A 144,179-nucleotide genomic window follows, 5' to 3' on the forward strand; every position below is an offset into this window, starting at 1 on the left:
ATTTTCACAGTAATGGTCCTCCAGCTCAGGGCACTGGGACCCCCTTAGTTGGTCTTTAAGTGTTGAAGATCTAAGCAAAGAAAGCTTTTGGGCTAGGAATTTGGTGCCCAGATTCTTTATGGAATTGAACTCTAGTGCCTTCCTCCTAGTACTCATCACGGTTGCAGCTAGTTTGTAGCTGCCAAATAAAATTGGTTATATTAGACCTTCAATCTCGGCCAAGAGGTAAAACCTAGCCTAGAGGCAAAACAGGTCCTCAGATATGGTGGGGATTCAAATCTAGGCTGGATTCAAATCTACACAGGGACTTCACCCACTCATTTTCTATCCTAAGCTGCAGACATCTCACTGGCCAGGAACCTGGGGTGTATGAAGATCAGACCAATCAGTCATTTAGACCAGAGTGTTTCAAACCCCCTATATAAATTAGGTTGGAACAACAAAGATCGGTGCTGCTGCATTAGAACCCTGGGGTGTGTGTCGTCTCTTTCTCTGACCCACTCCCCCCTGTCATAACAGTACCAAGCAAAGTATTGCCTCTACCACTGTATCACTGAGGAAAATCATTGAAAAACCACTATTGACACCAGAGGGCACATTTATGTCTGTTGTTAGGAAGAGCTTTATTAGGACAGGTTGCTTTTCATGTTCCATTTTTGGGTTTCTCTGACAAATCTCACTTAAAGATCCTCCTCAATAAATGAAGTGATCTAGCAGTCTTCAGAAGGAAAAAAAAAAATTTGAAGAGCTGTTACCTTCCTTATGCTACTTCTCAGTTCCTTTACTTTTTGCAAGACCACCAAGTAGTATAGTGGGTAAGGCACAGAGCCATCCACTCCAGCTTATCTTAGCCTTTGAGTAAAATAGCAATGGTGTATTTCTCATCAAATTATGTCAAGTATTCATTGCAAAGCTATAGAAATTGGAGAATCTTGGTATCTTATGGCAGTGAAGAATTAGTATGATGGGTTGTGATTGGTACTTGCTGAGTTTATAGAAGAAATAAGTGAGGTGAAGGAACCACGTTGCACCATCTGGTGAGCTATCATTTTTCACAGCATAGTGTCTTGATACCCATCGGCAGCTGAGCAGGTACTTCAAAGGCTGTGGTATAAGGTCAACTTACCTGTGTCTGGAAAGGTGCCCCTCTAAGGACCATGCTCAGATCAGATAGGGTGCATCAAGGAAAGCAGCCATTTCAGCAGTGAGCTGAGATATGTGACAGTGAGATCCTAGATGGGTATGATTTTATAATGGAAATTTATTATTTTCCTCCCAGGGTGAATTTTCATACCTAGTGATGAGGTCAAGCCACTAAAGGGGTATTAAAGCCACCAAAGGTTATGAAAAGTCTTGCAGATGTAATAGCATGAAGATCTTACTCTTACCGTGCAGGCAATGCAAAATGAACGTTAATCCAGAAAATATTAGCAAAGTCCAAATGCCTATGCAGTTTGGCAACTGAGAACAGGCAGCCTCCTATCAATTTTTAAAGATATTTTGAAGTATAAGTAAAAAGTGATAGTGTTTAATTAAATGTAGCCTTCCCTCCCTAAAATTCTGTACTTGTTATGTTATATTGTGTGAAATTTATCTTCTGCCTATGATTCTAAACCTACATCTTTCTTTTCAACTTTAGTATTGAGGGGACCAAATTTTTCCTTGAATTTTGTCAAAATATCACTGTCTAATTTCAGTTTTTTAGCTCTTCAGAGAGAAACAAGTGGAAAGTTGCTCTTTCACAACGACAAACTCTTCTTACGTAGCATTGCTGTGTGATTGATAGAAGTACTGGAGAAATGGGTGAAAGGCTTTGCAGTGTTATGTTCCATTTGCTTTCACAGGTCTGTTATTTTAAGAGGCTAGTGCCTTCATACAGAGTCTTCTTTACTTTGATCCTAACTTTACTTTCCAGGCTGTGCATTAACTAGAGTCTCCTGGGTGCCTGATTTCATCTCTTCTTTCTTGTTCACATATCCTATCAGAGAACTTAAGTGTCACTGAAGGATATTAATCTCAAGCTCTGTAACCATTCTCCTATTCTGCATATTATGTACTTTATACATCTTAATGTCAGCTGTCTGGTAGTGATCAGCAATGTGGGACTGATTACTGGCCTTCAGGAGAACTGTGGAGATTGTAAATAATACAGTCTGTTGAGTTTGATGAAGAGATTTTAAACTTTCTATGATTCATGAAGCCAAGAAGGATGTTAGTCAATAAAAGACCTGTTCCTGATTATCCTGACGTCTTTATAAAACATTGTGCATTTCTCAAATGATTCACAAAATTTTCCACGTCATTACAAGAAACTGATGTTTGTGTACTGACAAGACACAAGAGAACAGGAGTCAGGGAGGAGACAGGAGCATGTAGCTTGATGAAATTTCTACATTTCAACTTAGTCTGTTTAGTATTCCATTGTGGGAGTTCTAACACAAGTTTCTAAAAATGCAAAGAAGTAGAACAATTTGCCCATAATGACTTTATTTAACTTGATAGTAGTTTGTACTAGTTACTTTAAGAGTTTAACTGTTTAACTGTTAACAGTTTTTCTTCTCTCTGCTTCTTCTTTGGTTTCAGGTTAACATCTCAATGGATTTCATTCTGCCATGGACTTTTGTCTTTGGAGTGAGTTTTGTCTTTCTCTGTCAACAATTAATGACATCACTAACATTGAAATGATCATGAAGAATTGAATTTTCTGCCAGGAATGTCATGACTAGCATCAGCTATTGCAGGAAAAAAAGAATCACAGTCTTGGTATATGAAAACTTAAAATAAGGAAGAACAGCATGGTAAGCAATTTTATTTTTTAATGAGATTCTAAACTTACCTGTTCAAGATATATGGCCCTGCCAACTTAACTGCCTATATAAGCCACCATGCAGTTCACTCAGCTCTGGAGCCTCCCTGGAAAGATCAGAGAAAGTTACAGTTATCTTTGATAAATTGTAGCTGTGCCTTTGGATGGATAATCCTAGGTTGTGGTTGGAAGAAGTCAAGTCCCAATACCTATTTCTGTTAATGCTACATATTAATGTACATTCAATAGGATTTGGGGGGAAAACAATGAAAATTAGAGTTGCTGTTCAGAAAGTAAAGATGCCTAGAAAATACCTCTGACATTTTTTGAACAGAAGATCCCTTCAAACTTCTGAAGCTATAAATGAAACAGTGTAAGAAAAACAGACTCAGTATTTTCCCAAACCATCACACTCTTTCATGATATAACTTTCACTAGTATATTTTAATTTGTCTGCAGTAGTGAATATGAAGAATATACTCTCTTATATTATAGTTGAGTTCAATGGTTACACTGACATCTACTGGTAAAATAATATTTTAACTATTATGTGTGATATTTAAGGTAAAAAATTACAAGCCACATAAAAAAATTACATGCCACTTGTGGTGTAAGGAAACATCATTTTGTGCAAATACTTATTTTCCTTTGCCCTTTTTTCTTCTCTTAAAACAACTAATTATGCTATTGCCCTCACATCTTGCTAATAATAATGGAATATATTTTAAGAATCTATATTTTTATGGTAATTAAATATAAAATTTATATATACCTGTATAAGATGTATATATTTATAATTAAATATACCACACAATTTGACTACAGGGACTAGTATTTTTAGTAGGCTGGTATACTGACTGATTTGGCTGCTTTTTTAACACTCTGTAGTGATGCACTGAAAGGGAATGGGGATGATATAGGATAATTTAGTACTAAACAAATGTCATTGCAATGACATAACAGCTATACAATGCAAATTCAACAGTAGGCATGTGTTGTAGATGTCAGCGAACCCAATGGGAAGAATGATGATGTCTGACTTATTTCAGAAGGCTGAATGATTTCTTTATTATAATTATGCTATGATACATTAATATACTATATAAAAGAGGATACTAAAAACTACATGCTACTCTCTCTAACTACCATATTTAACCAACCCACAACTTGTGACCGTGTTCCTGAGAATCCAGACACAGGTGGATCTCATTGGGCATCAGGGCCAAACAATCCACTGTGATCCAACCAAGCATTTGCTCTAGGTAAACAATTCTCCAAACACATTCCACAAGAGAAAAACAAGTAGCAGAAATTGAAATTGTTTTCTCTTTCACTTCTCTCTGTGCGCCTTTATAAAAATCCTGAGAGAGAGAGAAATATGCTTGCCACAGGCATGAGTTTTGCAAGTCAGGTTTAAATAGCCCTAGTATGGCATCAGAACTGATGTATTATTACTCTGACGCTAGAAACATCCTGCGCCACAGTGTCTGCGTGAGCACAGAAAAACAACAAACTCTTTCCTGCCATCACATCTGACTGAAGTTGTTTAGACACTTCTTGGATGAGTTTGTAATTTACAGCTGCCCAAGCACACCATGAAATGGAATGGAATTCCATTAAAAATGAACATGCTAAAAAGCTGATAGGCTGGGAACAGTATAAATGAATGTTCACAAATCATGTCCTTAAAGCACAGAAAGACAAACAAGATAGAATTTAAAAATGTAATAAAATTTCTAAGGCAATGTGTCCTAAGCTATTTAAGACATAAAAGACAGTATGTCAGTCTATCTTTTAAACATCAATCTGCAACTTTAAAGTAGATAACTTTTACTATATGTAGATGTTTTCTTCCTCAAAATCTGGGAAAGAAAAGGATACGTTAGGGTACCACATTTTAAATAATATTTCCAGATGTGTTTCTAAAAATGTTCTCTCTGATTTTGGTTGAGCCCTCTGATTGCATACCAGAATTTTTTGTCATGACTGGATGAGGAAGACACATTGGGTACTCTGCCAGTTCAGGATGGAGAAAAAAGACTAATAAATAAGTTCCTCTGATATTTAATAAGAAATTTATATGCTTTATCTTTCTTTGGAACAACTAGTGGAATAGTCCACTTAATAGTGAAGTTGAAGGGTTTGTAGAGCAGCTGTTGTTTGATTTCTGTCTGTGCTTATCATTAAATCTACATGCACAAAACAACATAACAGAATATAGGACTGTGCTAAGTTGGATAGAGCAACACTTAAAAGTGTTGAGTTATAGTTTACCTGCAGTCACACAGGAACTACAGTTTCATACACTTCTTAAACATACTTATAGTTTTTAATCTCATGTTTTGGACTTTATCAAAAGTATAAGAAGTTGGTGATGAAGGTGCAGTAGTCTTGATAAGTGATTAGATGCTTATTATGGGAGGTGAAAATGCTGACAGATATCACAGAATCACGGAATCATAGAATTATCTAGACTGAAAAAGATTTTGAGATCATCAAGTCCAACAAGCAACCACTACCTTATTAACTAAACCACAGCACTAAGTGCTACATCCAGTCTTTTCTTAAACACCTCCAGGGACAGTGACTCCACCACCTCCCTGGGCAGCCCATTCCAATGCCCAATCACTCTTTCTGTGAAGAATTTTTTCATATTGTCCTGTCTAAACTTCCCCTGGTGCAGCTTAAGACTGTCCTCTCATTCAGCTAGTGGTTGCATGGGAGAAGAAACCGACCCCCACCTGGCTACAGCCTCCTTTCAGGCAGTCATAGAGAGTGATAAGATCACCCCTGAGCCTCCTCCTCTCCAGGCTAAACAACCCCAGTGCCCTCAGCCAAGCCTCATAGCACTTGTGTTCTACACTCTTCCTCAGCCTTTCTGCCCTTCTTCAGATGTATTTGACTATCTCAACATCCTTCCTAAGCTGGGAAGTTGACTATCAGTAGCTTTAAATGTGAGGATATTTTGAATGTGTGAAGATGTCATAATATTTTAATTTAGATATCATAACCAGATTCAATAAATCCTTTATGCTTCAGTAATTACAAGGATACAAAACTCACTGAATTTGCCCAGAGAAACTGCTGACCAATAGCCATGTTAAATGTTTTCCCTCTATCATGGGCAGCATTCTAAAACTACAAAAAATTACAAGCAAGCTGACTGAATCTAAACATCTTGACATAACATACTCTCATTATAGCATTAGAACAAGGCATTAGGAATGTAAACTAATTTATATTAAATGGCTGTTATTTTAAAGTGTTTAAAAGAATTTTGGAAAGGCATGTAAAAGACTAATTTGTTCTTCCTATACAGAGTAAGACTATGAAAGCCAGCTTTCAGTTGGAGTCATCCAGCTGAGTATTTCACAAATATTAGTTAAAAACATAGTTCTTTTGCAGGGTTAGTTTGTGAAAATTACATTATTTTTATAATTTTCAATACAAAATAATCCTTACATATAATTTCATAATCCAAAGGCTGGGGTAATGGAAAAAAAATTCTATTCAGGGCTGCAAACAGTGAATTTATTTAAGGCATTATGGAAATGCTGCTGTGACTAGAAAGCCTAGAAATTTGAAAATTAGACTTTATTCATTTAGACTTAGATTTAGAGTTTAGTCTAGTCTAAACAGACCTAGAAACCTTACCTTTTATTTTTACAGCTGTAATTGTACAGAGTTAGAGCATACTCTTTTTACAAGAGACAAAAGTGAGAATAGTGGTAAGTTTATGCAAATGCTTTTAGAAACTTTGTATCATTACATATAGCATTTAAATATTTAAATTAATAACTTTTCCATCACGTGCCTTATGTACTGGAAAATTTTGCCACCTGTGGCCAAACCTACTATGACTTTATGACAGTAGACTTGATAACAGATGAAGGACTTTCAGTAATCAAAACAAGGGTTCCAGCATGAACCCATGTCAAATCACTGATGCCGTGAAGGTAATCTTTGGCAAGATAGCCCAACTTTTTCTGTAATCTGGGGTGTCAGATTTTAGATCTTTTAGAATGGGTCCAGAAGAGGGCCACAAAATTGATCAAAGAGCTGGAACATTTTTCCTCTGAAGAAAGCCTGACTGAATTGTGATTGTTCATCCTGGAGAAGAAAGGCTCTTAGTGCAGCCTTCTAGTACTAAAAGTAGAGTTGCTTGACAAGATAGAAAGAGACTTTTTAACAGGGCCTGTACTGAAAAGACAAGGTTCAACAGTTTAAATCTGAAAGCGGTTACGTTTTGTTTGGGCATAAGGAATAAATTATTTATGAGGATGATAAGACACTAGAACAAGTCATGACTTTCAGTTTCATTTCATGTCTCCTAGTACTTGCAGTGTAAGAGGCCATGAACTTTTGTTTTCCACTTTCCCTTTTTATCCTCTTCTGCTCTATAGTGTTCCTCAATCAGTGTTGGCTCCCTGTATGCAAAGGCTGAAGCAACTATTACAGCACTTATTGCAAAAAAATGTTGCACCAGTCAACGAATTTGTACATTCACAATTTCAACAATTTTCACTACAAACCTTGTCTGTAATTTACAGTATTGTAAAACAGTGATGTGAATTTTTCATTCCTTGCAGCACATATTTCATAGTTATGTCTGTTTACATTATGTAACCACAGGAGCAGGAGCAGGATAATTACATTAGCACAATGTCTACCTGGGCTAAAATGCTCTATTGCTAAGAGCTAATTAGCTGAGTAATTGAATTATAGAATCATAGAATATCTTGAATTGGGAGGGACCCACAAGGATCATCAAGTCCAACTTTTAGCCCTACAGAGGACATCCCCAAGATCTGTAACATATCTCTGAGACTGTTGTCCAAATGATTCTTGAATTCTGGCACGCTTGATGCTGCACTAAACTGTAACTAATGTTTCTGGTATCTCAGCCATCTCTGAATACCTGAAGATGGGCTCTCTGTCTCTGCAGAGCAGTGCATCATGGCATGAGGGCATATCTGAAGTGCTAAGTAGCAACAAGGAGTCAGGACTGAAGACAGTGGCAGCTTGAACCACTATGGAGACAAACTCTGCAGAGAAACTACTAGGGACCTGAATTCCTTCCTGCTCTACAGACCTTTAATTGGTTCAGCTACTGTGATGGATAGTTAATAAGATTTATTGCCACTCTTCATCTGACACCTGTTAAATGTATTCTTTGACTCTTAGTTTCTCTTGGGGGTTCATCTGATTTTTTTAAAAGTTTGACTAGAAATTAAGAAAACCTTATTTGAGCCATCTGACAAATTAATTTTAAGCATAAATCTATTTTTTAAATTCTTTAAAGTTTGTATGCCAAAAGTCTATCAGATTTATTATTTCACTCCTTGGGGAAACACTTACTGATTTTTAAGAGGTGTTCAAATTCCTACGAGTTTGCATTTCCCCCCCATGCCCCAGTTTTAGCAAGTGTCTTCAGTACCTCTGGATTACAATGCACTTTTTTCCCCAATGGAAATTGGATTTCTCAAATCTCTTATCAAGGTTGAAAAATCACTTATTCTTTGCCACTCATGTAATAACAGTACACTTAAAAGGAAGGCATGCCTGTCACTGCTATACTTGGTACACAAGCTACAATCAGACTGCTGATGGGTATGGCTTTATGAAAGCCTGAGGCAGCTGACAGTCTGAAGACAAAACTGGTATTTTTTCTAATAGCTGATTATAACTGAATATAAAAGTACAGTTTTTGAATAAAATTGGAGAGGCAAATAAGACTTATGTCTTATTACACTATTCAGAAGATTACTTTTCCTGTTAAATAATTTCAAGGATTTTCTTTACAATTCACACAAAAAATCAAACAAACATGTTAAAGACGCTATTTTCTAACAAATAACAGAATATTCTGAGTTGGATGGCACCGACCAGGATCATCAAGTCCAACTTAGAAGTGAATGGCCCATACAGGGATTAAATCCAGGATCTTGGTGTTATTAGCATCATACATATTAGCATCACACCAACTGAGCTAATCTCATTTTCCCAAAATTGAGAGCGTAATATGAAGTAAGAGTCTATTTGGATTTTCCTGAGGAAAAAAAAAATAAAGTAAGGAATGTAAAGTTGGATCCAGAGAAAATACGATTGATCCAGTTTCTTGTAAGTTTGCAAGTATGCTAGATGCCTATGACCTTGCTATAGCTTTCAAGGTCTTCATGGAAGTACTGAGGTATAGGTAGAGGTCATTTTCCTTCTTAGAAAATGGTGCGGGCCCTAAAGCTGCCTTAGCAAGGAAGAACATAGACAAGGATACTCAGATCTTTCTCACTTGCTGGACTGAGATATTTCCTATTACTTCAGATTTATAGATTAGAAAATTCTCTGGTTATTTAATCCCTGAAATAAAGTCTTGTTCCTTTTTGTGTGGAGAAGACATCCACATATATACAGAATAGCTTCATGGGCAGACTCTCCAGCTGGAGTGTAGCAGACTTGATCGATTTTATTTCCTCCTCTTGCCACAACTGAAAGCTCTGTTGATCAAGGACTCTACTGTGGTGTTCCTAGAAGGAGTTAGGTAAAAGACTTTTGGATTGAGATGTCAATAATGCCATGTATGAGGAGTATAACAAACAGTCTTGGTGTCAAATGCATGGACTGCGCCCAATTCAGCACACTAATAGGATAATGTAGGTTATTTTTTCAAGAAATTTACATTTTAATCTCTTCAAAGAGGGATCTCAATTCCATTGCCTGTGTGCTAAATTCTTTCTCAAAAATGAACACATAGGATTCCCTTTGGTCCTTGTGGTACCTGTACAGGAAGGTATCTTCTAGCAGAGAAGTCTGGGTACAATCTCCAAAATCAGATAGAAAAACACCTAGTTTATGAATTCTAGCAGGATTTACCTGAGGGTAGACAAAAAATATATTAGGAAATAAAAATGAAATCATCTAGGCAAATTCAATATCCCAAATAGAATGCAGGAGGCTCTTAAGGTATGAAAACTCAGGCACTAGACTTGGATGGGGCTGGATATTGGGTGTAGCAACACTGGTAGCCTTCTCTAGGTACTCACAGAGATCTGAATAAAGACTTCAGTCTCTTCAGCATGAATTAATTCTGTAAGAACTCTTTCTTTCTAATGTTTCTGAGCATAGTTTCAATACACAGGTCCAAGATTTATTTCATTACAGTGGAATGAAGAGTGACATTATAAGACAAAGCACAAGCAGAAAACATCTGCAGTGAGGGTGACCTTGCAGGCATGGATGTCTTAAAGCCCCAGAAATGTTCTTGCAGTGAAGTCCATGTGAGTTGTCCATGTGAGTCCATGTGAGTTATAAGATTCTTGAAAAGGAGAACACATACAATGACCTGGAAGAGGGAAGGAGAAAGGCTGACTGTAGCCTCATGAGTGTGATGATGCATTCTGTATTGCAGGGCAGGGGTTTATATACAAACTAGTCAGTCTAAGTTTGTGTACAACTAGTTTATGCAGAGAACAGTCTTAAAAACTACAAGCATTTTTCTCCTGATGTTGGCTTCACCTCTATTTCTCTTGTCAAGTCTTTCCTATCGAAAAGCTTACAAGAGGGATAGGGAGATGTAGAAACATTTCTCTTGCCTGAAGCAGCTCTTTTCAGCTGTTTGAGTAGCATTTACAAACCAGTGTTTATCGTGCATTGTGCATTCTTCACATTGAAGAAGATCTATGTACGCTAAGGCAATACTGGATTATGAGACTAAATAGGTTTAATATTTCTGTTTTCTTTATCTTTTTATGTTTCTGTAGTTGCCTGGGCATTTATAGTTTGATTTTCAAAGCTCAAGTACTCAAATAATAGGGACATGAAAGAGAAAAGCATGAGAGAGAAAGAGTGATTTTTTGCTTAGCTGTTTATTTTTGGAAATTACATTATTATTATTCATTCCTCCTACATACCAATTAGATTCAGAGTTCAAATGTTATTAAGAAGAGACTTAAAATTCATCACTTTGCAGTTGTTTAATCCATTTCCTCTTGGCTTGTCCCCTTGTAAACAAAAATTAAAGGACAACCATATAATGAAAAAACAAATTGCAGCTCATCTGAGCCAGTTTTTGCATAACACATTTTCAGATTCTGACTGGATGTAGGTGAAATTTTGTCTCAAGTTTTAAAACTGAAGGAAATCAATTATAGCCTTGAGATCCCACCCTGTGCTCTGCACACTGTATGAAACCTTAAAAGGCTAGCTTAGCCATTGAGAACAGCTACACCATCTAGCCATATGTAATACTTAGCCATTGAGAACAGCTACACCATCTAGCTAGAAAACAAACTATTTTTTGCATACAAGGTTATGAGTACTGATAGGTAGCCAATTAACTCCTGAAAATGAGGGATTCAGCTTAATACTGTTGGGAGGTTTGGATGGAGTATTGATTCTTATTTTTACTTATATTGCCAGTTTCTGTCACTTAATGACCAGATGAGGGCGAATTTGCTCATTTCATATCAAAGTTTTTAAGACCTCCTTATGACAATATCACTAGGAGAAGGAACCTTTATCTGTAAGAAGCAGCTGACCTAAACCAAAGTGGATTTTAACAGAAAAAAAGGCATTTACTGAAATAGTTTCCTTCTCTAACACAGCTTTTAAATGTTGCAGTTGGAATAAATCTAAATTTGTTTCATTTGCTAAAATGATTTTCACTTAGTGTTAAATTCCTATTTAAGAACAAACTAAAATGAAATTTCCATTTGTCAAATACTTGTATAAATGAGCTTATTCCAGAAACAACAACCTTTTTTACATATTCTGGTCTGCTGAAAGCTTTTTTCTCTCTGTTTTTTTTCATAGTTTTCTTAGAACTGTGTGACTTGTAGGAATGGTGAACTCCTTTACAGCACTTGAGTATGCACAGAGGAAGGAAAGACCTTCAATGTATCAAAGCAAATTGTAAGGAATTTACATCAGTGAACCTGACTGAGACTCCAAAATCTTCGGCCAGTTACAGACATGCTTGCTCATATCTGGGCCCAGAGTCTGTAGCACAAGGCATCAGTGGTTTCCTCCTTACATCCATCTAGCTGATTAGGAGATATTCTCAATAACAGAAAAGTTCTCTCCACTCTTCTTGTTTTTACAGGTACTAATCTTGCTAGACAAAATAGCTTTGGTGTAGAAGGACGGGTACAATAGTTAGTAAGGTCTTTTTCCTGGGTAGCTTCATCAAAAGAGCAGAGTGATCTTCTTTGGACATGTCACCTGCCATCCATAAATGACTTGGCTGATGTGAATGAGCAATATTTAGTTTTCAAGTTCACAGGCAGATGGATATATCCTTTGCATATTTGGAGTTTGGACTCTCTGTACTGAAGAATCCAAAACACCAAAACACTGGTGTTTGTTTAATGCTGGTAATTCCTAGACTGTAATAATCACATTTTCAATGCAACTATGTAATGGTATGAACAGTGGTTAATAATAGTGGTAAATACTAATAGCTTTAGTTCTGACCTAAAGTTCACCTATACTATAAACAAGATGAAAGAACACAGATGTTCATTTCTGCCTCTTCTCTACATGTAAATTAAAACTAAGAACATGCAGAGCCATGTGGAATCAGTTCCTTCAGAAAAGCAATGGAGCAGGGTTGTTTGCATGGTCTCTCTGTACACGCAATGACTTGGCAAAGCTAACTGTAAAATTTTGCTGCCTTCTCAAACAGACTACAGCTCTAATAGTAGTCCATGACTGGGACAGTGTAGTGATACCACATTGATACCACTTTGATGGTCTGTCTTGGTTTGAAAAGACAGGTGTCTATTAAGGAAGGCAGGAGCCTTCCTTGAAATGGAAAATGTAAACTCCCTCCCTCCAAATTATTATAATTTTTAAATTAAGGGGCTCTCAGGCAAAGATACGGGAATAGGAATAACAGTTCTTTACTAGGAAAATTAAAAATACAAATGAAATAGTACAAAAAAAAAAAAAAAAAAGAAGAAGAAAACAAACTATTGACAGAGTCGGAATATGACCTGATGGTCACCCTGTTGGTCAGGGTTTTGGTAATAGTTTTGATTAAATGGTGGTGGTAGTCTTTTTGGAGTGATAGATGTAGTTTTGTTGAAGCAGTGATTTTGTAGAAGGGTGTAGTTTTCTTTTGAAGGTCTGGTGGTGGTGTAGATGGGTCTGATTTTCTTCTGGGAATCCAGTGGAGAAGACAGCTGCTCTTCTGGGAATCTAGTGGGAATAGGCTGTTCTAAATCTCAGATTCTATCCAGGTAGGAATGCTAGGCTCCTCCCCCTAGGTGGAGTATCTCACAATGGGATGATGTAATTTTTATCAGTCATGCAGTGAGACTCAGTGGCCCATTAAAAAAAAATCTTTTTTGGAGGGAGGCTTGTTTGTGGAAGGGCTAAAGAAAACTGCCTAATTGGCAGAAGATAACCGCCCTACTTCTAACAGTGGGCAAATACACACCCCAGCTAAATCTTTCAACCTAAGACATGGTCCAATAAATAGGGAACTATTTATCCAAAATGGGTAATATCATGAATGTTTCTGGGAACAAAAGGCCTAAGACTGCAAATTCAGAGATGTACTTTTTCCTAAGGTTTTACCTCTGAACATCATTGAAAGCAAAACATTTCTCCAATTCCATATTTGGATCAGAAGCAGAGACTTGAAGATAATGTGTACTCTTAAATGCAATCTACATCATGCACTACACAGGGCAAGATATCAGATACCTTGATTGGCTAAATAGTGCATACAGAGGTAAATACTGTTTGGACAGTGATAAATTGCAGAGCCATACAACAAATAATTCTGTAAATATTCCTGTGCTTTACTTAGTTTCACCAATTCATCTGCACATAAACTCCTGAACTAGTCAGGTCAAGTTCCTTCCATTCTGAATTTTTTAGCTCTAAAGGATATGTCATGCAGGACTTCCCAATATTTCTAACACAAGCATTGCTAATGAGATATTGCCCCATCTTTTCAAACATTGAAGCAACTGTTGCATTGACAAGTATACCAGATCACATATTGCTCTGGACAATGTCCCTGGAAGGATTTCTGAGAAAAGCTTTAAAAATTAGATTGTCTGAGAGGGGGGTCTGTCAAATATGTGGCAATTTCTGGCAAAATACAACACTTTGGGGAAAAAAGAAAAAAAAGCTGTAATCTGACAAAACCAGACACTCCTTGTAGGTATTATGTGTCTGAAGAATTTATGATAATGTTAATATGCTTTGTCACTTATTTGGCTTAACTTCTCTGCTATGGGCAAGGCCTGTGGCTTTAAACAATCCTGTTTGTGTGTAAATAAATGACCTTTTAATTTGTCATAATTGCAAGTATGTTGTTTTGTAGTTATAAATAATTAACATACCTTTTTTGATTAATTCTGTTTTACCTTATGGAGCATACTTCCCCTTCTACGTGTATGTACAACCTCCAATAGCAATAATAACAGTTACGAAGTATGTCCGCAGGGAAGCCAATTTCCCAAAGAATGTTTAAAATGTAAATCTATGCACCATTCTTGCCAACATGCATGCTTCAGTAAGTGAAACTAATATTCACTACTTGCCAGCATAATAATCCAAAACCTGTACATTTCAAACATGAAAGTTAAGAGAAAGTTCCCAATTTTAGCTCTGTATAACAACATACATGGTGTTACTTCCAGTAACAAGTAACTGTGTAGTTACACCATCTGACTTTTTAAATGTAACTTTTATGTTGAAATGAAGAAGAGTGTTATATTTAATACTAAATGCTTCTGCTAGTATAATTATTCTACTCTTCAGAGCTCCATGAAAAAAAATGGTGATCCATCCTTGCCCTTATAACGACAAAATGTATAACCACATACTTAATATATTTAGATTAGCAGCTATAGCAGTTAGGATCATAGTTATCTTTGATCTCAGATTGGTTTTCTACAGCTTAATTCCACTTAATGCAAGGGAATACTCTTGCTTTACACAGCCAGGAATAAAATTTGATCTATAATAAATTATTATCATTCTCTAACAAGGAAGATGGTAATTAGTGGGTTTTTAAACTTGAAATTTGAGCAAATGCTGTAATGAAAAGTACAATATTGTGTCTATGTATGTATATATACATATACATATATGTATATATACATATGAATATACTTGAAGAAAATTATGCTGTAATATTGAAGAGTAAGGCTATAAAAGAGAATTGTATCCAATTTTTAATCAAGCTAGTACTTAAGAAAAGTGTTTATTGGTCCCTTTTCATGTTCTTTTCTAAGTTCAGGGATGGAATATTTCAAGCATAAATAAAAAGTTTATAAATATTCCTGACTTCTTCCTCACAGGCCCATAAAATACATATTCTATCCATTCTGCAGTGGAGCATGCAATAACAATGCCCATACCAAATATGATACCCACAGTGATTAAATAAACAATTATTGTTAGGATCACTTTTTTTTTTTTTTTTTGGTTAGGGAATAAATAGATCTGTGTCATAAATGTCATCAAATATGTTTCATAGGCAGCATCTTCTCAAAGTGAAGTCAATACTTGTGACTCAGAGCAGAATCAGACTCTCATTTCATTGGCTAGATCCTGTTTCCATTACTATTTTAAAAGGCTGCACCCCCAACAGCAACCTCATGAATGATTTAATGGACACATAACCTTGTTTCTGGTGCCCCTGTTATTTCTGTAAAGACTTTTTCTCAGTTTACTTCTCCTTCATGTTTTCTAATAAATCTAAGCAGTAAATCATTAATATTAATATTTTATTTATTTAAGTAAATCAGCAAGGCAGACATCTCATCCAAGATTGATACTTTGACCATGAGTATATTATAAATTGGCCTGAGAAATGAAATATATCAGGATGTTAATACTAGAGAACATAAAATGAGGGTTTCTTTAGATCCCCTTCATTTTTCCTTAAAAGTCCTTTCTGACAGAATATTTTTTATGGATTTTGTAGTAATAGTAGCCTTTTGAGGAAGGCTTATGATTTTAAAAACTGCTTGCAATTTTTATTTACAATCATTTGAATAAACATTTGTAGACACATCAACTATTTGTAGCTTGTTAAAACATTTAGCCTTGAAATACAAAGTAGATTCTCTTTTCTCACATTTGAAGGATCCCTCAAGATTATACAACACCAATGGCCACACTCCTTACACTAACAAAGCCGTGACATAACTTAAAACATTGTGTGTCACTGTACATGATGTAACACACTAAGGAAATAATTGATATGTTGTGACCCTCTTTTTCTAGGAAGCGGCTGGAAAGGTCCTATTTTACAATAAAAGGAAGAAATAAGTAAATATGAATGGTTGATGTCTTTCGAATTAACTTTCTAAAGCTAGTACCAAATATCCACGAGACCAGTTGTATATTCTGAACCCTAACAATTTGCTTTGCTATTTGCTAGAACTGTGCCTGCATGGCTCTTCATCAGTGTCATCAGCTACTGTGTGCAAAAGCGCATTAGATTACTGTATGCTAATTCCCATTACAGTTTTATGTCTATTGTACGTACAGTTGTGTATTTACTGAGAGAGTTCAGTTTCTGTGTACAGCTATGTTGGCAAAAATATACTCATGCAAATCTTTTTAATATGGGCAAGGCACAATGTAAGAAGCACAATGTTCTGAACTTCACTATCATCTACTTAATACACACTCCAAGGATTTGACAAAATATGAATAGAATTTAAAATGTATTTCTATTTTAGAATAGCAGTCTGTATGTTAAAAAAACTTTCTGAAAGGTGTATCCTATGCAAAGACAAATTGCACTGAAAAGAATTATTACGCAAGTGATGCTGTTGTACATTGTGAGTACTGTTGCACCGAATATTGACCAGCTTTTTGTCCAAATAAACTTAATATAATCACTGCATTTTGTTTCAGTCATATCCTGTAGTTAAAGCCTGAGCAACAGGAAAAAAATAACAATAACATTCTCTTTTTGTACTTATATAATCAACTGTGGCTTATTCATTGAACAATGATGCATGGAAACAAACTGTAACTTACTTTTAAAATTTTATTCTGAATTTTATAAAGGCTCATGTAACACACAAAGTTGGTGGGACAGTTATAGAGCATTCAATGTCTTAGCTACAGCAGAGCCTCTGTGTTTGATTTAAAAAGTAATATGCTTATGAGCACATGCCAGACTGAACAATGGAACCTGTGAATAAAATCTTGAAAATTACTTTTCTTAGTTAAAAAGTGGAAGAAGTATTATTAAAAAGGTGTATATTTTAGTATTCAGCAGAGGAAAAGGCAGCAATTAATTTGGAGTTTTTCAATCCACCATCTGTAATAAGAATAAATAAGAGAAATATTGTTTAGTGATTCAACCTTTTTTCAGAATTTAATTTTCCAAATAAAATTAAAAGGAAAAAAAAAACCAAACCACGCAATGTGTAAAGACCTGTGTTTCTTAAAGTTTACACGTTAAGTGTTCTGCTAAAGAAAGTGTTTGTATTGGGATTGCATTTATTGATACTATTGAAAATAGAGCAGTACTGCATTCCAGCTTCATAACATTAGGTTTCTTTAAAATTTTTGTGTGAGCAAAAAAAAAAATAGCACCAAACACCCAAAAAAGCCCACCAACCAAACAGCACCACTGTCCCTGCCACAAACTACTAGAAGTTACAATGATTCCTAAGGTTAATATCTGTTTGGAAAAAGAAAAACCAAGCCAGAAGGCAAGCAGATAAAAAGCTCATGGAGCCTCTGCAGAGCAAGAGCCAACACGCCTAGTGGAGCAGCTGTGGTCCATCTCCCTCTGCAAGGGTTTACCTCAGTTGAGCTGCCTAAGAGCATGGACATAAAAAAATTATCTTACATAAAGGAATAGGGGAAACAGTGACCCTGATAACATTTGGTAGTAGAAGCAAAGTTAACAAATAGCAATAATTCCACCTTTAGCTGAACTTATGTTTTCGGGTATTTTGTGATCACTGCAAACATCTCTGCATTATGTGCTTTATTCTTAGACATATAACACACAGCGTCTTCCTTACTTTAACACAATAACCAGCTGCTGCATCGACAGAAAAATCATTCCTTTATTAATTCCACGACCTTATAAATAATTTTGTCTAGCTTCATCATGTGTTGTTTGTTGATATAATTTTTTTTTTTTTTTTTTTTAACATTTCCAAACATTTCCTCCGTTCCAGGCCAGGCTCATCTTGTTGCACAAGAAGGGATACGGCCGGTGGCTGGGCTGGCAGCAAGCAGGGCCAGGCCCGGCCGCAGGCGGCACCGCACCACTGGAGAGAGGAAGGGGTCAGCCTGCTGCCGCCTTCACTACGCAGGCGAACCGGAGAGCTAAACCGGACCAGCCCGGCTCCTCGGTGTCATCCCGGCAAGGCGTGCGCTCCGGCAGCCGCGGGGAGACAAACTTCGCAGGAAGGGCCGCGACGCTACAGGCCGGCAGGGACGGGACCGGGCACCCCCGAGCGTGCCTCGCCACCGCGTGGATACCCCCACCCACCGTCGCTGCGGGCGGCCGGCCGCCCGCCCATCCCGCCCGGTTGAGACCCGCGGGCGGGGGGTGCAAGATTAGGTTTCAGGCCGCCGGGGCGTGCCTCGCTTGGCGCCGCTACTCGGGGGCTTGAAGGGCGGAGAGCCGGGCCGGGCAGCGGGGCCCGCCGAGCTGTTGCGGTAAGCTGGGTGCTGGGCCGGGCGGCGGGGAGAGCTCGCCTGAGTCGTCCTGCGGGGATGCGGGCCGGGAAGAGCCGGGAGGGTCCTCCGCCTCGCTGGAGTTTGAGCGACCTTTTAAAACGCGTTTGTCCCTCGAAGTTTTATTTATTATTGTTCATTTGATCCGAAGGGTTTTGCCGGGGTGAGCTGGAGGAGGAGAGAGGCCGTGGAGCCACGGGCTGGGGGGCTGAGCCTGTTGCTGTGTCCCGGCACTTCCCCTCTTCCTCACCCCCAACCGACCGCGAGCGGCGGGAGCGGCTGTGGGGGCCTGGCTGCGCCGGGGCTCTGGTTTGTGGCGGGCGGGCGGTTCGCGGGCTCGAGCGGCCTGGCGGGGCGTTGTCCTCACGTAAACAAAAGCCGAACCTCCCCTGACATATGCAGGGAGCCCTGCTACCCTTTCACGCATTCTTTTTTTACTCCCCGCGGGGATTTCATGACGGGAGGAGGTCTCATCTGCCGCCGCTGCCACCGACCGTCCTAGCGGCCACGGCCCTCGGCTCACTCTTGGGCGGCGGCGTTGATTCTCGCTTGGAGCCAGAGCCGGACCGGAGGCCCCGGCGACATTGGCAGTGTTCTCGGGCTCCAGGCGGGGCGGCGGCCGCGGCTCCTCGCGACCGGTACCTGTTGCCGTGCTGATGTCGGCGCTGCCCGCAGGTCCGACCCCGCTGTAGCGGTCCAGCAGCTCCCCGGTGCGCGTTTAAACGTAACGGCTTTGGTTGGGTGGAAACAGGGCAAGGGGCCACCTGCAGTTGTGCCCTTTGATGAGTCTGGGTGCTCAGAGGAGAGGGATGGTTCGTTTCTCGTGTCCCCCCTTGCTGCCAGCACCTCCCTATGTTAATGGAAAGAGCATTAGGAGGAAAGAAAGAAAAAGAAAAACTCAACAAAGCCGACCTTTTGAACTCCGTGTACATACAGCATTTAAAGGATTTGATTTGCCTTTTGGCTGAAAAACGTTGTGGTTCTGTTGTGTTTTTTTTTTTTTTTTTTTTTTTTCCTTTTCCTAGTCTTTTGCTTTTATAAACACTGCATCGTCCAGCTATATTTTTGTGTCCTAAGATGTGTAAAATTTTTTTTTTTTTTTTTATTATAAACTGTTGGATAGGAAACGTCCTTAGTGGCTTTGTTCCCAGAAAGGGTGTCGGGAGTCTGTCGCACTAGGACAGCAGAGATTTACTGAGATAAAGAGGAAGGCTCTGAATTCTGCAGTTGCGGAAGTTCTATTGTGTGGTGCCTGTGGTTTGCATATCACTTTTGAGTTTCCCAAGGAAACAGCAACTCCTTGGTAGGGAAGACTCTAAACTGGAAAAGGAGAAAGTGGTGAAATAGTTTTTGAAAGTGTTCCTTCATGCTTCTGTGGAAATTGAAAGTAATTGTAACACTAAAATAAAATAATGCAAGTGGAAAATACCTAAGGATATACCCAGCTTAACAATCAGCATTTTTAGACAGATAACATAATTTTTTTAAATTGTTATTAAATTTTAGTTGCATATTTTTGTCTCCTATCTGGTTAACAGTAACATGCATGTAACATTTATTGATTAGATACGGTGTTTCTGATGGTTTCCTTAGTGATTTGAAGAAGCTTTTCACTAGGAATTGGGTACATTCTCCCCTCTTCACACAAGAAATGCACTAGAAAAGTTAGATCAATATCAGCGCTAGGAAAAGAGAACTGCACTACGTCTGTACTAATGGATCTTTTTATTCCACCTGGCCCTGGTGGGGCCCTGTCTGTGAAATCTTTGGGCAAGAATGCCTTATATCTTCTCAGTCATGCAGATAGCTGTAGATGGTGTTTTTTTTTAACAAGTAGCACTTTATTCAGTATATTGAGAATCATTCTGAATAACTTTTTAATCTCTGTTCCATGTTTCACACACACAAAAAAAAATTAGTGAAGTGCATCCAGTACATTTTTTAATAGGCTATATATTTGAGCATCCTGGTGAAGCACTTTTGGCTAATATAATGCCATGTTGACAGGATACTATATAATCATTGATAAGGACAGTCATGTTTCACTGCTGGTGTTTCTGACAAGTCAATACAAAAATATGCTATTTTTGACTTGGCAATAATAACATATTTCTTTTGTAGGCTTTTCCGACCCTGTCCTTACATTTGAGACCCCTTGCACAGTGGTCTTGTTACACAGTGTTATGATTTTCTGTATAAGTCACTTGTTATTGCCACAATACACAAAGAGAAATTTGTGTTTTCAGTTTGTAGGCAAAATGATGACTCTTTGTTGATGCTTACTGGCAGCTGTTTGGAGAGGCTTTGTGTTTATTCATTTATGTATGCTGTCGTCACCTCTGTGAAGAATCCAGTATACATTGAGGTGCAACTGCTGTAAAATCTGTGCTTCATCAGATTGAATTGAATTTAATGAATATGGTTATCAATTGCCTGTGCTTGAAAACATAAAGAGCCAATATTAATCATGCCTGTATTTCATCAGTTCAGTATATGTAGTGTCCCCTATATTCTGCATATGCTAAAAAGATGCTTTTCAGTTTCTGAAGCTAATGTGGAAGATTCCAGTTGATCTTAATTTAAGATATTTATTGAAAAAATACTTTTTGGTAAAAGACGATCTGTTTGTTTCATTAACAAAAAAAAAAAAAAAACAAACCCAAAAAACTCCACCAGAAACACTTACCCTATGTTGTTTTCGGAATGCTCTTTGCAAATCAATTTTGAATACACTATGTCACACACATTTATCAGTAGGTGCAATCATTATGGGTAGTTTAGTCCCATTTGCCATTTGCAATTATTGGCATGTCAGTTACCATGGATATTATATCTTACACTGATGTAGGGCTTCTTACAGTGTTAGAGAAAATGATTAATTATACACAGTTAACAGATTGCCAGTAAATGGAAAAACTTTTTAAGTTTCCTTAATACATTAGAGTGATGCATACAGAAGATTACAAGTAGTTGAATGTTCAAAATTCTGTTTTCATAATTGATTCAAAGTACATGGTACTGTTCAGATCTATCACAGAACTTTTCTTCAACATACAAAGCCACTACCTCTCTGTGTATTTTTGATGCATTCAGCATTTTGCTAAATTTCAAGAGGCTAGTGATGTCTTTTCAAAGTGCTTAGAATCTTAGTATAAGCTGTGCAATAATGCCTTTTTATTTCTGCTTTGAATGTCTCAGAACAATTTCCATTAGCATTGCTATCAAATGTAGATGTCAGGTATCTCGTTTGCTTGTTACATTCCAGGTAGTCAGTGGAAATCTGTTTTGTTCCTTGTGGAACACAAGCACAAGTGCACATTAATTTTTCTTTTTGTTTGTTCTCTTTTTCCCTATTGGTCGTTGCTCACTTTCATTTATTTTCACACCCTTTGTGTTTTTAGAAAAGTGCTGTATGCAACAGCAAAATTACATTTGTGACAGTGGAAAAGTAGCTAGAAAAAATACGTAGAAAAGTGTGATATCTTTCAGTTTACTGTGAACAGTTTCCACTGCCTTAATTTTCACAAGACTACTCGGAGTCTGGGGATCACCTTAGTTCTCCTCCTGGGGTTAGTAGCCAGCTTTCAGGAGGTAAGTGGGGAAAAATGGAAGAGCTCTTAGGATCTACAGGCAAGGCAGAAAGTTTAGCAGTAATGAGTATCTTCCACTTCCTGTGTGGTTTAGTTTCTGTTCCTGCTCCATACCGTTCTAACACAGTATGCCTGTTTGAGTGACAGCCAGAAAATTGGGGAGGAAGATGACGTGGGATAAAAATCAAGGACTAAAGGATATCTCTAGCCCAGACAAACAAAGGCCTAAATGTTAGATTAGAAGTTCCGAAATACTCTTTTTAGCAGCTATAACATGCATGTTGTGGTTACCTTGCTGCTTAATTAAAATAGATTTAATTTTAATCTCATGCAACTCCAAGCCAAAGTTTGGGCCTAGAGATCACTCTTCAGATAGGCATTTCCTTTGTATACTCAGAGCACTTCAAGTAATGCAGGAGCTATGGGACAAAGACTATTACTGTGTTTTCTATCTTTGGCATTGCATATTTCCTAATCCATGCTTTGAGCATTAGTTTTCAAGGTGCCATCTAAAATGGCTTTGTGAAACAGATGGAGTATCCATCAGTGAAACAGAATAGGTTCCCTTGTAAAAACTAAGTGATCAGATGTGAAAGAATGAAAAATGGAAATGGGTTGCCTTACTATTTTCCCGACTCTTTTGTCTGTTTAGCTAAATGTCTTCTGCAGTTGTAGTGGAAAGGAGGTGATCAAATAAATTTCGGATGTTAAAAAAAATTCTGCCACCTGTGCGTTTTAGTGTTTCAGAAGTGGACAGATAGAAACCAGAGTTGAAAAGTGCCAGCTTTTTTCTGGCAACCAATGTTATCAAAGAAAGGTAGCATGAAGAGTGGCAAAAAAACCCTTTTTTGTTTGTTAGCATAGGAAGAATCAAATTTCAGAAGTGCAAGCTTGAAAGGGATCATCTTTAAATTTGGTTTGTTCTTAGAGTGAATATGATATGCTTGTCACCTTATACCTGTCTAAAATTCCTTGTGTTTTCTATTATAATGTTCTAAAATAGAAGGAAAACAAAAAGATGATGAGGTTTGTTTTTTTTCCCTTTTTTTTTTCTTTTTGGTTTGTTTGGCTGTTTGTTTTTTGTTTGCATCACAGCTTTCAGCTACCCGTGTCTTTAGAACTTGAACATAGATTTAACTTGCTATTTGCTTAACAGTCTTTCTTCGATTTGCCAATAAAGTCTTGACTCAGAGAGCCTGTGTTCTTCTTACTGTGAAGAGATTAATGAACTTCAGCGCTGAAATACAAAAATAGTTAAATCTGCTTTGAGCTAAGCTAGTAAGCTCTTTGAGGTGTGAAGATGGTTGTATCATATATAGAAGGGCTGGTTTTGGCTTCAGGTTCCTGTGATACAGACTGCCAGTAGATTGTAAAATGAGGAATCAGAACTAAACTTCCCACTCTGCATCTAGAAATCTACAATGCCATTATAAAAACAGAAACTATAGCAGAATTAGGCCTTTCAACAAGTGATCATGCATTCCACTTTACTTCTCACTAGCATATTGTTGCTAAAATACCTAGAAGCAAGCTGGTTTAAAAGCCAGTGTGTCCTGTAGTGGGTGGTGGTGTTTATGGATGTCTCTCTGCATTGTATTTTGGAGAGATGTGTGGTTGCTTCTCCAGTGCTTCCACTATGTTAATATGCCACTAAGCTGGTGCTGACAGATCCCACTTGTTAGCATGGATGTGGCACAGCATGAGCAGTCACGTGTCTGTTTGCCCTTTCAGAGTGCAGGCAGAGTGAACAGGGGTCATCTTGGCCTGCAACACGTAGAGGCAAACACTGGTATGCTTCAATGCATTGTGTGTGCCTCAGAGGAGGTGTCTGAGGGAAAACATTCTAATCACAGTTTTGGTCTTTCTCATGCTTATTGCTAATGTCGACAAAAGCATTAAGCTGGACAGCTGGGGGGGGGTTCCCTACTAATATAAACCCAAATAAAGAGAATAAACTGAGAGTTCAAAATGGATTTGCAGATGGTAGCATGGCACTAGAGCAATATTCACTCCTCTCTCTAAAGCATGAGGTAAATAGAAAGTAGGTAATGACTGTCTTAGCAGAGCTAAGGACTTCTCATTGCAAATTACGTGGCATAATCTCAACCTATAGATATGTTTAGGACTTGTGTCTGCTTGTAGAATCCTCTGCTATAAGTTGTTAGAGTTCATATCTTCAGAATTGCATGAACACAGTGATGACCTTGGGTGCTGTCACTTGTAAAATTTGCCTTTCTCAGCACAAGAAGAATGAAATTTTAGTCAAATTGAGTCATAAAGTAAAGCAATATCCAGCTACTCCAAAAGACAGAAACATTTTGCAGCTGCATCTTTTCTTGAGGTTCTTGCAGAGCTAAAGCAGAACAGTAACCCTCTGTTTTTTCCTGAGTAGTTTTATCTGTTGGACATAAGATGTTATGTGCTTGTGCATATAGTTCCGTGATAAATGAAATGACTGAAAAATACTCCATTTCTAATTTTTTGCACAGTTCTCTGGTTCTATCCACTTCACAGCCCCAAGGTGGGTATCGAGAAATAACTAGAACTAGAACAGAAACAGGATAGAACTGCTTTGATTTGTATTGGTACTGAGGAAAACATCTACAAGCATGACAGAAGTACCTCTGCTTTTAAACTGTGGCTCTGAATAGAAGTGATAGTAGTTTTTAACCTAGAAAGAAGAGCTATGGGTGATAAGGATTTGGGAAAGTCAACTTCCTTCATAGCATTTAAATAATCTCATCCAGCCCTTCCCATGTAAAATAGACTTCATTTTATCCTGTTCTGTAGAGTGACAAGGTGAAAATACAAGATATTTGAGTTGTTTTTCAGATGTAGTAATCACATTCTGGGATTTTCCTTGCCAAGCAAGAAAAAAAAAAATTAAAAGGCTTATCTTTATTTAAAGGCATAATTTAGATCATGGAGTAACATTACTTTGACCAAGTCAGGTTTAAGGAGTTTGAATATTGTACATTGTCCTAAAAAGGAGGATCAGTTATTCTGTATCAATGTATTGTCAAGATCAAAAGCAATCTTCAGAGAGGTTATAGACTCCCCATTCTTTTAGTGGGCTGGACTGGGCTCTGAGTAACCAGGTCTAGTAGAAAGTTCTCTGCCCATGGCAATAAGGTTGGGACTAGATGATCTTTAAGCTCTCTTCCAAAATAAACCATTTTGTGATTCTGTGAATAAAAGTGATAGGAAGCTTCAGGCATATTCAAACTAGGTAAGTCGTATTGATGGAACTTGAAACCATTTTAAACCCATTTGGTTTGCTTTTTCTGCACAAACTGCAAATAGCATAGTCTTGACAAAATGATCAGGTTCTATAACTAAACTAATGATCCTATTAGGCTGTCTTATCTAGTGATCTGTTAACATCACTCCTCTTCCTCTTTTTATCCAACATCTCAAGAAAAAATAACTTTTCTTGTGTGCTTAGAGATCACAGCTCTGCATGTTTTTAGGTTCTCCAGATTCAAGTGGGGATGCTGTACTGATGTGTTTTTCTACTATAAAGAAAACAAATTATGAAAGAGAAGATCAACAGTTCATACGCTTGCAATGATATTTGAGCTCCTCACTTCTCAGATATCTGTCTCGATCAAACATGTTCTGTCACTGCAAATTTCTGAGCAATTGCAGACATACATTTTTTTAAAAGCTCCAAGCAACCCCAAAAAGCAACAAAAAAGGAATAAGCAAAGCAATTTTAGAATTTCTTCATCCCAGTGTAGAATTTCCTTCCTGGAAACCCACATTGATAAAAACTCAGCTATCCACTTCTGAGTCTCAATTCCAATAGATATTAATAGTAGAGGCTCTAGTGTGAGAGTCCTGAGAGCCTGTAGCCTTGTGGTTTATCTGAATTTTCTTTCAAAGTTGACTGTAAAAAGAGTGCTGTGGCTCAGGCACCTGAAATTGTCAACACAGAGCTTGAAAACTGCTCCGCAGGGAATGTCTTTTGTGAATCACTGAAAAGGAAAGCAATGAAACTAAAATTTCAGTGTCAGCTATGATTCATAGTGTCTGATTAAAGCAGTGCAGGACATGTTGTACAACAGTATGCAGACAGCCACTTTGATATGGAAATGCAAATAAATTACAAAGTATATTCCTAAAGCAATTTTCAGGAAGATTTTGAGCACCAAAGTGAGTCAGAATTTGAATGTGAGGTTATTTTAATTATCTGTGGAGATAGCTTTTTTGTGGATTGTTATTTTGCTGGTTACTGTTTTCAAAAGTCAAGCTTTTTTCTTTCCCTTCAGAGCTTAGTATTTCTATAAATGTGACCTTTTTTCCTTTCTGTTACTTTGCAGGGAAATATTTACAGTCTCTTTCAAGTGTTGAAATAGAAGCTGAGAAGCAGAAAACATGTTGGAAACAATTGGTAATTTTTTTTTTATTCATATCACAGTAATTTTGTGGCCAAATCAAGTGTGTGTGATAGATTTGGGATATGGGTGTATACTGCTGAGAGAGGTTTTGAAAGAAAATAATCTACTGTGCTTAAAAGTGGTGTTGTGTTTGGGTTTTTTAATTTGAAAATAAACGTTGCACAGTCATATGTTTAGTGTATTTAAATTTGAGCCTGTTGTCTTGATTTTGTTGTTTTAATATTTTCTCGAATTAAAAATTTGCATGGAAAAGAAAGATGTTTTCTATTATGACTATTTATGCCCCTATTTATTTACAGTGGACTGTAACCACAGTTCCTGTAAATAAATTTCAATGAAGGCTCTTTCATTTTTGTAACCCACTTATTGATGGACAAAAATACAATTTTCATTGGCTTCTGATTTTATGCTTTACCTCTGACTTCTGGCTTCATTAGACAGGCTGGCATTTTTTTTTTCAAAACAGAGTCATTCAAGTTCTCTTTAATTGGAACAGTAGAGAGGGTTATATTTAAACCTGTACCTTGTGTAGCTGTTTCTAGACTGCTACTGACTAGCAATGATTATTGCTACAGATACACATCGGGCCCTCCAGGCCATGGAGCGCTTACAGGCAAAACTTCGGGATCGAGGTGACATTGCAAATGAGGAGAAACTGAGCCTATTAAAATCAGTGCTGCAGAGTCCTCTCTTTAATCAAATTCTGAGCCTTCAGACTTCTGTTCAACAACTAAGAGATCAGGTAGGAAAAGCCATCTTGCAAGTGCAAGGGGAAGGTTGCTAAGGTAATGCAAAGATGTATGGGTGTCTGCTTGTTGAACAGTGAAATAGCTTAAACTAAACATCTGATCCAAAGGTTTGGGGACATACCTCATTGACTTTTGGGGGCTTTGTTGAGGCTGTATTTTGTGTTTGTGATTTTTATGTATATGCTCATTACTTAAAATGTGCAGGGCAGGGGAATGGTGATATGGGTAGAGGGTTAAGATAAAGCTTTCTTTCTCTGCCCTTCAAAGGGAGCATGTTTTCTATGAGGTCTAGGACTTTTTTCCTAGGAGCCTTTTATTGCTCTTTTGTGTCTTACCCTGCTAAAATGAGGATGTAGAGGGAAGCTGTAAAATGGTTGACTTCAGAAGAAAATGAAAATCTGTTTTGTACTTTGTATAGGAATAAAAGATCAAAGAGAAGCCAGAGCTCTTGCCTCCTTTTTGCTTGCTCGGGGTATTAAGTATCAATTTTCTGCTTATTTTCAATGAGCTTGAGAAAAGGGTCAGCAACTTGGCTATATTGACTTTATTTGTTGCTATAATTTTCTTGTCAGCAGAATAACACTTTGAAGAATATAGAAAGTAGTTCAGTAACTGAATTAAGACTAAACTGTGTATCTGACTTTACCAATTGTCATTCCTTTTGACTCCTCCAAGATAGCCAGCTCTGTCTGGTACACAGAATTGCTGAAGTGGGAGGGAGCAGACTCTGCACATGGACCTTATCACCAGTGTGGAGCCTCAACTGGTCTCTGACCAGACTGTGATGAGGATTGCTCACAATCCTCACAGTACTTCAGCTGTGCGGCAGAAGAATGCACTGTGGCCCTTTATTGCTTCATGTGGATCATCTTGATGCTATTTTGCACAGACAATAAATAAATTAGAATGGTGTCTGTGCTGTATTCATCACAATGTTTTTCAGATTTTGTCTTTTTAGTATTTAGAGACTTGATGACATTGGAGTAACTTAAAAAATCTCAGAAAAAAAACTGTCCTGAGGGTTTGTTTGCACTGCCATTTGGAAATGAAAATTTAACAGTGACATCCAGAAATTGTGTGAATTATGTGGTGAAGATCCTGGGAACACATAGTGAGAAGTAAAAGTATACCTGAAACATTAATAAAAATTTGTTAGAATGGCAAAATAAATTTTCACTTCTGGACATTAGCTGTGTAGTTAAAGGATGACTATGTTTTTAAATTGCTTAAATTAGAAATTGAAGCAGGAGATACTAGGATGGGTAATTTAAGGCATGTATTTTTTAAAGAAGAAAAGTATAACTTCACTTTCTGTCCTGACTCTGCAGGTTTGTCTGTGAAGTAACTTTAGTGATCTGTGCATATTGCATGGTATGTACCCTGTCTAGTTGACAGGGGACCTATTTGGATGTGAATTCTCTTTTTTTTTTATGTGTGCTTATATGAACACTTAGACGTGTAAATATATGTTTACAGCATTCTTAGATTTGTGTCAGTTCTTTATCCTATATTTTTTCTGTAGAATTTCTTCCCTGCAATATGACATAGGATTATTTGTTTTTATTTTGTACTATTTAAATATTTACAAAGCATACTGAAACAGGACAAAGAATAAAAACATAAAATCGGCAGTTATGTTAAAAAACCCTGTGTTTTCATAGGTACACTTTTGAGGACACCCTTTTTACAGCTGTCAGGGTACTGTGCTCTTGAAGCTCTTAAGCAACAGGTTGATGAAAACTGAGGAAGTAGTGACCAGGTTTTTTGGCAAGCTGTGATAGACTGAGAAGAGAAGTTGTGTCCCAATAGTAGCAGTCAGAGCCATGTTTGAGACAGCATGACAAATGATGCTGAGTTGTGCAATGACAAGATGTTGCAGCTTCTACCCATTGGAGACTAAGATGGTTAATTTTTTTATGTTTAATGATGAGCTGCAGTGACAGTTAAATGGACATTTGATTCTTTTTGAGGTGAAGTGTGACAGTCCATTTAACTGCCCCTCTGTTTTTAATGAGTTTGTAAAGAGCTACAAGACTACTGCAAAATTCTTGGGGACATAATCTTTTAGGACAGTGTAGTTTGAAAGAGGGGATGGGAGCAGAGAAGCCAGAATGGCAATTTACTTTACAAGTCAAACAGATTCCTTGCAAGTATCCCAGCAGAAGTAGGTTAACCAGTGAGACTTCACTGTGGGCCTCTAGGGTCATCAATAAATTTCAAGGTAAAGATGTATTCCTGGCTTGAGGCACTGTGTCTGGAAGGCATAGAGATGATAGTGAAAGTCCTGCCCTCTATTTGTACAGTATATGGACTGAGTGGTATGTTGCTTTATCTTGAGGCATGATACTAAAGTCAGCAAATCTGATGCCTTGGTTATTATTAGTAGGCTTTAAAGTTGTGGGGTATTTTTTTTTTCTTAAATGAGCGAGTAGGATTTGTTTGTACTGCAAAACTGTCATTGTGAAGTTAACAGGAGTGGAAAAGTCTAGGCACAACAAAGGGATGTTTTTTTGTTTTTGAATTACTGTTTTGACTTCAGAAGTCTCTTGAGCTGGGGAGCCCTGAAGGAACCATTTTTTTTCTTGTCTCTTTCTGTCCTTGTTCTTCAGTTAATGCTTGTTTTCTGATATTGAAGAGCAGTCTTGTTGTTTGAAGACAGAGACAGAAGAAAAACAGAGATTGTGGTGTTTTAAATATTTTAATAATATTTTATTTTCTTTATTAAATATTTTAAAGAAAATTATTCCTGTCCTGCTTCTCTTCCTTTTCTTTTTGTCTCTCAGTTGTTTACCTCCTCCACACCTCCTCCTGCCTCCTTTCCACTCAGAGCTCTACTAGAACAAACTATCTAGTGGTCTAGTGGTTGGCTATAGATGGCAGGGCTGCATTTCTTAGTTTTGGAGGTTTCTTGTTTCATAGTTTGTTTTCTTTGGTTGTTTTTATGTTTGTTTTGGTTTTTGTTTGGTTTTGTTTGTTTTTCTGTTGTGGTTTTTTTTGTTTGTTTGTTTGTTTGTTTTTTAACTTGAGGTTTGACCATAGTTTTTCCTTCACTGTGTAGTGGTCAGTAGCAGCTGGGTGTCAGTGCAAGAAAGGATTTAAGGAAGAAGTGAGAAACTGTCTTTTCCTGTTCCCAGTGAACACTTAACAATGTTAATTCTCTATTTTGCTCAACTAGAGATTTTTAGTTCATGTTTTGAACCCGTTTTGGCAACAACACTGTTTGCACTTTTAAATGAAGTGATAACAAGGAATGCTAATTTGAGATCTACTTCATCTACTCTGAGATGGAGCCTTAAAGGTGCAGCCAGCAGAGTGATGCTGGTGCCAGTTCCTATTCCGGGGAGCTCAGGGCCTTTCCCTGCTGTTGTACTTGCATGTTCTCATGCTTCCTCACTTCCACTGTCATTGATGTTGCAGCTGGCCTTTTTGCCAGGAATCTTCCAATCAGTCTTGTGCTTCTTGGGGTGTCCAGGGCTGCTGCTCAGTGGCTGCAGTGCAGAAATACCGAAAATTTCTTTTTGTCGAATAAGTTGAGACCTGTCAATGTTGACGGCATTTGCTTTAAGTGTTGGTACAATACAGACATGATTTGTGTTGCTTTTTTGTTAAAGTATTTTGAGTTACTGCATGTAAGCACTGCTTGATTGTATTTAGTGTATCTGTCTGTGTGAGGAAAACATAAATTTTGTTATACTACGTGGTATTCATGAATTTTTCTTTTAATCTTATGCAAATTATGTCCAAGCTGGAGATGTTTATACCATAAGGAGAATGCCAGTCAAGGAAAAACAGCAAAAGCAAGCTGATAAAGCAATAATGTTTCATTCTGTAATTATACAATCACAGTGCTATAAAGATACTTTTTAATGGAATTATGGTGATTGTATTACTGCAAAATAGTGCAATTTATAAGTTATGAAAAATACTTAATTTTAAAATTTGCACTTGTGGTTTATTACTCCCCCTGGAATGACCTATACTTCTGTGTTAGCAAGAATATATAGCAGTTACTCTCTACTTTTTCGTGCTATAAGCCTTGATTTCAGGGGACACATGGAAGAGAGGGATCATCACATTTCTACTTACAAATTTGTCTTGGAATTCTGAACTTCTACCTTAAGTACTGTAAATGTTTTTATAGTTTTTAATGTGTAACCATGTCTGTTTCAGAAGAGGAGATGTGAAATGTGAGGTTTTTGCACACACACAGGCAGAAAACTTTACTCTGTTAACAGTTTAACTTCTTTTTTTGAGTTTTATTTTTTCTTGGAGCTTCAGAGGTCAGATGAAATTTTATATGAGGTTGGCTTCAGGCACTAAGCATATTCTCCATTAAATACGAGCTTGTTTCTTTAAAAAGGGTGTGAAGAAAATGAGATGTTGCTGTCAGTTGCTCTTGATGTGACTGTGTTCAATACTGTGTTGTAACTGTGCTGTTGTACTGAAATTTTGAGGAGAAGGTTTTAAAGTTCTAGTTAACCCAGTGTGAATTGGAAGGTTATTTTTTTCCTTTTCCTGCAATATATATAGTATGCAAGACATCCTTTCAGTGGTATTTTAACCATCGTGCAAATAAATATAATCCAGTGTTTTCAGAATAGTGGAGTTGTTAATACGTTATGTGTATTAGAAAAACATGAACAACTTACATCTTGTGCTTTGAAAGGCAATGGGAAAAGTAAGTAAATTCCTATATGTCTGCAGTGATGTCCCAGCTCACAAAAGTATGGAGAAAGGATGAAATTTCAAATGGAGAAAATAGCCACTATATTTGCCAGTTTGAACAGGACTTGGTCAGGGAAAACATACAATGTAAAAATTAAAAAAATTAATTGGCCTATAACTACTATTTCATCATGAGAATGTGCAAATTCTCTACCAGGGAGAAAACCAGAATTCCCTAAGTACATTGCCTTACATTTTTTGAAAAAGTCCTTCAAACTTGAGTAGAGAAAAGCATGGTGATACCAGACGGATGTTCAGGTGGAAGTTGAAGTGCCCATCATGACTACTCTGCTCTTTGAACATTGCAAACGGTGCAATGAGCTGCCTAAAGCAATCAATCCACTGTCCAATAGTACTAGGAGAACATATTAAATCGTAGCACAAGTTTGAATGGTACAGGAAGTATTTTGGATTTAGATTAGGCGTGTAATACTATTCATAAGGGCAGTATGTCATACTCTAAAACCTTTTATTTTTGATGTGTAGTTCCATTTGTTTGGTGATTATGCATACAGAGAGTATTTTATTGTATACTAGAGAAAAACAGTATCATAATGCAAACACCATTTATAACATCCATGCTATTGTAAAACTGCCATAATTTTGTTTACTGTGGCTTGATGTAGATTTTTGTGCATGATTTTTCTAGTGCAACTTGCTCCCTACACATTTGTGTGTGAAGAAGTACCCTAGATACATGAAAAACATAGGCTTTTTATGCAGAGAGGGGATCACAAACTGGGATTGTCTCTGCGTTAGCAGTCTGAAACACTGTGTGGTGACATGGAATAAATTCAAGGCAGTGGTCTCTCAGCTACAGTCAGTTTCTGTGACATAAAATTCTGTTTTTCTCCTTTTTTTGCCAGCATGGCTCATTCTTTGTAAAGTAGAAGGTGTTCTAGCTTTCTGTACATTTCACATTTTGCTTTTAGCATTATTACAGAATTTTTCTTCTTATGTCTTAAAAAATGTCTACACACTCTACTCAGAGTGGGAATTCATACACAGTTGGATCTTATAAGACTATCAGTAATACCAATTACTTTCCGCTTCTGCCACCCTGAAATGTGAAACATCCAGAAGCTCCTACTACAGTAAAAGCCCCCAGGACAGAATAATGCAGATAGAATGGTGCTAAATGAAATTGCAGACATTTAATATATTTTTCTTTAGGTGTAATCATTCTGATTGAAGTCATTGCAATGCTCAGATGCTGAGCCTGGCTCACTTAGTTTGAAGTTACCACTCCAAAAGCTGCACCAAAGTAGTTTAGTGAGCTCTCACTGTTTGACATTGGATAAAATTGGTAGCTTTTACTCGTACTATTCTGTTCTTTGTTTAGGCTTACTTTGCTAGCTTTGCCAGAGTAGGTGATTAGTTCTCTAGGGACTGCTTTGATCAAGAGTAATCTGAGGATGGTAACTTTCAGCAGAAAGGGTAACTCAGTGCTATTTTCTGCAATGACCACTGCAATTTAGAAAGTGAACTTGAATCCATGACTTACTAACATTTGTGATATCAGACCCATATACTATGGCCTTCAGGTGCACACACGTGAAAGGTAGTTCAGGTGTGTATCTCATATACTCTTAGGCTGCTTCATATTGCTGTAGAAATATAAAAATATTTTTAGTAGAACTAGTTAAGAATGGTTAATTGCCATAATGTTAGATACTCCTAGGATTAATGATTTCACCAATGACCTTTTTTGTGGGAAGAAGCATAGCAACAGGCTCTGTAAGAAGGTATGAAGGTGGAGGAGAATAAGAAATAAAGCACATAATTGACCAAGTTCAGTTATACAGTTTTATATATTGAAATGAACAATACTGTGAAGGTAAAAGTGAATCAATCAATTGTATGGCCTTATGCAGGTGAGAAACACGAGTACATCATAGACTTTACTAGTTTCAAATCCATTCATATAATGTAAGGGGAAGTCTTATATTCTCAAAAGGGTAGAATTTGATTATGTGTCTGTCTTTTGTTACATGTAATGAACTGTGAAATAAGGCTTGTCTACCTGTGCCTTACAGGCTTGCCAACACGAATGTTTGCGGTTAAAGAAAATGCATATGTGCACATTTTAGGCATTGCAGTTTGTTTGAAACATAACCCAAATGATTCCTCACAAGTATGGATAAAGAACATAATCAATGGGATTTAAAAATCACTGAGTTCCAAACACCCAGATTTTCTTCTTCACAGTTTTTTTGTGTCAGAGCAGGTTTAGAAATGCTGTTGAGAAATTTTCTTTTTAATGCTGCCTTGTAGCATTTTTTCTTTAACTTGAGGGCCTTCCCAGCTACATAAGTTGTTCAGCAAATTACATTTTTTTATTGCATTTTCCTAAAACACTCAGATGAGATGGAATTGTATGATGGAGAACCATATTGACCTTTTAACTGGACTGTTGAAGGACTGATATGATAAACCCAATATGTATAACATGCTTGAACAGTGAGACTAGTGCAGTAGACATTTTAGAATATATCTACTGTTTTGAAATTTTTATTGATACTTCAAGTGTAAAATACAGCTTTAAGGAAGGGGAACCTTAGGTTTCTCTATTGTGATGCAGAATGCTAGAAAGTGTGCATTGTAAAACTATGAAAAGTGATTGAATTTGCAATATAATAGTAAATGTGCCAGGCAAGTAGGAAGCAAATTTATCTGGAGTAAAGCAGTACCAACTGACAGTCAACAGGCAAGTGGGATAAACGACAAATGAGGGTTTCTGCTTCACATGAGCTTTATATCACCAGCAGCCGTTCATTAGACTGGTTGGCACAGATCTGCTTGAAGAGAGGTGACCCTGACTGGTGAAACCCTGACTGGTGAAATTCGTTCTCTGTGTAGATGTGAGATTTACTTATTTTTTCATCAATATATGCGTACTTTTTTTTTAATTGTGAAATAACTGATGAAAGTTTTTTTTTGTTGTTGTTTTTTATATTTCTTAAATACTCATGCTATAGAAAAAATTTGTTCTTGTTCACCTCTAGCATAGTGATGGAGTACTTCAAGACGCTATGGTGATGGGAACAAATGAATTTTAGACAGAGTATGGAAAATAATTGTAGGTTGTTCTAATCAATTTCTTTTGTGTTTTATGCTTGTAGTTTGCAACTTTACATTGGGTATAAATATTGAAGGTAATTTTTCTCCTTAAAATGTCTGCTTAAAATTTCAAATTGGTATGTCAAGTACTTCTAATGATCAGTTGGCTTGTGATAATGTTCTTACCTAAGGAGAAGGTTTCTGCTGTGTCTATAAATCTGTGTTGCCTTCAATCTTTTACAGGTAAATATTACACCTTCCATACATTCCAGTGGTGAATTCCCTCAGCTTCTCCATCATGGTGTGAACGTTGGGTCCTTGCCGCTTAATGAGTCATATTTGTTGGCTCAGCAGAATGGCAACCCAGCTAATGTGTTAGAAACATCAATGAGATCCATTACTCCTCAGATTAATGGGAAATTTTGTAGTGATGACTTTGAGCAGCTGATCAGAAACATGTCCCAGGTAACCTTGTCATATAATAACCACAAAATACAGATTACTGATTATATGAAGATTAAGATGCATGTATATTTATTTAAATGTGATTGAGTTACTACACAAACCACAATACCACTTATGTATAAAATAAAAGTAACCTTTTAGTTTGAAAAACAATTAGTAAATGAGAAGGCAGTTGAAAAACTAGCCCTGACATAGTCACTCATGAGCTACTGTCCTTAGCTGACCAGTGTGTGTATTACAGACCAGCATGCCATTATTTTTTCATGCTCATTGTAGAACTGGTGCTCTGTGCTTGAGGGAGATACTTTTTCAGAGCATGATCTTGTATGCATTATTAACAAAATCTAAATCTGTTACTTTTTTGGAAATAAAATGGAAAATCTTGACCTTGCTGTGCTTGTTCTCTAATCTTTCTACTTTCCTGTAGCAGGCAGAAACGGTGCGTGAGTCCCTTCAGCTGAAGCTGGGAAAGCCCAAGCATATATTCTAGGATTTATCTATTTAATCTGTAATAGAGCAGGATAGGAGAAGTCTAGTGATGTTCAGGAGAGCCTTTTTGCATAGTCCAAGTTTTTTTCATATTTCTGAAGTTAATTTGCTTTTTCTGGTTTTGCTTAAAAGTTGTCCTGTACCCTCTGAAATAGATATATATATACTATTCAGTCACAACTAAACCAAAACTCTGCATAGTTATCTTTTGTTCCCTGATTTCCTCTTATGGTCTGTAATAATATTTATTTCTCAAATATTTTCTGTACGATAGCAAGAAATTGGAAATGAACAACTACATTTCAATTATTAGCTTGTGTAATCTTGCCTAGCTATAGTTGTCATTAGAAATTACTTTCCGAGTTGTTTGCCACGTTTATTATTGCTTTTCAACATTTTTTACCTTTTAACATTTGTACCCTTTTTTATAACTTCTGCTGAACAGGGTCGTCTTGTTGAGACAATTGACCTTATTAAACCTCTAAGTGGTGGTCTGGGCTTCAGTGTTGTGGGACTCAAGAGTGAAAACAGGGGAGAACTAGGAATATTTGTGCAAGAAATCCAGGAGGGAAGTGTGGCACATAGGTAATATTACTACTGAATATTTTACTAACCAAGTGTATATGTGACACTGCAGTTCAGTTGTGTTACTGCTGTTATTTTGTGTTACAAGGACATGTTTACATGTTTCTCTCTTCATATTCTGAGCATCACTGCAGATGTAAAATTACTTGCCACAATTTATGTGATGTTGGAACAGGCATTGTATAAACTGTCCTTAATTTATAGAAACTGCCAATGACATTTCCCTGGGGTTTTTAAATAGGGAAAAAGAGGAAGCTACTGTTGTGTGTCATGCCTTTTAAAGCTGAAATATGTATTTTGCCATTGTTGAATGCACTGAAGAACAATTTGATGCAAAAAAGTCAGCTTTGTCTGGCAGTGTTTGTTGATAGAGTAGGTATGAAACCCAGATTTGACATCAAGCAAGTCTTGACCTAAAGTCAGGGATATTCACAGAGATCCTCAGCTGATATTACAGAAGCTCAGCAATTATAATGGTTTGGTGAAAATATGCTTTTGAACTTAAACTCAGATTCCACAGCTAATAATGAGACAAGTGCTGAGGGAACACAAACTCAAAGGTAAATGGCAGCAGCACTGGTTCACTGCAGACTAGTAAGGTATGTCACTGGTCCAAGTTGCTTTGTGATGTATTATGTATGTTGTGTGAAGAGGCTGAGTCATGTTGGTGCTGCTTCTCACTGTGCTTTAGGAGATATTTTTGGATTATTTGTGATCTGAACACTCATTGTAAGTCTAATAAGAACATGGGCAAGAGAGACAAGAGCATGGTATACAGACTTAATTTTAGTTAATCAAGTACAAAATGTGGCATGCTTCATATTTCTACAGTATTTTTAAATTTTTAAATCTTTTTTGATCTGCCTAATTTCCACTTTCTCTTTTTGTTTGTTTTTATTTTGGTTTAGGTGAGTTTTTTGTTGTTGTTGTTGTTGTTGTTTTGGGGTTTTTTTTTCTGTTTGTTTGTTTCTTGTGAGTTGAAGCTAAATAGTTTTTTTTTCTACCTGGGTGTTCTACCTGGGTTTCTTGAGTGTGGGTGCTCACAATTGTAATTGGCTTTTGTAATAGAGATTCTTGTTTTCCTTGCTGCCCTTTGTTATCAAAGCATTGCCACTTCAGGATGCAAAGAAGTGGTGGAGGAAAGAGAGGGTAGTTTAACTGTGTAGGCTTCATACACTTCCTTTGGAGTATATCTGAGGAAGGACTCAGTATGTAATTTTACAGTGATGCTTCCTTTGTCAGAAAGTGAAGAGGTTTTTGTAATTTGTTCAGGACTTTTGTTTGGTTTCTTTGTCCTTCTTTTTTTTTTTTTCCTTTTTTTTCTTTTCCTTTTTTCCCCCACCTTGTTTTTCACTAAAACAAAATCAGTATGTTACTGTAACATACTGATGAAAGTGTGTTCCACTCCATGGTTTGATGAATATTCAGTTGCACTGAACAAAGTGGGGCACTTGGTCTGTAAAGCAAGTGGCTCAAAGTCAAGGATAAACATAAGTTCCCAGGCTGTGGTTGGGAGCAACTGAGATTAATATGCTTAGTCTCACATGGGGGTTCAGGGAGAAGAAAGCTGGCTAGGGGGTGGTCACCAGGGGAAGGTAGCAGTGGGATTAGCTTCAAAGGGAGCCATCACCAGGGTGACACATCAGCTTCTTTCAGCAAAATTGCATTAAAAAAGCGAGGGGGATTAAAAAAGTGAGGGGTATAGAGACCAGGTTATTAAAAATGCTGGAAAATTGTCAAAATACTGCAATTTCTGTGGCAATGCTTCCTTGATTTTTCTTATTTGTTTATTTTGTCATCTGTTTACACCTATGTGACAGAGATGGAAAGCTGAAGGAAGCAGATCAAATCCTTGCTATTAATGGACAAGCCCTTGATCAGACAATTACACATCAACAGGCTATCAGCATTTTGCAGAAAACAAAAGATAATGTCCAGCTAGTTGTGGCTAGAGGCACTTTTCCTCAGCTCATCAGTCCTGAAGTTTCCCGGTCTCCATCTGCTGCTAGCACAGTTTCAGCCCATTCCAACCCGGTGAGTGTTGCCCAAACATCTGTGTATTCAGTTCTGGACATGCATGTACTTACTGCGTATAGTCTTTTGAGTAATTTTTTGTAACTTGTTTGTACATTCCTTCACTGTTCTTGAGTTTTTTCTTCTATTTATCTTTATTATACCTTTTACCTTCAAAGACTAGAAAATATTCAGGCTTGCTGGGGGAAAAATCTTCATCTTGGATGTATTCCTTGCTCCCATCTGCCAACTTACCTGTATCCAGTGCAAATACAGCATGTTTACCTTTCTTGATGATGCTTTATTTTGAGGTTGCACTAAACAGGATATTTTTTTCTTTGCATTCTGCTCGAACAAACAATTTTTTGAGGCTTTGTAGTCTGATTTGCACCACCAGCTGGATGGGTGCTTTTGTGTTTGTGTCACTGTTATCTGTTAGCATGGGAGCTCCAGTGAAATTACAAGATGCACTTAAGAGCTCCCCAAAAAGCAGCTCCGCTACAATTCCTTTCTTATGAGAGCTTTTGCACACCTAGGTGTAGCTAACACAGTTCAGAAACATGGTGATATTAACTGTACTTTCTCTTCCTCTTACCTCACTTATGTAACGGATTGTCCTGGGATGAGACAGCCTATATTCAGTTTCTGTAGGTTTTACTCTTCAGTCTTTTGTGTCCCTTCTTTAAGGGAGTCAGTTACCAGAAGTATAGAGAGCAATCTGTCTGGAAAAAGGAACTGGTCTTTTAATCATTGGTATAAAACCTTTAGTGAAGAAATGTTCTTTGTATCTGTGTGTAGGAAGGCAGCTGACTGCCCTAACTTTTCCTGCCAGCACATAGGGGAAGCCTGCTCTTGTCCAGTATTGCTGTCACAAACTTCTTTCTCTATGTGATTGCCTCTGTATTCACTGAACAACTTCCCTTGCATGAAAAGATGTTCCTTACAAGCATCCCATAGCTGCTTCTGGTTTGTTTAGCATGCCTTTCCCAATTTTCACGTTCTCTTCATTTTCAAATGCAACATACTAGGAGCAATTCTTTTTCCTTCAGGATTTGCTTTATCATACTGACTTTATGTTAAGACTGGATTTCCCAACAGGTACCTCAGGGCTTTGAGTTTGCAATACCTTGATTATTCAAAAGAAATCTTAATCTTATTTTAAGATTATACCTGGTGTAGCACCAGCTGTGGTTTTAAATTTCAGACAAGTTTACTGTGGCAGTTCTTGTTCAGGAAGAAGAATACCATGAGCTTCCAGCTGTCCCTTTAAGGAGTGCCCCATGTGAATGAGCTAGGATTTGTCTTTCTTTCAGAGCAGTTATCCTCCTTTCAGAACACAGTCTGCCATCAAAATTACTTCATTCTAGTGCTGTTGCCATCAGACAACCCAGAAGAATTTATTACATGGGGCATTTCTGTTACTACCTGTCTCACAATATTTGGTTCTGCTATCAGACTTGGAAATACTGAATTGGGATTTTCCTTTCTCCTGTGCTTTGTTGTAATGGCTGATGTGAACATGCACTTACCTGAAGATTTTAATTTCCAATCGTGTGTGGTTTTTTAGAAGCAGTATTTACTGACTGCAAAGGAGCATAAAGGTGGGCAGCCCTAGGCTGCTGCCTATATTCATTCGACAAGTTCTTGGAAGGTCTGACCCATTATTCAACTCTGGTTTGTACTAGAGAAGTTCCACCTGTTATAGAATTAGTAATTTACAGATTAAATATTATGTGATATCATACCTAATAGTAATTGTTAAAAAAGGTACTATATGTCAATCTTCCTCCAACTTTCTATTATTAAAAACATACTCAAGAAATAAGAGAAAATAACCTGCACATTTCTATACATATATTAATAGCTTGACTTGATAATCTTAAAGTTCTTTTTACACCTGAACAATTCTATGATTCAATGTTTTTAATCATTTGCAAGCTTGTATTTATTCCTTTTAGGTTCACTGGCAGCATGTGGAGACCATAGAGTTGGTCAGTGATGGCTCAGGTCTCGGATTTGGGATAGTGGGAGGAAAGTCAACTGGAGTGATTGTTAAAACCATCCTCCCAGGAGGGGTGGCTGATCAGGTAAATTCAACCTACCTCTGTTACTGTTCAGTAAGGTGTGAAGTTACTCTTTACATTTATGATCAGAGCAAATAGTGGTAGCTTTTATCCAAATAAATGTAAAAAAAGAAACAGTAATTACTGAAATTTTTCCTCTGTAAATGCGTGTATAGTGCAGGAGTCTCTGCATTTGAATGTTAAAGATGAATTAGGTCCTAAATCACATTTTCAGAACATTATATATATTGTGTGCATTTAGAGTCTTAATTCTTTCATGAGTGTACTGGTTGTAATTGGGGTTGTGGGGATTCCAAAGATTGACTCGCTGTGCCCTAAAACAGCTAAGAGCATCTGCTTTTTTCTGCTGAGCTTACTGAAGCTTGGAGCAGGTATGTGGCTTCGTGTGTCTGCTTCAAGACACGGACTCTGCTCTTGCATATGAGTTGAATTTGGTTATCACAGCTCATTTCAAGTTTGTTCATTGGACAGGTACCTAGGTCTGCATTAATGCTGGTAACAGGGCCTGGAGATGCATAGACAGCACTTACTGCTGCAGTCTTTCCTCTGAACAGGTAGATAGGTTCCTTTTACAAAACTGTCTCTGTAACACTCATCAAATGGCCTAAATTCATGAGACACTTTTTTATTAATTAAAGGTTAATCAGTAAGATATTAAACCAATGTAAAGCAGTTTAGATAGCTGGATCACAGAAAGAGAGAAATGAATTTTATTTTGAAGTCACGGTTAATCCTTTTACTACTACTAGTATTTTAGTATCAGCGCAAACCTGAATATGTGTTTCAGTGCTGTTTTTTGGATGTGTGCTTGAAAATGAAACCTAGAGTTCTACAGTCTACATGCAATTGTTAAATACCAGTAGGAGTAACTGTAGCTAAGCACATTTTTTTTTTTCTCGGTGCTTGGGTGATGTCTTGAAAAATGATCTCCTGGATATCTCTGGGGAAATTCCTAGTAAAATTCATGTGCCATTAGGCAACCTTCTTTTCTTCACCTTGCTATCAGGATATTGTCTTGGCATCCAGAAAAAGTCACCTGATTCATATGTCTTAGAAGTGAGTAAAGCTATGTGCTATTTTTCTAATTGTATGGTATGTGGGAAAAATGGCAATTTTTTTCATCATTTTTCCTTCAGCATGGAAGATTGTGTAGTGGAGATCACATCTTGAAAATTGGTGATACAGACCTAGCTGGAATGAGCAGTGAGCAGGTGGCACAAGTTCTAAGGCAGTGTGGAAATAGAGTGAAACTGGTAATTGCAAGAGGTCCTGTTGAGGAGCCGCTTCTACCAGCAGTTCCTCCAGGTACACCAGTACCCACCTCTACACCAGAGAAACAGGTAAGCAACAGTGAACATATGTAACCCATAGCAAACTTCCTTTCTTTTTAACTACTGTTAAAATCTTTTGTGTTTATGTTCTCAGAAGCTAGGATTTTCTTTCCCAGTAGTACAAGTCTCATCTGACTGGGAGAATCTAAATGCAATGAGTCCACAGTTCAAGGAGCTGTATTCTTGAAGACTTTTGGGATTAAGGTTTAGGACTTCAATAAGTATAATCTGATTAACAGCTTGTTCTGAGTTGCTTGTAAGTGTATGTTATTACATTGGGACATCTAAAGCAATGCATTCTTTTCTTCAGGACTGAGCTTGTTGACTCTTTAGCATTTCTCTGTCTGCCTGCCCTTTTTCTGTATAATTTAATTTGTTCATCAGAACTTTTCTCCTTGTGCTAAGCAGCACACAGATGCTAATCCTTTCCTGTATCACCTGTCACTACTCATTTGCTAGATATTTTCTAAAAAAAGTAAGCCAGCTGCTACCCTTACTCCCCTGCTGATGATTGTACTTTGTATCTTTACTCCTCTACAACTGTCAGCCACTTAAAAAATGCTGTAAATATTATCATGACTTGTCAGCTCAAAACCTCTACCAAATAGGTCATTTGCATGTTTGTAACAAAGTCTAGTTTCATGGGATTCAGAAACAGTACTGTTTTGCCATATATGGCTATGACCATATACTGACATTTAAATGTCAGTATATGAAGTAAATTAATGAGAGAAGAAAACGTTAGTTGTTTTTGAGCCTACCCCTAGATAGAATTTTTTGTTTTACTTTTCCATGTTGTTTTTCTAGACGTTTTGTTCAGTTCTTCTTCAGAAGAGAAGTCTTTGCAATTTATGCATGATTGTTATGTAACAATTTAGATGGTGATACCATCATTTTGTCTCTGTCCATTGTAGTGATGTCTGTGAAAACTTAACATATATTCATCCCCTGTTTTTTGGCTATAAGGCAAAGGAAGTTAATTTTAACATGGAGATTTCTGAGCATCGAAGACAAGAGACAAACTGATACTTTTGTGTCTTTACAGCACACAAAAAAGAGATGTAAAACCTTTCTGCATTTTAGATAAAGGGATTAATATTTAGTACTAGTATTATTTGTCTGAAATGCATCTCTCAAAATAAAAGCTGAATTTGATTATTTAATCTTTGTATATTTCTGCAGTATTTGCCTTTTTGAGGTTACATGATGCAATGTTAGAAGATTTATCTGCCACTATAGAATATATACGATTTCTAGTACTGACAAAATAGCTCAAAGCAGCAAAGGAGCATAATTTTAGGTATTTGCTGTCTTCCCAATTTCCATGCTTTTCAAAACCTCTTTCCTGGTACTTCTTTCCTGGCAGGAGGCAGGCTATTTTTAAACTGCTCCTGCCTACACAAGGTCACATTCCTGGAAGGAGCACCCTGTTAATAGTCATGCAAAACTCATTGATTTGGGTCTGTAGTGAAGATGATGATTCAAACAGCTTGATTTTTAGTTTCTTACTATCAGATATGGTGTAGGTGAAGTCTTCATGATGCTCTTAAAACTATTATTGGGACCAGAATGGCTTTGGAAAATGGGTACTTCTTGTCATGTTACCTGCAGATATCTGTCTCATAAAAATTCATGAGGCTATGGGAATTGGATCTTTTTTTAGTGGCATTACCTGTGGCCAAAATAATCCTGTATTTTCAGTGAGAGGGATGATTAATGCATTAGAAATTTATTTTTCTTGTGTTCAGTTTGGTTTCTGGTGGAGTTGCTTGATAAAGAGCTCAAGTCAGATTCTTGGGAAGTAGCTCTCCTGAAATCTTTTTTGGCACATACTTACCTAGTCAAACTGGCTTCAGTTACTTGGCCTCGTTGTCATATTGGCACTTAAAAAAAAGGTTTAGCTGCTATTTGGCATGCAGAAGGGGCAGAATAAAAACTATTAATTCAAACTCCCTGCTGTTAAAATAGGATTTTAATACATACTCTGCTTTCATTAACAACAAGTAATTAAATAGCCCCAAAATCCATTGTTATAAATTCAGAGAGCTATAGCAGATATTAATGAAGGTTGTAATTATTGAGCTAGCTGGAAATATAATTGCTATGTGCTAAAATGAAGTTTTTAAGCCTTTCAAAAGCAGGAAATATAATTGCCTGACTAGTGATAGCTTTTAGCATATTTTAAATTTGCAAGTTTTAAAAAGACACCTATAAGTCATGAACAGAAATTTAGACAAATAGAATAAAAAATACATTTTTTTTTCTTTTTAATAACACAGCAGTCTAAAGCTAGTTCTGAGGAGGTCCCAGAAAGTCAGCAAGCTACATATTCATATACATATGTATGTAAGTTACTGAACAAGAAATTAATTGTTCAATTTGTATGAATTTTGCCAGTCATTTTAGTCATTAAATAATGATTTGACAGGTTAAAGGTAATATCCCAGAGCAGTGGGGTGAAGGAGGACATGACCTGCTCTGCATTGCTTTACCATGAGGAATGTTACCTACCTCTTGCTTGTCTGATGAACAGCAAATAAGTACAGAAGAAAATTTCATAGTTCCTTTTCTGTGTTTTTATCTAATTTTATGTGTTACTGACTTAATGAATGTGGTGAAACTTTAAAGGAAAAGAGCTTCTTTTGTAATCCCCCTTTTCTTTTTAGGACGATGCTTCTGTTGATAGCTGTGAAGATGGGGAGAAATTCAATGTTGAACTCACTAAAAACAACCAGGGCTTAGGAATAACTATTGCTGGTTACATTGGAGACAAGTCATCAGGTAATTGTTGATTCCTGCACTTTATTATGCAGCCTATTGCATACTATGGTATATGTGCATCAAAGACCTAATTTTGATATAACTTCTCTTAAAAGAACCCTTAACAGTCTAAAATCTATTTGAAATTTATAAAAGAATGGTTTTCATTTTGTAAAAAGGATGTTCAGAATAAAAGTAATCTATAGTATTAAAAAATGTCACCTCAGAATTTTAAATCAGTTTTTATCTTCACTTTTGGCTAAACTTCTGCTTACATGTTTTTGAAAAACAATGGTAAAATAGTTCGAGCCCTTTCTGTTAGAAGTAGCCCTCTTACAAGGTGACACAGTAGCATTCTGAGTAGTTTTAAGAGATTGTTAATAATTTTTAAATAATGTGCATGATGCTGCTAGCACATCACAAATTCTTTACTGACTTCTGGATGTAATAAATATTTCTTCACCTGTGGGCTGTGGCAGACAATAAATAGGTTTATTTAATAAATAAATGCAAAAATTTCTATGGACAATTGCTTATTTTTACTTTGTAATTTCCACTACATTTTTTACAAAAATAATCCAGAGGTCTGTTAGGCTTCCTTAGGGGAAATTTGGCAAATTCAGTAATGCTAGGAAGGGATGTCTTTTGAACATGTCATAAAACTTCTCAAAGAGCTGTTACTTTGACTTGTATCCATTTGTATATTGTTTGAAAAATGTATGGATAGGTACATTCCATAATTTTGGCAGTTTCTAGCTATAATTTTTTGGATCAGAAAAAACTGGACTTCCCCAGGACCAGACAGTCAGAGTTTGTGCAAGTCCACTCTGTAGCAGCTTCTGGTTGAATTTCAAAAGGCAAATTAAGATGTAGAACATGTATAGATCTGAGAGCATATTTTGACTGATTTAGTGTTAGCGTATCATTGGTCTTCAGCTTGAAATTACTGTGCTGCATGGAACTATGTTAGAGAATATTCTTGTCTCAGGGACTAGTTAGGTAACTCAATTTTGTGACATAACAGTTACAGAACAACTTAGCTGTCAAAGAAGCATCAATAAAACTACTGGACAACAAATAACATTTCTGAATTTTTTGTGAATGACAAATAAGTTGTCATGTTATCTTACAGCTGTTACAGGATATAAGAATGCTTGGAAGTTAGGAGGGCCAGCCATGTAATCATGCACAAAGCCTGCGCAAACAACCTCTTTAAAAATCCCCCCCAACCCAAAAAACAAACAAACAAAACCGACAGAAAAAGAGAGTCTTGTCAATGAGTTGACTTGAATATATGTATAATCTTATTTTTCCTAAGCTGAGTTGAGTCATTAACCCTCTTTCCTTATAACTTTCATCATAGTCAGGGCCAGTAAAAAATTAGCTTGAGGTCTGCAAAGGCTGTGACAGCTTTTAAAATACATTTTGTAGTGGATTGTTTTCATATCAAGCATATTCATTTATCAGAGTGAGAACATTTGTTGAGAGAAAGTAGATGCTGTTAAGATTTCTGATGCTAATGTTACAGGCCTGAGACCATCAGAGTGATTTCATGCCAGGTTATACTGTTATTTTTCCTGATTCAGTGTAAGCTGTGCAAAATGTGTATGTAGGAACTCCGTATATTTGTATTTTATTGAGCTGTTGAAGTTACTTCAAAGCAAGTGTGTTTTTCCTGAAATGTTTTCTTTTAGTGAAATATCTCTTCTGTAGGTGTTTTCTATATATTACTTTTCTTCTGATTCAAAAGTAGTAACTAGTTAGTAACTAAAATGTTTTTATTTTGATGGGTGTTTTTTTGTTTGATTTTGTTGTTCTGTTGGAGTTTTTAAAACTTAGTGACCTTTTTATCAAATAGTGATTACTGCATTTAAAAACTGGTTCAAACGTCAAGTTGTATTCCTATTCAGTTATAATTTTCTCAATATGGCAATCCAAATATGCATTTTCTTAAGCTGTTTTTAAGTACATAGAAAATTCAGAAATTACTGGATTAGTGTACTCAAGCTGAATTTTCTGTCCAAATCTGGCAAAAGTCAGAAATATGTTTTTTGTCTATGTTGGTTTCAACCTTTAGATTAAGGGAAGTTAGAATATTTCTCATTTTGCATCTGGAATTGTGTATTTGGCATTGTAAGGTTTTGAATGAGATCTAATCCAATGCAAACAGACATTAATCTGGCTCATTCTTTAAGACGATAATAATACATATGTTTTTCTTTAATCATTGCTTTCTTTATGATTGTTTTATTATCTTACTTAGGGATTGTTTTTTCTTTTATTTTTCCCTTTTTTAATTGGTGCCTTTAGTTGCATTATTGTGGCATTGCATTATTTAAATTGTTTCTTAATAAATTAGTTAACTTAATTTTCCCTGTTTTTTCATCCCAGAACCTTCTGGTATCTTTGTGAAAAGCATTACAAAAGGCAGTGCTGTTGAACATGATGGCAGAATCCATGTGGGAGATCAAATTATAGTTGTAAGTAAACACAGGATGAACTGAAATAGCTTGTCTACAAGACTCCGCTTCTTTATGTTGCAAAGAAATACTCATTAAGTACTTGTTTAAAATACTTAGAATCAGTGTTGCAGTTCTGAGTCCTGTCCTGACAGAGTATCTCATCACGTTTTTTGATTATGCTACCTGCATGTAACTTGTAATTCTTAAACAAAATCTTGTATGTGAGAATATATCATTATATATCCTCCGTATCAGTAGGAGGTTAATAAGTGTGAAATTTCAAAGTTTGATTCAAATTGGGCAACTGTTTTCAAAATTATTTTAAAAGGTTGTGTCCCAAAATTTTACGTATTTAGAGAAAGAAGAACATATTTTTATCCATAAACTGTTGCTTCTATGGTGGAAATCAGGTTGTGAATGCAGGGAGTGCATTTTTGTGTCTCTCGTGGATATGTCCTTGCATTTATGTGAAGACAGCAGTAAGAACAGGTTATGGTCTCTCTTCAGAAGTGCCTGCATGGTTGTTTGTGGAAGCATATATCTTTTCTTGTAAAGATTTACGTGCTGAGTACAAATGGCTAAAATGGATTGTTCCAAAGTTTTTTTTCTTCTTCTACTGCACATACAGAAGGAGAAAATTATTTGAGTGACCTCAGACACTGAAGAATAAAATGCATTTTTTAAATATGGTTTGTTTAAGTGTGGAGGAAAAATTAAATAGTCCCACCTGATTTTTAGTTACTTTAGATTTAGAAGAATTTCAGAGAAGGACAACAAATGACTAAGGGTCCAGGGGATTCATGCTTCATTTAGTAGGACTTAAAATAAGTCCTACTTTGATACACAAAATATCTATTTTGTGTAGATAGGCAGAAACAATTACAGGAGTCAAAGAGCATAGTATTCTAAGAATTATTTGAGAAATTTAAGGCACTGTGGGGTAGATATAGAAATAGTAGAATATAATGGAGTTTGCAGGGAGAAGAAAAATATAATGTGATGGGTGCTAGGTAGGGATAATGGGATAGAATTGAGAAATGTCAAAATTTTGAATTCCAGAAAAAAAACCCGAGTTAATGAGATAATAAAATAATTTCAAACAGAGAAGACCAAAATTTTATTCTTTAAAATCTTAAAATGATGAACCAGTGATAATATCTGGTTGTTTGTGACAGTGTTGTGTTTTGAAATTGGAATTCACAGTGCTCATTGGTAGACTTCTCTGTGTCTAAATGACTGCACTCTATAAGTCTTTCTACCCCAATGCATCAATGGTCTCTCCTTATTCTTGTCTCTCCAGAACGCCTAGCCATTGCTTTGTTGGTTTATTCACCTAGTATTATCCCTGAGAGGTAGGGATGGCTGAAGTGGTTGAGTGACGGGCTGTACAATATGCCCTGCACAGCTTATGCTGTATCCTCTCCCACCTTGCAGAGCAGATCTGCCTGGCCACACCATGGTGGGCGCTCTTCCCCTCTTTGCTGTGGTAGTGGTTGTCATCTAGCTCTGGAGTACTCCAGTGGGAGTGCTTAGCATATCCAATTACTAAAATTGTAGAGATTTTGTTCTTGCCCCTCCACTTGCTTTCTACTCAGGCTAACAGATGCTGAGAGCTAACTGCATTGTTTTGCCCTGAACTTTTTTCTGTGGGTGAACTGAAAAACTACTTGATCCTGCAGGTGGATGGAACAAATCTTCAGGGTTTTACTAACCAGCAAGCAGTTGACGTTTTGCGGCACACTGGACAAACGGTTCGGCTTACTTTGATCAGAAGAGGTCGTAAGCAGGAAAATTGTATTCCACCCCAGGAGGACTTCAGTGTTCCTGTTGAGCAGGAGTTACTATTCCAAACAAGGGATACAAGGGATAGTACCACAGCTAAAGGTAATTAAAACTGGCTTTGCTGTTAACTTGGCTTGAAACATTTTTCTGCTTAATTGCAAACTGTAAATAAAATGGGCCAGATTCATTCTGGGTATCTTATTCATTCTGGTAGATGGCAGAGCTGCTGTACATGAGGTGGAGTTTTGTCTAAAATGGTTTGATTAATCTTTTAGGCACAGTGGTATTATTTGCTACATTTTCAAAGTGATTGTTGAAAGTTCTTTCCCGCATTGCACTTCTGGCTGAATTGTTTTGAGACTTTGATCCTGCAAATCTTTGAATGGTAAGAAGGCAGCAAATGTTTTATTCATGCTCTAGAGTGAGAGCTGCATTCAAAAGGAATCAGAGAAAGACCCTCCTTGATGAGCATAATCAATCTCATCCCATTTTGCTTTTGCTTGTTACAAGGTACAGGTATGAGAGGAGTAGCTTGCATTGTCAATACCCTATCAGCCCCTAAATACATGAGTAAAATGTTCAGATGCCAAAGACCAGTAGTAATTTTGTTGCTGATGATGAGATTTGTGCACCTTTATTTTACATGTTCTGCACATATTTAAGTATATGTGTCACATCTTGAATGTCAGTGTGTTTAAATGAAAGCTAACTGCACAGGGTCTGGAAGCACAAAACAGCTGCTTGTGTTATAGTTAGATGTCAGTGAAAGTATGTCACAAGTAGTCAACAGAGGCCTAATCCTCATCTCACATAAGATTTTCAGAGAGCCAGTAGCATGTTACCTGTATGTCATCCTCCCACTCCCACCTTTAAGAAGAGGTATAGGCCAAGTCTTCAGAATGCTATTTTTCCAGCCAACAGGCGTTCAAAACATCTGACAGGTAGCAACATACATAACAGAATTTGGTGGTAGGAGGGATTTTCTATGTATGAAAAGTATGCCAGGTATCCAGGTCTCCAAGGCTGAAGCATTTTTGTTTTCAGCATCAGCTTTCTGAATTGCACAAAGGAAAGAAAAAAATAAATTAATACAAGAATGCTAAAGAATGTTATATTTAGATGCATTTTATTCAGTCATAGAAATGCAGGTACTGTTAGTTGTACTGGGTTTTTTATCAGATTTTTTTTTTTCATTGAACTCACTGGAGAAGGCAATGCATTAACAAAAGACAATATCTTTGAAATGTGATGTTTCTTCTGGGCCACACATGCCAGATTCCATTTGCCAAATATGGATACTCTGAAGTCCAGTGGAGGAGAGAGTTGGTGCTCCAGAGCATGCCTTTGAGCTTGATAAGTATTATGACATATAAAATAGCTAAATAGCTGAAAAGATTTCTTCTTTTTTTCAGATAACAATGAAACAGAACAGGGATCCCCATCACTGCCATCCAGTGCAGGTGTGGTAAATATAGGAGATGACATGAAACAACAGGAAACAGGTTCTCAAGGTTTAATATTTTATTCTGTGAAATTGCCCTTCTGTGTCCTTACACAAAGACCAGGTGTTTGTGTGTCTTTCCATCTTCTGCAAGCTCTGTAGCTGAGGTAGAAGTAAAAAGTCAAAGTAGTCATACATTTAATCATGTACTCTTAATCGTAAGTGTTGTAGGAACAGGACTACTGTATGTGTCTGAAAATAATTATATGCTGAAGATGTCACATGGAGCAGTTTGCTTTGGCTACTTGCTCAACCCTCTCCTAGTCTAGTTTTGCATATCAACTCTTTTTAGTCTAGTCTAGAAAAAAAAAAATCCTTCCCATTCCCTGTTTTCTTTCCAGTTGTCTGCAGCTGCCCAGCTACAGTTGCAGGACTTCTGCCTCTTCTGATGAATTTCCTTTTCCCAAATTCTTGAGCTTACATTTTATTTAGTATTCTCTGGTAATGTCTGAAATTCAGTCAGTTCTGGTTCACTGATATTCTCCAAATTTCCTATGCTCTTTGTCAAAATTCCTATTTTCTACTGGGTATTTTTTTCCTGCTTGATCTCCTAGAACACTGTTCAACATTTTCAGAAGTCCTGTGTGATGATATGCTTTTCAGATTTAGACATAACTTCATGTGTCAGCTTGATGTGTAACATTTTTGTGCTTCCAGAGTAAAAGGAGAAACTGAAAAGTTCTGCAATCTGTATCTTCATAACTCATGCTTTCTGATTTTCTTGGATAGTTGAAGGAATTTCTTTTTAACTTCTTTCCTTCAGATACTGCTGTGTCTACACTTTGGGAAAAGTATTGTCCTTTTTTGAACGCCATGTAGCATCTGACTTTATACTTACTAATATCTCTGAGTGATGACTAGACTTAAAACACTGTCTGAGGCTCTTAGTCATTTTCTCTTCTTACTAAAATCAGTGTGATTTGAGAACTTTGTAATGAAGATTCTTGTCCTTACCTGTGATGAGCATCTGAAGAGTTTATTTTGATACTTAATGTAGACACAGCCCAGGCCATGGACCTTAAGTATGTAGGATCCTGTTAAACTTGCTGTGTTTGCTGGCTATTGTATCTAAATACTGCTTTTTATTGGTTTCCGTCATAGACCCTAGACAATGTGAATGAGGGGGAAATGAGCAGGAAGAAAACATTTCTCTGTTTTTCAAATTAAGATTTACCACAGTTTGCTACCTAGCCTGTCACTATATCACTGTACTTCTCCTGCTTCCTTCCTTTCCAAGTTCGTTGCTGTTCTTTAGGTATTAAAATTTAAAAAAGCAAAGAACTTGGACTTCTTGCATTCTGTTACTGACCTTTAGGGCTTACAGTTTCAGAAAAATCTTTCACAGTGCTCATGGTTTTAAAAATAAAAAATAAATCTCCAGGTTGTGTTTTTTGGACATTCTTATTAAAATACAGTGTCTGTCCAAAAGGATCAGTGTGCATTTTCTAAGTATTTTAGCCATCCCCATGAATCAGTCTGATCAGCTCACATGTCATCTGATTTAACATAGGGCTTGAGTGCAACCTTTTCATTTCCTTGGTGCCTATTCTCTGAAAAAATTGCAAAAAATTGACTCAACTCTGAGGCTAGTAGGTATCTTTTCTTCCCAGCCAGCAGTCTATTTGACTGAACTTCATGTCTTTCAAAATACACAGTTTTTCATGGTTGAAATCTTTATACTGCTTTGCAAGTTTTTGCTGTGGTAAACTCAAGCTTGGTGAGACTAAACATGCCAAGTTTTTAGTCATATTTAAGACAGTTCTGACATCATGGGAATGATTGTGTCATTGTGCATGTTTCATATACTTTATCTGTTTTAGGAGTTGATTAGGTTTTTTAATTCTTTCTCACAGTAATATTAAATACAAATTTTAGATTTCCAGCTAACTAGTACAGAAGAAGCGGCTGCAAAGATAAAATGGCAGAGGATTATGGGTTCAAATTATGAAATAGTGGTAGGTAAATTTTGTTTATTATTGTTAAATATGCATCTCTTTCGTCTGTGCATCTGTTATGTTGACAACATATGGATAGAAATATGCTTGTATTGCATTTGTTCCTTCATGTATGAAAATTACACATATGCTTCTTAGTATGTTGAGATTATTTTAATTATAGACTTTGAATGTAAATATGTATTTTTCTGTATTTTATCAAAACCATGACAGACCTGTTAGATTACTGTGCCCATAACTATTGTTTCACCAATTTTCCAGCCTCAGGAGAATAAATGTGTTTAGAGAAAAAATAATATTTAATATGAACTTCAAAGCTCCCTTCATTAGCTAGAACTTGAAGCTTCCTTCTCATTCTGCATACTGAATAAGTGATTTCACATAATGATGTAAATAATGCACAGAACATATATTGTAGATACAGAAGAAAAGTAGTATGTCAGTTTAGGAGATCACATGTCACAGATGTAGTGTCTGTAGAAGTATGTATTATTAGATTGTTGTCATAAGCAGTTTTGCATTTGTGTATTGCAAAGTGGTGTGTGATCAATGAATTGGCTTCTACCTGACACCCCATTACACATGACAGTACTTCTGGTTTCTCACTTCTGGAATTTTCACCTAACTGCATGTAAATTGAAATGGTAAGTAATAGATCTGGCTGTAAATATGACAAATGTAACCATTTCTTTATCTTCCTTTAGGTGGCTGTGGTTAACAAATTTAGTGAAAGCAGTGGGTTAGGGATAAGCCTTGAAGCTACAGTGGGTCATCATTTCATCAGATCTATCTTACCTGAAGGGCCAGTTGGACGAAGCGGCAAGTTATTCAGTGGAGATGAACTGCTGGAAGTAAGATGAAGTACTGCTTTATCTTAGTCTGCATTCAGTAAGGTTTTTGAGCAGTAAGTTTCTTCTCATAGGCTATGACCATGGGAATGATGTATATCTAACAGCATGCCAGTTAGTGGTTGAGTAGTCACTTAATATGTATTTACATATATTTATGTGAATACATATGCTTACATACATTTCTTAGCTGGTAGCTGATTTTTTGATAGTCCAAGGTCTTTCTCATAGTCTAAGCTCAGCTGGCAAGTAAGCAAGCACCATGCAGCCACTTGCTTACCCACCCCACTCACCCCCAGCCTGGTGTGATGAGGAGGAGAATCAGAAGTAAAACCTTTTAAGTTGAGATAATGGCAGTTTAATAATTGAAACAAAGTATAATAATAATAATAATAATAATAGTCATAGTAAAAAGGAGAAAAACCTTCAAGTGATGCACAGTGCAAGTGTTCACTGCCTGCTACCCAATGCCAGACCCTATCCCCAAGCTCTCATCAGTGCACCTTCCAGTTAACTCCCGAGTTACATACTGGGGACGTGATGCTCTAGGGTGTGAAATACCCCTTTGGCCAATTTAGGTCATTTATCCCAGCTGTGCTCCCTCATAGCTTTTTTTTCTTTATTGTACCTTCTCACTGGCAGAGCATGAGACACCAAAAGTCCTTGATTCAACTTAGCAGCAGTCAAAACATCGGTGTGTTATCTAAATTATTCTTCATACTGAATTCAAAACACAGCCCTGCACAGCTACTGAGAATAAATTAACTCTATCCCAGCTGAAACCAAGACTGTCACCAAAAAAGAATATGTAGTAAAAGTGTTAAGATTTAATAGGATTATCCCAACTCAGTGAAGGGACTAGTCATCTGATTACTTTTCTAAATTATTCTCTTAGAATTAAGATGTGAATTTGGTTTACATTAATGCAAGAAACATGAAGCTACAGTGTATATGGTGTTTGTAGGGTGGTGACATGCAGTTAAAAAGACTATACATTTAGTTCAGTACGTACCTTGGTGGTGAGCACCGAATTGAGTAGAAATTAAGGATTGATAGTGTCTATTAGCATGGGGATTTTTGTTGCTTTTATTTTACTTTTTTTTTTAAATGAGGTGATTAGTGAGTTTGGGTTTGCTTGTTTTATTTTTACTCATTTTTGTTACTGTGCTTAGAAATACTCTGTAGTTCTAACCACTGTGTATTCTTTATTTATTGAGGTGAATGAGATCTCTCTTCTTGGAGAAAACCACAAGGATGTGGTCAGTATCTTGAAAGAGCTGCCTATTAAGGTGACAATGGTGTGCTGTCGTCCAGTAGCTCCACCTGTCACTCAGCCAGAAATACTAGAGAGTCTAAGCCTATCTGAGGTTCAGCTCACAGAAAAGGTATTTTGTCTTTAAACAATCACTGAAAATGACAGTTTTCTTGAGAAAAAAAAACCTGAAGTTCTTCTACATGATTATAAATACATTTTAATGTTTTTGGAATTGGAGCCAGACAAATATGAAACAGCAAATAATGTTTATCAGCTATTTTTTAGGCCACCAGAAGATATGAATCCTGGCTCGTCATAGGCAAAAATATTCTAGGATATGGGGCTGTTTCTCTAAGTTCTGTACTTCTTGTTCTGTAGGTGAGATGTAGGAGTATAGCAAGTTGAACTGTGGGTTCTTTAGAATCTGAATTTATTAATCTAGTTTTTAACTTTGCTTTCTGGCTTTGCATTGTGCATAACTGTGTTTGCATTCCTTGACTGACACTTATGTCACTTGTAAGTGCACAGCTCTGGGCAGCCTGGTGAACTAAACATGTAGGAATGGCCTAGGGTATAATATACAAAGCAACACCATTTGTATGGAAAGAGAAACAGTTAACTCTGAGTTCTGAGCAAGGCACCAAATTCAGCTTATAGTTTCTAAACTTCTCTAAGAAACCAAGCGAAGAACAGTCTGTGTATGTAAATATTTATTTGTTTTTACTTTTATTAAATATTCTGGCTCCTGTTTGTATGATTACATTTAATGAAGGCATATTTTAGACATACCATTTAATATTTACCATATATTTGAATGCATATACTAATAAAGTTTTTTGAAGATTTTAATTTGACAGAAATTCCATTTTGTAAATATTTTCCTAGTGAGTAGTTTAATATGCTTGCAGCTTGGATACAAATATAAATATTTGTATTTTGTGCCAGGTTTATCAGTGTTCATTAAATCTCCTGAGTGCTTGCACTTCTTCTGTGTTTACAGATATCACTTAGGTTTTATCTTGTTTTCTGTAAGCAGAGTTTTGTCTCTGAAGATTATCGACTGTTTACATTTTATTGGTAAACATTTACTGTTTTTCTCAGGGTCACATAGAACTTGGATTCATTGGTTCCTCAGACACAGAGGGAACAACTTTGGAAACAGCTGATGAGGGCCAGAGTATGGAAGGGGTGCAAAGCTCATCTCTGGCAATGTGGGAAACAGAAGTACAGCACATTGAGCTGGAGAAAGGGAGTATGGGGCTTGGATTTAGCATATTGGATTATCAGGTAATTTCTGCACTTCTTTGGATGGAGGACAAAATATTCATATTGCTTGGATCTTGCGGTATGTTCTGTGTATTTTTAGGGTAAACATTAATTGAAACTAAGCAATAGAGTTGAACTAATCACAGCTGGTAGGCATTCCAGTAATTATGTTACATATTCCTCTCATTGTATTAAGACTGCAGTTTCTAATGATGATAGTAATACTGGTTCAGAAAAACAGACAATCCATTATATGGTAGGATTTTCAGGAAGCTGTCTTCTAGTGACCCAAGGACAATGAATGATGTAGCCAGCATATTTAGGCATTTAGCCATGTATTTTGCACCTGCAGTGAGGTGTTTAGGGCAAGATCTAATAAAGGACTTAAATGCTTAAAGCAGGATTTACTAAAATCCAGAACTGTAATTCTGAAATCCCTTGCTTAGCTGCTGTCTGTCAGGCACACGCTTAAACATCCCCATTCATTTTGTGTTTGACTTCCGAATTCCTGGCTATCTGAACTATATTCCTTGGAGTGTCCCAATGAACAGCTTGGTGCCTGTCTCTTGCCTTCACTTGGTTAGGATGCCAGAACAAATATTCCTCATGTTCCCAGTTTTCCAGTGGATAATTTTAAATTGATGTCAAGTAATTTCTCCTTGAGGTCCATGTAGACTTTTACTGAGCTGTTTTGTGGTGCTGTGGGGTCAGGTGTCTTTCCAGGTTTCTGCTGGATCTTGTCCACAGAAATGTATTTACATCTGGCAAAAACTACCAGGTGGAAATTATGGCCCCAGGGCTGTCCTTACAATTAAGTTATGGCTTAAATTTTGCATTTGCACACTGATAAGGTGAAGAGCAGTGTAGTGTATTAATGTGAAGGATAAAGGTGTAGTCAAGTGTCTTTTATGAAGCACTGACTACTTTTTAAAGTATTGCTCGTGATGCTCTGCAGTGAGACATCACAGACGAACCTGAGTGTTTGAAGTCCATGTCTACTTAATAGAAGATATTTTTGCTTCAGCCTCTTCTGAGCATTAACACAAATGGTGGGTGCGTATGTGGTTAGTGACTGAATTTTGTTTATGGATAATAGTACTAAAGCTTGTGGGAAATGCCTTAAGTTGGTTAACATATTTTTCAAATATGAGTTAGTCTTCCAGCTTTAGTCAGCTTTCTGATACTTAGCTTTTTTTTGATGTTATAATATTTGGGTACTGTCATATGTTCTTTCTTTTGATATGCAGTAAAAAAATTTCACTTGGTCACTGAAATTTTACTTTCTTTTAAGACCGTGAACAGTAAACTTACAGGGAGATTTATATTTGTATTTTGCTGTTTCCATCAAATTCTAGATTCGTTTTCAATGAACAGTGACTAAACTGTGAGGAGAACTATGTTCATACTAATACATTTCTTATGTTTTATGCAATGGCAGGCCTGTAGAACGGTCTACATAATTTCTAACCCTAAGGAAGACAATTACATAGACTAGAGAGGCTTGTTTCTTTTTTTTCCCCAAAAATGTGTCATGCAGTGCTATCTAAAGTGACAATAAGTATTTGTTGTTAAAACAGTGAGGAAGATGTCAATGCTCAGCAACACTGCTAGTTATATTTTGACTTGGGAAGTGTTTTATTACTCCATGGCATTCTTTTTACTGTCATCAAGTGTTAAGGGTCTTCTTGATGACCTTCTTTCACTCCCTCTATCCCTCTCTCCCTCCCTCCATCAACACCTCTCTCACACCAGCTTTCAGCCGTCTCCCTATTCCTATGGCTTTTCAATGTTGCTTTGATGGTGTCTGTCCTTTCAGATGTACAGCATGACATGGAAACTTGTTACAGCTGCATGCTGGTTTGTAGATGTTTGCTTTTCTCTACTTAGCTATCAGTAAAGCTGTTGCATGGTTACATTTTTTGGAGTTTTTTTCTTTTCATGCACTCCAGTGAACTGCATGTTGGAAGTATTAACATGATGTTCCTTGTGGATGTTGTTCTGCAAGAATCACACAAATATTTTGCATGTGTGATAATTGTTACAGCAGAATTATATATTCCTGTTACTAGTATTTGATGCTAGCTTTTTTAATAGAAATCTGTATATATCAGGATGGTCACTTAAAAGCAGTTTTCTTTCTTAAAAACAAACATCACTTCGTTTTGTCTTGTTGATTAGTCTTATATTGTTATGTTCCTCTCTCCTATAGGTATCTAATTGGGCATGCACATGACCTTGGCTCTTGAAAACTTTCTCAGTTGAGCAAAATCATGAATTACAAGACAGTTATTGAAAATAAGTCATTCGTTCCACTAGAGTGCATGTGTTACATTTGCCCCAGTCTACATTGCCCACCGGTGTCCTCAAACCTCTGAGTATAAGGGAGGATACTGTTGTTGCAGTAGGAAGTCTATGAATTTCTGATGTGCGTGGACAACACTGTGCTATTTAGTAGCATTTTATATTGGAGATAACATGATGGAACATCACCTAGAAAGGAGTAATAAATTTCACATTTAAGAATTAAAAATAAGTGGAGGTCTGAATGTATGGACAGTACAGACAGGATGGTTTGCTCCTACTGAAGATTCATCTAGAGGAGACCAACACTGCTTAGTTAATAAGTCTCATGAATAAAAATTCTCTTAATCTTTTTCTTCCCTTTATTTAATTAGGATCCTGTTGATCCAGCAAACACTGTAATTGTGATTCGCTCATTAGTTCCGGGGGGTGTGGCTGAGCAAGATGGCAGACTTCTTCCTGGAGATCGGCTTATGTTTGTCAATGATATCAACTTGGAAAATGGCAGCCTGGAGGAAGCGGTGCAAGCACTGAAAGGAGCCCCAACAGGAACAGTTAAAATAGGAGTTGCCAAACCATTGCCTGTAAGGATTTGGGAATTCACTGTGTACTTTTTATATAATTGAAGCTGGTACATGCTGATCCTGACTTCTCCAAACATTTTGTGTGTTTTGCGGTACAGCTGGGTGGCCCAACTATTGCCTTACATGTAGGAGTGGCCTGGGTAGTACATGGCTGGTGTAGTGATTGCAGGGCCTAGCACACCTGTCTTGCAGATGAGAAAACAGAAAAAGCAGTCTTTCAGAACTGAAAGTTGCCAGGCATAATATTGTACACTGTACACTTTACATGGTTCGCTGAATGTGTGAGATGGTGACATAAAGTTGTTTTTATTTGTTTTGTGTGGAATTAACCGATTCCTTTGCTTTGCAAGATATAGCACTGTTATGGCTTTATTCTGCTTGAGGAGGTTGTTTGATTTATTCTGGATGGTGTGTGGGAGAAACAAGAAAACTTTCAAGAGGTTCAATAACAAATTTTTACTTGCAAGCTTAAGAACATTAAGGTAGAATAATATTTGGTAAATTTTAAAATGTAGGCATTTTGGTTAGAAATGCAACCATATAAAAACAAAAAAAATAACACTTCAGAAAATGTATATGGGAAAAGAAAGACAAAGAAAGGATAAGGGTAGAAAAGTATGTAGTCACCACCCATGGATCCAGTGACAAGACTTGATTGTTGCAGTTTGAGTGCCCCTTCAAAGTGCTGGTCACAGTCTTGATCCACTGAGGATGGGGGAAACCCATGAAACACAAAGTTCAATGAGTTAATACATGCTTAGGGTAGATGAGGATGCCAAGTACCTCTCATGTTGGGAGAGTTTTACACTGTCTCATGTAACACCATAGGTTACGAGGCATTCTGTGTTTGATAGTTTATGACACCTAAGATGTTACAGCTTCCTCTCAGGTTAGCACAGTTGAGCCAATTATAGTCCACGAGAAGGCATGAATACCTTCAGGCTTCATGTGAGTGTCCGGGTGGGTCTCTAGAGGGAAGTTTTCATACCTGAGCCACCTGTGTAAGGACATGGACATGATAAAAAGCACTGTTGCACCTTGCAGGATTTGCTTTTTACCAGCTTCTTCCCTTATCTGGCTCAAAACCAAGCTTGTAGCCTCTGGTGGTAGTTGTGCACCCCCTCTGCAGCTGTGTGGCTACTTCGTGCCTGGTCAGCAAAGCACCTGCTGCCTCGGCAAATGTTTGACACATTGACCATTAGCATTCCAGTCCCTCACAAGTATCACAAGAATGCTAATGAATGAGCATCCCTGATGGGTTAAGTTCAAATCAGTAGAATATCATTAGTTCATGCATTCAGGAAAGATACCTTTCTCTATATTAGTAAGCCAAAGCACAGTTTTAGGGATTAATTTTTGTTTTTCATGAATTGATAATATTGTAACCCTTGTGGATGTAGATACTAAATTTTCATTCTTAGTAGATCTTTGAAGATAGAGTGGGAGGGAATGTCTGTTGTTTAAGTTCCCAGAAACTTTGCTTTTCATAGTAAGAGAGTAGGTTTTAACTTGTTCTGCTAAATTAATTCATTTTTTATTGGAGACTCCATGTTAATTGCAAGCAAAATTTCATACTCTAGAAGATGCCACTCTAACGGAGAAAATGCATAGGGGTTTTGTTTCCCAAAAGTTGTAAGCATACGGCATTTGCACTTCAATATTTCATGTATTATGCTTGCCAAGTAATTAAACGTTGGAAATAATCCCTACTTCTTTTGCAGTACTGGACAAATGCACCTACTAACAAATTATATTGGAAAAAGCTATTGGTTTATAGTCACAATTACATTTTGTCCTCTAGAGGCTAAGAAATATGATCGTAAAACACAGAGAGTAGATGAAGTCTTCCTGCCTGCAACCAAGATTGCTGTGTGGCTAGCAAGATTATAAAGACCTCTACTGTTAGGCTCTATTCTCTCTTGGCAGCTGTGATGGCAGTTTTAGTATATCTTTATTAAGAACAGAAACTGAAAATGAGCCTAGACTAAGTTGTGGGCTCTGTGGTATACCTGGACAGACCTTCTTCATTATTTGGTGTTTCAGAATGAGGTGTGAAGCTGAATCAATTCAGGTAAATTTGAAAAGAAAAAAATGTCTCTTTACCCACTGAATACTGTGACTATGATTGAAATGATCTCTTTGCTGCATTTGGAATCCATTTGCCTTTCTAAACAGCCCCCTGCCCCTCTCGCAGAATGCACTCTGCACCTGCTGTGTCCAGGCCACTCATCCGACTCAGAGCTTCGTTCTTTCTGCAGCTTTCTCCTGAGGAGGGCTATGTCTCTGCTAAGGAAGATTGCTTTTTCTACACTGCCCAGTCACTTGAGGAGGAGGGGCCAGCTGATGCAGCCCTCTTCCATGCTGAGCTGGCTCTGGTTAGTGGCCCAACTTACTGGAAATTTCTTCAGTCTTTGCATTTTGTAGTGAAAGGAATTGCCTTGTCACTGTCCATGCTTATTTTTTAGTGTTCACTGTCTCCACATTACTCATCCAGTGTAGGTGGGATTGATTCTGACTTTGTAGAAACTGGTGTCTAGAGATTTTGGCTTTTTGCATGAGCTGTGAATCTGGCCTATGATATGTTCATTGCTGAGGAAAAAAAAAGTATTTGCTGATGGTTTCAAAAGTGCATGGCTATCCGCTTGTCTTTGCATGCACTGAGCAGCCCTTTGGAAATCTCACCTTTTTGGGGAAATGTTCATGTGCTTATTTCTCTATGTATCATAATACATCACTTTTCTACTGTGGAAAGTTTTTGATATTCCCTTTTTTGCATGTAATCCAGCCTTACAAGGAACACTGTATCTTCAAAAGCTGCAAATACTTACTCCTAATAATATTCTTCAGCCTTCAACATCAGTCAGTGATTATGAGATTTACAAGGTCAAAAGGTGTTTGCTTGTACAAACAATGCAGCTTACCTGAGCATTCAGTGCCTTACATAGCCCAGAAGTTACCAGTAAGAGCTCAGATTAAAAAGACACAGGAACTAGGGCACTACAAAACAGAAAAAAAATTCCCCAACCCTTCCTCCCACAAAATAAAAAAATGAAAAACGAAACAACAACTCAGAATACACATGTATATGTATGTATTCTAAGTGTGTATTCTCATGGTTATTTGTTCTCTTCTGGGTCTGATGTTGAAATTATTAGGCCCTCATTTTCTGGAGACTTGAGCAGGGAAGCAGCTTCTAAACATGAGAACTTACTTCATTAGAGAAAAAGTCAAAATTGAGCAAAAACCTGAAATGGATCCTGTCAAGGTGAAAATTTCTGCATTACTGCTTCCAGCAGGTTTGCTGTTTTTTCACATTTGCAGATGACAAGCTGATTTAATAGTTTGCCTTTAAATAAGACTGCATGTTTTTAATTCTTCAGTTTGTTACCTTTAGCAGTTAGGTAACAGTATTATTCTTGCTCCATTCATTTAGAAGAAGCATGAGTTTTATATTCTAAATAACCTTTAACTGAGGATGTGTTAGAATGATTAAAACTAAATAAAAAATTAACTAAAAAACTACGGACTCGCATCTGTGGTTCCAATCAGAAAAAACTTATGAAAAAAAGCAGTTGAAATACATGACATAATAAAATTGTCACTCAGGTTTGTCAGTTGTCTAATTAAATGTGCAAAATGGGAAACTAAATGTGCAGTCACCCAGCTGAAGGTATGTTTTGAGAGTGCACATATGAGATACTGTTTTTCATTGACAGATTGGTACTCAGATTTTACAGATATGTCCTGAATTTTCACAATACGTTTTTAGGGCACAGTTTTGGTAAAACGAATACGCATTTTCAAGAAGATGAGCTGAGAGTAAGTTACAGCAGAGAGGCAGTTTGGATTAGCAGTTAGGTCTGTAGGCTTGAATTAATAAAAAAAATTCCTTTTACTCTGAAAAGGAATCAATGTGTTCAATTACTGCAGAATGTTGCTACTGCTATAATGGATTCATAATATGATTAACCACAGGAGCTGAAAAATAAGTTAGATCCCATCTGTGTAGATGGGCGCACTCATCTGCTTCATACAAGTTTATGATATGGGCATGGCTCTCAACCCAGTGATCATTTTGTTAGCCTACAATATGTTCTTGAGCTCTGCTGGGGAGATGAAATAATAATCCAAGTGTTAAGAAGCACCATAAATTAGGGTTTTTAGGGCTTAATTTTATTCTGGTATTTAAAAGAATATGAGTCTTTGAAAAAAATGTGTTTCATTTAAAAATAAAGGCAAAAATACTACCCATGTCAATGTATGAAACTCTTTTAAAAAATTTATTTCTCATGTAAGAGTAATAGAAATATAGGAATGCCTGTAGTAATTTTGTTGTCAAAAGCAAAATAATTTAAAATCTGTTAAATAATCTTGGAATGAATATACAGAATATATAAATGCACTGTAAAGCACTGTAGTTTCCACATTGTTTTTAAAAAGAGTATAAAAATAACTGATCCTAAGAAGTTAAGTCAAGAGAACATTCCTGACAAGGGGCACTAAGTTAAGCTCAATATTTTTTCCGTGCTAATTTTTTTAAAAAGAAGCCCTAAAGAAATCAAAATGTAGACACCAAGAAGTACAGCGGAATTCGCGCAACACTTTGTGCTTCTATTAATAGGCATGAGTGTGCCTCAGCCCCACAACTTACTCTGGTTCAGATTCTTGCCTTACTTCAGATATTCTTTGCAACCTTTGAAGAAGTAGTAACACGGATTTTCTGGAAGCAGAAAATTTTCCTACTGCACTTTACAAATGTAATTTCAGTCTAAAACATGGAATGAAAAAGAGGGAAAATACCAATATGTAATGGCTGGTGTGCATGTGTTTGGGGCTTATGTGGTGTGAGGGCAGCAGCTTGGCTGATTGAATTGCTTTTGTTGTTAGGTGGACTCCGGCGAGGCAGATCTAGCGGATGAGTCCACCTTTGAATCACAGTATTCTCTAGAGAGAGACGTCTTCCAGGATTCAGTGACAGCTCTGCATGACAGTGCCTGTAGCAGTGAGGTGAATGACAGCTTCTCTCTTCCATTATCAACTCCCAAGGTAAAATTGAGGATGGTTTTATTGATGGCAAACTTTGATTTTGAGTGTGAGCAGGTTGTATTATCAGATAGAAATAATATCATCCTGGTTCAAAATGCTCTATTTGCTACAAGTGTAAAATTTTGTTTAGTGCTGATGTCTTGCAGATATCTTTGTTGAAGAGCAAGGCAGATAGAAGGCACAAAACTTGGATTTTTGCTAGATAAAGCATGATTTAGCCAGCGTATGGCGAGATATTTGTAGTATTAAAGGTGTGGTGAGCAGTCTGCTAGAAAAATATAATTGTCATTCAAAGCATAGTAAAGAGTGGTAACATGAAATTACTCTGTTGCTCTATATTTTAGTATGAAAAGGAAGAGTAAATTTTCATCCTGATTTTTGCTTTTATGCTTCATAGCATATATATAGCATAGATATGTTTCTGTGGTTTGGAATGAAATTTTCATAATGATGCTGCAACGAGAAGTAAATCTGTGTATGTCAAAACTCTGCTAATAATTTTTATGTAAAGCAAATGAAGATTGATTTAAGAGTATTAAGAAGATTAATAGCTTTTTTGGTTCTTGGTCACATACCCCTAATGACCTGATTGTGTTATCTTTCTTTCCATAGTTTTTCATGTTCTTTTTTTGCTTTAAATCTTTAGATTTTAATATCACTAACCTAGAGCATTCCAATTCCATTCTCCTAGAAGTCTTCATTGAAAACCACTAGGTTTGTAGTCTGTGGTCTTGAATAGAGTAGCTGCTGCTTTTTTCACCACACCTGAGCTGCAGTAACTCCCGTTAACCTTTCTTCAATATGTTTAGCCCTTATGAGGCTCTGGTTAGAAAGCAAGATTCATCTTCTAATGGTTTCTCCTAATCCACAGAAGAGCACTTCTCTGCTGTGCCAGTGGGACAGCTTGCATTATTTAACTCTGTAATTGTTACTTAAAAGGATTATGCATTTTACATTCTTAGGAGCATTTTGTGAGATAGAGGCTGGATTTGCATTATATATCACATTGAGGCTCTAGAAAGTCTTTAGTTGTTTTCACCATTGATTTAAAGATAGCTTTGGTTTACATACTCTTTTAAAATACCATAGTCCTGACTTTTCAGTGTTCTGTGCATTAGTATGAAGTGAGTATTAAATTCTCATCAAGTAATCTATTCATGATTCAAAAAACATAGTGGGAAAATCTGTTCATTAGTGAAGACTTTTGAAGCAAGTGAAATGCAGTAAAAATTAAAACATTTGATGCGGTGAGGAATGCAAAGCTATTTCAGTTATCTCTGGCTGCAGGGCAGTTGGCAGGTTCTGAGTGTCACTTTGGTGTCACATTTAAAATAGGTGTTGAAAAACATACCAAAAATAATGCAGATGCTCTAGTGGGGCCACATGTTACTGTAATTACAAATTCCTGAAATCGTGTTTGTCCTAAAAAATTGCATCATTGGCTTTTCTTTAAGTGAAACAAAAATAAAAATGAGTATATGATGCAACTCCTAATATATTGCATACAAAATAAATGTTGTTCTCTTCACTCATATGGAAATGTCCCAGCTGTATTTGAAACCTTATAAAATAATTTGAATAGATTATAGTATTGTGTTCTGTTCTCAAAAAGGTAGGAAATTATGTCATTGATTATATCATGCAGATTAGTTGTATTTAGGCTATGCTCAATTATCTTCTCAGCTATCATTTAAACCACTTATTTACTGGTAAGCCTTTTTTGATTCTTGTCTGGGGACGGAACAAGCATGTATGCACTTCATCAAAGTTGACAAAAATGAATCCTAGGGCTCTTGAGGCAAAATGTTGCAAAATATTCCCAAATCCTGGAAAGCATGTCTCCCCAGCTTTTTGGAGACGTAATAGAACAATTAATAGGACCAGTGGATAACAACTAAGACAGATAGAGGTGGTTGATTTTGAGCTGTTTTATTGCATTTCAGAAAAAAATCTCTAATATTGATACCGAGCCTCTAAGTCTGAATCCTTGATATATCTTTTTAAAATCTAATGGCCTACCTGTTTTTAAAATAACTTTAAAAGGTCAGCTAGAGAATATTTGAGGGTTTTTTTTCCCAGAATGTTGTGATTCTTGGAATCCCTTGAAACATTTCAAAAGCAGGCTCTCAGAATCTTGGAAGTCTAAACAAATGTGTAGGGAACTTAGTCCTAGTACTGCAGCCATAATTGGTAGATCTGCAATAATTACTAACTAGTAAGCTTCTGTAATTGCATTATTGTATTTCATTGTTGTCACATTTCAAATCCCCCATATTCACCTTTTGCTGAGGTTTGACCAAGTTTTTACTTGTCACTCCGAGGAAGAGAAATCTTAATATATTTTTGTTCAGTTAAATGGATGATAACATTGCATTCATATTGTATTGAGCTGCTTGAAATTCCTCTTTGCTTGCTAAGTGTGCTGAAAGTAAAGACATTGGTCTTGCAAAGTTTTTTCACCTGAGAAAAAAACTGCATGCGAATTTTAAAAAGTTACCGGAGTTATTCAAGCTAGAGTTAGTAACTTATTTTACTGATTTCTGGTGTTACAAAGCAGAAGAAATGGTCTATGAAGTCAAGTTCACTTTAAAGTAGAATGAATGCCTCTAGGGAACTGTTGATGAGGTTGATCTTGCTGATCTCACAGCAGTATGTTTAAATTCTATGAGATTAGCTTTTGTTTAAGGTTTTAGCATGAAATGTGGTTTTGAATTATACTACAAATGAATGGTGATTGTTCATTGTCTCCTGTGTTGAACAGTCTGTTGGAGAGGAATGCCCAAATGCTGCAGCTGATTTCCATGTATCTGAGAAGAATCTGTACAACATGAATTTGAATCAGAGACTGAGAGATGAAAAGTCTGTAGCAGACAGTAGCCTGGAAACTGCAAGTGATTTTACTAAAATAGATCTTTTGACACTGGAGGTTTCAGATACCAAACAAAATGAAAGTGAAAATACTGCAACATGGACTGGATCTCAGACAACATCACAAATTGTACTAAATACAAGCCTTGCTACTACCACGCAGCTTGATCCCAATGAAAAAGTAAAGTTACTTGCCTTTTTTTTTTTTTAATAATAATTTAAAAAACATATAGAAAGCCTGTAATTAGACCAAAGAATTTCCTGCAGAAATTGTCACAGGCCAATAGCTGTGTATATTTCTTTGATTATTAATGTCCTTTGGATATGTTAGCTCACATCAAAACCTTGGGATATAGACCTTTCTAAAACAGGACATAAATTATTTTACTGTCATCAAGACAATATTTTCTTAGAGGCTGGTGCTACAGGGGTATATACAAGTCTTCTCAGGCCTCACATCATTAGATACTACTGGGTACCCCCTGGGCAGGACAGGGGAGTTTTCTTAGCCCTTGTTAACATTCACAGGGGCATTAGTGCAAGCAGGAGGTGCACAGCTGGAATCGGGCCTGGGAAGCCAAGGGGAGGTGGTGTGAATGTCTTCCATCATGGTGTTCTTGTAAGCCTGTGCAGTTCAGCTTGCAAACTGATCTGTGATACTGCAGTGTGCAAACATAATTTTCCTTTATATGACAGTCACTGTGACATGTGTTTCTTATTTATTCTGTTTAGTGATTTATTAAGAAATGCCTAAAAGAGCTTCAATTTCTTACAAGATTTGTTACTTTAGTACTGGCAAATTTGTCAGACAGCTGTGGTGAATGAATCTGAAGTCCTTGAATTCATTCTACTAATTTTGATGTCCCTAAATTAAAAGTGTGCATTGTGATAGATTTGGTATATTGCCTGAATGAAAACAGAAGTCATGATGTTAGTTTGATCTTTGTTGAACTGACTTTCTGTCTGTATAAGGAATCTGACTTAATTATGTGCATGGCTTTTGTGTAAGGCAAAAGTAGTTGAGATCAATGTGACCAATCATTTTTATCTTGGTAATCTGAACTGGTGTTATTTTCCCTTATGTTAGGATCAATTGCCTTTAATGGAAGAGAGATGCCCAGTATCTTTGGAGGGAAATTACACACCCCAAAATTCAGTCAAAAACATATATGAGAAGACTATCACTATTGCAAAAGGCAACTCAAGCCTAGGTAAGTTAGTGGAATTTTTTTGTAAACTCTTCAGGCATATAGCTGTTGGTTTCCCTTGTACATTCCCTGTTTTATTAGTAAAAACTAAATATTTTCCATTTAGTGGAGACAGGACATTAATTCTTTGCTGCTCTTGCCCCGTTTGACTATGATGGCACTGGATCCATTTGCTGTCATTGTGAGCACAAAAGTGAAATGTGCAGTCTCACTGAGAATTTGTTTTCCCATAAAGGAGTTTAGTCTTTCCTAAATGTTAGAAAAAGAATTTTAATGCATTGTTTTTCAATGTACTAATATAGTGAAAACCAAGATATAGCCAGGGAATGCTGTAGAAGAACACTGTGGTCAAAGAGCTGCAGATGAGACTTTCAAATATTTGTAAACACAAAATGGTCTTGCTTCCTGAGGATGGTCAAAAGGGACTAAATAAGCTGCTTGCTTCCTTGCCTCAAGTTTGAATCCAAAATGCCTCAATATTTCTAAAAATCATGTAATTGATAAATTTAATAGGTAATGTTTTTGGCTTAATGATATTATCATTTTGTAGTGAAGTTCAAAGTTTTTAGATATCTGCAATCTGCAATTTCCTGAACATACTGACTAGAAACACATTCTGGAGTGAACACAAACAACAGGTGATAATGTTTTTCATTGTCCTGTCCTGCTGTCAGGTCTAGCCCTGGGCAGCATGAGGGAGAGAGCAAGAATAGAACCCTCCCAGAACCCATGCCGGGAAGGCTTCATGTTGAAAGGCAGTGATGTGTGCCTCCTGTCTGGGGCTTGTATGTTTGTTTGGTTTGATTTAGACTCCTGGTACTGTTTCTTCTAGCCAGCTGCATACTCTTGAAGACTCTTTGGGATTGGTAGGGCAGGACTTTGTTTGGGTGCTGGCTATAAGCAGTAACTCCGCAAATGCTTTAAAATGGGCTGTCCACAGAATTGGATGTTCATAAATAGTCCTAAGTCAGGACTTCCTTGCTGGGCAGAGGTGGGTGTCAGTTTTTTACAGCCGTGATGCTATATTTCAGTGGATGTCTTGACCTGGAATTAACTGCTTTCTGATGGCTGGATGCTCAGTCTGACATGCATCACCTTCATGAAACAGCCATCCTTCAAAATGGATCTCATTTAAAATCAGGGTCTGAAAAATAAAAATACGTAGAAAAGGCTGATATGGGTATAAGGTTTATCGTTCATTGGTTAACTACTACGTTTACTGGCCTCCTTGCCAGGCTGTATAAAGTGCAGTTCACAATGCATTTCGAAGCATCTGGATTTTGTAAAAAAAAGTTTTCTTTGCAATAAACTCTTCATTCAGTGGAGTAGGTTTTCATTTATGTGTATGAGTATTTTAAGTGCAGTGAACATCAAAGCAGATTTCATTTCAAGCATAATACGGCATGAAAATACAAACTTCAGCAGGGTCCATATTAACAGACATTTAATGCATAAAAAATAAGACTGGCATGGATATGTATAAAATATTAATGTGAATATTGCTTTCTTCTGGCTTTTGACTTTAGCATTTTTCTTGTAGTCTGAGTGTGCTCTGGCCTGGGAAGCAGGCTCAGTACAGTGACCAATTTACACACATGGCAGCACCGCTTTTACCCTTCCATTTTAAAAAAGCAGCTAAGTCAAGAACTATGAATGATGTTGGAAACTGCCACTGCATTGATGAAATAATTGAGAGTTAAGAACTGGCACTTCTTTTTTCCTTTCAAATGGTGTCACCCATTATTTGCAGCAGCTGTTTAATGCCAGCCACTGCTGGAGCACTAACATTTTGACTGTGATTTTTTAAAAGATGAGAAGCACCCAAATGCAGAAGAGCTGAAATGCCATAGTCCTGTGAAAAGTTTGGCAACTTTACAGTGGCATTTGCATTTTTAATCTGAAACTGTAGGTGTCCCAAGTGTGACATCAGGCTTTCAGATCTGTAATGATTATGTCAGCATAGAAAAAGGAAAAGGCGGTCTGTTGTATGTGTGATGTTTTCCTAAAGTGTTATTACAGTACCCTCAGTTAAGTCTGTTACTATCTTAACCAAACAGCAAGGTTAGGTTCAGAATTTCACATCACATTTTATTAACTTTATTAAGCAGTATTAAGATGAGTCCACTGAGTGGACTTCAAGGGTTCCAGCCCTGCCTTTCACAGTGCCTCAGTGAAGAACTAAGTTTTTCCTGAAACTGTTACTAGGGTCTGTTTAATGAGCACCAACAGTGACAGCTCATGTGTGTAACCAGAGTCACAGTGACACATGAAGGCCATCATAAGTCAGTCCCTATAGGTTCCCCATAGGAGAGGAGAGGCCAAGGGGATATGTCTTATTTCCCATTACTGGAAAGAAAGTGGAGTTAAAGGGTGTAAATATTGAGAAACAGTATCCTTCTGTGTCACAGGTAGGATACTGTTTTAAGTAAAATACTGGGCTGTATCCATTAGCAATATACAGACTTTCACAGAAGTCAGAATGCTCTTCTGGATCTAAGCTATGGCCCACCTAGGAGAGCAAGAAGACAGCCAGCATCACAGTGGGATCTGATTCATGCTTTCTGTTGAAAATAAGTGTGTTTTCAGCCTGTTAATTACCTGTTTAATCATACTTCACCTTCTTTGCAAAGAGAGTTGTCATAAACAAAAGTGAAATGTGTATAAACTCAGTGAACCATTAGAAGAGTGGTGATTTTAAATGCTTTTTAAGCAATTTCATTATGTTCCGTATTTTTTGCTTAAATATTCCACTTTCTTAATTTTTATTGTATTGAACTGAGTATGTGAACTGACAACAAGGTAAAGTTACTGTGATTGTGATTTATAATTGCTGTCTCAAAGGAGGAGAGTAAGAGCAACATTTTTAGGCTTGGTGATATTGGCAGGTTGTCTGGCTGACTTTTCCTTTCTCTGTGCCCATTTCTTTATCTTGGCACCCAGAGCTGTGGCTTAAAGACATTAACTGTTTCATGTGCTTTTTTAATAGGGATGACAGTAAGTTCCAATAAAGATGGTTTGGGAATGATAGTTCGCAGTGTCATCCATGGAGGCTCAATAAGTCGTGATGGACGGATTGGTGTGGGGGACTGCATCCTGTCCATTAATGAAGAGTCAACCACTAACTTAACCAACGCGCAAGCCCGGGCTATGCTGAGACGACATTCACTCATTGGACCAGACATAAAGTAGGTAAAACTAGATGATGAATTATGGTGGGAGAAAGCTGATAATCAATTCTTTTTTTATTTATGCAAGTATTTTACATGAAAATTCTGTTCTTGCACATCAATTTACCTTTAAGTTGCAGCATCAGGTTGGATAATTGACACATTACATTTCCATGGATTTCAAAGATGAGATCACTTGTGTGAGAGGCTTCAGATATTCTTAGAAATCACTGTCATGAGTATCATCATTATTACTGTCCTGCCTAGTTTTGTTGAAAGAATAGGATTAGACAGAATTTTGCATTTATAGTATGGCTCTTCTAAGGAAAGTTACAATTTTCTCAAGACGTTTGTGGTTCTTGAAGGTGGACTGTCCTGGCACAAGTAATTTCATCTAGTTTTTTTTCATGGGTTTTGGTTTTGGCTTCCAGACAGAAAGTATGAAATATGATGTTAGTGTAGAAAATTAATGCTCAAAACATTTCAGTATGTCTATGACAAAGAATAGAAACACTGTTTTTGTAGTCACTTCCAATTTTTTATTAGTACATATGAATGAGCTGTTGCTCTTGCACATAACTGTCTGTTCTTGGTAGTAATTAATACAATTTTTGAGAAGTTCACTTGAGGGGAAAGTTTCTTCTTCTCAAATTCACAAAATTTACAAAATTTTAACTACCTTGAAGTACAATTATTTCTAGTTTCTGTGGTTGAGGAATTAACTTTGCCCACAAGAACCGTCTGGAAATGAGGCTGATTCTGGAGATGTGAGTGGAACTGTAGGCACCAATGCTGGGATTACAGCTTCAAAACCTAGTAACTGTTTTCTCTGTTTAGCCTGTGGTAACATTGATTGTGTCAGATATGGAAATGGGTTAATGGAGTTGTTGGTAATAGAAGCCTCTACTTATTGGTGAGGGTGGCATCGAAAGAGCCAGTCCAGTCCCAGTGTGGTTATGGTTGTAACTGAGGTTAGAACTGAGTTCAGAATGGACAGCAGGGCATTCCATACTCTCCCAGAAGTATTCTAGCTTGGAAGATACCTAATGTTTTGGGAACAGGTGGACAAAGTACCTTCACTGTGGCTATTAGGTTTGCTTGCCTGCCCCATAGCTGTCGTGCATTTAAGATTATGATTTAATGTATGCCTGTTTAAATAAAGGGCTTTATAATGAATTGCATTATTGCTCATATAATGAATTACATTACTGTATTGCTCTCAGGAATATAAGTGAGTCAGTGTTGATAAAGTGTGACATTGATTATTACTGTAGAGACTACAACTCTCAGCTGTCATGATTGAAGTCAGTTGTATGTGCCCATGCATGTGTGTGTATCTGCTTAGAGATACAAATGCTGCAGCACTATTCTTCTATTAAGAGTCTTTTTTTAGTACTGTAGTTCATAATCAAATACAGGCGTGTTCACTATTTGTGCGTATGCTTTTATAGCTGCTTTATTTTATGTTGTATGACTACAAGTTTTGTTTTGTAGTCTTATTCTCTTGCAGTTATGTTGGAAATACTAAAATCTTGCCTTAGGTGTATAGATTTTCCAGAGGAAAATGCATCCCATTTCTGAAAGATACTGGTATCAGAAAGACTAAATCTGTTGATAGCTTCTAAAGGAGTCTTGCGAGAAAAATGACAGTATTTTTGTGACTACATAGTTTTGCTGTAGCACTATTCAGCATAATCAAACTTTTGTTTAATTTTTAACTTGAAGGAGCAGTACAGGATCCCAGGAAAATATTATGATACAAACATGCGGTAACAACCCAAATCAGAAATTCGGAGAGGAAGAGCTTCATCTTAAGATAGTTCTTTATGTTTGCTGAGAAGGATACACACCCCCCTCCCCTGTTCCCCTCCCATATTTGTCAATTCAGAACTAATGTGGTGCATCACCTTGCAGCATTTTTGATTTAAGGGCCATAATTTCAAAGATTTAAGTTGAATCTCTTTGGTATCTTCCTTGGAAAACAAGGGTATGCTAGCATCCAATCGTGACCATCTAGATATCATTCCTCTTAGTCCCTACTGCAAAATTTACCCCTTAACTTCTAGATTGAGCTTTTTTTTGGGTAGCAGGGTGCCCCAAAAAATTGATTAAATTGAAGTATTTTGCTTCCAAAGCTGTATTTCAAATTGTATTTGCAGAGAAAACACAAAGCCGTTCTTACTGGCCATGTAAAGTCATTCTTTAATTCTGTTAAAGGATATTTGATTTTGAATAGTTCAAGATCAACCAGCCTGAGTTTCAACATTGCGTATTTGATTTTTTCCCCCTCTGTGTGTAGAAAACCAGATGTGTGGCCTTACTGAATGCACTCTGTTTCACTTCTCACTCTACCTTGCCAGAAGTTCTTATATTTCCGTAATAAAGCCAGTGTTTTGTGCTCAGCAGCAGCTGCTTGTAACATCTGTCAGATAATTATAAAGCTGAATTAGAATTCACCTGACTGAATGGGGGGATGAATTCCTGATCAAGAAATGAGAGACATTGCAATTCCATTTTCCATGCCTCTTAATAATCACTGCTATAGACAATAATAAAGAGCAGATTTTTTCTGGGTTAGATGTAGATGAAGTGGAGGTGGAACAGGACAAAAAAAGGAAAGGAAGAAAAAAAAACAGCTCACACTTCTTCATACATAAATATGCCTTTCACATTCAGCATGAGACATTGATATTAATTAACAACATTGTAAAAAGATGCTGCATCGTATGCTTCACGTTCTAGATCTTCTCCAGCACCTGCTGATGATCAGGCCCTGTGTTATGTGTGAGTATTGGCAATTCAGATACTCATTATGGCTCTGTGTTGCAACTTGTCTGTAAAATCATTCCATGCTTTTATGACATCAATAGTAATGTCAGGGATATATCCAGATATAGGTACATACTCTCTTTCTTCTCATGTATATTTGTGTGTACATGCACGTGTGGCTGCACATGTGGATGTGTATATATTTTTTAATTAAGAAAGATACAACTGTGTGTGTATAATTGTATTATATATTTATATGTGGCTTTAAACTTGAAGATTGGAGCATGCTTTCTAAGTCTGGAATAAAAACACCTCTATTAAAAAAAATTATTGCTAATATTTTTAAATTTAATCTATGACAGCCACCCAGGATGTGCTCAGAGCACGTGTGCATGTTGTGTGTAAGTGTACAAGGTTCACTTGTACATGGGCATGAGTACAATGTACTGATATCTGGATTAATCTCAGTGTCATATTTTCTGTGGCACTTACATTTTACTTCCTTCATTTATGCAAAGGTTTAAATTGAACCTTAAATGTTAATTACAGTAATTTGTCCTAAGCATTTTCCATACTTTGTAATTTATTTGTTGGTGTTTCAAGGTTTTGTGTGGCTGTTCAGTCAAGCATGTGATAAATGTTCCTCTGTACTGCATGCAATGTTGTGTTTACAAGATACTTTCATATGTAAAACCATTGGTGTTTCCATTGTCACTACTTTAGTTGCTAGTGCTTATTTCTGGGGGTAGGAGAAGTGGTGATAGCTCTTAAGAAAGAAAACCAGAACCCTTTTCTTTCAAGCTGTACAGCTACAAAATAGAAGGAAGATGGCTAAACCATGCACATACTTTCCTTTGAAATTGTTGAACTCTAATTTCTCTTGCAGCGAAGAAATATGACACAGAAATGGAGCATACATTTATTTATTTTGTTTTCTCTGCCTTCATGTCTGTTTTCTGGCCTGTGTTTCTCTTACTGTCTTCCCTGTAGCTGTATTAAGACATTACCAGTCTGTTTTGCAGATGAACTAGTGCTGTGGTGGGGTTTTATTTCTGCTTTACAGCACAAAGTTCAGCAGAGGTGGCCAGAGGAGCCAAAAACACTTCTTGTTCTGTGCCCCTCATCATACCAGCCACAAGCTGAGCTGAGCTGTTCGGGATGATGCTCAATGTCTTCAGACCTCACTTTGACCTCTAAGTGAGCTCCAGCAACAATCCAGCAAGTGATGGATTTGATAACTGTGAGGTGTCTGCCCATGAGCACTAAGCAGGGAAAATACTCTTTTATTTTCATAATAACATGCAGAACAGAGAGTAGGAAGACAGTCACATCAGTAATACAGGTAATAAGAGCAGTTAGGGAAACCTTTGCAGTTAACCGGACTTAGCAATCATAAGCGACATACAAAGATGAACTCCATGCACAATATAAATTTTCATGTATTTGATCCATGTAATTTGGGTTTTTTTTGTATGCTGTTTTTTTTTTGCAAAATGCAAATGTTCTGGTTTATGTTTGTGAAACAACTGAAGTGTTACAGAAACCTAGGTAAGAATGAACATGTAGGTAAGAATGAACAGTTAAAAACATACTGAATGTTCAAGTTCTTTATACTAGGCTACTAGAATTGTAGTTAAGCACTAGAATACAATAAATGTATTTTTTCCAAAGAACTAAAATGTAACAGCTCCTGGCGAGATTATCTCAATTTTATTCCATCTGTGGAAGTCAGTTAGATAATTCAGTTGTTCAATTTTGGGTGCATTTTATAAAAATGGTAAAACAAACCTCTTTTCTTTATAATTCCAGTGCTGTACACAGAAAGGGAAGCTAAGGCAGCTTTTCAGAGACGTTTCTAAGTAGCATTTAAAACTCTTTGAGAGCATCCTTTGAGTCATACCTTTTTAATGATTCAGCACAATGTCAGTTATTTAATCATATAATACACAGTAGGGTATCCCAGAAATTGGAGTGCATATGGTTTGCCTCCCGCTTGAGATCAGCTATATCAAGTGCTCATGCATAAGGTAAGGCCTACTGCTGCCATTGGACCTTGGCACTCTGCAGAAAAAGACTAGACAAGAGTTGATATATATTGGACACTGTACTATCAGAGATCACACTCTGCTGTATATATTCAGTCTGAATCTGGGATAACCTGTTTCCTTTGTAGGACTGTGCCATTCTCCTTTCCATACTTATGGCTTCCAGCTTCAGTTTAGCATAAAGGAGATTGTCCAGGCCTTCTAGCCAGAAGTTCTGGTTTCTTTATTGTATCTTTTTGTCAAGGGAAATCTACATTATTTCCTATTTATTTTTATAAGTGATGAATATAACTGAATGAATGTTACATTTTCTTACATTGAAATGTAACTTACAGATCTTACAGATTTTGTAGAGGCAAGGTATTCTTGTGGGCCTGTTGGGTGAAGCTGCTGCATTAGCATTTGACCCATGAGAGTTTTGTAAGCATAATACTAGTCCTTCACTGTAGCTCAACACACTTGGAGGTGGCTGAGAAATAGTAGTCATTATTGTCCAAAATTCTTTTCTCTCTTGCTTTTTGCTGTTTTACTGCTGGGTCTTCACAGAATAGCTGCTGCATGTCTTTAGCATTTTGCAGTGCTAGAATGCCTACAGGAAAGGCAGATAAGGGTTAGTGACACAGTGCTGAGAGTTTGTTTCCAGGAGTCTGTTAACTTCTCAGCACTCCAAAAGGAAAATATGTTGTGTCAAGTGCAGTACCACTTATGTGTTTGAAAAAATGCTAATGCAGAACAGGGAGATTTATATTAATTTAGATAATACAGTTTTAGAAATTTCCATTAAAAGAACTAGGAAGTTCTTTCTGCTCAGCAGCATAGACACCTTCCTACTGACCCTTTTTTCACTTTTCTAGATAATGGTAGATGTGAGAGGAGGTTGGGAACATGCTTGGACACATACACATATGGACAAATTAAGGTGGCCCTTATAATAATTTTTGGTAGAGTGTTTTAGACTGATAGCATTAGTTATATAAAACTTTATTTGTGTTTGTTCTGATGCTTGATGCTTCAGCAGAAAACTACTGAGAAGGGGGAATCAGTGGCAATCAGGGTGTGACAAAGAGGACATCAGTCAGGAATGATGGACAGGGACAGCTCCATGTGAAAGCCTCAGACTTGAAAGGGTGTCTTCCCAGCAGCTTACGTATCCTTGTGAAGTGGCCAAGACCTTTTATTTTTTCTTTAGCCCTCTCCCTTCCACAGGGAAATACATTATTTTTTTCTTTGAACAATGTGATGTATGGCAAGACAGACTTTTTTTCTGCCTTTTTTTATCAGCCTTACTTCGTGGTATACTTGAGTCTGATAGCTAAGCTGTAGATTTTTAAGAACACAAAGCATCATTAAAGAAGGGCTGTCTAAGTAGCCTGCTTATATCATGGATGATACTGTAGTATCCTTTTGCCTCACAGATGGAAGCTTTTCAAGAAATATCCTTTAGGGCTTAATCTATTTTCCCCTCTTTGTTTTACTCTCCCCAGTCTATTGGACTGTTTCTGTCATTCAAACATCAAGTGGAGTCTGCACATAATTTGTCTGATGAAACACAACTGTCTGACTGTCCTAAACTGGTTGGAAGTGCATGAAGGCCTGGAGGAAGGAGTTGAGTAGGGGATTGGTCCCTTTGGCATAGGTGGTGTGCTGTGACACATTTTTATGTCCAAACCCATGATGTATTCTTCACTAAAAGCATAGAAATCTAAAATAAATATAAAACCACCCAGAAAAGCACAAAACCTCCTACAGGCCAACTTTCAGAAACATTTTCAGCAGTCATTAAGGGTGGTATTGGTGCCTCAAACCTCACAGATCCTTCAATGTTTGTCTTTGCATGAGGAATCTATGTTTTGAAGCTGGATTGTCTCTTGTTACATTCCTGTCACTGTTCAAGCACCATTTACTTTAATTACAAAAAATTATGTACTGTTCAGCTACTTAATTTGACTGTAGATGTGCACTTGCTGCAAAGTCGCGAAGGATTTGTGTAAGTGCTTATTACCAGCATACCAGCACTGTTGCTTTGAAGTCAAGAAAATAGTCTTGAGTAGCTACCTCATCCTTACCTCACACCCACTGAAGGGAGGACTGGCATTCCCTATGCTAGTTTAATCATGTCCCATTTTATTGCAGTATTACATATGTGCCAGCAGAAAATTTAGACGAGTACAGGGCCAGTCTGGGACAACAGACAGAGGGAACAGTGCCACTTGAATCTTTTCCTTCACATATTGTCAGGTGAGTCAAAAGGCTTACAACTTTCTCCAGTAGCACTCAAAGGTAACTCTTTCCATGCACCTTGCACATTTTGGGAAGATAAGTTTTATTTTAGAAGAGATGAAAGATGGATGATTTTCTTCAGACCAGCAGCCAGTACAGTAAAAAGCTGTTAAAAATACAGTTTTTGCTTTGACTAGCAAAATTTTAAGCATTTTTTCAAGTCTGTTTGATCTGTCCGAAAAGGAGATTGAATTCTTTCTCATCCTAAATTTCTCTTAAATACCATGCAATTGGATTTATGGATTACCACAAATACTGAAGTGTTTCCAACATAAGACTTTGGTATTGATGGTCTTTCCAGAACATAACTGGAAAGAATAAAGTGTGTCATTCTTTTCCTTCAGTTTCAAAAATTAATTGCAGTTACAGTCCAAAATTTCTAAGTGATTAATAATTGGTTTTTTGCAATTCATCTCCAAAAGCAGTAAGTTTAGTTGAGTGCTGCTGTTTTAATTTCTTCCATTTTGAAAACAATAAATTACCTTTAACTTTGATTTGGTTGTAGTTCCAAATTGCACTTTGTTGTTCTGTGTTGTGGGTAGAAACTTCATTGCAATTAGCAAGTGGACAGGGAATCCCTGAACATCATATGTATTCTAAAAGACATCAGAAAAAGAATTTCCTTACATGAATCTGGTGTACAAATTCTGATACTGTCAGGGTGATTCAATATATTAAATTTTTCAGAAAAATCTAGTAATTATGTGGATTATTTAGAAATTAAATGCATGTTTGTGTTTATCATTAGGGAACTTCCAGAGCTTCCAGAACGTGAAGAGGGGGAGGGCGAAGAAAGTGAACTTCAAAATGCAGCTTTCAGTAACTGGAACCAGCCCAGAAAGTAAGTGCAGATCTAGTTGCACATTATAAAATGTCATCTGAAATTCAAAAATTCTGAAACATATTTTGAGAGGATTAAAACACAACAGAATCGCTGCACTTATATATGTTGTGCATTGTAGGAGTGATTAATGATTGACTTTTACTGCCATTGGGTTAAATTCCTGCAGTCTAGCAGTGTCTTGATTGTTATAGTAATTTATCTCTAATTATTCCAAGCTGACTCACAGGGATCAAGTCAAAAAAGATGAAGAGAAAGATTCAAAGTTTCTATCAGAACTCAAAACAAGCTGACCGATACTAGGCTCAATTACAGAATTTCTGATCAATCCAGTAGATAACTTCCACTGAAAGAGAAAACTTTGCAAGAAGGAGTTATTTCAGAATTTTTAAAAATAATTGTGCAAATCCAGGTGTCTTCAGTGTGCATCTTTGTCATAATCACAACAGATTTTAATTTAGTTTGGTCCTTTTTTATCCCAAAAGGGTCGAACTCTGGAGAGAGCCTAGCAAGTCATTGGGCATCAGCATTGTTGGAGGACGAGGGATGGGAAGCCGCCTGAGCAATGGAGAAGTGATGAGAGGGATTTTTATCAAACACATCCTGGAAGACAGCCCAGCTGGCAAAAATGGAACACTGAAAACTGGAGATCGGATTGTAGAGGTACCATCTGAATCCCTTTTGCTGCAATTTCCCTAGCATCTCAGGAGTCACTGAGATGGATGTGTGGTGGGCTGACACCTGTGCAATTGCCACAGCTGATGCCACTTGAGCCACACAGACTGTAGTACCATCTGCTGATGTTTGTGTGCAGACAGCTGCCTGTTAAGTTGAATATTCAGCATGAAACACATGACTGACTGTATGAGCAGGGGTCTACAAAGCCAGCAGTTCGACTTCCCTATTTGAAAACCAGAATGTGTAGGAAAAAGCTTAAGTTTGGTGAAACTAAAAGACTTTTCACCTTTTGCACCTTTTCACTGGATAGCAATAGAAACAGGCAGTGCAGACCATGCAATGAATGCCAAGATTATTTCCATCTAAAATCTTAATTGATTCACATAGCTCTTATGCATCTTGTGCAGGAGTTAAGGGAGGCACATTTTTTTTTTCTTGACATGAAGAAATCTGTGTTTGATCCTTGAGACACCAAGAACATTTTGCTCATGCCTGAGTATAATGTAGCCAGTGGTATTGCAGGGTGAGATTTATCTTCATTTCTGTTCTACTTAGCTAGCCCTGTGCTCCTGCATCCACTTCTGCTTTTTCACTTAAGTATGTTGCCGAATGAACATACTGAAGGGAGCAGATCTTTCCTGACATGACTATCAATATCAGACATTGCCCTATCTCCAGTGTCAGGCTAATAGGAACTGCCTCCATTTATCCCTGCTGGATGTCCTTAGCTGACTATCTATAAGTTGGAAGCACAACAAGCAGAATGATGGACTTGATTCTGGCTCAGACTGGGCTTGACTTACCTGGTGGTACTGAAACTGCAGTTTGCTGTTTGCTAAAAGATCAATATTGAGGGTCTTGAAATAATACCTTAGTATAGGTAGCACTTTCTGTAACAGGATGGAACAGTTTGCAGTGTATAAGAAGTTGGGAGGTGGAATTTTGCTTTAAGGCCACAAAGTTAAAAACATCCATTTCACCTGAATAACTGGATTTTTGTGAGTGCAATTGTTGCTGACAGTGACGCTTGCAGAAACTGGAATGGGTGAGTGAAAACAAAATGTGTTAATGTGGCTGTTTCTGAATGAATGGTTTGAGTTTCTCAAGTTGTGGCATACGTAAACTTCCATCTCTGCAGTGCATACAGTTTTTCAGACAAGGGAAGCTGGAGGGTATTATTGTTCTTGCTCAGTTCCTCATAGGTGTAAAATTTCTCTCAGATTGTTTTTGTACTCTCTTATTTGCATTGGAAGATTAAGTTTAAGGTAGAGTTAGACAGTTAAAAAGTTGTAGGGGTAATCCTCATCATATAAATTTGGGTGCTAGAATTGCCATTAACAAATAACCTTTCTGTGTTAGTTTCTAGCTTTTATTGTGGTCATTGTGACAATACTTTACTGGTGCTAGCCTCACCTTAGCATTGTTCTTATTTACACACCCATACATATAAAGACATAAAAAAAAAAAAAACAACCAGGCACAAATTTGTCCTTAGCCATCCTGTGTACATGCATTCTTCCAGAAGATAGAAAGCTTTTCACTTCTGGCCTAAAAATTTAACTTCTGAAGTGGCTAAAATTAATCTTATCTTGCTTTAGGAAAAAAGAAAAAAGAAGATAAAACAAAAGAAAAAAGTACATTGTACTGGCTTAGCACCCCATCATGAAAGGCTCTCCAGCACCTAACAATTTTCAGTTTTAAAATCTCATGAAGTCCTGGGTAATAGTTTTTTCTTAAGGTGGGATTTGCAGGAAGCATTATTTGGTAAACACTCCTACTGTCTTCGGATTATCATATCTCGTCTGTTACATTGCTTGTGGGAAAACTTACAGAGTCTGAACTAAAAATGTTGGAAAACATTTTTAAAACAGAGGAATAAGAGAATATTTATTTGATGTTCTGTCCTTACTCCTGGAAATATCAAACCTGTGTTTGAGGGACCTCAGGCCAAGTCAGTAGAAAGGTCCACTAGAAATAGAGGTTTGGGCTTAGGTTTATTCAAAGTTTCCTAACCAAAACTCAAAACTGACTCATGACTCTTGTAGCTTCTTGCAATGTTAAGATAAGGCCTTCCAATTACAGGTGGATGGAATTGACCTCAGAGATGCCAGCCACGAACAAGCTGTGGAAGCCATACGGAAGGCAGGCAATCCTGTAGTCTTTATGGTACAGAGCATTATAAGCAGACCAAGGGTAAGCATAAAGAATGTGAAAAGAGATGTAACACATAGTAATAGATGAAGCAAATGTTAAAGATGATGGTATTTGGGAATGGGATATTTAATCCTGAAAGTGCCATCTCAGCTATTTTAGGAACAAAGATTTGATTTAAGTATTATTTCCGTTTAGAATGAAATCGATTTGGATTTGGAAATACCCTCCATCACAACGTCCTCAAACTATTTTGAAAAGCTTCAAGAAAGATAATTTGTTGGGGGGCAGAGTGGGAGTCTAACTAAAACCATCTGTTAGAGATTGACAGCGTGTCTGAGGAGCACATGCAGAAAAACAGCACCTGTTAAAAAATTCTGTGGACATTAATGAAAGGACCTAGAAGTACATGGAAGTTTTCCATCACTAAGCTGCATGGACATTGCAGACAAAAGTTACAGAGCTTTAATATAAGTTGCTTGCATCACTGGAAACTAAACTTCCTCATTGTAGAGTCTGTGTAAGCTGCATGTTTATTTACTAGTTGTCTCATAACTCTTGTTCCCCAGCCAGAGTCTCTTTATAGCCCTTCTTCAGCTTCTGCTCCCTGTGGGCAGAAAACTACTAACCCATTTTATCGTCAGTCATCTAAGGTAAAGTTGCATGAAAAAGCTCTGTTGAATGTTGATTATTGACGCTCAAACTACTAAAGTAATGCTTTTGTATTTGCTGTGATGTGAACAGAGTTGCTGCTACTGAATGTTTAAGCCCATTTGGGATGGAAATGATACCATTACTTTATCACTACTTTTATTTAGAGAATGCTCCTTTGCTATTTTTGATTGTAGTTCTTCATTTTCATATTAAGCTTGTTCGTTACTTCTTGACTGTACTAGCGAAATCTTGTTTCTCTATAAGCAGAAACATTGCTAATGCTCTTCCTGTACCCATACATTATGTGATCTTCATAAATGGCATTATGTTTATTATTTTCATCTTTTGAAACTTGCATTTGTACTTAATAATAAGATCTTACAAGAGAATATCCTGCTTTCATTCATGTCCAGTCACCCATGTAGCTAGCTGCCTGCACACATGAGCTATAATTATTATGGTACCCCTATGTATTTAACCATGCAGTCAGTCCTAAGTGACAGATAGCTAATTTCTTCCATTTTGTTTCATGCAAGGTTTTGTAGTTAAGAAAGAGCCTGTGTGTACTCCAGAACAGCCTGAATAATGAAACTGGCCTGTGAAAAGATAGTGATAGTAATAGTTTTGATAATGAGGAGTTACCCATCAAGTCTGTTTTTCATACCTATACCCCTCTGTGTATTTCCGAGTAAGAAACAATATATCACTGTGATTACGGTCCCATAGTAGTGTTACAGCATTATGCTGTATGAAATGCTAGCTAGTTTCTGGTAACTTAGCATCTTGGACACATTGATAAAATTCTGAATGGAAGTTAGTTGAAAAAAGAAAACAACAGAAAGAAAAAATACTGTTACTTTAGGCTTTGGTTTGAATTTTTTAAAATAGTTAAAGAGAGAACTCCCTTTATTTTAACATTTATTCTTTTTGTCTTAGACTGTGCAAAAAGTATGCTAAACTGAACTGTTCAGGCAAATTCAAAAGCTCCATACTTTATCATAATAGCCAGTCCATATTAATACAATGCTGTTGCATGGATTAGTATTAGGGCTAGTATTTTAGGAGTTGTGCCATCATGACAAAATAAAAAAGACAAGATTTTGAATGACTGTAGCTGAACCTTTGTTTCCTGTTTTACTAGGATTGTACTGTTGATATATGAAGTGTTTGTGATGCTTATTTTAATTCCCTAAAATTTCAACAAGATACGTTTTAAAATTCTGTGCAGATGACATGCAATTGGTAAAGTGTAATAGAATGATTACAGTAACAATTTACTTTCCACAAACCTTTCTTTATAATATAAAATCAAATGGGAATCACATATGCAGAAAATCTTGTACCTTAGGGAAACAATCTGTTGACTTTGACTGACTTGACAGTGAAGAAATCTTGGTCATAGCATTACTTTGTCACTGCTGAAGATACAGTAGAGCCAAGACATTTGTTGTCTTACTGATGGAATTACTTTTTTGCAACATGGTATTTGAAAATAAATGTTTAGGGATGTGTTTACTATTTTCAGGAGCATTTAACAAAACAAATACTTTAAGAAATTTTTTAAACAGCACTCTAACTTTTGATTAAATTACTCTTGCAATAAATGATCCTGGAAGTTTTTCACATCCCTGTCCATACTGTTTTCCAGCAGTTAAATTTAGAGGTAATTGCTGTATGGATACACCCAGTGTAGAAATTTTTTTTTGCTTAGTTTCTATTATGCTTTCCTTTTAGAGCCCTTCCCTGCCTTTTCTGCAGAACAGTGTTTTCAGTAGGCCAGCTGTCTTCAGCAGCACTAACCCATTTGCTGATTCTTCTCAGTTCAACACTGCTAAGGTTGGATGATGACACACTATCTTTTCACTCACCAAACATCCTATGTGTGCTTCTCTCATTGCTGTCTCTCTGTGTTTGAATTCTTCATACCAGTTTGAGTTATGTGCTGTGCTGATGAGCTTGAGAGCTCTAGGTAGTGAATTTAAAGACACAGATATGCATATACATAGAAGAGTTACAGAGAAGTTAAAAAATGCCAGCTCCATTAATCATAACCACTAAAGCTGATCTATTCAGAGCTACCAAAGGAATAGGTTTTCAATTATAAGATCAGTCCCTGACATGTCTCTTAAAATAACTAAGTGTAACTCTCTCATCAGTGTATGGTGTTCTGCTGCTATGTACTTCTTTTTGGTTTTTTGTGGTTATGACTTTCCAGCTTTGATATCTCTCTTTTATTTTTGCATGGAAAGAAAACCAACAAACTTGCAGCATTTTTTTTTATGATGCTTCATGAAAATATTTTCCCTCTGCTTCTTGAAAACGCTTTTCATGCACCATGAATAGGATACTTTGGAAATAAAAAAAAGTTACTCTTCTTTTTGTGGCTAGTACATACTTACTGCATGTTATTCACAATTGGAACAGCGTTAACCTCTAATAAAAAAAAACCTTTAATCCTAATATGCATGCATTTTTTTATTTAATGAAATAATTTCTATCTGGTTTTACATCTTGGAAGTGATTGTGCCCTTTGTCTATTTTTCTATATTGTCGAAAATATTGAATGTGCAACAAACACTTAAAATATGATATGTGGTGTATAATTGCATGTGTGATTTGAAATCTCTTTTTGTGTTTGTTACAGTTCTGAAGAAAGGGAGTAGACATGTTGCATAAATGATGACTTATGTTTTCTATATTTTCAAAAGTATTTCTGGAAAAACATTGCATGCATTTTAAAAGAAAACCTGATGATCCTGTAGTTTATGCATAATTCCTTTCTTAGCATTGATATAAGAATTGCCTTTCGTCATCTCTTTCCTTTTCTGAACTCAGGTTCATGTGTAGTGAGAAACTTTGATGAATCAGGGACCTTAGTAACCCCTTATATACTTTTCTCAATTTATAAATCAAGTTAATAAAGTTGTTGCAGTTAGTAAAATGAATCTGTAATTAGAAATGAGTTATTGGTTAATAATACTGTGTATTGCCAAAGATACTATAACATGTGGATTGCTGTTTTCTGTTACTGTAGGAGGTATCGAATCCAATTAGGGTTACCTTCCGTTGTTCCCCAACTAACCCTTTTGCTCCCACACCATTCAAGGTTTGTCTTAATTCCCACCAGCTGGTCCTACTGTATGTCTGCTGTACATTTGTACATGGCCTGTGATAACTTCTGGAGTACTGCTTCTTCCTCTGCCTGTGCCTTCATTTTTTCAAGTTCCAGACTTGCTGCTATTTTCAGTATTTGCTTGGATGTGATCAGAGTGACCCTGGTAGCTAAGTGGGTTCAGCAACTGTTGGATGCTTTGCATTTTAAATGAAATACTGTGGTGTGGCACACTGAAAGTATTTCATGAGTTAAAGCCTTTTAGGTTTTTGTGTGTTGCCCGATTCAGGGAGCAAAAGTCTTATGTGTATATAAACTGTGGGGACTGGCTTCTGCTTCTGGCTGTTCAAATGTGTCAGGCTGAGTTCTGCAGGCAGGACATATTCCCATCCCCCTAAATGGCATTGTAGCACAGTCTTTACCCTCCTACAAAGGACCCTTGCTTTTACTTTCATTTCAGCATTTCCTTATACCTCAGAAATGTTCAGATTATGTTGTGTTGTTACACATTCACAAAAAGATACATTTTTGGTACAAAAAGATGCATTTTTTTGTCAGTCGTATTATGGCGGCAGCAGTAAATAAGTGTTAATCTGTCAGGATTACATCCTAATCTACAGCCCTACATCCACACCTTGCTAATCTTCCAGAGGTCCTTTACATCAGTATTTTGTTCCTCTTTTTTGGTCATGTTTTCTTTAGGTTTTGCTATTCTTGGACACTGTTGCTTACAAACAGTACCTCTAAAGTAGTACGTTAATTTTGGTTTTAAAATATAAAAACTAAGGTTTGCTGATTTGGTTTGATCTCACACTTGTACTGCATTTGTGTTGCAAGATAATGGTAGTTGGGGAGGCTATAGGGGGTGACTTTTGTCATATTTTTTTTCCTTTATCCAGGTGAAGAAGGGAGTAATAGAGCAGCTTTGGTGGGCACCTGGCCTCCAGACAGGGTCAACTGGATTTCCTAATTTTTCCAGAATATTATTCAGTTTTAGTAAAACTCTAGGAAGACCTCTGAAAAAAGTGTGTTTCTAGAACTTCTCTCCCCTTTGCCCCTCCTCAGTGTGGAGGTGTATTACCAACTTTTCTTTTTGTGCACACATGAATTTTTGATTGTAAAAAATAACTTTTAATGTTACTTGATAGTGTTTCTACTCTTCTCTGATTCTAGTAGGTGACAATGTCTGTGCTAGAATTTTGTTGCTTCAGTTTAGGAATGTTAGGTATCATCTTAGGAGGATGACATTGTCTTAAATAAATTATTTGCTTCAGTGTCACTTTTCACACTTTGGACATTTAGTGACTTCTTAGTTAAATTCCTCGAAGAAGTTCCTAAATGAAAGGAAAATCTTAAAGCAGAAGCAGAATGAGAGAACTGAAATAGGGCATTTGCAATATCTTTGGAGTTACAGAGTGAAGATAAACAATTTTTGTTAAACCTTTCTTAAATTTCAAAATGACTAAACTGGTAACTTTCCAGATTTCTCAACACCTTCAGTTTGAAAGCTGATAAAGTTTTCCGAGGTGTATGTTGTTATTCATTTCACTGTTGCCTCTGATGGAAGAGATTATTACCTGAGTGATTTTGGCACCTAAAGGCACTATCTGAGATACTGTGTTCAGACTTGCTGATGAAGGCAGTGAGAACTGAAATGATGAGAATGGGTTATGAAGCTAGGCCAGCACACCTGAAAACTTGAGTGTTACAAAAACTTGGTTTTCATTTAAAATTCTTGTTTACTTCAGTAGCTGATCTGCCAAGTATCAAGGTCTCTTGGGCATACATAAGCTAAAGAATGATGATATTAAGAGAGAGAATTCTTGCTTACATGTTTACGTTAAGGAAGGCAAAATTATACTAATTTCACATAGTGAAATTCCTTATGAGAGTCCATATTCCTCAAGGAAACAGTCTTGAATGGAAGCTTTCAAGGCTGTGGATTTGGGCATTTAACCATTATATTGCAGTAGTTGTGTGTTTATACCTCTTAACTTCGTGTGAATATGAATAGAACACATCAAGACCAAAAGTATCTGTCTCTTGTGATTTAAACTGTATCCTCATTTATTTGATCTTCTCTGTGCAGCTTGCAGGGAACTAATAGATGAGACTGAAAAGGTCCACTTACTATGGATTTCTTCAGTTATCATCTGTTTAAATTTGGTTTTTAACTGTTTTTTCAGTTAATATGCCAATTACTTTTTATCTTTTCCTGTTGGTATTTTTGAAAATTCCCAGCTTTTTTTTACTTTCTCTTTCCTCATATTTGGCTTCCTAAGCATATGGTGGGAGGAAATTATATGTGATGACTCTTAAAAGAAAAATTGGTTATAAATCTTTTACAAATCAGGTATTAAAACAAAAGCACTTGAGTCTTCATAAGAGGTTTTTTCTGAAACATAAAGTGGCACATAAAACTTTACTGAATTGGGCTTTTACTGTGAATTGTTTCCTTCCAGATACATTTTGGAGTGATGTTTTTTCTTACCTTGCCTGGTGTTTGTTTCTGTCTTTGATCTCTCCACCTTTCTGTGCATCTTTATTAATTTAGAGTTTCAGCTGCTTGGTATTGGAACTTTGAAGCTATAGTCATTGCCATTTTGACATTTTTGTGTACTAATTGCCTTGCAGAGAGCCTGCATCTTCTTAGCCACTTCATTTTTCTTATTCTCCACAGGCATTTGGTCAGTCTGATACAGAACCAGAAAATACTTCACTTTGTAACTTGCCTCTGCCCACTCCTTCAGCATATTCAGGAATGAGCTCTGATGTTGCACAGTCATCTTCTATCAGAGTCCCAGAAGATGTGGAGAAGGAGGATGAGTTTGGTTACAGCTGGAGTAAGTATTTCCTGTGATAATATTTGAAATTCTTAGTATTAAAATTGCATTGTAAAAGACACAGGTATGGGGGTATGCAATTTGACCTGCTTCTTTCTCATGTGCGTCATGGTTTGGGTGCTATGGTTGCTATTTTAGTTGTGTTTGGTCAGATGCACATAGTTAAATATAAAACTCATTTCTTTTTCTTCATTGCACTGCAATCTTTTTTTTTTTCCTCCGTGGTCCCAATTCAATGTAGGACTACTTGAAGAATTTCAGTGTACTCCAGGTAACTTTTGGCAGTGACCAATGTGACAGTAATATCTGTTACCTGAAAATGTTACTGGAGAGAATATTACTTCTTTTATGTGTAAATTCTTTTTTAAGAAAAGTTATAATATTTCTGAAGGTATAAGGAAAACAAGAAGCTAGAAATACTATTATAAATCACCTAAGGCTTAGTTTAAAAGAAGGTGTGGTTTACGCTGAAAATTTAATCATCCATTTTGGGCTTCTTCTGTCAGATACTGCACACTGAGCACTGATCTTGACTCTCTAGGTAACTTGTGAAACTTTCTAATGTAAATCCAACCTCTGCTACCCATGCTTTTGCATTTAGAAAAGATCCTGCAGCGCTATGGAAATCTACCAGGGGAGCTACACATGATTGAACTGGAAAAAGGAAAGACAGGTCTGGGACTTAGTCTTGCTGGTAACAAAGACCGATCCAGGATGAGTGTCTTTATAGTGGGAATTGATCCAAATGGAGCAGCTGGAAAAGATGGCAGGTTACAGATTGCAGATGAGTTGCTAGAGGTGAGTTTTTGTAATTTATACTGAAGCCCAAATGTACTGACTTCAAATACCAGATTCTTGCCGAAATATGTATGTTTTTCTGTAGAGTTTGAAATCCCAAGTTTATCCAAGTTCATATCACTATGCTATAAGATTTTCCTTCTGATCTATGCCAAATAGGTGTAGCAGATTTTTTCCTGCTTATAATTACACTAAATTTTGGGTTAGATCCCTGTATGCACCATTCACTTTAGAATTGGACTCAATGATCCTTATGGGTCCCTTCCAATTAATAAGATTCTGCAATTCTGAATGAAGATGTGTTGAATAGAAATGTGGGACAACAGCGGTTTCTGAGTTACTGAGATGTATGGAACGGCAGTGATTTGCAGATGGTGAAAAATATTGAAGTCCTCCAGTCCATCCATCTGTGGAGTACTCTAGACTTTCTAATTACTTCCCTGTTTACTAGAAGTGTGATAGTAGCAGAATATTTTTATGTTGTGTAACACAGAGTGTTGAAATTAAACTGGGGAAACAGGAACAGATCTATTTTTATTATGGACTTCATTATATGTTTGGGTGCTGTTTTCTAGTGGAGTGGAGTAACCAAACCACTAAACATGCAACTAACATTTCAAGTGCATGTGTGAGCATAATTTATATTTCTATATTCCCACAGCCCAGATGATGATACTTGGAGATGTATTCTCTACTGTAGCGTTTCCCATTCTTTCTGATAGCAGTAGATAGCATTACCCTCACTGAAATGCTTTGTGTAATTTCAAAGCTATATGTGAAAGTGTTTGAGGATGTACTGGCAAAATGGTACAGAGAGGGAATGGTGAATCCAAACAAAGCTTGAGGGAGACATTGAGAGAGTAAATTATATAGGCTGGAATTTGCAGACTAGGAAAGAAATTAGGGGATTTTTGGCACTCTGGACCAAGTCTCACGGAGGGAGATTTGTTGCAGACTCCAGTATTGTGAGACAGTTCACTTGAAGCATCTGTTTTTAAAATCCTGATGTGGAAGAGGTGGAATATTCTGAAAACATGTTGGCACATGTCTGTCTGAAGCTATAGTCTTGTGATTTCTTGGTTACTCTCTGCATTATAAATTTGCAGACTAATGCTAAGAAATTGCATCAACCACCTCTGAGAGGAGACATCTGAGCTTGGTCCCTATATTCCCAAGTTGCTGTCCATCAGCTATTGAGGGCCATGTCCCATCCCTCCACTTGGCAGCCTGACCATGTATTTTTCATAAGGCTGTGGCAAGCACTGGAGGGAGTGCTGCATTTGGGTTGTGAGCTCCAGTGTAAATGACAGGGCTCAGGATTCCTGTGACCATGCCTGGTGCACACATCCTGCATAGAAGGTGATTGGTGTTATGCTGAGCCCTCAGTACAGTGACTTGCATCTGTTGCTTTCCTGTGTCTCTGCTTCTGTTAGTGCTACCTATGTGCATTTTATTGCTTTCCCTTTGTTTAGGTCCAAACTGTCCTTTTTCAATCATTCCTCTTTTCTTGAGTTAATTTCAGCACTGTGGTTTTCCATTTTCAAGAAAAAAATGCAACTAATAAAATGCAAGCAAATAATGGCCTTAATCTGCAAATTCACACTGATAGCTCCTCTCCTGTCTGAATTGTAGGTGCTTCAAGGTGTTAAAGTGAATAATCTGCTCTGCCAAATAGAAAAAAGATTGCCAGGTCACATCTTCAGATAGTAAGTGTGGAGTCTAGAATAGCTTGGGTTGGAAGGGACCTTAAGGGTTGTCTACTTGCAAGTCTTCCTCAATGGCCTGGGTTGCCAACCACCAGATCAAGTTGCTCAGGTCCCATTCAATCTGGCCTTGAACACTTCCAGGGGTGGAGTATCCACAGCGTCTCTGGGCAACCCATTCCAGTGCCTTATTATCCCCTGGGTAAAGAGTTTTTTCCTGACATCTAATCTAAAACTTTTTTCTTTCAGTTTAAAACCACTGCGCTTTGTCATAACCCTATCACCCCATGTGAAAAGTTACTCTTCCTCTTTTTTGTAAGCCCCTTTTAAGTTCTGAAAGGCTGCAATAATGTCTCCCCAGGATTTTCTCTTCTCCAGGCTAAACAACCACAGCCTGTCTTCACAGGAGAGGTGCTTCAGCCCTCTGATCATATTCATGGCCTTCCTGTGGAGCTGCTCTGACAGATCCACATCTTTCTTGTGCTGAGAACTCCATAACTGGATGCAGTACTTGAGGTAGGGCAGAGGAGAGCTTCCTTGACCTTCTGGTCACACCTCTTTGGATGCAGCCCAGGATGTCATTGGCCTTCTGGGCTGTAAGCCTAGAGTGTTGGCTCATGTCCAGATTTTCATTCACAAGAATCCTAAAGTCCTTCTCTACAGGGTTGCTCTCAATGTTACTGGTCCATACTCTTACCTTGGATTGCCCCAACCCAGGTGCAGGACCTGGTAACTGGACTTGTTGCACCTCATGAGATTCCCACAGGCCTACTTGGCAAGTGTGTCCAGGCCTTTCCAGATGGTATCCCATCTTTATGTTGTATTAGGTACACCAGTCATTTTCATGTCATCTGCAAATCTGAGGGTGTACTCGATCTCTTCATCTTTTTCACTGATAAAGATACTAAAGAGCCCCTCTCCCAGGACAGAGCCCTGACTTGTCAGGAGCCTCCACCTGGACACACAGCCATTGATCTCAACTCTATGGCTGCCTCCATCGAGCCAGTTCCTTATCCACCAAATAGTCCACCCTTCAAATCTGTCTCTCTCTAATTTGAAGGTAGGGACATTGTGTGGAACTCTGTCAAAGCCCTTACAAGACGCTTAAGTAGAGGTCACTGGCTGTGCTGGCTGTCTCAGATAATCTTGTCTTCTATGTGCCTTAACGTTGCTTCCATGAGGATCTGATTCATGATGTTCCCAGGTACAGAGATGGGACTCAGTGGTCTGTGTGGTTTCCTGGAAGTTCCTTTCTCCACTTTCAAGAAATGTGAGTGATGTTTTCTGTTTTCCAGTCACTGGGAACTTTACTTGACCTCTGTGACTTCTTAAGTAGGATGGAGAGTGCCTTGGCAACTATATCAGCCAGTTCCCTCCGGAACCTGGATTGCAGATCATCAAACCCCATTGACTTGTGCCTATTCAGTTTCATCAGGTGGTCTCAAACTTGCTTTTTGCTTACAGAGGGAGAGACTTTGCTCCTCCCAACCCCCACCTAGAGGTTCAGTAAATTGAGAGATGTGAGAAGCTAGACTGTCATTGAAGACAGAGGTTAAGAACTTTTGGAGTTCCTCACCCTTCTCCATATCCATTGTCACCAGCTGTCCATTTTTGATTGTCAGGGAGGTACACTCCCCTTGGTCTTTCTTTTCTGACCCCTTATGTGTATAGAACCCTTTCTGATAACTCTTCGGATCCCTTGCCAAAGCCTCTTTTTCTGTGCCTTAGTATTCCTAAACCCATCTCTACACCCATCCATGTACTCCTCCCAGATCATCTGTCCCTTGTTTCACTGGCTATGCTTTTCTTTCTTACTCCTCAGTTTGAGGAGCAGATCCTTGTTTAGCCATGTTGGTTTCCAGCTTGCCTAACTTGATTTCTTACACATGGGGATGGAGTATCCTCAAAAAGCTACCGGAACTAGTGAGGTCCTCTTTCCCTAAGGACAGTTTCTGAGGGAATCTCATCCATTAATTCTTTTAACAACTGGAAGTCCATTATTCTAAAGATAAGGGTCAGTTCTGACTCTGCCTGTTTTCTAAGCTCATGTTCCTTGGGATCAGTGATTTAACCAGGGCACAGTCACTACAGCCGAGGCTGCCTCCAGTCTCACTCTTTCTAACAAGCGTATCTGCACTGGTGTGCACCAGGTACAGTAACACTGCCTCTCTGGTTGGTTTGTCCAGTACCAGGACTAGGAAGTTGTACTGAGTGCACTCGAGGAGTCTTCTGGATTGCTTGCAGTCAGCTGTGCCACTTTCCCAGCAGACATGCAGATGGTTGAAAGTCCCCATCAGGATGAGAGCATGTGAGAATGATGGTTTCTGTATCGGAAGCAAGAAGTCAACAGGCTCACAGATATTAGGCAACATGTGGTGGACCCCATCCAGAAGGTGTCCCTCACTGATGCTATCCTTCATTTTTACCCACAGGCTCTTAAGCTGCCCCTTCTTCCCAGCCTCTTTCTTCTGAGAAGGTTGTAGCCCTTGATTGAAGTGTTTCAGTTGTGTGATTCATCCCACCAGGTTTCTACAAGTCTAGCTAGATTATAGACTTTGAATTGCACCATTCTTGTGCAATCGAGGAACTGTTTTCAGTTCCTCTTGCTTGTTACCCATGCTACCTGTATTGGTGTAGAGGCATTTAATCTGGATTATCAACCTCTTCACCTTTTGAGAAGAAGCCTCCTTAGTTCATTTGGGTCAATTTGCAGTTTCCTCCCTGATGCTTCCTAAAGTGTTAGTGTTTCCTGGTTCCCCTCTGACACACAGAAGTATATCCCCTTCCCTCTTCCTTATCAAATCTAGTTTAAAATTCTGCTAAATGTACCAGTGTTCAGACTTCTGTGTATAAAGTGCCTGGCTCAGGGATTCGGAGTGCCTGAGATTCAATAAAAAATGTCAATCTCATTGCAGGATATAAGCAATTAATTTATTTGTTATGGTTAGAGTTTCCCATGGCCCTGCTTAATCACCTCATTGGTCATTAAGTGATCAATGGCAAATGAAAATAGATGATGTGCCAAATCAATCTGATATAACTGAGAGAATGATATTTTTACCACTGTGGCAGTGTTAGTCTGAAGTCAAACTATAGTGAATATTTTTTACTGAAAAAGGGAGTGAAAGTCGGACATAACATAACTCTTGTTTTTTATACAGTTGCTGTTTAGTCAGTGATACAGAATTTTTTAAGGCTTAAAAATTAGTTTAAGTGTAAGGAATTAAAATATTTTTATAAATAATTGCTACCTTTCCTTATCTAGATAAATGGCCAAATCCTTTATGGAAGGACTCATCAGAACGCATCTTCAATAATCAAATGTGCACCATCTAAAGTTAAAGTAATCTTTATAAGGTAAGTTCTGCTTAAAGGTTTGGCTGAAAAGGTTTAATTTTTAATGTGCTCAAGTTTCACACAGCGTTTATTATTTTTAATTTTGGTAACATAGATGTGCTTTTGAAGACAGTCTTACTACTTGTTAAACATGTCTTGCAGTTTTCTGGTTTGATATTTGTATTGTGAGTGCCAGAAATTAAGAACCAGACTTGAACTTGTCCTAAGAAATACGGGTGGTACTATTACCTTTTTACTGCATTCTTTAACTGAATATATTGCAGAAACAAGGATGCAGTAAATCAGATGGCCGTTTGCCCTGCAAAGTCAGTAGAGGCTTCACAGTGTACTTCAGGGACACTTCAACATCAAGAGGTAAAGTAAATATTTGTTTTTCTTATTTGACCAAAATACTAACATTGTTCTGGAGAGAGGAGGATCCGGTTTTCTTAGGAAATACAGTAAAAGAAAGGAAACCATAGAAAAACAAGTGACATTTTAGTAAAGTTGCTAAATTTAGTACAGCTGTGATCAATTTTGTTTCGTTTTATATTCTTCTATACTATGAAGTAAGTCTAATATTACCACCAATAGAGTTTTAGAAGTTTAAGCAAAACTAGAAAATGAGCAGACTCACTTTAAATATTTGCACACTTTGTTTTGGTCCAAAATGTTGGATATAGCCACTTAAAGTTGCCTTTTATTTTTCTCTTAGATTGACATCAGTGTTGCAAACCAAAGTGCATTTTCTGACTTAAGCTCATGTAAAAACATTCAGTATGTGGAACTTCCTAAGGTACGTACTGAGTTTACATCAGTCACATTTTTATTCAATAGCCATTCAATTTTGTAATGCTGTCCCTCTTAGAGCAAACAGTCTCCTAGTTACTAGAAGTTGGAAAAGGGATTTCCAGAAATCTACTTTTCCTGTTTGGGAATGGACCCCAAAGTTTTCCTCACAGAAAGACTGTTTTTGATTTGCTAATTGCTTTGTGTCTCTGGAAGAAGTATTCTCTTAATCTATTTGCCCAACTTCTCATAGCCATCTACTGATGGTTCCTCAGGTAAAATCAATGCCCTAATTGTTCAAATTAGAAACTGAATCACAGTTTACCTTGTAAGTTTCAATGGAGTGGGTTTGCATTTAGAAGTGTTTCTGATTTATCTTGGTAGTCAGTATACTGTTTGTTTGGCAGAATCTATTCCAGAAATAGTTTAAAACAAAAATATTGGTGCATTGTGAAACCTCAGACTTGATATGTCAGTGGGCTTCACTAGTCTTTAGTGATTGTATTCTAACATTTTGATGTCACAGTATTTAACCATTTGCATTTTTTTCTGTTTGCCCCAGGATCAAGGAGGCCTTGGAATTGCAATTAGTGAAGAAGACACAACTAATGGAGTAGTTATTAAAAGCTTAACAGATCATGGTGCGGCTGCAAAGGTGTGAGAACATTTAAAATCAGATTAGGGAATGAAGAATGTTTTTTGGAGTAGCATCCATAGTTCATATTTTTTATTTTATGTTTTTGCAGGATGGACGTATCAAAGTTGGAGATGTGATTCTGGCAGTGGATGATGAAATTGTTGTGGGATATCCTGTAGAAAAGGTACTTCTGAAGTGTTAGGAATGTTGCAGAAAGCACACTGCTTAATGTAGGAGGTGATTGTGTCTTAAACTAGTGAGGGTCTCATGACTATACTTAATTTTCAAAGATGGCTAAAAAAATCAAAGATCTGCAGGCACTGTCTGGATAAGGAAACTACTGCAAAATGAGCTAAAGCCTAATAAATTTACAGTTCAACTGTTACTTAACATTAATGCACTACATGAATCCTCCTGTCTCTACTTCGAATGTGATTTTGTTTTCCCTGTGGTTCAGACCTCATGACTGAGAGACACTTAGTAGTGTGATAAAAGCCATGAACTATTGCTCAGGAATGACTCTGCATAGGTAGTCCACTTTAAAGTTGTTAGAACTAGTAAAACTAATATGTGTAAATTTGCACGAGTGACTTGTATCAGTGGTAAATCAAGTCATAAGCTATGCTTATCCATGGGAACTGTCTGTACTAACAGCCTCATTATATTCCAAGCATAGTATTTCAAACCTTTTGAGAAAACTATCTCCATTCCTAAATAACAAGATTTATTTCTCTCTTCTAGCTCTGCAGACTCAATTTGAGTTCTGTAGTAAATCAAGGAGGCTGTTTTTCTAGCAACTACCATGCTACCAAGAAAAGTGATTCTTTAGGCATGAGTAGATTACTTTCTGTTTGTTAAAGGGCAATTAGGAAAGCATTGACCTTACTCTTTGATGTGCTGCTATCTCTGAGGCAATAAATAAGTAAGAGATAGTGAAGTTGCCTGTAAGGAGGTAGGTAGGGTAGGTAAGCTTTGTAAGAATAGAGACTAAGTAATTTCTGAAAATACCTCTACTGAAATGTAAAGTCTCAAGATGATTTGGTGTCTTTTCTGTAAGATGGCAATTGATTTTGAAGGGTTTTCAGTATATCTTCAAACTAGATTTTGCATTACACCCTGGTGTCTGTCTCTCCCTTCATAGTTCAGGTAGTACTTTCAGGTTTTTCTTCCAGAATGACAGTTGCACATTTCTTTAGTTCACTAGGTATTTTGGAATTGACTTCTGTGAGATCAGAATTGGGCTCCACCCAGCATTAAAAGGCAATACTTCTGTTTTTCTAATAATTGCTATACAATATAGTATTTTGTCAAGAGAAGCCACTGAAAGACTGTCATATTCTCATCTAATATAGTTTGCAAAGTTTCATGGACGAAGGTTTCTTAGACAAAAGATCAGTATTTGTGTTTGTTCCTTATGAGAAAACCTGCAGGATTTTGACAAGTAGCTCCAGCTTGCAGAACTGTTACTCTGCAAACAATCCAGTTGCAGTTTTCATAGGCTTTTATCTTTATCATTCAGTTTATTAGTCTCCTGAAGACATCCAAATCTGTGGTGAGGCTTACAATCAACCCAGCAGAGACAGATAACCTGCGTACAGCACCAGCCCCTCCCAGCACTGTCCCAGCAGAGAAGAGGAATATGCAACCACCAGCAGCTGTCCCCATTTCCAGCTCACCAGAACCAGAAGCAGTCAAAAGTAATGTTTTCCTTGTATGTTTGCATTCACTGGGGTTGTAACATAAAAACAAAGATCCAGCTTGTAAGTTTTCCCTTTCTGTATGCACTGAGCTGTTTTCTGCATTTCTAATATTTCCAGATTACATATTCATATATGTATAAATAAAGCATTGTGCCCCCATACTGAAGACCTACCTCTTGGCTTCCTGTTGTAGAGGCAGGAGGATGAAAGGATTTTCTCCTCCATCTCAGACATGTAGCAGGTGCCTCTGTCATGGTTGTCTAGAACTAAGTGAAAGACATTCCTTTAGGTGAGGGAGAAAAATCATGTCATTTTTTTGTGGAAAAAGAGGATAGTTGAGACTGTCTTGCCATTTATGACTAGCCGCATTTGGCTCTTCTCCTTCAGAGTGGAGAGTCAAGATGTTCCTGATGGATGATATTCATTGGTTAAGCAAGACACTTTCAATTTAATAATAACTCAAGTGATGCACGCATCATATAGGTGTTTAAATTAAGTTCTATCCTAAATAGAATAGGCTGTGTACAATTTCTGCTTTGGCTGTCCAGACTATAATCCAGACTAAAAACTACAGGGGATATGGCAAATAAAACTACAGGATAGTACTTCTCAGAGGAGGAGGAAGAATTGGTAGCATCATTCTCTGTGGATCAACTGTTCAGTTACCTCTGTACAGCTGTCAATGAACTCTGAAAAATGCTGTTTTAAAGTCACTTTGCTAATACTGAACTCTGTTACTGTAACTAGGATGTTTCATTGTTGTTTTAGACACAAGCAGGTCTTCAACTCCAGCCATGTTAACCTCCGACCCAGCTACTTGTCCCATCATTCCTGGATGTGAAACAATCATTGATATCTCCAAAGGGCGGACTGGTCTTGGTCTGAGCATTGTTGGAGGAGCAGACACTTTGCTGGTTAGTTGGAAAAATACATGTCTCTCTCATGTGAAATAACAGTAATGAAAATAAAGTCTGATAGAAGAGATTTTTTGTCATTTGTTTCTAAAGCATTTATAGAAAGACATAAAAGAAACAAAAATAAGAAAAAAGCCCTTTCTAAAATTAAAAGTATTAATGAGCTTAGTAAATATTTTGGTAATTTTTTCATCATACATCTGACTTTCATTCCGTCTGACTTTTCACTGATGACTTAAAGTAGCAATTTTCAGTTACTTGTGGTTCAAGATGGTGCCTGTTCTTTCAACATAAAATTTTATGCTGTTTTTGTTGACAGGGAGCAATCATAATCCATGAGGTATATGAAGAAGGAGCAGCATCTAAAGATGGACGACTGTGGGCTGGTGATCAGATATTAGAGGCATGGTGATTTCTTTGGTTGTTTTTGTTTTCATCGTTGGCTAAGCCTTTTTGTATTTGTCTGCTGGAAGGTGCTGCACAATTTACCATTGTACACTTTCATTGCAGGTGAACGGAATTGACCTCAGGAATGCCACACATGATGAAGCCATTAATGTCCTCCGTCAGACGCCCCAAAAAGTTCGTCTGACTGTGTACAGAGATGAAGCCCAGTACAAGGAGGAAGACATGTATGATGTGCTGAATATAGAGCTCCAGAAGAAGCCTGGTAAAGGCCTTGGGCTGAGTATTGTTGGGAAAAGGTATGTAATGTACCTGGAGATTCAGTGTCTGGAACTTGCTTATGTTTCTTTGTGATCTGGTGCTCAGATCTTATAGGCTTGAAGGCTGTATGTCTTATTTTTGTACTTAAGCTAACCAGTCTTCCCTGAAGGAACTAAGCCAGTGTTATTCGACAGAAAAATGAGACAATGTTTATTTGTGTTCCCAATAGCAAGCCATAAACATGACCGTCAAACAATACTTTAATATAAAATTTGTGTGTGTGTATTTACAGAAATGACACAGGTGTTTTTGTGTCAGACATTGTCAAAGGAGGAATAGCAGATACAGATGGGAGATTGATGCAAGGAGACCAGATATTGACAGTGAATGGAGAAGATGTCCGAAATGCTAACCAGGAGGCTGTTGCAGCTTTGCTAAAGGTATTGGGAAAAGAGAAGATGGATAAGAGTGAAAAATTGAGATCAAGTTTTTTGAAAGCTTTAACTTTATTCAAACTGAGATCAGACTGTTACTGAGATGTCAGTGAGATGATGTGGGTTCCAAATTTATGCTTCCTGAAATCTAGAGCATTCAGATTTTGATACTTTGCCTGATAAAACTGGGAGTAGTGGTAGTGCAGAAAGCCTTATATTTATGAACATAGGATTTATAGAAGACTTTTATAGAATACCATCTCCTAGAACAACCGAAAACTTAACACTGTATTTTGTCGAACACACTGGTAGCTGGTTAACTGTTTAGCATTTTCAGAAATATATGCAGAACTGACTACAAATGATGGAGAATTCAGCAGAGTAGTCGTGCTAAAAATGACTACTTTCATAGTTTGTTTGCAAGGGCCTGTAGTGACAGGACAAGAGGATATGGTTTTAAACCAAAAGAGTAAGTTTAGTTACTTGTTAGGTAGAATTTCTTTAATTAGAGGATGGTGAGGCACTGGAATAGGATGCCCAGAGAAGGTGTGGATGCCCCGTCCCTGGAAGTGTACAAGGCCAGGTTGGATGGGGCTCTGAGTAACCTAGTCTACTAGGAGACATTAATCTTTTTTTTTTTAGTTTTGTATGTCTTGTGCCACCTTACATCCATTAAATAATACAATGGGTTTTTCAGTGACCAAGCATTTGGCATAAGAAACTGCTTTCTCAGAGTTTGCTGAAGTAACTGCCTGCAGCTCTTGGAGCCAACCTATTCTTGATAATTTTTTTTTTCTGATATCCTTCCCCTATTTGCAAATCAGAATGAAATCAGATACACAATATTTCCTGTAGTCTGCCAGGAAACCCAGCTGGTTAACCACCTTGTCTGTTTTTCAGTCCAGAGTTTTGAGACATGCTGCATGGTAAGGATTCCACTGAGTCAGCATTTTCAATGGAAAACTGTTTCACTGGAAAAAAAATAACAGATGCTAATTATAGCAGACTCTTGGATACATAGGCATATGGTCAGCCTCCAGAACAGGATCTATGTTGTGACACTGAACTTGTTAGTATACTCTTCTTTGGTTATAGTACTTTTCCCTTCTTACATGATATTTTTAATTTTTTTTTCTAAGAACACAGCATTTCTTCTTTGTATGCTGTAACTCTCTGAATAAAATACCTTTTCATGTGGGAAATTTCTTTCATTTTGACAAGCATTTTGGAGTGTCTAATTGATTCCACTTACCATTCATATATTCAAGTTTCAAGTACTTCATCATTGCTCAGTAGTACTTGTAGTTAATTGTCATAGCCCTGAGAAATGGGCTTTTAAAATATCTTAGACATATTATTGTTAATAATTGTTTTGTTCACATAGTGCAAGTGGAATAAAACGTGGTGACTCACAGGTAAGCAGTCACTGTTTTCAGGTATCCGTTCAATTTTCATTCAGAATGGAGAGTAGGATCTAGAGTGAATTGTCTTGAGCTGCCTAAAATGTATTTTGCTAGAAAATTATTTTATAATATTTGGGAAATTCTTTTGTATTTTAAGTAGAATGAGACAAATAGAATGTGTCATCAGTCTGAGAATTCTGTCTGTTCTTGCAGTGTTTCTTTTGAAGTATCCCCTAAAGTATGGGAAAAGACTATCATCTTTTTCCCCTCACTAAACTTTCTGGATCTATCAAATGAAAGAATTTAGGAACAGAGAGAAAGGTGTAGTAAAACTAAATGGGAATTGATTTATTCACGAGTCCCATTGGAAAATATTGCCTTCTACTTTCACACATCATTTTAAAGTCTCATTTGTGGGTTTGTGGGTTTGTGAGGATGTTGAAATTTTAGGTACATATTTCCTCAATTTTCTACTTTGAATAAGAGTTGTCCATATGGTTTATTATGACTAAATTAATACAAGCAAAGAAGAATTTTTTTGCTCAGGTTTTGCCTGAATTTTGATCAAGTCTTTTCCAGGACGTTGAGAAGTCAACATTATTTATAAAATAAAAAGTGATTTAGTAATAAATCTTTTTTAGTGTCATTCCTAAGAGAATAGCAACAGAATATGAGGTATTGAAACTTTGTTTGAATGGATAAGTCTGGTTGGTTTTGATATATTGGCCTATTACTATGGATTTTTGTGACAAATGGATGAATCTCTTTTAGGATTATAAAGTTAAAACATGACAAGTCAAGTCAATGTCATGTATTATTAAATTATTTGAATGCAGAAGTTTCCATTAACAACTTCCCAGTGAAAGAAAAAATATCAAAATAACAACAAAACTGAAATTTCTGTGTTAATGCATTGCAGATCGATGCCTTCTCTTGACACTACTTGCATTATGTTGAAAGTCTAATTTTCTTAGCCTTGTGGTAATAACTTTTCCTTTATTTCAAAATAATGTCTTGATTTTGAAATATTTAATTGCAGGGTGAATTTTCTCCTGAGATATGCATTTTATTTAGACGCGTGAATACTCAACAGAGTACTTAAAATTTTAAAGGCCAGTGAAAGAACTTTCCAATGTGCAGTCAGTCCATATCACCCAGCTTATCGCTGGAAGTCAGATGCAGAAAGTTCACTTAAACTATAGATATTTAGGAAATTTTCTGCCCAAAATTTCTTAGTTATGTTGGTGTCTATCCAGAGTAACAGATAATTTCAAAAGTTTGAGAGAGATGAGTAACTTCCAGTTTAATTACTATGTTCTCAGTCACATCAAGAGAAATAATGATTAAGACTTCGAGGTATTACACTGGTTTTAGTTTTTATTGTAAAAATTGTATGTTGACATTGCAGTTCAGAAGCTATTGCTTATTAAGTGTAATAGAATTATTCCTCTTGTATGATTTTCATGTCTGCATTGTAATACTGATTAATCCAGTATTAAAAAAGTATCCTGCTTAGTATTGAGTACCATGGTGTACTTTATCTGTGTCACTGGTCCTGCCATGAACTCTATCTGCAAAGTGCTCATTTCAGGATTGCTAGTCCATGGGTTTTTTTTCCATCTGTCCATGTGTTTTTTCTTATTCCACTCCCTAGAAAGTCACTTAAAAATTGTAGGTTTTAGTCTTGTAGACAGAAGAGATATGTTACAAGTAACTGTTTCTTTAGTGTTCCTTAGGTACAGTAGAACTAGAAGTTGGAAGAATAAAGGCTGGGCCATTTCACTCTGAAAGGAGAACATCTCAGAGCAGCCAGGTATGTAACTATAAAACTGGTTAGTTTAGGAGAAATAATATTAAATATTGAAAGCAAATAGAAAGATCAGTTTTATGATAACAATTATTTTTCACATGCCTGATCCAAGATGAAAAAAATTTGCAGCTCTTCAGTAGCCATTTTATATGTTCAGTTAGCAAGTTTTATCTGTTACAGACAGGATCCAACCAAAAATATAATCCAGAAATGACTTTGCGCCAGGCTTCAGCTTGGAAGCGTACAGAACTCCAATTCTCATCAATACCAGAAGAAGTTATAGTCATCTTTAAATGTCATAGTTACTCTCAGAGTGGTTGGCATGCAGTGGTTTATTGCTTCAGTAAGCTTAGAGAATTTCTCCATTCCTTGCATGTCCTTACTGTAGTCTCACTTGCCAGAATTAGGAAACCTGTGCTCTTTCCATCAGACTTCTCTTATTTATTTTATTCTTAGTCTGATGGTGAATTGTTAGAATCTCACATCATTTTCTGTATTTGAAAGCATGTTCCGTGGCATAGCAGCTTGCACTGATTCTATCCAGTAGGAGCTACTGTTCTGAAAGCTCAAAAATTACCTTAACTTCCTTTGGTTGTGAACTGGGGATGAAAATTATCAAGTATTAAATATAAGTAGTTTTAAGACATAATTAAGATTCAAGTGAGCAGTTTAAGACTAGATAAGACTGACATTTTAGGCTCTCTTCAGAATTAGTATTGCTAAACAGCATGAAAACTTGCAGACCCTGGCTGGTCTTATTCTAAGATGAAGTTCACAGTGTTGAATGTTTTGAAGAGTGTGTCACAGTCAGTGGATTATTCTCACTAGGAACTATGTTGTTCCTTTACTTGCCCTTCAAGTATAGTGAAAATCTTCCTGGAAATTGTGCAGGTCAAGTTGAGTGGAGAGCCTAATCTTAGTTGCAGCTGATGCAGTAGCTGAACATTTGAGAGCCCAAATGAGGATGTACTAATATCTGTCTTTTGAATTCTGTCCTTACTATGGTACTTGTAGCTAACTTGCATTAGAAGATCTCTATAAGGTGACAGAAGGTGCAAATACCAGGACCTTGGTGGCCCTCAGAAGAAGCACTTCAAAGCTTTGCATGGAGTTGTAGAATTACAATCTCTGTTAGTCTAATGATGCTTCAAAAAAAGAGCTGTCTACAGTGACCAAAAAATTTGTGGAGTTCTCTGACTCAGTTTTAACTGGGCACAGAAAAAATAAAATACTGCATTAAATAAAATAAATACAGTGAGTTACAGTTTTAGTAGCTGAGTCATTTAAGCTCCTCTCTAATCCCACTCTAACACTGTGTGTAGGTCAGTGAAGGAAGTGGCAGTCTCTCATCATTCAGTTTCCCAGTTTCTGGGTCCGGTGCACCTGAGGTCTTTGAAGGTGGCCTAAAGAGGCATACCAGTAAGTTGGAGAGTTTTTTGGTGCTTTCAGTATTTTATACATGTGAACTGGTAGCTGAGATCTTTCTGTTAAAATGTTATAACTATGTGATGTAGGCCTCAAAGTGATTCCTTAGGCAGTAAAATGCTGTAGAAGCGATTACTGCTCAGTACATCATATATATCTTATAGTAGCTTTTTATAAAATAAACTAGCAACTTCTAATGTAAGCAGTTTAGATATTGACAATCTAAGTTGAGCCATAATTTTTTATTTAATCTAAATACATCATATGACAAGCTGTCTCATTAGTAGAAATCCAGATACATGTGGAATAGCTATTGCATGCTTAAATTTAGAACAAAGTTATTTCTGATCAAAATATTGTTAGAAAATAATGGTTTTTTTCTATTCCATTTGAGCTTAGCAGTCTTATTCTAAAAGTTATTTAAATGGAGAAAATGGTTGATTCACCTATTTAAGAAGTATTTCCATCCGATTATTGTAATGACAGCCACTATCAAAATCAGAGTAAAATATCTATAGCAAACAAGCAGAAAATTAGAATCATCATTGATCATAGTGATTTGGATGACTTTATTGAAAAAGTTTTCTAGGAATGCTAGTTTAACTTTTTTTTTAAATTTATCTTAATTCATTTGACAGCAGCTTCTGAAATACAGGGACTAAGAACAGTCGAAATAAAAAAGGTAAGTTGCAGCATGCAGTGGCATATATCAGGAGTAGGTTTTGTAGATGTTTTCAATAGGTGTCTTTACAGAATGAAAGAAGTCTAGGCCCATTCATTGTTTTAGGAAAGGCAAATTAATTGTCTGTCTTTTCAATTCAGGACTGTACGATCTCACTGCCTATATTTTTATGTAAAGTAATGTGACTTATGTTATCATGCTTTGTGTGTTGTGTTGAAAATAAAAGAAGGAAGAGATACTGGGACCTAGTTTTATTGTTATCAGATTGAGTTAAATGCAGACTCTGTCAGGGGAATTGTACCAAAGTTGGAAGGCTGTTTTTTGGTATTTGATATTTGTCTTCACACATATTTTTAATGAGTAGGTTCTTACACGACAGCTGCCAGGTTTTCAAGTGTGAACTTCAGTCACCTTCATTATGCATGTGAGCTTAGTCACAAACTGCATCTTATTTTCCAAAATATTTATATTTATATTTATTTGTTTTTGCTTGGCATCTAGTTCACTTGGTTACACAGATTGTATTCAGCCATTCTTTTTACAGTAGAATCTGCAAATAGCAGTTTGTAATAGCAGTTTTTACAGTGAGGTATTTGGGTGTGGTACAGTGGTAAGCAGCTGGTTTTGCTCTTCAGCATTTGGGCACTAGGGGGAGCTTTAAGATTAATTCTAGTCTTCGGGATATTCATGACAGGATATTTATACAGACAGTACTAAGGGCAGCAATCCCATCTCATTGGTTTTCCTTGCTCAGAACTTTGTGTTGTCATTAGGAGTCAGGTGCTGAATTCTGTAATTATTTAGTTTGGTTAAGATAAAGCACACAACTAAATTGGCAAATTTTCACCTACCACTGAGACGAAGAAACATCCATTCTGGTCTCTCTGCTTTCTTGAAGTGATGCAAAGTGTATAAGCTTAAAAACTGGCTTGACACACGAATCCTAATCTTCATAAAATAGGGGGTTTAGCCAACTTTTGAGGTAAGCCTACAGTTCTCTGTGTTTTTCTTTCCAGAAAAATCTAATCATTTTTTCATTACTATTAACAGAACCCTACAGATTCACTAGGAGTGAGCATTGCTGGAGGTGTAGGAAGTCCTCTTGGAGATGTTCCTATATTTATTGCCATGATGCACCCAAATGGAGTTGCAGCTCAGACTCAGAAATTAAGAGTAAGTTAATTGTTAAGAAGGCTGTAAAGATTGTGTGGGTAATGTGATGACTTTAGACAGGCAGTAAACCAGCAGTACAGTGATGCAGTCATAAGTGCTTCTGGCTATGGAAAGGATTCTTGCTGTTTGGATTGATGAAAAAGGAACTCAGAGTGATAGCAGGGGAAAGTATAATTGGTGACATGTGCTAACTTAAGAAAGGAGATCTTAAAGCAGTCTTGGATCTTAGAGTTAGTCAGCTTGTGAAAATTAAAAGCATAGAAAGTGGTTCAGAGGGATACGTTCTATAAACAAGTGCCATTGCTGAGTGGAATGGTCATTCCTGCAAATGTAGGTATGCAGTCTGTTTTATCTCTCGTGTTTCCTATGCTTATGATAGAGTACATTTTATGCTGTGAGTTAGAGTGGGAGATTTTATCTGAAGCTGTACTTAAATGTGTGCTGTATCCAATCTGCATCAAAGGTGATTGAATTTGACTCAGGTTTCTTGGAAAATGTTACTTCAAGATGAAGACAAATCTCTGATGATAATTTGCTACATCAGTCTGCCTGTCTTCAGGTGACATGCAAAATGCATCTGTTTCTTCTAATGTATATTTCTAGAGTTTTAGGATCAGTTCTGTAAAGCATCAGTACTTTTTACACTGATTACACTAAACCAGTGTAATTTGCTAATTCTGATGTTGAATTACCTGCCTTCGTACTGGGCCATTTCATAGTTAGGCTATTGTTGAAAGTGACAAATCTATGTAACTAAGTTAGATTTTCTACATTTTCTTCTGTAGGTTGGGGACAGGATTGTTAGCATCTGTGGAACATCTACCGAGGGCATGACTCATTCCCAAGCTGTTAATATCTTAAAAAATGCTTCAGGCACTATTGAGTTGCAGGTAATAAAAATCCTCAGTGACATTTTGAACATTTTCTGAATACTGTTTAGCCAGCTGCTACATTGAACTCTTTTAGTGTCAGCATTCTTATATCACTGATTTCCAACCTCTCTTCCTAGGTTGTAGCTGGAGGAGAAGTGAGTGTCATAACTGGTCAACAACAGGATCTGCCTATGCCCAGTCTTTCATTTGCAGGACTAACTTCAACTGGCATTTTTCAGGATGATTTAGGGTCAGTAACTACAGAATGTACGGCCTCTGTAGCCTGTTACTTTAGCTGATAATCAACCTATAAACCTTACAAATTCTAGCAAATAATGGATGACATTTTTGGCTTAATCATGATTAACGTATTTGGTATACATGAGACCTGTGGGCCATAGGTCCTCTTCTATGTTTTTCATTATGCAATTTGCTGTGCTGCAAATTTTTTTTACTCACTGTAGACTTATTATGTGATCTGATTTCTTCTACAGCCTCTATTGTTTCACTGAGATTGGGTAGCTAGGATTAATTGATACACCCTGAAATTCTCTTTGCAGTGTTGTATGTGTGTTTCTGTAATGTGCTCTCTAGTGCTGGGCAATCAGGAGTGTCAGTTGTTTCTGGTATACAAGGTATACTGCTTCTGGTATTCTGCAAGATGCATTATGTAAACAAGTTTTGTGTCAAACTTCGTCATAAATCTGAGGCATTTTTGCTTTTAGGAAAGGGGAAAGAGAAGAAGTATTCTTTAGCCACACATATCTACTTTGAAAAGTAGAATTCCAAAATTTCTTACTATCAAAGTGTATGTGGGGAAATACACCTATAAATGATCTGTATTATAAATACATACATACAAATACACAGTCATTTATTAGGAGAGAAGCAATTAAACCTTAATAGCATGAACTATTTGAGCTAATTTTAGACATTACAGGATTTTTCAAATACATGTTAGGGAATCTGGAGATACTGGCAATGCCTCTCTAGTTCACTAGTAAACACTTTTGGTGGCACATAGCAGCCATAACTATGCCCTGAGCTGTGTATTTGAAATAGCTACTTTTGCATAATAATATGAGCATTAGGTAGTTTACAGAGTTTTACATTAACTGAAATAGCCTGTTATTTATAACAAAAGTATTTATAGTTATAGTGGAAAGAGAAATGTATTGGTTAGCTTAAGAGGAGTAATGTTTTTTGTTAAATATTCTATGTGTCAAATCTGAAGTTCAGACAAAATACTCCTTTCCCTTTTCCTAGACCTCCTCAGTACAAGACCATTACTCTGGACAGAGGACCAGACGGCCTTGGCTTTAGTATTGTGGGTGGCTATGGCAGTCCCCATGGAGACTTACCCATTTATGTGAAGACAGTATTTGCAAAGGTAGGTGGAAATTTGTCCAATCAATCCATTAATTAGTTCACTGCAGTTATTGTTCTAAATCTTGGCCTGGGTTTACAGTCAAAAGAATGTTACAGTTTCTCACAGATTTTCCTTTTTAGTGCAAAGATCAATATGTGCTTGCAACATTTGAAGGCTGTAATCTTCAAAAGATTGAGAATTTCCAAATATACATGATTCAGCCTATCAGCAGAGTCTTTTCCACCTCTCAAGACTGATATTGTGTAATTAGGAAAAAAGCTCCCTTGCCTTATATTTAGAGTGTGTTTACTGCAGGTAGTAGAGGGAAATGTTTTATTGAACCTCAACTCAGAGAAGTTCAGATGCTGACCTGGATTTGGTAATTTGGATGGCTCTAGGAAACAACAGAGAGTCAGAGAAAACTGGAATCATGAATGCTAAATTTTTAAGGTATATCAAAGTATAAAGCTGCCTTTTACACCACTTGGTGAAAAGTTCTGTAGGTCTTGAAAATGTTATTTTTATAATAATAGGGTCTAAATCTTACACTAGCTGGAAATACAAGGTTGAGGGAACCAAACAATCATGTAGTTCCAATTTCTAGATGTGGAACTTAGACCGGGCAGGGCGTACTGCAAATTTAGCAGTCTTCTCAACAATTGGCTCTATCTGTATCCCTGAAAAACAAAAATGTTTCAAGAGGTTTTCTTTTCAGGACTGCATGTCAGGAAGAAAAAGAAATACGTGAGTCTGCAGTTACTTGTTTTATCGTTCCAGGGTGCAGCAGCAGAAGATGGATGCCTCAAGAGAGGGGATCAAATCATTGCTGTGAATGGGCGGAGTTTAGAAGGGGTGACCCATGAAGAAGCAGTTGCTATTCTGAAAAGGACAAAAGGAACAGTTACTTTGACTGTGTTGTCATGAACTGGCTGCCTGACAGGCTAGGGTCAATAAGACAATACTGTTTACTTTCCACATAGTAAAGAGTATGGAAATGTCTTCTTGCTCTTTCAGCTTCACAGGACTGTGTTACAACACTGAAGAAAAATAGCAGTTAACCATATTTTTGTATACATTAGAAGTACTTCCCTTTCTGTCAAAACACTGGGATAAAGTTATGTTGACAATGGAAACTCATGGATATTTTTCCTATTAGTAAGTCACCATGAAAAAAAAATGTTGCCATTAATAACCATACAAGAAAACTGAAAATGTTTCGGGAAGACACTTTGCATATTTCAATAATGTTGGAAAAATTATAAATTCACCAAGTCAGCACAGAGGTCGTGGGGGTAGCAGTAGTCAGAAAACAGGAATAAGGTTATTGAAGAAAGAAAATATTGCTAAAACAGAGATTTGGAAGATAAGGGAAAATGTATGTAATCTGGAGGCAGATGGTTAATAGACTAGATGGTTCTTTGGAACTAGATGATTTTTAAGGTTCCTTTCAACCCAAACTGTTCAATGATCGTATTATTACACAATGCTCAATAGAACTAGTTTGGTGACTTGGGTGAATTTTTTGCTTGTCTTTTTGTGTATTTAAATTTTTCTAAGTCATGGTGTATCTGAAAAAAAAAAAACACTGTGTTTTACTTGGCTTAGGTTTGAGGGTTTCATTATTTTGGTGGCAGTGGGGTGTGTTGGTGGTGGTGATAGTGGTTTTGGTTTTTGTTTGTTTGTATTGTATGTGGGTTTTGTGGGACTTGTGCTCAGGACCAAAAAATCCATTACTAGTGGAAACTATTCCTGGTGATTGAGAATGCCCAGCAACTGCAGTATTAGAAGAATTAGACTTTTAAAATAGGAATATTTTATAGTTCTTATGGGTAAAAACAGCTTTTCTAATATGAAGTGTCTGTAAGCAAAGGTTGTCCTCTCTGAACGTGTAACACCATATATAGGGTCAGTGCAGACATTTCACTAAGCTGCTTGCATCAGAGCCGTGAACAAACCTCTCAGAGCAGCTCGCCTTAGCTGCGAGCAGATGTCTGGATTTTGCCAGTTTTGAAGGAGTTGACATTAATGGTGTTGCTGCCATTATCACTAGCAGCAAAGATACAGTCCTACTTGAACTGAGGAGGCATACAACCAGGAGTCATGGGTTGAGGATGGGTGAAGACCTGAAAATGCCTCACAGTTGAGGTGAGTAGTAAGACATTAGTGAGGGTTTGCATCAGTAATAAGCAGAAGAGGAGCTTTGACAACTACAACTATTATTTCGGGGATATTAATTTTAGAGGCACAGATAAAAGCATCTAGTAAGTACAATGCAACTGTGGAGCTTTCTTTGATCAGCAGCATGGTCAATAAATGCATCACTTTCTCATTACTTAAATTTTATCTAAAAACTGCACTCAATGAAACACTTAGCTGATTGTAACCTGCCTGCCTTTGCCTGCCATGCTCTTAGGAATCTGGCAGATAAAGCATGCTTTTCCCATGATTTATTTTCTTGCAGAAAAATTTTGCTGAGTCTTTTGAGAGAGGAAGATACCAGTCAAACTAGTATGCTATTTAGCAGCAGGATGCTTTGTGTTAATTAGCAAAAATGGAATTCTAACAAGAAGGCCACTATCTGAACTGTCACTTACGAGAAATAAGAACTGAAAATGCAGGTAATGGTCAGGCCATTATTATGGGATAATACAAAAGACTAGCATTCATTTTAGTGGTTCACAAAAATAGTATTAGGAATGTCTCTCAAATAGTATTAACAAATTGATAGCTATGTGTAAATGAATTAACAAAAAATCCCCACTCTTTGTCTTTTTAACTGTTATAGAAGTTACATCGTGGTAAGCTAAGATGCAGTAATCTAGATGGAACCATTGCGGGATGCTGCTGTTATTGAATTGCTTTTGTACTTATTCCTTGCATAGAGTGAGAAATGCTTACATTAGAGTATGTAAAGTCACTTTAAATAGTATCTATATTTGTAACAGAAGTAGTGTATAGCTATTTTGTTACTACTCTTGTGTCACAATGGGGGATTTAAATTAATGAATTTAAAACTGTCATGATGAAGTTCTGGGTGTGTTGCTAGTTGCTTTATAATAGCATGCTTGCATTATTCATTCTGTTGCAAAAGATTAATTCAAAACAATTTAATAGTTTAAAAAAGGCATTACTCTTGATGTAAACCTTAAAGCATGTGCTAAAAATTGATTTTTTTTAAAGATGTTATCTTCGCTTGCAAACTCTTAGCAAATTCATGCAACTGTGAATCTGTCTTGCTTTTTTATAACAGAGCGTTAATCATTGTTAAAAAAACATTCCTTCAGGCATGGGACGTGCCATGAGGGACAAAAATAGTGGGCCGTGAAGCTTGGGGCTCAGAGAACAGGCTCTCTCCCAAGCCCCACGCCAGGAAACTGTTTCATGACCACTGTTTAGTGGCTGCCATGCACTGGACCATGTAGTAATAGACTTTTCAGGCTTAGAATGTTTGGTTTCCTTTATCATTTTGTATTCAACACAACTTTCCAGTCACAGGAGTTAGTCCTGTAAGGTGCTAGGTACTGTGACCCAGTTCTACCAAGTTTTATGGTTTTGGTTGCATTTTTTCCATTTTATTGTGTTATAGGTTTGGAAGAGTCTGGCCTTTTAAAGGCTCCATCCCATTGTCCAGTCAGATATCCAGCCCTTTTTTTTAACTCTCAGCTATTTATTGCTGAGTGGTAATCTGAGTGGTATTAATGAAAAGCTCTTTAACTTTAGAATGGTATTAATGAAAGGGACTGTCACTTTTTGAAAGCATGGGTCTGAACAAAGGACAGATGATTCATCGGAATGCACATATTTCATTTCTTGACAGTGAGCAGGTATTATTGGCATGGCTGCTTTCCTGTTCATTCTTCTGTTAGATTATATTTCTGAGTTAGTTTTATGGTAGCAGTAGTATTGTTAATTCTCAGCTGCGAGAAGGGTTGGAATTTAATAGCTATTGCTGATCCCCTTTCCTTCACTGTATTCAGTCTCTTTTTATAAGAAAAAAAAATAAACTATATATTCTATAGGCCTAGATGAAGAAAAAAGTGTCATCCTTATTGTTAAGTGTCAAGATGATTTGTTTTGCTGACAGAGACTTGCAAGTAATGTGGAAGTACTTAGATTGTTTAATAGTGTTTTGCAAAGAAAGCCTTACCTCAAAATGGGAGTGACATTGGAAAGGGACATTTGTTAGATTTCTACACACACTTTTTCTTACTTTTTAAAAACAAATAGTTTGAAGCATCTAAAATATTCCTGTGTAGAGGGCACTTCTGTTTTCAGCTCCAGTTGAAGCTACTAAGAATAAAGTTTTCACATTCTTTACAAATGTTATTAAAACTGTAAATATTTTTAATAGTAAACAGTATTAGCCTATTCAATACCTGCAGTGTGGATTTTTCTTTTGTAACATGTCACCATGCATGTTCCTCAATAGACATGAAGATCTTCAATATAATGTGGTTTATTCCATAGCCGGTGTTGCAGGGTAATGCATTTACTTGTGAAGTTTGGCCATCTGTATTCATGTAAATGGTAACCATGACAGGTAAGAAGATCCAATTCAAACACTTGAGAAGAATACACCTAGTGGAAAATGATGCCCATGTAGACTGAAGTTCCTATGTTCTTATTTTCCTGTCATAAAATCTTCCTAAGCTTTCTACTCCCTATGAAAATGATTGTTTGAAACAGGTAGAAAAAATGTAGATACTGCTTTTCATGTTTCAGTAGAAAGGAGATTAAATTCTGGTAAGATATTAATTCTGCATATGCCTGAGCTGAAAACAACAGAATTTTCCAAACAAAATTACTAGTTTTCAACTGAAGATAGTTTTGTTGAGTTACAGCAGCAAGTTGGTTTCTGAAAGTGAGCCGAGCAGGTTTTCACTTACTATTTCACTTCAGACTACTTTCTATTCAGTCCATTGGTTTTGATCTTCATATAGATAGCTTAAATACATAAATTACATAATAAATACTTTATTACATGAAAGGAGTGTTTGAATCACATACAAAAACAACTTACCTGTTTTTATGACTGCCAGTACTATGCTGGGTTTTTTAAGTGGCTGGGTTTTTTAAGTGTTTGCAATTAGATGTCCAGTTTGTCTATAGGCAGGCAGACAAGAGAAAGCTTTTCATCTAAGAGGGGAGGCTTTGTATTTGTTAACACTTGTTAGTATTTTCTGGTATTTCAGCCTTTGGTATCTTATTAGTTAAGATTATACTTTGTTAAGTGAATTCTGTTTAATTAAAACTATGCTTTGACTGAGCAAGTTAGACATTATACCTAAAAGAGAGAAACTATGCTTTGACTGAGCAAGTTAGACATTATACCTAAAAGAGAGTGAATGTTCTTCTTGAGTATTTCTGTGGGATGTCAGTTGCCTTTTTGAGTTCTGTACAGCACTGTTCAACAACAGTGTCAGTTTGGTGTGTTTTCGTAGCATTTTGTTCATGCTTCTCACTGTCCACAGCCACAGAAGAGGTCATGATACCAGGACTTGGAGAACTGAGGCATGGGGTACATTTAAATGATGCATTATCAGATTTCCACTACTGCACACCAGTTAGAGGTGAAGAAGTTTCTTGTTTGGGCACCTACACAAGCACATAGGCTGAGGCACATGAAAGGTCTTTTCAGGCTGTAACTTTGAAGTACCTCATCATCACAGGGATGCGAAAGCCACTGTGTCCAACACTTCAAGGTTTCACATTATTGGGAATTTTACAAAAGCATTGGGAGCAGCACTTTGGGTAGTTAATTGGTAATAAGTTGTACTCTCTTTTTGGGGGAATATTTACCAAAAACTGTCAAAAACATACACTATTTGTTTTGACTGAAAAAAATATATTCATTACTTGCTGTTAAATGTGAATATGTCTGTTGGAAGTAGAAAGACCAGTTTTGCAAATGAGAGAGAGAGAGAGAGAGAGAGAGAGCTAGACAGACAGACAGGCAGGCAGACATACATAGACCTCAATACAGTCCTAATTGTTAAGGCAGCAGATGTTCACTGGAATTTCTGTTTAGGACAGAGACCACTGAGGATGGGTGATAATAGAAGATTGTCATGTGGGAAAAGTATTAACCTTTGTTACTGTCACCAAGACTAGAAGAAGGATAAAAGTGCTAGTATTCATAGTTACCTTATAATACATTTACTTCATACCCTTTTAAAGCATATACATAAGGAAAAGTACTACACTTGAATTTATTGTTAATGTAGACCTAGAGGTTGTTCTAACTAAATATGTATGTTTTATATGTATGATTATTTCACAAAAATGTTTATGGACACACTCTCTTGATAAGACTTTTACAGCCTCTTTCACAACACTGAATGACAGCAGTGATTGCCTTTTTGTTAAATTAACAAAACCTTTTCAATGAGGATAAATCTGGGCAAGAAGGTGAATTGCTTGAGACAAGGTAGGAACCTCCTGGTCTGAGCTGATTTTCCTGTTGTGACTGATCATGCTCTCTTCAATCTGTGCCTTATCTTCCTAGGAACAATTGGGCTTTTGTTTGTTTCAAATTGAAGCTGACCATCAGAATTCTGTATATACAGTGTGAGGAGAGGATGTCAGCGGCTCTGTGTGAGCTCATACACGTGTGTGCATGTGTAGATCTGGGAATAGAATTGTCTAAGTGCTAACTATTGGCCTGCAGATACTTCCTGCAAGGTATTTTTTTTTTTTTTGTCTTAGGGAAGAAATTGAAATAGATACTCTAATCCTATTTAATATATGTAGGTTCTCAAATGATTTTTAAAAGAGAACAAATAATTGATCTATTTTAATGTTAGGAAAAAACTGCAGCAAAGGCATTATCTGTTTCTTCTTTGTGATTTTGTGATTCCCAGTGAACCTTTTTCTAATGTGAATGTACATCTTTTCTATTATTCTGCTAAGTTTAACAATGGAACACATTCCAGGTTCTGCTTTCAGGACAATGAAGTCCTGTTTCAAGCTGAGAAATGTTTGGATCTGGGATATTGATGCTGTGTTTCTGGGGCTAAAATCATCTCATGAAGTATGAATACACTTCAGAGTTCCTCACTGATAGAAGCCCTTTGTTTAGGCCCATGTGAAAGACCTCACATTCATAGGATTGTTTCTTTTATATACAGGAATTATACTCAATTTTACTTTACTGATAGTTTGAACTCATATACATATATTATGGACTGTCACTTGAGTATAAACTTTGAATCTGTTGGCCAAGCTAACAAATCTCTGATCGAGCCAAAAGTGGCAACCTGAATTGGGTTGGTTTCCTTCTAAATGTCAAGGAGGAGGTGAACCAAACAGAAATGCTAGGCAGCAAGCAGCAAGGAGCAAAACATATTTACTGATGTCTGGCAGCCTGTGTGCTTTTCTCTATTTTGAAAGATGGCTGCAACTGCCATAATATGAACATCCAATTCAAAAGTGACTTCAATTAACAGGAGAGGGGTAAGTTAAATTAAGGGGTATCAGGAGAGGGGAAGTGCTCGCTTATTTAAGCACGAATAAGAGTGGAGATGGCTCCGTGAGTGTTTCTCTTGTATTACAAAACCAATAAACAAGGTGTTTGTGCAGTCAGCTGCTAGTTTCAGCATGTGCACTTAGCCTGGGAGCTTAGTGTGCTGAAGCTTTGTAGGAGAGGCTATTTGGCTATACTGCACAGCCTCACATGCACACTTTGAAGTCAGACTAGCTCTGGAAGAAGGACCTAGATCGGTTGATAGAAGCTAACTTGTATTTAGCTACATTTATGCACATTAATAATTTTCAGTAATAGCCACTAGATAGCACTAGAGAATCAAGGTAAATCTCAAACAGTGTGGGTTGCAGAGATTTAAACAAACACAAGTACTTCAGAACAAACAACCACTGGAGCCTGTTGTTGGTGTTCAGCTCATATCAGCAGCCTAATGGAAATTATTCAGTCAGCAGAATGTTATTTTAACTTCTGGTATGTTTAAAATGTCTACACTGATGTATTTCGAAGCAGATAACCACATAGCAGTAGCTTGAACAATTACCCTATTCTGACCCTGTTTTTAATGCTTTTGAACTTTATTAAAAACCACAAGCTTAAAAAAAATATGCATTAAATCAAAAATGTTTAACACTGGCCATCACAAATTGAATGTTTTAAAATAAAAACACACCTCTAAAAATATCCATAGGGATATTATGCTTTCCAAAAATATGCCTTAAAAAAGCCTCAGTTTATTTGCAGAGAGAATAAAAAGTCTGTCACTGTCTCTAAGTTTATCCCTTGCAAAATTATTCTTCATTTTTAGTTTTTCAAGTATAGTTTAGGATTTTGAAGAGCTCTTTACTGATGACCTCTATGAGAACACAGGGACTGATCTTTCTAATCTCTGCTATGAAAGCTGTAAGGGTACTGCTTCTACTTGTTTACTGATAGCCTTTCAAGAAGCCCCATATGAATTTTTTTTTAAAGGGTTAGGAAAGGCATAAAGGTTTTAGGAGAAATACATGGATTTCTGCCTGCATGTACAGTGCATTTTCATAGGTGTTGCAGTCCTCTTGCAAACCATGTACTTAATGCATGTAAGTAATTTTGTTTTGCACATTCATAAAGTTTTTTGTGGCAGTCTTGAGGAATATACACTGGTATGCATGGTGCTGTGGATGCTGTGCAAGGTAAGAACTTCTTGTCTCCTCTGAAAATTGCATTCCTCAATTCAGTTTCAAAGTAATTTCAAAGTAATCACTAATTCTTCTGTTATTTATTAGCAGGGGTTTTATACCCAATGCCACATCCTCCTTTGATAAAGAGTTTTTCACAAGGATCTAAAATCTGAAGTTTGATGATCTTGAACTCCTAGAGTAATGTGTCCTAAATGCTTGTCTTGAAGGAGAGATTCATAATCAGCTCAGGGCATCTGGCACTTGTGGTTTTCTTCTGAAGTACATTAAACAGACTGATATCAAACTATGCAACTGTACAGGGGCTTATTTGCTATAGGTATGCTTCATCTTAGGTATGGGGACTTCAAAGACCTCAGTCTTGGCTGTCATTGACAGGGGCTCACAGGAGTTCCCAGTGGACTGGGTTGATGCATGTGTGAACTCATTCAGTCAGTGAACTGTTTCTTGCAGAAATGACAACCTGTTATCAGGAGATGCATGGCCTGTCTTTGAGGCTTGCTTGTACTTACAGTACACTCAGAATATCATTACCTACCAGTTTCTATAAATTCACCTTTTCCTGACAGTATGTGAGAAGCACATGTTTAAACAAGATAAGAGATTTAACAGATCTGAAGGTGGATCATCTGTTTCTCCACAATTTAAATGAAGATTTTGCAGCTCTCCTGTTTCCTCCCACGCCAGTCCCTCAATTTCAGATTGGAGGGCTGAACTTCCTTAGTGATAAGAGTCCATAATGTGAGGATGGAGCTGAGTAAGGTTTTCAGTCACACTTTCAGGCTGCTTCAGGCATCCTTTAGTAGTTGACAGCTATTTGCTGTTGCCAGGTCAGTAAACTGGTTCCCTACAGGACTAGGATGTGAACTAGTGTTACAATGCAACTAAAGCAAAATTGGCAATTGACACTGTCCTAGAAATCCTTCCAGCCCCTTTTTGGCCTTACATTTATTGCACATGTAAAACCATACTACTTCATTCTCAAATGCAGCTTGTTTTGCTCCAAGTGCTAGTGGCAGGGAAGCTGTTTTTTAAAGTGCTATGAAAACAAGTTCCAGCAAAACTGATCTTTATCAGGTCCCATTGAAAAGGCTGCACATACTGAATAGTGACACAGGCCAGTTAAACTTTAGATTGGGTTACATAAAAGGCTGTTCTTAAAGTGGCACATATTGGCATTGTTCTCACACCCATTAACTTACAGCCAGACAGTGAGAAGGCCAAGAGACGTGTAAGACCTCAGTGTGAATCCATCTGTGCATGTGTGTATAAGCAACTTCTAGGAAGGGTGAAGTACAATCTCAGAAACCTCTCTGCTGGTTGTTTTTTTTTTTTCCCATGTGGGGTGTGGGGACAGTTCCTTGCAGATTATGAGTTATGTAATTCAATAACTTTTAGCAGGCAGAGTCCTTGTTTTGGAGACCTGCTGTCAAAACACTGAGAATCTTTTTCATGTGAATTTAGAGGGGTGGCGAGGCTGTGCCCAGAAGCCTGTGTGTGGCCTGAGCGGGGAAGATTCCCTAAGTAAAGACAAAGGGATGAAACACTTGGGCATAAGACAACCTGCATTCAGCATATTAGAGGTGATAAAATTTTGCTGAATTGCCAACATGCAATTCTAGCTAGTTATTTTTGAAAGTTTGGAGCTTTGTTTGCCATGCTTTTTGAAGGAACTGGAGTTACCACAAGGAAGTAGTAAGTGAAGGCACTATGCCTTGGTAAACCAGACTATGACTCCTGGGACATGTAAGATGGCATCAGTGCAGAGCAGGAAAAATGAGAGCAGAAACTGATGTTTTAGGTTTTTGGGGGTTTTCTGATAGTATTTCTAATCTGTAGTGAAACCTGAAGAAAGATTTTTTTTCCCAAGTAATCTCTGAGCTTTAATAAATAGTTTAAAGTATTTATTTTATTTATAAAAGGTTTCTTTTCCAATTAACTTAATTTTAAAATTACATGGAGTATTATTAGGGAATTAAGAACAGTTTTATTGTGTTATAAAGTTATGCTTTAGGGTATTTTAAGATCTAAGAGCCAGTAAGTTATAGCATGCCAAACTGAGATATCATTTACATACCTGTGATGCCTATTAATCTACATCAGAGGCCTTTCATATTTATTCCTGTGTACCTCAGATGATGAAATGGCCCGAGGCATTTGGTTACTCTGGTTTCAAATGCTCTTTCACCAGCTTTGGATGCAGGACTGCTTCTCAAATTACCATGGGTAATTTTTTCCTTGTTTTACTTTTTGCATGGGAATTAAGTCATAATCAAAATCCCAGGAACACTGCTGTAGCTAAAAGTTAATCAAGCAGATTGCAATGGCCAGCTGCTGGGAGAAGTAGCAGGACCAGGTGAGAATGGTACAAGCACAAGCATCTGAAGTAACAGAATGCAAATCAACCTCAAGAGCTGGAAGGCCAAACTTAATTTCCTTAACCTATTTGCTGCTGTTTTTGGAAAGACATAAAACCTCCTTGTTAATTGTATTTGGTCCTCAATACAGTGTTGTCTGTGTCTGTAATGCAGTGAAGTTTCAAAATGGTGGGTCATTCAACCCTCATCTGTGGGAAAAGATCAGAGTAGGGGGGAGAGTTAGAGACAGGGAGATGGTCCTCCATTTTATCACAAAAGCTGTGTGTTTTATTAAAGCATGAGTAAGGCTCAATCCGTAGCCTAGGAAAACTAACCACACAATAAAATAGCATGGTTTGTTGAACAAAAACAATTGCTGAACCCGCACTTCACACATTTTAATGATTAAACCCGACTTCCTCTCCTCTGTTGCTGTGGTCTTACACTTGCTTGCACCAAATTTCTGTGGGTAATTGTTTGCTTGTATACACTGCCAAGCATTATTTAATTTTAAAAAAATATGCTTGGCAGGGGGATTTGGAAGCTGGAAAAGACAGAATTTGTGTCAACAACACATGTTGTTCCCAAAAAAGCAGAGTGAACATGTGTGCAAGAGAGATGGTGTGTGCAAGACAAAAGCAGTGCTGTGTGTGGTTGCTGACAATCACAAAAGCAAGCATTAACAAAGGTATCTGACTGAAAACTTTACCACTATGCTATCCTGTCTCAGGAGATGTGCAGGCAGGCTTTGCCTTTCTTGTGCTCTGTAGACCCTGTTCTAGTGCTTACAGGGCATCTGAGTAAAAGGCCCAGCTCAAGAAAGGGTGAGAACATTCCTGCCTAGGTGTTTCTCCTGATAACAAGTAGCTTGGGAAAATTGTGCTCTATGACTTAAGAATCAGTGGGGACATCTGCTAAACCATCTCCATTTCATTTTCATTAAACACCTTACTGTCTTCTGCATGTCTTACAGATACACCAGAGATTCAGACAGCTGTATTTTAATCCCTGAAAACAGTTAAGGTAAGTGGTGTTAAGCAGGTACACCACTAAAATAAAACAAAACTACTTGTTTTTTACAAAGTGTAGCTACCCCAAAAAATGCCTTTGGATTATGTTGTGTTCAGAGGAGAGATGCAGTGACCTGAAAGTAAACAGCAGGCAGTCCAAAAGATGGGTAATGTTTGAAGCTAAGCACAGCTCTAGAGAGAAGTAGTTATATGTCTTGTATGCTTAATGATAGTTAGGTGATGTGGGAAAATAAATCTGAATTTCAACTTGAACATTTTGCCTCTCTATCCATGTAATCATTGTTTCCTTCTTTGCTTTTCCAATGACCTACTGCTTGAGCAGATAAAACATGCAACTGGAATTAAGACAACTATAGTAAGCAGCTGTCTTTGTGATAGTGATCTAGTCAAGCAGGGCAGATCTGAATTAAATTTGCAAAGCATAAATTTTCCTCGTAGCCAAATCAACTGAAAGTAACTCACCCCTTATCATCTGCTCAATGAAAGTTTCAGCAGTTGTACTGTAAATAGACACTGAAATTACTGTTATGGAAAAATAATTGTTGAGCAGTCCAAATGCTTTAAGGCATGATCACTCCAGTGCTGTCATCAGAGCTCTGTCATCAGAGCTCCCTGGCCCTCAAGGGGCCAGAGCAAATGCCCATTTTTCATCCAAATGTATATTTTTCAGCCAAAATGTAGTTGTGATGAGATTCCAGCTGCACAATTTCACCCATTAAAAGTAAAAATTCCTTTTCCCAATTGCCGTGGGTACATGTTTGCACATTATTAAAGCTATTCTGTATCTTGCCTTAGTATGTAATTATTGTTTACTGCTTAGAAATATGGCATTTTAATGCACCATGAAATGTCAAAAATTACAATTGAAAACTCTAGAATCTGTATTATACAAACTTTTTGTTTTAGGGAATGAAATGGACAAGATAATAGCCTCTGTGTGCCAGGGAAAATGTGTGAGACATTTGTTTCTGTTCAGAGGGAATTACAGCTGGACTGGAGAAACAGGACAGGCCTGGCCCCAAAAGCTGGTGCACTTTTGTCATCAGCAGGGATCCCCCTCTGTATTGCTCCATATTCCATGGTGCAGCAGAGCAAAGGCAGGTCAAATTCCAGCACATTGCTGGAATCTGTGGAGCTGGCATTCCTGGAGAAATGAGAAGGAGTGTGCACTTCTCTTTGGGTTGTCACATGACCGCTCAGGACAGCTCATTCGGAGAGGACTTAAGTGCAGGGGCTTTGTACTTGGAAGAACTCTGCACAGGCTGCTTGGAATTCTGGAAGTGACCAGTTCACCGTAAGTCAAAAAGAAAGCTGAACTTGGTTACATCCAAGTAACCAAAATGGTCATCCAAGTAACTTGGATGGTCTTAGTCCTCAGACCCTACTCCTCTTGTCCTCTCAAGTACTGGAGCAAAAACCAAATACTTATCATGGACAAGGGAGCACTTGCCACTTCTTGTGGTTGATGTGCAGAAAGTTGTCAGTAGAAGCAGATCCTTTCCACATGGCACTGACTACTAGAGAATACATATGATCCAATCCATTCAGTCAAAAAGAATAGAGAAGGTGCAAAATGTTTAGCTGTAGAAACTATCAGACTACCACTGTTCCCCTGAGAGATATCTGGGAGATATATACATATATATTAAATCTTCTAAGGCAAGGATGTTTTTCAAAGTAGCACTTTCTTAACTTAGAAGAGCTCTGGCACGCAGCATTCCAAATATTTTGTTGTCTGAACATCCTCTGAGATTACCAAATGCCTCTTTACAGAATAAAGGAAAAGTCAAATATCCAGAAGTAGACTGTACAAACAGTTCTCAGATTAATTAACCACCCACACTAATTAACTGAATTGCTTCTAGGTTTTACATTCTTAAGTTTTACATATCACCTCAGCCTTCATTCAGTTATGGCTATGAACCTCGGTTTTTCGAGTGTCCAAAATCTTGAACCTTTTCCTCAGGGTAGGCATGTAATACTTGTCATCCAGGAAGATATTACTTCCCAGCACAGCTGGGAAAAGGGCTGACACCCAGCTGTTTACCAGCAGCACCACTGGAGCACTTAACAGGGGAGTTATCACCTCATAACTGCCTTAGTGACAAACTGTATGATATTCTGCTCTATGCAAAGGACTGGAAATTTCTTTGGGCTGGCACCTGTAGAGGGTGAGGCTGTTTATATTGCTCACTAATTGCATCACTTAATTTATAAGTGATAATTATAAAGCTATAAAATTTTTAATGGATTTAAATTATTTAAGCTATTGTAAGACACTCAGTGGGAGCAGCTTTCCATCCTTAATAGTAATTTAATAGAGAATTAATAATAACTAGGACTGGAGAGGCAATAATGCACCAATGTTATTCAATAAAGGTGTTCAAGTGGGAAAATGTAGAATTTTGTAGCAGGATACTGGATCTGATACAGAGTTAGCAGGGAACTTGTATTTGGTCTTGAAACTATTATCACAAGAGAAATGTTAAAATGTTCAAGGAAATCTGAAGCATGTTTTTAAAACTGATGGTTGTTTCTGAGATTCTCAAAGACTTTGGGTCAGCTGATGACAAACTGATATGGGATTTGGTTTTGATGGAGGTGGCATAAAAATGGATCACATTTTTAGGCTAAAAATTCCATTGTAGCTGTTTTCAAGCTTGTATCTTGTGGCATTATGCTTCATATAAACACAAAAATTGGAGTGGTGAGGAGAACTCCATTTATCTGGAAATGTATCATTTGTCACTCCATTAATATGTTCAAACTATCAGCCCAAGACCCCCATCCAGTTTGTCAGAATCAGAGGTTTGGAGGGAAGTGGTAGGAAACAACTGCCAGGATATCACCCCAAATATATTAGTGAAACTTTTCTTCCTGTTGGCTCACAGCCAATTGGGTTAAACTGGGTTTGCCTTTATAGCCTGAAGAGTTGCCCCCAGTCTGGCAAGCACCTTATGAAAGACTGAAAAATACTCCTTGTTCTCAGTCCTTCAGCTCCACAATTTGCAGCACCACCTGTTACTCTGCACATGCTTGAATGGGAAGTTCCAGGCTCAGCAGAATAAACACTGACCACACTGAAACTGATCTCAACACTCTGGTTTTAAGGAAGGCACTATTTCACCGGAGAAGTCTATTGCTTAGTGTCAGAAATGGCAGAATCTCAGCAAGAGGAAAATAAAACTTCTTTAACTGACTCATCACAGAGAAATAGGACTTTGTGCCAGAATTGTTCCCATACCAGCCCTGAAGATGTCATGGGCAGAGCCAGGTAAGCAGCAGTCCTCACATAAGGTGCATTTACAATTGCTGTGCGATGTTGACTCAATTATGGTTGCTGAGAACATTAATTATGAGTTTGCAGGCCCCAAGCTGGGCAACTCCCTGGAGCAGTTCTGGAGCAGTTCTGTGTCAGGAGTGAGAGATGCATTGAAATTTTTCAGTCTTCAGCTTCTGTTTATTGTTATCTTATCAAAACTTCAGCACTCTGTCTACACGAGGCTCTGTGTGCAGGAAAAACAGCACAAAAATGGCTAACAATCTCTTGTTGCAAGGCCTTTTAAGTCTAATCAAAAACGAAGCTACCAATTAAGAAGTGACACCTAAATTATTTTCCTTTCTAACCCACTAACTGACCCCTTAAGACCCACAATGTGGATTTTTCTACCCAATTACAAGATACCGCCTAAACCCAAGAAGACAAAGGAAGAAGAAGGAAGTAAAATGAACTGGAGACAACACGCTATATCCTCCATCTTGAACCCATCTATAACATACTAAAAATCCTAAAACCTAAATTTCTCACCCATGTGACATACTACACTACTCTCTACAATCTCTACATCTATTTCACACTTTTGTGGTTTCTAGTTTACCTTGAGGCTTTTTTTTTTGAAAAAGCCTCAAGGTAAAACCCTTCCACAAGGTAAATTGTGGAAACCCGGTGCCCTGGGTTTCCACAATTAATGATCTATTTAATGCAGTAAATGTGATGGGTTAATAATTAAAACTCTTGGCTCCTACTGCAAGGACATGCGGTTCAGCCCTTTATTCATACAAGAATTTTGGCTGCTAACTGGGTCTTAACCAGCGGCATAGATTAACTGTGCACTGGGATCTCTTATGTTACAAGGGCAACAGTTACACATTCCGAAAAAAAGGAAAAAGACAAGTCAGTGACATAAGCTGGGAGAGGCCCATAAAATTTTGTTTCTAGTAAAGAACGAAAAGTAACACTTTTAAATTTACTTCTGAAATAAAGCAAGATGCAGTTTGGTTGGTCAGTATGGATTCATGGATAGGCCTGGAGCAGAGAAGTAAAATAACCAGTGGGACTCCATAATGAATTTCCCTAATAAGCTCAACGTGAAGGAAAATTAATTGGTACGAAACTAATAGGTCATTTGTGTCCATCCCTGTGAAGATGGTGAGTTTTTTTCTCTCCAAGAAGATACTTCATGCAAGAGGGAAGCTTACAGACCATGGGTAAAAATATCTTGATCTTTGACCTTGTTTGTTGGAGGTTATATAAGTTTTCCTGGATAATTATTTTTCTGCATTGATTAAAGTCTATTGAGCTGTTATTTAATGCTTAGCTACTGCACTATGCTTTTGAAAAGGAGGTCACAAAAGATTTTCTGTCTCTTACTGTCATAAAATGGTGTACAACTTTTTGTCGTGAGCCTGTTCTCCTTTTCTCAACTGGAATTTTTAGTCCTTTGAGCTAAAGAAGTTGCTTTCCTCTGAATCATGGAAAAATACACTTGCCTGTGGCAAATCAGTGATAAAAATATACAGGTAGAACTAAGCTAATTAAACACAACTGTTCAGTCTCAGATGTTTTATCTGAGACATCTCCACTGTGGTGGAAGAGTAAAATCAACCAAATACAGTTAATCTTCTGGGTTTGCTTTGTCCAAGAATGTTTTGTTGTGCCTTCCACTTAAAAACCAAAAAATCATGTGAGAAGGAAACTATTGATGCTTCCTACTCATTTCTAAAGGCAGAAATGATGTGAATGAATTTATCTGCTTCTACCTACACTTCAGAGCAGAAGTTCTGGCAGAAAAAGGCATTATGCCTCTGATTTCAGAGGCATGTGCACTTGCTCTTATCGTTTTGGTGTGCAGGATTTACACCTGTGTTTATGCAAATCTTCTTAGTTCATAGTAAAGCAGCATACACACCACTAGCCAAAAAGTAGCAACTCCTGCCTGGGAATGGTGGGCACATTGTTTTTGTGACACTGATTTTAGGTTGTTGTTTAGGCCCGGGCTGCCTTCCCAGTATACATTTATTTAAGAAGACAACATTTATTTAAGAAATTTTACAGTCTGATTTCCTAGTAATTTCAAGGGTAATAAGATATCTAAATAAAATCCTGTGAGTCTGGAAATTTGTCTGCAATTCATGGAATCCCTTTTAGCCTCACTGAACTCTCTTTACATATTTACATTTAAATGGGAATGCCTTTTGGTGTTAATTCCTCTTAAATCTGAACTGTAACAAGTGATTGATACTGTAGCAGGTGTTTGATTTTCTTCTCTTGGCTTATTTACATTTCTTTTGAGTTTTGTTATAGAAAAGAACCCAAAATGCCTGAAAAGGAGTAGTGTAGGCATTAAAAAAGTCAGGAATCACAAAGCTGAGAGGGTCAAATGAGTCAGTAGGAAGAAAATATAGCCACTCCTACCTCTCATAATTTTGACTGTGTATTATTCTTACAGATTTGAATTCTCTAAAACAGTTCATTTGAATTTTTAATACAGTCTTAATTGCCAGATAAGATAAATAATACCATTGTATGTATTATGCAAAAAATTTTGCACTTTTATCTGGGGTGTTCATTTTGCTGTTCCTAAAACCTGAGTTCAAGCACTGGAAGATCCTCCTTTCTCAGTTAGAATATTTTGCAGTTCAGCCTGGTTTCTGTCAATCTTACTCTTAACAAGGGATGCTTCTGTTTCTCCCAATTCTTTGACTTCCCCTGAGATAGTGAAGAAAATTGTGGATAGGATTTCTGTAAGCACCATCCAGATATGATTCCATATGATTTTCTAAGAGGGAAAACATGACAATTGCAAACTCTAAAGAAAGAAAGCAGAGAGCTTAATCTAAGGACTATTTGGTGTCACCAAGTCAACAGGGTAAGGATGTAGCTGGAGCTGGTGGCAGAGGGCAGAGCAGCAGCAAGGAGCTGGCCCAGAGAACTCCAGACAGTGGCTCTTTCCCAGTTTGCTGGTGCTTTCCTCATCAGCAAAGAATATGTAAGTGCCTTATCAGAGTGACAAGAATATTTGAATTCTCTTGTGTGATCTGACAAACTTCTGTTTCATATTTTTTATTTGTGCTTGTCTCGTCACACTGTGCAGGGTCTTTTCATATGACTAAGGGAGCCCAACCAGACTCACCCAGAAGATGGTTATTTAAGAAGTGAATTAAAATTTTAATAAAGTGGAGGTTTGTGAGTTTGTTCTCTTTTTTAAATGATCATTATTTATGTGCAAAATTTTCAGGATGTGAAAGCACTGAATGTCTGAATTGAGTGATTGCTGAAAACACTGTTTGAAGCAAGCTGGTAGTACATGCCTCTAGGGTGGGAAAGACAGCAGGCATACTAGGTCAGCAAAAATATATTAGGAATCGTTCTCTCTGACTATGATAATAGGCAGATTTCTGTAAATTTCTGCAATCAGTCAAATTAAAATTACTGCCCTTTTTACTTGAAAACTGCTGTATGAAAATAGGTGCCCTCCCTTTCTGCACCCCCCTCCCCAAACCTCCCCTTTCTTGTAATGTTTTTGCTCTTTGGTTATTTAGTTTTTGTCTTTTCTTCTTGTTAGTACTTCATCAATTATTAACTAAGCCGTCCCCAGCTTCATATATGTAAAACAGCTGGTGTGACTTTAGCAGTCCTTCATTATATTTTTGAAATCTGGTGATTTACAGCTAAAAATAATAACTTCTAGTTTATTTCCATGCTACTTCTTTTTTTCACTGTCACTTGATTTGTAACAGTTGTCTAATGGTGCTTTTATGTTATCTGTGACAAAAATATTGCATTCACAAGCTTGGGAGTTTGAAATGTTGTACCAAGAAAGGCTTCATGCTCGGATTTAATTAGTAGGAAGTCATAGGTTAATTCTGATATGGCTTCTTGGAATTCAGTGTGGCCTATTCATAATGCTGTGTCTAACCTCTTCTTCATTCTTATAGGTCGAGGAAGAAGAAAACAAGGTGTCATGGTGTGACACTGGCGCCATGCCAGCGCCCCCATGAAAATGCACTTTTCTAAATAATTGCTGTGAGATGTGATCAGGAACAGAGCAGAGCAGGCCCAAGCTTGATAACAAAGGAAAAAAACTTTATTAAACTACTACCACTATAAGAACCACAGACACTAAATCCAGGATGAAGACCTTCCAAACACTCCTCCTCCTCCAACCCAATTTCCAAACACACCCACACTGAGACACCACCTAGGATTCTGATCAAGTTGCCACCCTTCAGATAATCAATACTCAGTCTATCAAGGGACACAGGAGTCTCTCCTGTGACACAGACCCCCAGAAAACACAACTGCCACTCTTGTGTCTCCATGTCACACATGGCAACCACCCGGAGAAAATCTGCCAGTGTGACACTCTCCTTTCCATGTCACAGTGCTCTCACCACCGTGCACGGACAGACTGCTCATAGGGCTCCTTTAAGGACGCTTTGCCAAGGACCCAAGAAAATACAACAGTTCAGTTTCTCATCTCGGGACTACAGTCCCCCCCTCATTTCCCCCTGGGGCCGAGGGTCCAACAGCTTCTCCTTTTTGGGACTACAGTCCCCCCCATTTCCCCCAGGGGCCGAGGGTCCAAGAACAGAGATCTTTTTCTCTTCTTCTTCTCTGAAGACAGAGGGCCTCTCCACACCCTCTTCAGCTTTCCTCTGTTCTCTCCATTCCTCTGTGGGTAATCACTGAAACAGGTCTCTTGGCCCTCCACCGCATCCCCCTAAGTGCAGTCTCTGTTGCAGGAGAATTTGGTTCAGTCTATGGCTAACAAGAAAAGTCCAGCCACAAGCCACTCCATCATCTCCTCCCACTCAAAAAATTTCCTCTTCCAACATCTCAGATCCCAGACTGTCTCTCTTCTACTTCAAATCAAGGAGAAGTAATATTTTACAAAGCCTTCATTTCTCAGGAAAGGGTTAAAAGTTCAGACTCCCTGGATGGCTGAAATCTCTGCCCAGCAGCCGATTCCCAAGGCCAAGGCTGAGCACCTTCCCCTCCCCGCCTCCTTCTCCTCCGTGCCAGCAAAGTTACAGGTGCCGTCCGGACTCTCTGTCTCTTCCCTCTGGGCGGGGGCGGGGAGGGCGAAAACGGCATCTCCGCTTCTCTCCACCCTTCCGTCCACAGGAGCTGGCTCGGTTCCAGTCCTTCAGCCCCCTCAGCTCACCTCGACCAGGCCGCATGGCTTCCCCTCCCCCACCCAGCTCAATGGCTGGGCAGGGGAGATCTGCACAGCACCCTGACCGGAACCAAAGAGAGCGAGCTCTTGGGAGTTCTTTCTTTTAACCCTCTGTGTTCTCAGAGGTGTGTCTACACCTTCAGTGGTCACTCCATGTGCCAATATCCAAACCTGACTACTGACTGGTTTGACCCAACTTCCTGAAAGAATTCACTTCCATGTCATACCACGACACAAGGTCTTGGTCTTGGGTTTACATTCTGGAAGTTAAAGAGCATCTCAGTGAGATAGCTTTTAATTTGGGCCCATAATTTGGTCTGTTCTTTTAAATGCTCAGCTCCAGATATTTCAGTTTTAACTGGAATTGCCTGGCCATTCTGAGAAGCTGTATCCCACTGCTCTGGGCAAATGTGTTTTTGCTTGACGCAGTGTGTCGCTAATCACAGTTCAGTCACTGGGGTGTATTGCCTTCAGTGGCATGCTTACACTCACCAAGAATGACCCCTGTAACTAATGTGTAACAGGTATTGTTCAGAAATTTCCCTCCCCCATTTTCTCACACAGACATAGCTTTTCTTTTTCAGGGAACAGGCAGGTACTGTGTGTTACAGCTTTAATTATCAAGGGTGTGTTTCTACTGGTGACACAGAGTGACACAGCTCTTCTTCAAGGCTTATGGCACTGTCCAATAGCCTGCTTTATGCAATGCTTGTTCATGTGGCTATCATAGTTTAATTTCATGGTGTTCATTCATTCTAGTGTAGGTTGCACACATTTTTCAAGCAATAAACATGGTTTGCATTCTATATTTGTATTATTGATCTCTCTACGTAATCAGTTTCAAAATTTTATTGTGTGAAGTTCTTCTTCCCTTCCTGCCATCAATAGAAATAATTTTTAGAATCAATAGTAAATTCTCCCCAGTCTGCCATAGCAGACTGAAGCTCAACTCCACCAGATGTTTTTGGGTAATGAAAAGCACATAAAATTTTGATTTGGGCCTGTTTCATAAAATTTTTATGTATGTCCATATATACCTTTAACTTTGCCTCATTCTGAATTAAATCTTTATATTGTGTTTGATACTTAAAGAAACAGATGATGTCTGGGAGACATCACGTGGATTTTTTTTCTTTAGGGCTGGGGTTTTTTTCCAAGAATAAAAGATTCTCATTTGCCTTAAATTTTCTGATAACTTGTACCTGTTAAGAAATCACCTTTTCCTTTTTTTTGCCTCAGTCACCTATCACGGGTGAGAGTGAGAAAACTTTCTTCTTCTTCTTCTTCTTCTTCTTCTTCTTCTTCTTCCTCTTCTTCCTCTTCTTCCTCTTCTTCCTCCTCTTCTTCCTCCTCCTCCTCCTCCTCCTCTTCCTCCTCCTCCTCCTCCTCCTCCTCCTCTTCCTTCTCCTCCTCCTCCTCCTCCTCCTCCTCCTCCTCCTCCTCCTCCTCCTCTTCCTCCTTTTCCTCCTCCTCCTCCTCCTCCTCCTCCTCCTCCTCTTCCTTCTCCTCCTCCTCCTCCTCCTCCTCTTCCTCCTCCTCCTCCTCCTCCTCTTCCTCCTCCTCCTCCTCCTCTTCCTCCTCCTCCTCCTCTTTCTCCTCCTCCTCCTCCTCCTCCTCCTCCTCCTCCTCCTCCTCCAGATTCAGATGAGACGTTATCTTCTAAGGAAAGAAAGTGTCTTTGTTTTTTTCCCCAATGCTGATATGGAGCATACTGCTTCTTTGCCTTTCCTTGCTGTTTGGCTTCCTGCTAATCATGTGATTGATTGAAGGATGTATTTATATTCCCTTTGCTAGGCATGAACTGAGGGTTATCATTTGTGACCTTTCTTTTTCCCTGGGAAAATGCCCAACTATGACACATTGCAGTGTTGTCTTCCTGATCTTGAAGCAGGCCTGAAAAACAGGTTGCAGAAAACAGTGCACATGCTTCTGCACTTTGAATTTTACTGATATCAGTCAAATGCGACAAATGTTTGCCTTTCCAACTGTAGGAATCTTTCTGGGAACTGGGAAAACTCTATGGAAACTGCGAAAATATTGAACCTCCTTGCCTTGAACTGGAATTGTATTTCACCAGAAGTACTTTAAGCCATTTTTCTCCTCAGTTTCTAAGTCATTAGAACTCATAATTCATCGTTCATCAACTCACAATTAATTAATAGAATTGCATAAGAATTACTAGACTGCAGCATGATACAGATCATGACACAGCTGATAATTTCATGTGCTATTCCAAACAGATATTCTTCTCTTGTATTGGATGTAGTGATGACATTTTTGTTAGTGGTGATGCTCCGTGATTTATCACTAGCACCTAGTGACAGCAAATTATTTCCTTCTGGAGAATCCGTGCAAGCATCTCCATGTAAGGGTGTAGGAGATGTTGGTAGATGTTGTTTTTGGTAAGAAGGAATATTGGCAAGGAGGAATATGGTAAGAAATAACAATAACCTCGTGTCTGGCCTATATCTGATAATGATACCCTCCAAAAATTTGAAGATTCCTGACAGAATGCTACATAACTGTGTTCATATATTTCCTGTGCTTAAAACTATATTTCCATGCTTAAAAACTTAGGTTCTATAAAATGCATTTAGAAATAAAAAGAAAATAATTTTGAACATCTTCATTCTGTGGCGGAAAAGGCCTGAGTTCTCACTGTTCCTACAAATGGAGTACAAAATAAAGCTTTCTTTGATGCAAGGGGAGAGAAAAGACGTGGTGTAAAGTTAACCAGAGGTGAACATGGTGCACACTTTCTTTTGGAAATTGCACATTGCTTTTTTGGAAATTGTGAAAACTGCACCATAGTGCATTTGGCCTGCAATGACTGGTTTGCTTTTGTGTTCTAACTGTTCAATATGAATTCAGCATGTAGTCAGTTTAAGAAAGGTGCTGAATATTTGCAAGATGGTGAAGGTAGGTTATGAAATAGTTGGTATGGAATATCTTACCTAATTGCACTACCTAGTATGGAATGATGATTTTGGTTTTTCTGTTTTGTGTCTTATCTCCAGCTGTCTAGCTATTCTTTCCTTGGTGTGTTTATCTGGTGTGTTTTCAAATCCAGACTGGAGTTTCTGTGATATTGTCATGTAAGAACCTAATCCAGCACATTTTGTATGTGTGAGTAATACTCATCTGTGTTAATGATCCTGCTGGAAACACTGATATTACTCACAGGAACAAATCTTAAACATCAGATCTAGACTTACTCTGGTGATACTGAAATGTAGGTAAAAACTCATTGGGATACCAGATTTGCCACTTAATATAAACTGTGAGGTGGTGGAAGGAACAAAAAACTGTATAAGTGCCTTTTACTATCTGGTATTTCTCAAAACTTGTTATGACCATTCTTCTGCCATCCTGAAGATATATGGTCACTTTCCTTAGACCATTTTACTGGAAGGGGCTCAAAGTATGCCACTAAATGCAAGTGACACCTGCATTATAAGAGCGGTAATACAGAATCCTCTCCTCTCTTTTGGCTATGGCAAAAGACTTTCTAGTCCACAGGCTGGCAGTATTTGGTCATTTTTTATTTTGTTCAGCTAACATCCTTCCACCTGGTGTATATGTGATGTGTTCATCTGAAGCAGATGAATAATTTCTCCTTTGTTAAATTTTAGAGGACTGGAGACCCAGCTCGTTTAGATTGCTAGTAATTTGGAAAATTTGCTCTATTTCCTGGTACACGGGATTGCTGGCTACAAAAAGGCATACATGAAAGAGGCCCTTGACAAGGAACCTACTTGACTTGTTCTTGGCAGAGAAGTCAGCCAGTCAGTGGCTTCTGAGAAGACACTCCCCACAGTCCCTCAGAAGAGCTGGGGGACAGCTTCCACACTTAGCACCAGGATCTCAGTCTCTCTGCAGGGATCTGGCTTTCTACAGACCAGACTCCTGAGACAATGACAATTTGGCATCTGCTGTAAAGCACAAGAGTCTTTGTCTGGGAGCTTATGGAAGAATGCAGAAATCTTTGAGCCAAGAGGTGAGATCACAATGTGTATTTAACATAACAACAGAAAATTGCCATCTCTAGGGGCAATGGTGACTTAAATACACTCCTGAGCAGCATAGTGTCGGAATCATCCTTTGGCTGCAAATGTGCAGTGGCTGCTAAATGTTTTAATGCTTAGACACTACTTTATTAATACTGATTTTAGACAGCTACTAATTGGTAGCATCCACACAGAGGAATGAAGTAGTCATGTTGTGATAGACCACACTACTTTGAGAGACTATTTGCCAGAATTTGTACTGTGCTATACACTTGATGGCTGGTAAAAACAAAATTTGTAAATCCTTTTTATTGTTTGAGTTTTATGCAATGGCCCATTTTTGCAATCCACTCTAATCACAGAGGAACAAAGAGAACCAACTCTCTGTGAATAAAGCAGAAAGGACCCTTAAATTTCAAATATTCTCCAGAATATTATTAAAACCAAATTAGGTTAGATGTTGACACACAAAAAAAATATATTTTACATAATAGTAAAAGAAGCAAAGAGAAAGGAGAAAAGAATGAGAAAAGGAAAAAGAAGGGAAGAAAGAGAGAGTGAAAGAAAGAGAAAGGAAGAAAGAGAGAGAGAAAGAAAGAAAAAGAAGGGAAGAAAGAGAGAGAGGGAAAAAGAAGAGACAGGGAGGGAGACAGGGAGGGAAGGAGGGAGGGAGTCTTCTTGGTGGTGAAGGTCCCCTGCCAAAAGACATAAAATCTAATGGATTATGAATGCACATTTGGGCAGGTGGGAACACCCAGGTACCTCCCTGAAGAGGCAAGTTTGACACTCTTTTGCAACACTTCAGATCAGTTGCATCATTTTGCATCACACACAGTGCTCTGGTGCCAGATCTCGGGACCCCTTGGAGGGAAGGGCCCTTTGATGGGCCATGACACCCTTCCTGCTGTCCCTCATGTGGATATCCTGTAAATGTGGCTTTCCCAGGGTGAGGGGGCTTCCGCAGCTGTGCTGGTCTGCACAGCAGAGGATGGGTGTTCATTGACTCTGACCAGAGTCCTTTTTTGGCCATGCATCCAACACCTTCCTCCATACCCCTGGGTTCGGGCAGCGTGGAAGCCTGGCAATAATAAGCACGGGACTATAGCTTCCACCCCTAAGCTGCAGATCTGAGCCATGCCATGGATGCTCTTCCTATCTTATCCATCACTTTCCAGATGCTTTGAACAATAGTATCACTTTTTTTATCTCTATCAACTTGCAGTCCAGGGCCTCAGTCAGAAGGACTATTCAGGGTGCAGTGGTCTTCTGGGCAGCTTTTGTTACACAATTTTGCTATAATAAACAAAAGTCCTTCATTAAAATAACCATAAGCCATAACATTTCAGTCTTCAACACTAGTTTCTATTAATTAGTGCCTGCTGGGTCCTGCATGTGTAGCTCTGCCCAGGCAGAGATACAGACTTGGGTCAGAGTGACCTGAGAACTGCTTAGCAGAAAGAGACTTAAGGGTGCTGGTTGACAGCCAGCTGGAGATGAGCCAGCTGTGCCCAGGTGGCCAAGAAGACCAATGGCATCCTGGCCTGGATCGATAGTGTGGACAGCAGGACCAGGGCAGTGACTAGTCCCCCTATACCCAGCACTGGTAAGGCTGCACCTCAAACTTTGTATTCAGTTTTGGGCTCCTCACTAGAAGAGAGATTTCGAGGTGCTGGAGCATGTCCAGAGAATGGCAATGGAGCTGGTGGGGGCTCGGGAGCACAAGTCCTTGAGGAGCATCTGAGGGAGCTGGGGGTATTTAGCCTGGAGAAAAGGAAGCTCAGGCAGGACGTTATTGATCTCTACAACTGCCTGAAAGAAGGTTGTAGCAAGGAGGGGGTTGGACTCTTCTGTCTCAAGTGAAATGGGTGAGAGGAAATATCATGAAGTTGTGCCAGGAAAAGTTAAAGTTAGATATTAGATTTTTTTTTTCTCTGAAAGAATGGTTAGGCATTTAAATAAGTTACCCAGGATGTGTTTGAGTCACAGTCTCTGGAAGAATTCAAGTGTCATCTGTACATGGCACCTGGGAGTATGGTTTAGGGGCAATTATGGTTGTGTTGCGTTGATAGTTGGACTTGATGATGTGTACCACTTCTACACTTCAGCACTATGAAGAGAGCACGATCCATATTTGTGAGAATATGTGTTCATCTTGGTGCCTCTGCTCCTGAGTTCTGCTTTTTGTGGCATGAGCCCCTTGTTCTTGCAAATGACAAAGTTTGGTGCTGTTTCAGTAAGGACATTTCTAGTCACAGAGAACATTGAGATAAGCCTTGCAAAAAGTCTTTGTGGATCCGATACATTTCAGAGATGATCTGAAATAATCCTGTAATTGCCTTGTCATTGTGGAAGTGGGCATAGCCATGGTCTGTCTTAGTCTTCTTCCAAATGGGTTGAAGAGGTTATGCTTGCTTTCCTAAATCAGGACATGTCTTAATACCTTCACCTGTCAAAGTGCAACCCTCCATGTCTTTTGCTTGGGTAGTTTTATCTCCTCTCTGTATGATTCGTATATATATCTTTCAAAAACTCACTAAATGAGAAATCTCATTGTCATTGTTTCTTTCAGAAGTACAGGATGCCTCATGGTAAAGTCTGTGAAGGCGGGGTTAATATCTACGTGGAGTGGGGAAGAACAGACTCCCCCACTTTCAATGCTCTACCCAGAATACAGAGACAGAGTACCTGCTGACTTTTGGTGTTTGCCAGGAGATGCTAGTGGCAGCAAGTGACTTCAATGGAAAAATGCACTGGAAGATGTACACAATATATCTCTAACACGACTTGCCAGACCTTTTTGTTTCAATATGTGCTAGCATATACATGAGAAAATCAAAATTCTTAATTGTGAAGAAAGAAAAGGGGAAACAAGCCCATAGATTTTTATCCTAAAAGTAGATGTTGGGAAAGTTTATGACTGAAAAAGTCATAAACAAGTTGGACTGTCAAGACTGCCTAAATACTATGGCAGATGGAAGTTTTGAGTAAAAATATTTTTTTCTTTTTTTTTTTTTTCAATGCAGGTATTCCTGAAACTGTCACAATTGCTTAACAGTGATTTAATTTTGACTAGATTTAACTGGTCTGAGCTATTCTGCTCCACTGAATCTTTCCCTCCTTCATATTCACATGGAGTATAAATTCATAAAGTACTTGGATCTTAGTGATCCAAGTCTACTTATGCATTATTATATTCAAAAAATCTTTTGTATAATCATCTGAAAGTATTCTTAAGGTGAGATATATTTTATATAGATATACATACATATTTATGTGTAGGTATCTGTAGGTAGATCATCTCCATCAGACAACGGAATTGGCATGTAATTGAAATACAATATAATATGTTTATGATTTAGGATCATATCTGAAAGTTATGTGGCAGCAAGTGACTTCAATGGGAAAATGCAGAAGGAAAATGATGCAGAAAAATCTAGAATTCTGCTGGGATTAATCAAATTCAAGAACTTTCCTGTATAAAATATTACAATAGCAGTGCCCTGTAAATTTATTTGATAGCTATGAAAATTTTGATTAATTCTGACTTGATAATTTTATAAGGAAGTTGAAAAAACCCCATTGAAAATTGGTGAGAGGTTCTGCAGAAAGATTACCAGCTCTTCTCAGCATAAATATGGCTTGGTGTAAATAAGGAAGTATTTTTGCAATAGGTTGTGCTCAGGAAAAAACATTGTTGATATATAGAAAAGCATATAGATTGGACTGGAAAAATAATAATGATATAACAACACTGGTACATGGGCTTGGTGAATAAATTAGATAAATATTTGGTTTGAATTTCTGACATGGGTTTGTTTGTTTTCTTTTTCTTTTTATATTGTCTTTCTGTTTGAAGTCAAACAACTATTCCTGATTTACTGCAGCAAGGTGATACATATTGGAAAAATGATTTGCTGTTAACCAGGTGGAAAACTTTAATTATAAACATTGACAAGGAAAACTTCTATGGAAAGCATGGTACTTAATAATGTGCTTTTATGACAGCCTTTACTAATTTTGAATTGGGTGTTTTTATACTCTGACTTCGGTCACAGAATACATGGTTTTCTTAGTGCTTGTCCGAGATTGAAAATCAGGATGTTTTCTATTACCATCTGTGTATCAGTTGTCTTCTGGGCAGTTTTCCTTATCTCCTGTTAATGGGCCTATCAATGTCTTCCCACATGACTCAGAGATAACTCCCTCCAGGAGCCATTTCTATTTAACAGGTGATCAAGGACCCACCACATGACTCACAATGACATCAGCCCATTGTGAGATGCTCCGCCCAGGGGGAAGGAGCTAAGCATTCCCATCTAAATATATTCTGAAAAGCAGCCTTTCCACAGGTTCCCATGAAAACACAGCTAAAGTTTTTCCCTGAACTGACTACACCTTTTCTACAGGAGCACTGCTCCAACAGAACCAAATCTGCCACTCCAAGAGGACTGCAACCACTCCAATTTAGCCTGATACCAACACACTAACCAAAAGAGGTGTCAAGTTATATTCTGACTTTTTCAGTAGTTTTCCTTTTGTATTATTGCATGTATTTTATTTCTTTCTCCTTTTCCCAATAAATTGTATTTCTGACTTAAAGTCTCTCACTAGTTTTACTTTCAAACCAGAACAGTGCTAATTGTAGTCCCATCTCTGACTTCCCTATTCCAATGAGCACTAAAGCAAACACTTCAAAAGAACAGTGGTCTGTTGCATAGACAGGACTTTAGGACAGCTACTTCTAAGGCTTTTTAATAGATCACTATTGACAATATAATATAATATAAATATAATGAACACACTTCAGGCTTCAAGGGACAAAAGCCCTCTTATGTGTTTTGATCATAGAGTGTGGGAAGTGATGTTCTAGAGAAGACATATGCATGGGTCAAAAGGATGAAGAGGTTGAAAAGCACTACATCTGCCCACAAGTGAAGGAAAGGGAAAGCAAATAAGTAGGGCAAGGTCCCCACAAAATGTGAAGCAGAAAAACTGCTGTTTACATGCTGAATGTTGATATGCATTCTGCTAGCCCCTGACCAGCTGCACACAGTGACAGAGTGCAGGTGGTTATTTTTTCTCCATGCAACATGTTCTACCACCTGATCAACAGCATACCCCTCTCCATTGTTTCATTTGTTTTCATTTGTTGTTTTTTTCCTGCAGCTCTATGAATGCTTTAGACTTCTCACCTCACTCTTTTTTTTTTTTTTGGTCTCTTTGGCACCATTATTTGCTATGTGCTGAGAGACCAGAATGCTTGATTTTTTTCCTATTTGTTTTTATAGCTCATTTCTACCTCTCCATAATTTTTTTTATGATATCTGATAGATAAAGTATGCTTTTAAGTTTGCCTGGCCTGAATTCTAAAAATATTTGGAAAGCATTACAGGACACTAAATGTCTCTATAACATAGAACATGCTAAAAATTATATTTAAATTTATAAGGGTTTAAATTTCAAAATGCAATTTCTTAGTAGTCCTCTTTCACATTACTGCTTAGAAACAGACAATTCAATGCCTGTATTACTGAGAAGATCTGTTGCCTTGTATTTTTTAAATACCAATTGACATCAAAACATTAGAACAGCAATATTATAGAGATGAAAGAAAAGAAGAATGAGCAACTTTAAGGTTTTTACAATATAATTTTGGAAAAGTTAACATATACACCTACCTTTACATTTTATGTGTGTTTTTCACATTATTTGTGCAAAATATAACATATTGCGTATTTTTCTTCTCAAGGGCTGATAATAGAAGTCTCTTGCACTTTGGGAAAAATGACTAGCATATGTGGAAATATGAAGGTTTGTGAAGACCTGAAATATCTTAATTTGAGTTTTTTGCTGAATGGAAGAACCTCGTTGGCATGCATGAATCCTACACATTTTATATTAAATCAGAGACAAAAGTTTAACAAACAAATCCTACTTGTTAGACATATTCTTACTATAATAAATTTTTCTTTCAGTTTTGATTTTTGAGCCAGGATGATTTACATGCTTTTTTCTGTTTAAATCAAAGTTTCTTTAAAATAATATCATATGTAACTAAAGCCTAGTTATTCTTAAAAGATTTTTAATCACCTGTCCCAGAGTAAGGCAAGCATGCCATGGCAATTCTTCCAAAAGTGAAAACCCAAATATAAAGAAATAAAAATAAGCTCATTTTAAAATAGTTTCATGCAGTAAAATGACATTTAATTTTAGTATGATTTTACTGGACAAATGATAACAGATCACATAAATAGCATTTTTATAAAGTATGAAGGTCAGCGTACTGACTGTAAAGACTCTGGCAATCAGTCATGTAGATAAGTATACCATGAAAATTTGACTTGCACACTGTCTTTGTCATAAGATGCATTTGTTTCAAACTGGGAAAAATGTCATCTCTGATAATTAAATTGTTAAAAAAGAATTTTAAAAATAATCAAATAAATAGAGACAACAGGAAGATCTCATTTCCCAGAGATATTTACACCAGATGAACCATTTTGATTGCAAGGCAACCTGGTGCAGGACTCCATCTTGGCTTCCTTTTCCCTTGTTCTGACATGCCAAAATGCAAACTAATTCTCTGTTGTGTACAGATTTCATCGCCCAGCTACCTGCAGCTGTTGATTGTGGCTGTAAGAATCTGAGGCTGCTGGCTGCAGTGATTTGTTTGTTGTGTGACCACGGTGAGTAGAGACTGCTCAGGCTGCTATCCCACTCAGAGCGCCCCAGTGATAAGACAGTTGCCAAATAACCTCCTGTGTACTTAGGACAGAAAAAAAGTCTGTCTGAAACTGTTTCTCCATGCCTCATTTTTGTTTGTCTTGTCACTACAGCAACAGGGAGTTGTATTTTTATATTTGTATTATATATAATTCCTTTCCCTACTGATGACCTTTAACTTGTAAATTTTTGATTATAAGCTGGTTTAATGGACAGAACTCCCTGTTTCATTAAAAATAATTCAGAATTCTCCTGACTTTAAAACCCAATAATTTTATGTGGGCTAAGGAAAAAAAATAAAAAGTCTGGTGTGGGAGAGAAAAGGAGAAATGTGTTTGGATTTGCATCTCAGGTCTGCTCATTTTATCTCAGATGCAACATTCTTGGATATAACTCTTGCCAGGAATGAAAAAATAATCAGTATTTAAAACATTTTTAGGCAGAGCAAATAATTAGTCTTCAAGCTATCCCTTTTCCAAGGTTAGCAGGTTGTGTTTCCAGAAATTGTATTTTACTGTTAATAAGTTTAGAAGTTCCTCACTAGCCAATGTAATGTGTATCATTACATTGGAGTTGTTGTGGTGGTATTACCCTCCCTGGTTTATAAAAACTCTGTAACTCCAGATCTATGGAAATGAGGATCCTGTTTTTCTAGAGGCCCTGCTCAGTATGAAGGCCTTGATGATGTAAAACTGCTCTTTCTGTTCAGTTACTGTAGTGAGAATATTTATTTACAAACATGCAACTGAAATACACTGACAGAAAAATGAACATTTAAGTGCCAGGCCACAGACTGTCAAATGAAAGGAACAGGAGAAGCAGGTATATAAACTAAGCTAAATTAAAAACATCAAAGCTTTCTGTAAGCTGCAGTCAAAAGCTTTGTGTGTGAAATAAGCACTTGGAATCAATACAAATATGCTGCAAGGGTGAAAGCACGATGGGGGCAGCTCATTTCTTCTGGCCTTCCCTGACTGTGTGGGTGAAGAGCTATGAAGGAAAAGACCATGTGCTCCATTGGGAAGTGAGGGGGTTGCACAAAGGGGCAAGGCTGTTCAGTCTGGTGCTTCACTTGCACTGTTGTACGAAGCACAGTACTGCTTTGCATAGGGAAACATGGTGACAATCTCAAAAATTGCCACTGCATTAGTCTGAATCAGGTTTCCTTCTTCCTTCTAGTATCTGCACACTGACTTTTGTAATCGACAACAGTAGCCCCTTATTTTCTTCCTTTTCAGAGGCACGCAAATTGTATGGCATTGAGTGGGATATAATCAGAATATTTACCATCACTTTTTAGTGTTTCAACACAGCAGCATTAAACTACATCTGCAATTTCATATGAAAATGATACAAATAAGCAAGGCATAGTTAATAGCCCCTGCTTGTGGAAGGCTTGGCTTTTGTATTATAAGCAATTTCACTCCTGTTGAAGAGAGATTGCATGTCATGGATTTGATAATTTATTCTATAATTTAATTCCTGTAACACTGCCAAGTTAATAAAAATATATTGCTGGCCTTGCAAATTATAAAGAAGCAAATCAAGTGACCAATATCTGATGCTGATGCAGTGTTGCTGTTGGAAGACTTGATTTTTGTCATTTAAGTTAATACATCTGTAATTCAAAAATTTTTTTAAACAGAAAAGCTACAGTTTTACTGCCAACGAGTAATGGTTAAATATGGAGCTACAGTTAGTTCTGTATTTCACACTTCATTGTAGCAGCTGTTACACAAATAGACAGCTAGAGTAAGGTTGAATAATTTGTTCAATGTCATAATGTATGGTAAATTCCATTTTATGGAACTCAGACATAATCCCTTCAAGGACATTGTAGCTTCATAAACTACTCTTTTAAAAAATCAGGGGTTTTGGGTAGTTATCAAGAGTGGGCTGTAAAGTACAGTTGTCCTTTCCAGCAAACCTCTTGACACATGTGGAAGAGCAGCACAACATCTGCTGAGTCTTTTTGTTCAGAGCACTAGCACTGTAAACACCACAACAACCCCATGAGAACATCTGTCCATCCTGCACAGCAGAAGAGTATAAAAGCAGCTTCACAATTTGGAGTGGGTTAATGCTGTACATACAAGACAATCATGTGCTCTGCAAGGGGACAATGTAGTAATCCTGTGGTAAAACAGATTGAACACACAGTGGCTGCTGCACTTTCAGATTAAAGACCTTTCTTCAGGGAAAGTTTGGTTTAGGGCTTATTTTACACTGTGAGCACTGGCAATCGGTATGAAAATGGATAAGAATCTTCCTATGAATGGGGTTCATTTTCATGTCAAATGAAGGCAGAATTATTAGTATGCATTCTCTTCTCTCTTTATGAATGCTAATGTTCATTTACTGTGAGAAACAGAATGGCAGGAGAGCATATTTTCCCTTGTTTTTCCCATAGATTTCCCCTGAGTAAAACCTGGTATTTAGTAAAAAATCAATGTATTTTCCAGGCTGTTTATTCTGTGTGGTGAAGTAAAAGCTTTCCATTTTTTCAAATATTTATTCTTTATAACCTTTATCTCCCTCTCTGAGGGCATCAGGGACTGCTTTTAAAATATAATAGGAAAGAAGTTTGAAAATAATGGCCTTCCACAGCTGTGTGGCATAACCTTTGAATGAAAGGTGTGTTTGAGAAGAATTGAGGCTGGTATGCAGCACAAGCTGCAGAAGGAGTAGAAAATTTTGATTGGCCCAAAGACATGGTTAAATTCTCCCTGAATAGTAGAAACATAATGTAATATAAAATTCTATCTATTTTCTGCCATTGTCAGCTATATCTAGGAGTTATACTCAGGATAAATGGATAGATTATCATGTTACAGCTGTAAGCAGACTCTCTGTGTCCTGTTTTCTCTATTATGAAATGCACAATGGGGGGCTATGAAGTACCTTCAGCTTTTTGGCATAATGAAATAGGAACTTTGGAACTTTGATCTTAATTTTTCATATTTTCATCTTATTGCTTTGGGCTGACAGTCAGTGTATTGACAGCATTTCTACATTGTATATCTACATTGTGAAGTACTAGGTTACACCCTCTCTCTCCTTCTTTAATATCTCACAATCTCCAAGCAAGGTACAAACTGTTCCACAACAACTCTTAAACCTTGGTCTTTGGCAAAGAAGGGAAATACACAGCACCTCTCTTCAATGACTGAAAAAACATTGAGTTAAAGTGAATCATTCACTCCCTACTGAGTTCAAGGCAAGAAAAAGACCGGTACACTGCACATACCCAAATCAGCTTGATAGAAACCTCCCTTCTGTGATTAGAGCAGGCCTGTTACCAGCAATACAGCAGCAACAGACTGTGGTAAAATATGCTCCAGTAACCTTTTCCCAGCCTTCATTTCATATCCAAGTCATGACAAAACACAGCAAACACAGGAATCCTCTCTGCTTCAGTTGCTATAAGAGGAGTAATCTTATTTCTCTGTCAGTGGTTAGACCACCTATTTAATCTTCAAGGATGCTGTGAGATTTCTAAAGGTAGCTACCTTCCTATTGATGGTGTGGGAACCTATCAGATGAGGATGGTTTTCAGTAAAGATGAAAAAATATTTTTAAATTTTGGCTGTCTGTGTGACTAGTGGACATGCCAGCACCCATTATTGGCAGCACCAGCAGGATGTTAAGAAGGGTCTTGAATTCAGTGCAGGGTCTAAAATAAGGGTTCTCTTCTCAGGTACTTCTGCCATCAGCCCATGTGTGAGGATTTTTCATTTTCCATTCCTCCAGACATAAGAACATGCCTTACATTAGTAAAGAAGGTGTTTTGTTAGCAATGGAGATATTCTTTTGCTCTTTCATCAGCACTGTATTACTATAACATTGCTTTGAAGGAATATTTCCCTTTGAGGTAAGAATTGAGCAGCCATCAGAGTTAGCGCAAAATAGAATGGAAAGTTACAATCGCTGTCTGAGAAACTGCAAAAAAAGTTATGCTTTGTCTGCAGTATAGTTTTACATAGCAGAACTAGGTTTACCCGAAAAGAGCTTTACCCTGTCAGTAGTCACAAAACCATCAGTATTACTACTTTAAACTACATTTAAAGTTAGTTTGTGTATTTCTAAATTGCAAAAGAATTTTCAGTGCTGATTAAAATGTGTATTTGGATCCTGCTAATAACACATCAGTAAATATTCTTCAAACATAGCAAGTTAGTGTGTTCCTTCAGAAGGAAGGAGAAAGAGGAAAAAATGGGATGTGGGGGAACATGTAGCTACATGGTGCTGAGGATTGGGAAGGGTCAATGATAATTTTGTTTGTCATGCAGGGGGGAGGAGTTTAGGAGCTCTCCTGGGACAGAAAAAAGGATGTGTGGTGGGTTGACCCTGACTAGATGCCACGTGACCATCAAAGTCACTGTACCAGATTAGCAGGGGAGGGATGATACTACAAAAGTTTTATAAGTCAAGATAAGGACATGGAGACATCACTCCCACTTACTGTCACAGGCAAAACAGACTTGACTGGGGGAAATTAGTTGAATTTATTACCAATCAAACCAGAGCAGGATAATGAGAAATAAAAACTAAATCTTAAAACTCCTTTTCCCCTACATCTCTTTTCTTGCCAGGTTTTACTCCTGAATTCTCTAACTCATTCTCCTGAGTGGAGTAGAAGGATAGGGAATGGGGGCTGTGCTCAGTTCATCAAATGACTCCCCTGATCCTTTGACCTCAGTGAGAGGCCATTCCTGATGACAGGAGTTGTCTGAACAGGATAGGATTTTCAGAAATTTTCTGGCAGAAATTTTTCTGGCAGGATTTTCAGAAAAAGAAACCAAGCTCAGACAGGATCATCAAGCTGTAGAAGACCTGCACCACCCTCTAGACTTGCTGCTCCTGCCAATGATAGAGAGATGGA

At 37.5% G+C, this 144,179-nt stretch overlaps 1 protein-coding gene across 9 annotated transcripts; it reads left to right on the top strand.

Annotated features, from left to right (window-relative positions):
- Positions 1-9,618: 9,618 nt before the first annotated feature.
- On the top strand, positions 9,619-111,088 carry MPDZ (multiple PDZ domain crumbs cell polarity complex component). Of its 9 annotated transcripts, XM_068176309.1 has the most exons (46): positions 27,031-27,213; positions 35,249-35,470; positions 36,405-36,544; positions 38,365-38,578; positions 40,516-40,644; positions 41,778-41,981; positions 44,639-44,753; positions 47,124-47,212; positions 48,874-49,078; positions 50,389-50,487; positions 52,353-52,432; positions 53,137-53,283; positions 54,498-54,665; positions 55,637-55,822; positions 58,477-58,686; positions 60,945-61,061; positions 63,574-63,732; positions 66,494-66,781; positions 67,688-67,811; positions 70,795-70,993; positions 77,923-78,027; positions 78,818-78,910; positions 79,396-79,573; positions 81,671-81,781; positions 82,309-82,392; positions 84,128-84,229; positions 88,186-88,348; positions 88,950-89,146; positions 94,115-94,206; positions 94,470-94,560; positions 94,901-94,981; positions 95,537-95,629; positions 95,721-95,795; positions 97,131-97,308; positions 98,080-98,225; positions 98,545-98,628; positions 98,736-98,929; positions 99,184-99,331; positions 102,455-102,541; positions 103,861-103,957; positions 104,602-104,645; positions 105,696-105,818; positions 106,604-106,708; positions 106,828-106,940; positions 107,957-108,080; positions 108,837-111,088. In XM_068176309.1, exons 1-46 carry the CDS (start codon positions 27,031-27,033, stop codon positions 108,981-108,983), a joined length of 6,333 nt encoding a protein of 2,110 aa, XP_068032410.1. In that variant the 3' UTR covers positions 108,984-111,088. The 9 variants fall into 9 exon arrangements, with proteins under 9 accessions (XP_068032401.1, XP_068032402.1, XP_068032406.1 ...); XM_068176300.1 differs by lacking the exons at positions 99,184-99,331; positions 102,455-102,541; positions 103,861-103,957; ... (4 more) ...; positions 107,957-108,080; positions 108,837-111,088 and adding exons at positions 9,619-9,628; positions 26,417-26,464; positions 73,718-73,759; positions 85,428-85,499 and having other exon boundaries at positions 27,047-27,213; positions 98,545-98,633; XM_068176301.1 differs by lacking the exons at positions 99,184-99,331; positions 102,455-102,541; positions 103,861-103,957; ... (4 more) ...; positions 107,957-108,080; positions 108,837-111,088 and adding exons at positions 9,619-9,628; positions 26,417-26,464; positions 73,718-73,759; positions 85,428-85,499 and having other exon boundaries at positions 27,047-27,213; positions 50,389-50,478; positions 98,545-98,633.
- Positions 111,089-144,179: the final 33,091 nt, after the last annotated feature.

Source organism: Anomalospiza imberbis, chromosome Z (assembly GCF_031753505.1).
Source record: "Anomalospiza imberbis isolate Cuckoo-Finch-1a 21T00152 chromosome Z, ASM3175350v1, whole genome shotgun sequence".
Lineage (NCBI taxonomy): Eukaryota > Metazoa > Chordata > Aves > Passeriformes > Viduidae > Anomalospiza > Anomalospiza imberbis.

What these genes read in the sequence shown, in the direction of transcription:
- MPDZ (XM_068176309.1), top strand. Translation starts at nt 27,031, where the DNA reads ATGATTATTGCTACAGATACACATCGGGCCCTCCAGGCCATGGAGCGC. An exon ending in AGGTTCAGCTCACAGAAAAG is followed by an intron (nt 54,666 to 55,636) that starts GTATTTTGTCTT and finishes TGTTTTTCTCAG; the next exon opens with GGTCACATAGAACTTGGATT. An exon ending in GTTAAAGTAATCTTTATAAG is followed by an intron (nt 94,207 to 94,469) that starts GTAAGTTCTGCT and finishes AATATATTGCAG; the next exon opens with AAACAAGGATGCAGTAAATC.